General features: G+C 37.8%; 1 protein-coding gene across 1 annotated transcript; it reads left to right on the plus strand.

Annotated features, from left to right (window-relative positions):
• The first annotated feature begins 54,835 nt into the window (after positions 1–54,835).
• LOC122806191 (putative gonadotropin-releasing hormone II receptor) lies at positions 54,836–104,140 on the plus strand. The gene is made up of 2 exons (XM_044076423.1): positions 54,836–55,099; positions 103,614–104,140. The coding sequence occupies exons 1-2, from the start codon at positions 54,859–54,861 to the stop codon at positions 104,138–104,140; spliced, it is 768 nt and encodes a 255-aa protein (XP_043932358.1). The 5' UTR covers positions 54,836–54,858.
• The last annotated feature ends 40,039 nt before the right edge of the window (positions 104,141–144,179 follow it).

Raw genomic sequence — 144,179 nt, forward strand, 5'->3', positions numbered from 1 at the left:
CTAGATAAGATTTATATATAGGGTCATATGTTCTTAACAAGCTATTGACCCTAGATGATTTCTAGATGTCTAGCTATGCATTCCCATGAACTTTTGAGTTGCTGTAATTTTATTATAAAATAACACAAATCAGTAATTTAGTTAAGAAATAACAGAGCAGCAGGACATTTATGTACATCTTTCCATAAGGGGCAAGGGTGCTACTCCATAGGTGAATTTATGCTTGTCCATCCATACTTCAAGATTATGTTTGAAAAGAGCAAGAGAAGTGTGTTCTTTTGTGTGGAGAGGGAAACTATTCCAAAAGAGTGGAATTCTCTGCTATACATAGCTATCCCTCTAGCATGTTTTACTTATGTTGCAGAAGAGATTAAGATCTCTTGAGCAGGTTTTTATGTCACTTTTTGACTTGTGGATATGCAGTAGTTCTGAGGGTATGATCTGTTGAGGCCCTGTCTCTGAAGCAGGGATCACTCCTCAGCAATCTGTATGATACCAAGAATAAGGGCAAGGCTTTGAGATGGTGGCTGTAGTTGTTATGATTTAGGCTCTTGATTTTCTTGATGAGAAAACACTGTGGGTTTTCATGCTGTGCCAAGTATTTGGACAGGTATACACCAAAAGGGAATTATACCCTATGACTGGCATAATAAGTGCCAAACACAAAGGAATGATTTAATCTTTACACATGGATACCATACCCTTACTTATCAGCTGCACAATGAAAAAGGACTTTCTTACAACAGTGCATATATGGTGATTGAAGAACATGTCACTTTCTACATAGCTTAGCAGGTTCCTAACTACTGGATTGCTTTTTTAGTGATGTGTTATCAATGTGACTATTTCAGGTGACATCATGCTTGCTGAAGGACACTATTATATATTTTCTGGCATTTAGTTTTAGTATATGACTTCGACACTAGCTATTTGTTGTGAAATACCCCATTGGAGGATGTTGGTGTCCACTAGACAGTTAATAATGACATAGTTTACAGTCATCAGCAAACATTTTCAGCCATCAGCCCTAAACACTGGCTTTGACCTTTGAGAAGTAAATGCCAAAGAGGAGTGACCCAAGAACACAGCCATGGGGTACACCACTGATGACAAGTCTTTTGAAAGAGATAAAGTTTCCCACCCAAATTTACTGAGTTGTATTTCTGAGCCAGTTTGCGACCCGCTGAGTTACATGGGGATTGGCATATAGCTGGGAAAGTTTATTAACAATACCTGAATGTGAAATGGTACTGTATGCTGTATGTAATGAATACTGATAAAACATACTGAATGCACTGAAGTTGACCAGATTGAGTAGGCAGGATCTGCCCTTGATAACATCAAACTGACTTAGGTCAAGGCCTTATAGGTTACCTATATTCTTGTTTACTAATTCCATAATGCCCTTTCCATAGCATTGCAGATAAAACTCATCAGACTTATGGGTCTATAACTTCCTGGGTTAGTTGAAGCCTGACCCATTTATCCAGCACATAGTATGTTAGGAGGCTGATATTGAGTAATTAATGAGAGGATTTGGCAGGTGTTGTTTAAAGCTAGTCAGTCTGAGATCACCTTGTATGCCAGACAGAGGTCACCTCTGAGGAGTCTGTATGAGACTGAGTAGAGAGATAGGGCTTTTAGCCTATTTGTGTATGATAGATGTTCGAGGCCCTGGATTCTATGGGTGAGGAACCTCTGTGCTCCCTCCTGGTGAGAAAGCTCTGTGGTCTCTTCAGCTGCTGCATGTGCTTTGTGAGATACATGTCAAAAGGGGCATTGTACTCAACAATGGGTCTTATAAGGGAAGTAGTAATAGTAGGAGGAGGAGGAGCAACAGGTCTGATGAAAAAGAATTCCCTAGTCTAGTTAAATATGCTACCAATATATTTCACTCCATATGGTCTTCAGAAAGAAGTAATTCTGTCTACATTTCAGCTGCTGAAAAGAGCACTCTTAGCAGACATCAATGACCTTAGCAAAACTAATTTCACAAGCACTAATCATACCATAACTCAGGAATATAGTCCATTCTCATCACAGTAACTGAAACTCAAATAATATGGAAAATTTAAAAATAGAGCTATTGATGCAAAGAATTTCAGACCACAACCTGTTCTACTAACCCTAGGAAAATCATGGAAAAACTTATCTTCACTCAACTTACAACCTAAGGTAAAAAACAACACATGCCCTCCCCACACTAGCCATACCTCTTAACCTCTTAGTGCTATAAATCTGGACAAAGCCTGACAAAATTGGGGACAAAGGCCCCAAAATAGAGATAGATTTTAAATATTGTTCTTATAAACTTTGAAAGTTGCTAGAGTAAGAGGGTTTGTGTTAACATACTTTTTTGAAGACTTTGAAGTCTGAATATCAAATGTATGCCATTATTTAGTGACTTCAATCCTTCGATCATCCTACTGATTTGCCAGAAAACTACAACTTTTATGAGGAACAGACAAAAAAATATGAGGCAAAAATCTGGACATTATGTGAAAATCTGAACAGTAGAGAGGTTTGAAACTAGCATGGATGTTGTTACAGATGACACACTTTAATCACTCTTTACACATCAACCAATGATAAGTTATGAATCATGGATAAAGGCTATATTTCCAATGCAGTCTTTAAAGACCTCACCAAAGCCTTTGATCTGACAGATCATTCAACACTCCCTAACTGCCTTCTTAGATCAGACATAAAAAGACTGCCTTTCCATATTCCATAATTTCATTACAAATAGACCTGTAAAGTATAAAAAGGGAACTCATCCTATCTCTATATCCCTCTTGCAAAATGAGTAACTCAAGAATTGGTTCTTCCACCAAATGTCCCTTCATTATTTTGTATGCAAATGATATGGCAATCTACAGACCCCACTTGTAACTACTTCATCATCTGAAAACAAAAAAAAAAAATGAGAAAGACCTAAATGCTCTATAACTATGGCTCTCACACAATGACCACATGCTGAACAACAAAAAAATTAAAGCATAATCTTTGGCACAAGACAAAAACTCTCCACAATTCTGCAAAACTGGACAACAAGACATCACTTCAAAGATCACTTAAAGGTCACACCATGCATCAAATACCTTGGCACATGGCTGGTTCTATCAATGGACTTTTCAGCTTCTAAAGTAAATTCACTACCTTTGCTGACTAAAAAAACTGTTGTACTTTCTGTCTCCTGAAGGTAGAGCAGCAATAAGAAAATGAGTTTTCCTACCATAGTTAGAATTTGGCCTCCTTGTAATTGCCAAAGCCTTAAAGAAGCCCACTCAGTTCTGTAAATGCTATTCAGTAAAACCAGTGTGTTTATCAATTTATCCCCATGAGAAAAACACTGTTCAGTCTTAATTAATGCAAATAGCTTCCCACAAATGAAAAATGAGCATTCCTAATGTATCTAATCTACAAGCTTGTATATCAACATTCCTTCAGTTTCTTCTTCAACTGACTGTTCTCTCTCACTGAAACAAATCTTAGAACCTTGGAATACAATCTTCTATCTCTCTTTCCTTCTCTACCCCATTCACAAAACTCCACTCCATCAACTACAGCTTCTCAGTAATGACACCTTGGGAATCATTCACTGCACACCTAAGAGCCATCACTTTCTTCCCCAAGTTTAGACATATGCTCAGAAATGTTTTACACACAATAGTTGTTTGTGAATGATTTTCTCCACAAAGTGTTACTTACCTCTGTAGCTAGCACAATCTCTCTCACTCTGTCCTTCCTTCCTACATTTACTTCATAACTTAGCACTCAGACATCCATGCTAGATTAACCCGTGTCTCTCTTCCTCTCTGTCTCTCTGCACTCTTCTTCGCATTGTCACTCAATCCTGCTCTCCACCACTACTTTTGTATTTATTTATCCTTTTGTTGGCCAGCTCTGGGACCCCTTTTCAGGGGAGACTGAAGCTGTTTTTTATACTATTAGTGGAAATTTGCATAGGGCATTGTAGGGTTGCCACCTTTTCAAATGGCCAAAGTGGGACATTTTTGGTACAAACATCAGATTTTACAGGACAACACATACCCACGGTCAGTACAAAGGATAGAACTTAACTTTTTTGCCTAAATAAAAGCTTATTCTTGTAGCATTTTAGTTCCTTATGCTGTTTCTTATAACATTTAGGTATTTTAGATACAGAATAACTGTTTTATGCAACTATTACATAAAATATAGGAAATAATTTTGTCCTAAAATCTCAGGACATTTGCCATGTTTACAATTTTTTGTCAGGACACAACTGCCCAAAGAGGGACTGTCCCTCACAAAGTGGGACAGGTGGTAACCCTAGGGCATTGGGAAGACATAAATTGGAAGATAGTAAAATAAAACAAAGTAGTCTATTAATAAAAGGGTAAAATACAGAGAAAAAGAAAATTTAAAGGGATAAATAAAAAAGAAAAAAAAGAAAGGAAATGGATGAAAAAGAATGTATACAACTAATGGTTGGGGTTTAGTATAAAGTTTAAGGTGCTTGTGTTTGACTCACCAACACAAGGTATAGTGTTTTATTTTCATCTTTGGGAGGGAAATTGACCAAGTTTAGAATGGCTCATTAAGGAAGCTTGGCTAGTAAGAAGCTATGAACATGTGAAACCATGAATCTAAAAAAAGAGAAAATAAAAATTTTACAGTGTTTTCTCTAAATGTAAATAGTATTAAGAATATAGTAAGAATGGTTAGGATTTTGGAATGGTGTAGTATATGTGATTTAGATGTAATTATGTTAGAAAACAAATAAATGATGAATGAAGAAAGAATGCAAACAGAGAAACCACTGAGAGGAAGGATAATCTGGAGTTTGGAAAATAAAAAATGCTCTGGAATAACCATATTATGTAGAAATGTAGTAAAGTATAACTTCAGCAAAAATGGGAAGATTAGCCATTGCATATTTAAAATAAAAAGCACAAGTATATATAACAGTATATGCTTATACTAATTATATATAAAGGGAAAGCTTATTTCATCAGATTATTGCCTATGAAGTAATACATATGAATATTATAATAACAGGATACTTTAATTGTGATTTAAGCAGCAAACGCAAAAAGAAAGGAAATAATATAAGAAAATGTTAGAAGTTATAAGATGTGGTAAGTTATAACTTTAGGACACACATTCAAAGACTTACAAAAAGGGTATGTATAGAACTAAAATAGTTTATGTTATAGTATTAGAAGGTTTAATTATGGGATAGAAGTAGCTGAAACAGGATTTTCTGATCATCTTGCAATATGACTAGAAATAAAGGTAAACAAGAATATATAAACATAGGCTAAGGAATAAAAAGAATAAATGAGAAAGCATGGGATGAAAAAGGAAAGAGATTAGTAATACAGTTATAGAAATATTACTTTGAGAACATTTTATAAAATTGGTGTGCATGGTGTGTGATATTTAAGGAAAAATATAAAAATACTTTTACAAGGGGACTATGATGTGAGAAAAACAGAGAAAGAAAAGTATAAAGGAACATATGATGCATTGGAAGATTTAAAACAATGTCAGAAAGTACTTTGACATAGGAAAAGAACTATATGAAAGCAAAAAGTACAAGAATTGTTATTTAAGCAAATATATTTTTTGCAAGGAAAAGAAAAGTATTAAGTTACTTAGAAATAAAAAAATGTAAAAGGAGAAATAGAAAGAACTCAAGAAAAGGTTATGAATAGTGCTATACAATATGTACAAGAAATGTTTAAAGAAAAAAGAAAGTGAAAAAAAACGGAATATAAAAAATTAAACAGAAAAAGAAGAATGAGTTGCTATGAAATTTATAAAATTTTAAGGGACTGGCACAAAAAATCTATCTACAGTAGACTCCCTCTTATCCGGTCATGCTGGGACCGGACCTTAGGCTTGATAAAAGAATGCCTGGTTAATCAGAAAATGTATACAAAATAGCATTTTAGGTTGTAAATCAGCTAGAATAACAAGATTTGTGTTAGCATGCATTTTTATAATGAATTTGAAGTCTAAAATTCAAATGTCTGTCATTATTTAGCGCAGAGGAGGCAAAGTGTTATTCTTCTCTGTTGTCTTTTGCTAGGGCTACAGCAGAAACTTGATGGCCAGTTAAAGAAGAGGCTGGATAAAGATAAGAGGGAGTCTACTCTCTCTCTCTCTCTCTCTATATATATATATATATATATATATATATATGGGTCTACCTGAAAACGCCAAAATCGCAGATTGCCGACAACGAGAACACCGACACTGGAAGATCGACAACGGAGAAGACCGGCAGGTGAGAATCCCGATTCTGAGAACACTGACATGTTAAGGTAAGTGTGTGATAGGGATGGACATTAGGGTCAGGGTGTGGGTAAGGTAAGTGTGTGATAGTGATGGACGTTAGGGTAGGGTGCGGGTCAGGTAAGTGTGCGATAGTGATGGAGTTTAAGTTTAGGGGCGGGTTAAGTGAGTTAAGAGTTAGGGTGCAGGTAAGGTAAGTGTGCGATAGTGACAGACTTGAGTGTTAGGGTTGGATTAACTGAGTTAGGGTTAGGGTGTGGGTAAGGTAAGTGTGCGATAGTGACGGACCTTAGGGTTAGGGTTTGGGTTAAGGCTAGTGCATAGATAGTTGTGTATGTAAGGTTTAGTGTAGGTTTGTAAGGTTTTTGGTGTGCTTGTGTTATGTGTTTTTCGGGAAAGGTATTTATTTTGTTGATTGTCGGGATTTTGGTTTGTCAGGCATGTGAAGTTTCGTGTTTTTGAACTTTTTTTTCTTCAGTTTTTTCGTGTCGGTTATTTCGTTGTCAGTGTTTTGGCATGTCAGTGTTATCAGGTAGAAATATATATATATATATATATATATATATATATATATATATATATATATATATATATATATATATATATATATATATATATATATATATATATATATATATATATATATATATATATATATATATATATATATATATATATACTTTTTTTTTTATTAAGATTTTGAATGAATGGTTAAATGTAGGTTTGTATATGTGGAATACAAAAATGTATACAGAAGAGGGAATATAGAAGAAAAAGCCGGAGACCAATAGTATTGAATAATAATTATTATAAGATGATTATAAAAATAATAAAAGAGATTTGAAGATAAAATGGGAAAATATTATGGAAGGTAGTATATATACTATAAAGTAGAAACATTGTCAAAAATTAATAATGATAGAGAAATTGTGGATGATATTATGGACAGAAAAGAAGAAACAAAATCATGATAGGGCACCTTAATAAGTCATTTGAAATAACTGGCACAAAATCTTTTGGGTAAAAATGAAATAATATAATATAAATGAGAAAGTCAGGAAAGTATGTATAATTATATATTGTATAACTAATAAAGTAAAAATACTTGTAAATGGCTGGTAAAGCCAAGAGGTGCATCTGAAGAATTGTGTAAGACAGGGGCGCCCAACGAGTTGTACAATAAGCTTTCAGTTAACAGGCACCCATGGGGATTGGTAGGTGCTGGATAAATGTAGTTTTCGGTTGCGAGTTACTATTAAAAATAGACCTGACAAATACTGTAACCTGTACCATACCATACCATACCATACCATACCGTAAACACAGTATTGGTTTGATTTTAATGTTAAAATACAGTAATTGAAAGCCTGGCTGGAATAATGATATTTTAAACTTATATTTCCACTAGAAAGCGTGGCACGAGGAATGGTTTTTAGTTGCACACTGAGTGGATTGAAATTGAATGAACTGAATAGGGAGAGAGTGAGAGAGTGAATGCATGTATGAAAGCAGAAGTGACTGGAAAGATGTATGAAAGTGAAGAGAGTTTGTGTGAGAGACTGAAGACAGAAAGAGTGAGTGAATGCATGTATGAAAGTAGAAGCAACAGTGTGTGAGAAATTGGAGAGATGTATGAAACTTGAAGAGAGGGTTTATATCATAACCTCAAAGTCTGATAACTCTGAAGCACAAAACTCTGAACTTCAAACCTCGAAGTTCAAAAACTTTGAACCGTAGAACAGAGATTACCATAGAGTGCGGGAAGGGAAGATTTCCCTTTACTGCACTGTAGTGCGATTTTGGAGTTGGTATATTTAAGTAGCGGGGAAGTGCAGGAGGGGCTTGCCCCCTGCATAGAGCGTTTTTTTTTTTGTTTTGGGTAATTAGGGTTTTCTTTTGTGGATTCGATGTTGTTAGATTTCGAGGTTTGAAGTTCGCAGTTTTGTGCTTTGGTGTTATCAGCTTTCGATTATCTGATATAGACCCCTGAACAGAGTGTGTGTGCGAGAGATTGAAGTGAGAAAGAATGAGTGAATGCATGTATAAAAGCTGAAGACACTGTATGTGTGTGAGAGAGGTCAGAGAGAGAATGCGTAATCTGATGCAAACTGAGTGAGTGAGTATGGAGCGAGTGTTGACATTTTAGTGATTTGACTTGTTTGGTTTGACTTGTTCTCAGGTTGGTGAGAGAGGGAATTCATTTATATCTTCCTTTTTAAACTCTAAAACTCTAAAAATATAAGGTATGTTTCTGTGGGAGAAAACAGAAAGTGCAACACATGAAAAACTGAATTGATCATACTGTACTGTATTTATTCAATTTTTTTCTGGTTGCTTGAGTTCCTGTTAACTGAGAGTTTACTGTATACACTTTGCATTAGTTATGAATGTGATAGTATATGAAATAAATTATAAAATGAAGGAGGCAAGGTGTATAATACCTGCACTGATATATAAGCTACCATCTTACAGGAGCTGTGTCTGAGGAAGGAGGATGGGCCATCCCATCACATTAGCCATGTCTAACATTGCCACAGTGACCCTCCCCCCCCAACTCCATTCTCCTTTTCACTTTGTCATACAGGTGTACCTTTAAATATGAAGATATACTTGTATAATATTTTGGCTTGTTATATGCCCTCTACTGACATCTCAGCACCAAAGAACAAAGTCCAGTGTTGCCACTAAGCCTGTTACTTCTCAGCCATGAAGAGGCACATGCTGCTTCATCAGTTGCCAGCCTTTTCAGTAGTACACAATAGGATCTGGTAGTATGTGATGTCTTGGCATACATCATCAGCAGCATTAATCCGTGGAGAAAACTCTGCAAAAATACAAGGATGTCTGGAACATGTCATGTACTCCCTGTGTATAGATGATCACACATTAGTGCACATTCTGCTTACACCAGAACTGTGGATGGGTAATTTCTATGTACCCTATCTGTCTTGAGATGTGTTGAAGTACTAGAGTACTCAACAGTGCAATTACCTGCCATCATATGTCACCCATCCTACCAGTGCTAAAGAGTGTATGCCTGTTTCATGTCCATGCACCACTAGTGTTTAACCCGTATCCTCAGTATGTGTGCAGCAAAATCATGGGCTGTGGCCTAAGGCAGACCATTTATCAGCATGTCAGTGACACACTTTAATATTACCCACATGGGGCTTCCTATACATATATGCGTGAAAGCATCCTTCCCATCCCAATTCAAGAATAGAGGACCATGGCTGCATTACGATGCAGCCCATAAATGCAGAATGCCCTTCTTCAACAATAACAGCAAGTTATACAGCATGACCAGCACCTTGCCACAAAACATCTACCACACAACAGTCTCACACCAAATAATGTCTTCTTCACAGCCCCCCCCCCAGTACATTGCATGATACATGGGAAATTTATAGTTAAGTATAATTATACAATACTGTTTAAGATAAAGGAAAGTCCGTATTGTGACATCTACAGTCATAAACCTAAACACAGTACTTGTATTTCCCACTTCCTACAACAAACTTCAAACCTCCTGCTGTGACTCTTGAATTTTTAAATAACAGCAGCATACCATATTTAAAAACAAAATGTGCTCCCGGTCAGCAATGACTTCTTGTCAACTGAGCCCCAATCCTCCAAGAAAACAATTCCTATAAATGAACAAACACAATAGATCTAGATCAGATGTACAAAAGCAATATTTTAACATTTGTTTGCATTATCTTTCATTCACTTACTTCATGTCTAATGCTAATAAAATCCCAGAAGTGTCATCTGGGTCTAAAAAGGGTCACTCTATAATTTTCTACTAAATCTAACAAATTCCATAGCATGGTGAGCAGCCACATCTGTCTTTATGATGGAATTTAAAGGATTTTACAGTGCAAATTATGCTATTTATCCTATTCAGAGAAAATGCCTATGAATCATTCTTTTACTTCACTGCATACATGAAAGAAATTGCATTACAAGGCTTGCTTCAGAATATGCACTCACATGAGTATATGTGAAGTGCATTGCACACTTGTGGACAGGTCACTGACCGCAGAAGATGTGTACATACATTTATTTTTATTACGATCTATGATGGTGTGAAAGTGCAGAACTGGAAGCATGTGTGGATACTCTGCCATTGTCACACTACTGACATGCTACCATTTGCTGCTAACACAATCATCCCATGCTATGTTTATATGTGATATAATATGGTCCCACCATGACATGTCACACAAACTCACTGCATATTGTTACTCATCATATGTTGGCAGCAGCAATGTGCATCACTGCAAATAAAATACCTTATTCTTCTGGTCTGTGACATGTTAAATGGTTCTGGCTTCTGGAGGTACTGAGTATGGAAGGGCTCCCATTTTGTGCTTTAAAGATTCAAAAATATTTCTGTACCTTATGTACAGAAACCATTGGGATTGCTAGATTTGAGACATCTGTGATTGTCACCAATGTATGGTGGATGCCTGGCACAGACTTACCAGGCAGTGACTGCTGCTACTTGTATCCTCATTGGCCTGCAGCAGTAAATTACTAGAGAGAGATGTCATTGAACCCACTGGAGACACCACCCATAGATTCGATTATGTTATATGGCATGATTTGGAGGATTGGTATGTTGACACCTGCATTGGCTCCCTGGAGAGCATCCCTTGTGAGACTAGTAGAGCTGCATTACTGACTTTCTCTGCTCAATGTGCCATTTGAAGTGAGACCCAGGAGACATGGCAGTCACAGAAGGATACAAAAGGGAGTCAAGACCCAACCTTATCTCCAATCATGGTATTCTCCTTCCTTGTACATCATCTCCCTCCACTATTTGTAGAACAGTCTTCCCCGTCAGCACCTCTCCTCTCTCTCTCTATCAGCATATACATACATACATACATACATACATACATATATAGAAATATTTCAAGCATGGGCATTAATGACATTCTAGCTTGCCAATAATATGTATGTATAACCATTGACCCCCCCCTTTTGGATCAGGACTCAGTACATCTCCTGTTGTATTTTGTGTTTTTGTCCACTACCCCTTTTCCCCTATTTTTGCACATGGGGTTAGGGTGTCACTTCAGCAGTGACAATCATCTAGAGCTAAGGTTTACACCAACAAGTGGCTAGCCGCATCCTGACAAAAATAAAAAAGGGCACCTGTCCCAAAAAAAGAGTATATCATTCTTCCCCACCCCATTCCCTTGCTCTTTTTCCATGTGCCCTTCAGTATGTTCCTCTGCTTACTCTTCTACCTTTTTGACATTCATATTCTGCCATTTTCTCCATGTTTAAATTGATACAATTGACAGAAACTTTTCTGGAAGCCACTTATTATGCAGCATTCTGCATTTCTATTATTCCCGTTTGCAAGATTTATAACAGTAAGTATGGTATAATCTTCTATATTCTTGCAATGGCATTTACACACATATCTTTCTTAATTGGTTAATAGTCAAGTTACTAAATGCATCCTGTTTAACTGATAGTTACCTTAAAGCTGTTCTGTGCTACTCTGAATCATTACATTAGCTATTACATGCTGAACGATTAAACAGAGTTCTTCCTGCAGAGACACAATTAATAAAAGGAGGGTTTAAACAGTAGCACAATGGAATATTATTCAAGCACTGCTTTGGCAGTTTATTGCTGGAACACACAAATGAGAAGAAATTTCATACACCTTTTTTTCTAAGTAACTGAGCAACTGACTCAGTTAATGCAGTGGATTAGGGTGACACCTTGTTTTCCACAGAAATTGTACTTAGTGAATATATAATAAATCTGTTTAACTGGCCAAACCTCCACTGACCTTCGGAATTTATAGAGCTAGCACGTTGTAAACTTGCAGCTTGGTTGACTTAAAGAGGAGTGCTACAGGTGCTTGAGTCACAAATACCTGAAAACCTCTGTCTCAAAGCCAGGGATATGAGCACCTTGTAGCTAAGCTGGACTATTGCTTGCATTTGAACTTGAATATGAGGTTGGGCAAGCAGCCATGGGGAAGGTTTAGAGGCAGTTAGGCTTAGAGAGAGAGAGGAGATTTTAGGCTTAGTGGGTGGGAAGGGGGATTTAGATTTAAGGAGCAGATGGGGAGTTTTGGGTTTAGTGGACAAGAAGTGGGTTTTAGGTTTAGGAAGTGAGAGGTGAGTTTTAGTGTTAGGAGTGATCAGGGAATTTAAATTTAAGCAGGTATGTAGGACTTTTTGGTTTATGGAGCAATTGAAGACATTAGGACTAGGGAGGGGAAGTGGAGGATTATGGTAAGGGACTGAGGACTTGGATTGGGAACTGGATTTGAGTTTTAGACTTAGCATTTATATCAGCATAGTGCTGTAGTTGTATAGGGGGCAGGTGCATGAAGGGCTATGTACAAGTGGGAGACCGGGTTATTGGGAGTTCAAGCGCTCACTTTTTTAAGCAAGTGGCAGTGAGCAGGTCATGAACTACTAGCATGTGAGCATTTGTAGCGGACCCACCCTAAAGTTATAAACATGTCAAATGAAAACCAGGATACTAGTGCTTTTTTTCAAATTAAATATATACTTCTCTGTCCCCTAAGTCTTCATGTAAGTTAATCCTTCCAAACCTTTCCAATGACTGCTGACATGTACATTTTAAAATATTAACACTCTGCTTCTCAGACTTTAATTGTTTTGTAATGTGCTTTCAATATTCATCATCTAACTATAACCATGTATTTACAACCTCTTTTTCCCATTTTTACAAGGGGTCAGGTTGTCACTTCAACAGTGACAGTTATCTAGACCCAGTGTTTACACCACTGAGTGGCTAGCCCTGCCATGATAGTTCTTCCACACCACACACTTGCATACACACTTACACCTATGGCCAATTTAGAATGCCAAATTCCTGGAGGAAATTGGAACACCTGGAGGATACTCAAGCAAGCCTAGGGCAGGATATGCCGCCCCCTTCTTGTAACACACACACGCACACACACACACACACACACACACACACACACACACACACACACACACATATATATATATATATATATATATATATATATATATATATATATTATTATTATTATTATTATTATTATTATTATTATTATTTGATTTTATGCATTTGTTAACCAGGTAAGCCCAGTGGACCAAGTGCCCCTTTTCAGGAGTGACCCACAAGTGCTATCTGGTTAAATGACTTGCTCAGTCACATAGTAAACCTATGGAGTTGGACATAAAAGAACACTGTACCCTAGCCCATAGGAAACAGCTCATTAATAGCTCACAGCCTTAATACTAAGTGATATTTGTGAGACTGTTATGAAAGTTGTATTCAGCAAATGTGACAGACATTTTATACTGCTCTTGACATCGACAGTTTAAATGTTGGCGCATTGCTGGCTCAGGCAGCCACAATGTTATATGTAACTGAAAGGAAATGGGAGATGCTGCCTCTCTAAGCCAAATACTTACATCTGTTTGCTATGGCTACATTCACACATTGAGCAGAGACAGTGTCTACATAAATTTGTGGAGCAATTATCTGGACTACTGCTCTAATGTAGTATCAGTGTTGAACAGTGCTCTTCAGAATGAAAAGTGTGGATCAAATTATATGTCCCAGAAGGCATACGACCATATCTTAGCAAAACATATGCAGTTCGACATAATGCACAATGCTGTGTACTGAAAAGCCATAGTATATCCTAAAACATTAGGCAGCACGTCTCTCATACAGCCAAAATAGCAGCAGTAGAGTAAGAATATGCCAGTGTGACCAGAATGCAACTACCCATACATTCATTATGTGCAAGATGCTGGTGACAAGAACTTTGTGTGTCATTTTTAAGCTATGTATGGCTAGGCATCTTATGGGCCCCATTAGTGTTTGCATTATAGTATTGTTCTTATGTTTCTGTTTTACAGTACATTTGGAAATGCGGTTAGTGGGACTGTAAAAAAGCAGAGAAATACAAGCATGACACAAGCAATATTTTATTAAATTATTGTACATTTATGTGTAAAATAGACCATGCCTCATTTTTGGCAACAATCTTCTTTTGGCTTTTCCGGGTTAGGGGTCGCCACAGTGGATCACCTTGTCTGCTCATGATTTGCAATGGAGTTTTACAGTGTCAGGTTGCCAGCCCGGCACCCAACCTTCCACAGAAGGCACACACACAAAATCACACTTAGGGCCAATTTAGAGTGACCAATTCACCTGCAGCATGTCTTTGGGAGGAAACCGGAGCACCCAGAGGGAACCCACGCGACCACAGAGAGGACATGCAGACTCCACACAGCAGGCACCCCAGCCAAGGATCGAACTGGAGAATCTCTTGCTGTGAGACGGCAATGCTAACCACTGCACCACCATGGCCTGTTGCTACAAAATGGAAAATAATGATAGTACGGTAGTATACAGATCAGCAGAAATGGCAGGTTAGCATAGATATGTGATAGAGATAATGATGAACATTTCATTAAGTTAGTAGAAATAATGAATAAATCAAACTAATCAGTTTCCTAATAACTCATTGAATCCATAATTCACTGCATCATTACTTGCAAGTGACTTGTTTCTAATATATACTAAGGAAATGCCAATGGAGATGCTGCATAGCCTTAGAAATTTAGAATAAAATTAATAAGGCCCTGACTAACCATGAGCAGTTCTTTGAGTCATTCACTGATGTCACTTAGTATGATATGACTGGATTTGTGTAGTGTTTAAGGTGCTATCGATAACATAACGAAAATTGAACCATCATTTTTTCAGATTGTTGGTTCAGGTTAAAAGACGTATGCTGAAATAGGTGTCAAGCACTAACACTAACTCTCTTCCTTTGCACCAGAGCCTAATAAATTATTGAACATATTGCAATAAATAAACATGTCCATCACCCTAATGGACTTTGTTCTATAGCGTGGAAAGGCAGAACAAAAAGACAGACTAACCTACTGCATTTTATTATTCTTGCATGGGTCTAGGCGATCAGCAGACACATTTCTGAACTATGGACAACTCAAATGGTCATAGTTTCTTATTATTATTTGGTACTGTTTATCTCTTCTCTATATTTTCCCAACCTTCTCTGGGTTCGGATTTGGTAATCCTTCCTTTTAGATCTATGTCAAATGTCAGCTGACATTCATTGAGAATGAGCTGGTCTTCTAATTCTCCCTTAATTCATACTCATCCAGTAGTTGGTTTTCCAGCTCATTGTAAGTGAGCGAATTAAACATGATCTGCCATTGGGCTGGGGACTTAGCATTTTGTGACATATGTCATGCTTTAGGGGAGCACCAACAGGAACATATCTTCCTGTCAGTTTAGTTACCTTTGGGTATTATAATCTCACAAGAGTTACATCATTTGGAAGTTGGAAGCATTGTGCAAGTTTCATAATGTTGCTAAATTGAGTGACAGGTACTGATTCTCAGCTTTTACTCTAATCAGTCTGGGACCACATGGTGGATATTGTTGCTACTCAGGACCTTCCAGCCAACTTCAAAAACTTGATACTATGATCAATACTGACAAAAGCTTATAGTTCTGGTGGTAGAAGTGTTAGAAGATACTGTTGTGATCAAAGCAAAGAATGCCCAAGACTAGTAAAAGCCAGTAGCATATCTATTGTTTGTCACTTTCCTGGAGCATGATCAGCCATATGCCAGAGAGTGCCAGCAAGGTGGTGGACTATGTCCATACGGTAAGTGGAAGTTAGAGTTGAGGGACTATAAGTCAGAAGCAACCCTACTGACCCATTGCAAAGAAGTTTAGAAATGATGATATGTGTGGCAACCAAGAAGTTAATCTACATATGGAACTTCAGCTGGACCTCCCAAAACCTCTACATGCAGAAAGGAAGCACAAACCTCCATGCTCCCATGTCATCCAGACTCCCCACCATATGTGGTCATTTTCAGGCTGCTCAGTTTTACAGCTAAAAAATCAGTTATGGCTGCAACACATGAAGGTCAGGAGTTCTCGTTTCTGAGATGCAAAGTCAGACTGTCACATATTTTGACATTTGCAACATTAAATAAGAGGTGTTTCTTTTCATCCATGTATAACTTGTGCCACATGAATAGCTTATCTTCTTTCCACAGATATCCTGCATTCTTGGTGATCAGGACCAGTGATTAATATTTACAACAAACATCACAAAATAAGAGGCCCAAGTGTATATCTGTGCAACAAAACTGTCCACTGACCTGGTGTTTCACACAAACAGCCTCATAATGACCAAAAACATAAAAGCTGCAGATGAACTGATGATCCAAAATAAATATCTTATCTTGGCATCTATAGAGACAGAAGGGGTGGAATTGGGTATTCAACTAGCCAAGGTAAGAAACAACCAAGGCAATGTCCAGATAAATAGAAGGAAGAAATGAAGGAAGGATCCAATACTGCTCAATGTAATCTTCTAAGATGTATATTGGTGCAACCAAACAGAAGATGCAAGAAAAGGCAAAACTAATTTAAAACAGGGAAAATAAAACCTGAGGGTGTTGGACACCGTTATGGTGTACTTTGTTATGAAAGGACTTGATAAGGTGCTGTGGTACTACAAACAGCGTATATAAAAACTCAGTCTACTACTGAAACCAAAAGAAGAAATATTTGGAGAAGTTAACAACCAGATCCTGGGATGTGAGACAAAATCCTAGGAAGTTCATATCTCTCTAACTGAAGCAGTGGAGGAATCAGAGCATCAAACTCAAGTAATTCCACCGAATCTGCAGAAAAGTATACCACCACACTATACTGGCATGTAAATAACTGCACAGATGTAGCTGTACCCTGTAGGAACTAATATGAGGCAAACCCCAGAAACAAACCCATATGGTAGAATCATAATATGAACAAGCTTTACAATAAAATGAAGAGAATTTAGTCCAAAAGTAAGAACACTAATTCCCAGAATGTTTCAGCCCTCATTGTTGAAATAAACAAGCAATTCAGGTGCTTAATGAAATCCACCAAAGCCAAGTTTGTTACTAAAACAGCTACCCAAGCCAAAGGCAGTCTTTAGTTATGCTCATAATCTCAAAAACACAACACAGCAATGTGCTGAACTGCTTGTGAATGATGTTAGCTGATGATATAGCCAACTTACTGGCCAATACATTCAGCTCCAACTTTATACCTTTCTCTCCTCCATTTGTACCTCAAGATATACCTTAAACGAACTCATCTCCAGCTATCGCACAAGGTCCATGTCCTAAAAGCACTATCAGAAGCTAAAAATACTGCATCAATGGGGTCTGATAATATCCCTGTATGCATCTTAAATAGCATGAAGCATGATTTATGCCTCCCCCTCAACTACAATACTCAACCTCAGCATCCATAAAAGTTTTGTACAAAGTGAATGAAGAATGGTTATAGTTATTCCCCCTGCATAAGGGAGGATCTTTCACAAACCCATACAATTACAGATCCGTAAGTCTGATGAGCCTCATATGCAAAGCCATGGAAAGAATTATCATAAAATTAATCAATAAGAATATAGGGAATCTTCAAATACTGGACTCTTCTCAGTTTGGATTTGTCAAGGACTAGTCATGCTTACTCAACCTGGTGGACTTTTTGTAAAGGTCACCAAAGCAATGGATGAAGGTAAAATGATACACACCACACACCTTGACCTGACCAAAGCTTTTGACACACTCACTCAATAAGGCATAGTAGAAAACCTAAATAGACTGGGAATGAACCCCTTTGTCACCCATTACTTTGCCAGCTGGGCCACAGTTAGGATGCAGGAAATCAAAATTAGTCAAGTTACCTCCACAAAGAGACCATTCACGAGTGGAGTTCCCCAGGGTTCTATGCTGGGACCTTTCCTGTTTGGCATCTACTTCTCTGAAATAAAAGCCAATAATAAAAACTTCTAGCTGAATAAGTTTGCAGATGACCGAATCCTACGCCACTCACTGAATACCCAAATGATTCAGCTATCCTGCAAGAAAGTTAATCTCAAATAAATAACTGGTACCAAAGACTTGGACCGAAACTAAATGTACAATATTTATTATCATATAATTTGGGATATCTTCTACCATGGGAAACTACTACATTGACAGTACACCCCTAAGAGCTGACCCAGTTATTTAGGATTTGGGAAGTTATGTGGACAGTGACCTAACTTTTGACCAACGTGTCTCCATTGTGATAAGAAAGTCCTAGATTGCACAGCTTATAAACAAAGGGATTATTTCTAGATATAGGTATGTCATTGACTCCATTTACTCAGCCCTTCTTAGGCCAGTCACTGAGTATAGTGCCCCATTTGGCAAGTATATGTCTAGATACATGTAACAACTGGAATACCCACAGATACCTTACTAAAATAATACAATTCCTACCTGATATGGCATACATAGACCAACTCAAAGTGTTGTCACTATACTCAGCATCCTACACACTGCTAACAGGTGACCAGTGTCTGGCATACAAGACATCCTCTGACCCATTACTTATGGATTTACTGCACAACAGCTAGTCAAATGGCATCAGTAATACTTGGTCTAGAAATCTAAACCTCTTCTGCAGCATGAATAAAATGGTTTGGAGGGACAAGATTTTTCTCACAGAGGATACTGCTGCTCTAGAACAAGCACCACTTCCATGTAAAACAAAGATCATTCCTGTCCATATTCACGTGCAACTTGGATCTATGGATGGGAAACAAACAATTTACCACAGGATTACCTCCTGTACTTCTAATGGAATGAAGCAGCTCCTAAATGTGTAGATTGTCACTGTATTAAACCTCTGCGCTCTTAATCTGTGTCGAACAACTCACCTTGGATGTTTTATGTGGTACAGGCCAGTGGCTACAGTCCCCTAGTAAGAATAACAGAGTATTAGTTTTTGAGACACATTGCCTGGCTAAGTAGTGAAGCTGGAGACAAACTCTGAGAAATTAAGGACTGCAGCTTTAAATAAACCATCTGGTTCCTTTTCGCTTCACATGGTTTTCTGCGAGCTCAGATGCTTAGATGCAGGGCTTCTTTCTAGTCATTTAACAAGTTTACCCTTGTACTCTGAGTGAGGGGTAGTAAGTATACCTCATTATGAGGAATGCTCCTTATTTTCACTCTTAAAAAAAACATATTCCTTATTGTTCCATATTGAATGTCACACGTTCAGTGTTAAGAATTTTTAAACTAATATCCATGAATACTGAATCATATTAATTCATAAAGATAATGTTTTATAAATAAAAAGCAATGCATTTTAACCATTCTGTGCACTTCCTAGAAGAATATTTTAGTAAGCTGTCACTATGTGTTATACATTTTTTCCCATTTGTTCTACACTACGACAGATGAAGTTCTAAATTTTGAGGATATACAAGGATGTATAGGTTAAAGCTATGGTTATAAAGTAGTTTGCACTGCTTGAATATTTGCTTGTCTTGAATAGGGAGTCTGAGGTCACTCCTGATATTTTTTAATGGTCTGCTTTTTTTGTTTGTTGGTTTGTTTGTTTGTTTGCTTTTTATATTAGCCTGAAATGAAACATAGGCTATTTTATGAAATGTACTTATTGCACATGGTAGAATGGCAGCCAGATCATATTAATAAGGACCTAGGATGACATGCATTCTGTTAGTTTTTAGAAGCAAAATTATGTTTATCTGTACATGTCCCATATTCAGTCCACTTGTGGGAAGCTAATCATAATCATAAAACAGACCAAACAGCCAAATGGTGCCTACTGAATTTTATGCTGACTCATGGGGAGCACTGTGTTCTACTGCCAGCATATTTAAAGAAGTGGCAAGAGAGGAAATAAGGAAATAGACAATTTCTTTCTGAGCAATAAACTTTTCAGTACTCTCTTACGAGATAAAGTCTAGCGACAATGAACAGAGGTCTAGGACTCAGATAAGTATAACCTAGATATGTCTGCCTAGTAAAGTACCACTATACCTTTGTAATTTTTTATCTATGTTGTGCAGACTTTTATCATGCTCTAAAATTGTCTCCGATTTCCATCTGGTAAAGTGTGTTCTTCTTTAGTCTTGTGATTAGCTATAAAAAAGACCATTTCATTACTGCTGTTCGAATGCATCTGGGTATTGTTTCCATTTGTTTTGATCTGAACAGAGTTATCTTGAAAGCAGGAGAGTTAAATTTTGAAAATTCAGTTTTTGTTTATTGGTCTTGTAAAATGTAGGGATCTGAAGTAATAACCTGGAGCTACTGCTGAATGGGATTGCCATCACATTTATTCACAGCATCACTTTTGGGTCTGAATTGCCTTTTTCTCAGCCAATGCAGATGGTATGCTGGAGTCTATATCAGAACACAGAAAGTTCACATTATCGAATGTTTTTACATCAACCCCTATTCAGTGAACGCTGACAACATCGAACATTCAGAACAGCAATTTTTTTCCAAGGGAAAAAAATTGCTGTTCCAAAACATACACACAACACAAGCACACCAAACAAACAGCAATCCACACACATACACCCAAAATCTTACATCTAACCCTACACTAAACTGTACAAACACCACTAACTATCCACTTACCTTAACCCAAACCCTAACCCTAAGGTCCATCACTATCGCACACTCACCTCACCCACGCCCTAACCCTAACTCACCTAACCCGCCCTAACCCTCACGTCCACACAATCGCACACATACTTCCCTTGCGCCCTAACCCTAACTCACCTCACCCACGCCCAATCGCACACTTACCTGAACCCGACCCGTAACTTTCCACCACAGTACTGAAAATAGCAAAATGACAGAAACAAACAACCAAATTATTTTCCTAGGAAAAAATTCAGTTATCTTCACTATTTTCAGCGTTCGCTGAAAAGGGGTCGATGTAAGAACATTCGATAATGTGAACTTTCAGTGTTCTGATATAGACCCGGTATGCTGAATGTGTATATGAAAAAGTACAGTTTTACATCTGGTGAAATACACACAGTATCCCCTAGGAAGTAAACCATCAGTTGCCACCAATGCCTCTCCTCAATCTCAGTGCAATAGAGAAAAATTATCACCCACGCATGCTACGTACACAATCTCAGATATACAGTGGAATGGTACAGACATCATATACACCACACTTCTGGAAGAAGTGCTCCAATCTTAGGATCTTAGGATCATAGGAGTTTACTAGGCTATTGGCCCTGAGGTTCTTATAAGCCAAGCCAAGAGTTTATCCCATGTTTAGACAAGTCAGCACCCGATGCCCCTGTCCAGCAGGGACACAGATGGAATCTCAGGGGTGTATTTTCTGTTTCCCATCCAGTTATCCAGGTTGTGCTTAAAAAAGCATAACGAGGTACTTTGCTTGACATGGAGAGGGAGTCTGTTCAACAGATGGAGAGTCACTGGGACACAAATCTGTCCTGCCAACAAGTCCTATTGTTGTCACTGCCAGGTTGAGGTTGCACATGCAGGATAGTTGAGTGAAGCTTAACTTGCAGATATGCAGCAGTCCCATCAAGGTGGGGTCTGAGATTGCTTTGTATGCTAGACAGAGGTGACCTCTGAGGAGTCTGTATGAAACTGAGTAGAGGGGCAGGGATTTTAGCCTATCTGTGTGTGGTAAATGTTTGAAGCCCTGGATTCTCCTGGTGAGGAACCTCTGCGGTCTCTCCAGCTGCTGCATGTGCTTTGTGAAGTACATGCCAAAGGGGCATTGTATTCAATAATTGGCCTTATAAGGGAAGAATACAAGGATGTTATGACCTCTTTGTCCCTGGATGAGATACCCTTACTTATGAGGTGGGCCATGTAGAAAGCTTTCTGTACAACAGAAGGAACATGGTGGTCAAAAGTCAGGTTGCTATCAACCTGGGTGCCCAAATCCCTCACTACTGACTGTGTACTTAGGACATTGTTATTAAGTGATAATATGTGGGGACATCACTCTCCCCAAAGGGGAGGATGATGCATTTTTTGGCAATCAGCTTGAGGCCATGTTTCTGGCACCAGTTATTTGTTTGGGTGAGACCGTCTTGGAGGACGTCCAGATCACTTGGGGAATTGATAACAGCACCCAGCATGCAGTCATCTGAAAATTTGGTCAGCCATAGCCCACTGGTTTTGGCCTGCACCTCAGAGAAGTACATCCCAAATAACAGATGCCCCAAGACTGATCCCTGGGGTACGCTGCTCATTACGGGTCTACTACTTGAGGTGGCTTCCCCTATTTTGATTAGGTGGGTTCTATCAGTGAGCAAGTTTGCTACCCATCTAGTAACATATGGATTCATGCCTAGCTGAGAGAGTTTATTTATTATGCCAGAGTGGGGAATAGCATTGAAGGCTTTGGCCAGGTGAAGGTAGGCAGTGTGCACCATCTTACCCTCATTCATGGCTTTGGTGCCTGTCTCAACGAAGTCAACCAGATTTAACAGACATGACCTCTCCTTGATAAAGATAAACTGTGTTGGGGTCAAGTGTTTGGAGGTTGCCTATGCACTGTTAATGAGGTCCCTGATAATCCATTCCAAGGCCTTGCAGACCAGGCTAGTTAGGATGATGTGTCTATAATTTCCCAGATCGGTGTATGCTCCACCTTTGTGTGGCTGTCCTCCACTCGGCTGGGACAAAGATGGTACTCAGGCTTTGGTTGAATAGGGTGCCTAATGGTGCTGCAAGTTCATGCCTGAGTTCATGTAAGATGCAGCCTGGGATGTTATCGGGTCCCATGGAGGCTGTATTTTTTTTCGTTGAGTGGGCAGTGATGACCTGTTCCTAGAGATAATGGGTGGAAGACAGGTACTGAGGATGTCCTGATTTACTGATGGGGGGACAGAGGGGAGAAGTTTTCACTGAATCTGTTAGCCAGTAGATTGACTATATCTACAGCATTTGTGTATGTGGTGCCCTTGATCAACAGGTCTGAACAGATCTGGGTGCTTCCTTTGAGACTGAGGACATATGTGAAGAAGGCCTTATGATTGTCTCTAGTAGATGTGGTCAATTTGGACTCAAAGTTGGCTTTAGAGGATTTCACTAATGCTCTTATCTGCTTGTTCAAGCTAAGGAAAAATTGTTTCCATTTGGACACCTGCTCCTTCTTGGTCCCAGATAGCAATTTTTTCCTTTTGTTTTATAGTTTATTTATTGCAGATAACCACCACACAGGTTTACTCTTCCATGCAGAGGATGACTTCATCCTGTCAGGTATTCCTGATTCCATGCATCTATATAAATCTTCTGTTACTCCCAGTCAGGTTCAGCTGCCAGTCCTCAGTTGCTAGAAAACAAAGTATACATTCTTAAGTATACATGTGCAAAAGTTACAATAATAAAAGACAGCAGCAGTAAATAAAAAAAAAAAAAAAATACTTTTAAGACCTACTCCTGAACCTTTGCTTCCTACTTCAGATCACTATTCGTATGCTGAAACTGGGGCACAGATATCCAGAATATGTGATGCTAGTAGCATCACTCACCATTCTAACCAGTTTATGCTATGTATCCTGTTTATTTAATAGGCCATAATAATGATCTAGTATGTCCTATATGAAGTTCCTGTGCAGGAAGAATAGGAAAATGGTGGTTGCCTTAAGATACCATATAGGTGCCCTACATTCCTCATTGCCTAAAGTAGAAATAACCTCTCAATCCAGTCCACATAACGAGAAAAATTGTAGCACGTGTGTATAGATGTATGTTTATGAATCACATCAAGCAACATAGCACTAAAGAGGATGGACATGATAGTAGCACTGCAGCACAGTGTACAAGCAAACATAGAGTGTACGCATGAGTGTTCAGTTCATATGCTTTATATTCACCGAGTATGGCTGTCACTGACATATATTGATTGCATGTAGTACAATGATAGTGGTTCACAGAGAGTGGCACTAACAAGCTTCATTGGTTAAACTCCACAATAATTGGCTCTTGCTAGCATGATATAATGTTCTGGCACCATTTTGCACAGCACACCTTATAACCATACAACTTGAAAATAGAGAAATTTCAGTAAAGTCTCCATAGATGTGGATCTTGGGCTAGTTACGGAAGAAATCCTGCATGGTAAAGTATCTCAAACCCTATGTTGGCTGACAGTGATAGTGGGATGCATATCAGAGTGTAAGTGCAATTTGTAATCAATGACACTGGCATGGCCTTCAACCATCTGCCTGTACTTGGAAGGGGGGGTTCAAATGGAGAAAACTGGACACCATAGAAAAGACATAATGCAAGTGGTATAGGATTCCATAGTTATATGTTGAGACATGGTAGCATTATGTAAACAGAGGGCACTTGTGCAGAGCACTAAATGCAACTGGTAACCACGGCTACAATATGTAAACACTGGAGGATCTACATACTAGCAACGGTTGTTGACACTAGATGCATTTATTTATTTGCTTCTGTATTATTAATGTATTTTTTTAATTTGTTGAACAGGTAGGTGAACTGGTCAGTTGGCACTTTTCAGCTACAGCACAGGCTAATAGGCAATTACAGCATTTATGAATGCAATACACACATAGTACAGTAAAGGAACTACAATAATCCTGAGATGTACAAAATATAAAGTTGAGTCCTTAAACATGAATATTATGCCATACCACAGATCATGTTATAGCATTTATGAATATAAAGTAATTTTTTTTAAAACAGTTGCATATTTTATTGACATGTATTTTTTCATATAGTGTAACTAAGTGCATTATTCCATCCATCTATCCACAACCCCTTTTTCCTATTTTTGTACATGGGGTTGGGATGTCACTTCAACAGTGACAATCATCTAGAACCAAGGTTTACACTGCCACTTGGCTTGCCCTGCCATGGTAGTTCTCCCACACCACATACACTCACATTCACACTCACACATATGGTCAATTTAGAGTACCTAATCCACTTACTGCTTATCTTTGGAATGTGAGAGGAAACCAGAGCACCCAGAGGATATCCACAAAAACACAGGGAGGATATGCAGACTCCACACAGAAGGCACCACAGCCAGAATTGAACCAGGGAACCTCTTTCTATGAGGTGACAATACCATCCACTGCACCACTGGGTCGTCCTTTTGATGAGTCATTTAACTGAGACCCTATCTTCCTGAGTTGGTGGTAGCTCATGTAGATGTAAAAGGTCCAACAGCACCTATTGAAAAGAGTAGGTATCCTTTATTTACAAAATAATTCCTATTTACAAAATATGTACATGTTTACAAATATTTACGTACAATATCTACAAATTGCGGTACTGTTGTTGCCTCACAGTAAGACACAGACCGGTTCGACTCTCAGCTAGAGCGTCTTCTGCATGGAGACATGCATGAATGGGCGTACCTTCATTGAAGGCTGTGCATTAGGGCTGGCAACTCAGCATGTAAAAATCAACTGCCAATCATTAGCGGATCGGAGTTCCGCTGTGGCGACCCCTAACTGGGAAAAGCCGAAAGACACAACAACAACGTACAATATCTACAAATATATAAATGTACAAATACGTTTATACATATTCATAATTTTCTTTGCAATCATACTAAATTTACATCCCTATTAACCCGCCATTCTTTTTCCATAACCATAATCTGATTTTACTTAATATTGTTGTTAAAATCCATTTACCATTAAACATAATTTCATTTATTCTTTCATTCCATATAACCCATATAACATAAAATAATTTTTTATCTATTCTTTATTCTTATGATATCCATATTTAATCATACCCATCTTCATTTTAACTACTTCTTTAATATTTTCAAAAAAATCTTCTTTGCATAGTTTTCACCATAACCTTTTTACTCTTTCACATTTCAAAAACATGTTCCGTAGTTTCTTCTTTTAGACTATGTAAATATGTTCTCTTATCTCTTACAAGTCTACATACATTTTAACATTCTACTTTTTGATTACACTATTTGCTTCTTATTTTTTAGCTTTAAATTTTTTCATATGCTAGATTTTCCCATGGCTTTACATAGTAATATTTTACCATTGCATTCTTATACCATACTTTCTTTCTTTTTCTTTATCATCAATTTTTGTTTTCCGCAAAAATATTTTTCCTTGTAGCATTTCATTTCCTCATTTATACACTGTCTTTACTCTTTTTTACCATACCCCAAAACTTATCATATTTACATTTATGCAATTTTACTACTATTCTCTCTTTTTTCATTTATCCACTTTCACACTTTGTACAAATTTAATGAAGTAGTATAAGCCACTGGGATAATTAACCTTATACTTCCATGTTCTTTATTTACATACAAAACTCCTCTTTTTACTGGTTTAATCTAGAACCCCATATAAATGAAAACAATTATCTGCAATAACTCCTTTTCAAATACTGCTGGCAACATAAGTACACTTGCTAAGTATGGTATTTTTTCCCATCAGTACTGAATTTATCAAATAAGCCTTGTTTATGAATGATAATTCATATGTTCTCCAGAAAAGACAGAGTTGGTTTATTTGTTTTATTTTTTTACATAGAATTCTACTTGCATCTTTAGTCCCACATTTTATAGCTAAGACAGAAATTTCATTCATTGTAAAATATATACCTGATCATTACTGCATCACCTAAACATTTAATTTCTCTTTATTTAAAGCCATCCCTATCATCACTAGGCACTCATTTGTGCAAATTATTACTGTGTTTATCCAAATTTTATATTTTGCAATTGCTATAATGTCATCTGCATATGTTAACTGAATTGGAATTCTTATCTATTCAGGTGTTATATACCACACGTCCTTCATTTTGTAATTTATTTCACATACGAGCATACAGCTTATTGGACATCTCTGTCTTACACCACTCTTCATATATACGTTTTGGTTTAATCAGCCGTTTACAAGTGTTTTTACTTTATTATTACTATATACTGACATACATAATTTCATAAATTTCTCACCTATATTTTATTCTTTCATTATTGCCTATAAGATTTCATGTCCAGTTGTGTCACATGATTTTTGCTTTTTCTTTTCTATTCATAATATCATCCACAATTTCACTAACTATCATTAATAACTCTTGACATCCCTGCCCCTTTATACTTTTTAACCTAGCTTTCATAATATTTTCCATTTTTGTTTCAAATCCCTTTTGTATTATTTTCACAAATATCTTATAATCACTATTATTCAATACTATAGGTCTCCAGTTTTTTAATTGCCTTCTATCTTCCTCTTCCATAATTTTTTATATATAAAACCTTCATTTAACAATACATTCAAAATCTATTTTTTGTATGTGTGTGTGTGTGTGTGTGTGTGTGTGTGTGTGTGTGTGTGTGTGTGTGTGTGTGTGTGTGTTTGTGTGTGTGCCAGTCCCTTAAATTTTTATACATTTCATACCCTTTTCCATCTATGCTTGCAGCTGAGTCTATATTTACTTGTCCTAAAACTTTGTTTAGCTCATTTAAATAAATATTTTTCCAGCTCTTTATTCTCTTCTTCTTTTAACTTTTTTTATTTCCTATGTTTTTTCAGTGTCTTGTTTTTTCTTTAAACATTTCTTGTACATATTGTACTACACTATTCATAATATTTTACTGAGTTCTATTTCTCCTTTTACATTTTTTTATTTCTCTCATTACATTACCATCTTCCTTTTCTAATCTGCTTAAGTAACTTGATACTTCTTTTTTTTCTTGTAAAAAGTATATTTGTTTATATAACAATTCTTGTACTTTTTCTTTATTTATTTAATATAATTAATTTTTCTTTGTCAAAGTACTTTCACTCATTATGTTTTAAATCTTCACTTGCATCACTATATGTTCTTTTATATTCTAAATCTCCCAGTGCATCATTATATGTTCTTTATATTTTATCACATCATATTGCCACTGTAAAAAAAACATTTTTTAATGTTTTTACTTAATCACCCACCATTCAGACCACTTGTATACAATTTTCTCATAGTAATATGATTATTCCATACCTGTATTACTGATCTCTTTCCTTTGGCATTCCATGATTTGTCATTAATCTTTTTATTCCTTTGCTTATATGTATATATTTCTTGTTTTTCTTTATATCTATCATTATTACAAGATGATCAGAAAATCCTGTTTCAGCTACCACACCTTCTCCTATAACTAAACTTTTTGATATTATAAAATAATCTATTTCAGTTCTATACATGCCCCTTTTGTAAGTCCATGAATTTATGCCCCAAAATTTTAACCTATCATGTGATAAATTTGAATATTTTTTCTTATATCCTTTCCTTTCTTTTTACTCTTGCCACTTAAATCACACTTAAAATCTCCTGTTATTATAATATTCACATTTATCAGTATGTAGTCTAAAATCTGATGAAAGAATATTTCCTTTTTTACAATTAGTATAAGTATATAATGTTATAATTATGTATACTTGTTCTTTCCATTTTAAGTCTACAATGGTTAATCTTCCCATTTTTGCTAAAGTTACATCAAATATCTTTACTGTATTTCTATAGAATAGTTATTTAAATCTTTTATCTTCTAATTACATCTACATCACAACTATTACATCACTCGAACATTCCTATTCTTACTATAGTCTTAATAGCATTCACATGTGCAGAAAGCACTGTAAAGTTTTCATTTTCCCTTTTCTTTATATTCATGGTTTCAAACATTCATAGTTAATTACTAGTCTAGTTTTCTTATAAGGCCTAAATTTTAAGCCTAACAGATTTCCTTCTAAAAGGTAAGAATCAAACCCTGTACCTTGTGCTTGTGAGTCAAGCATCTTAACCATTATACCAAGCCCCAGCCTTTAGTTGTATATATTCTTTTTTCAAACATTTCCTTTTTTTTTTTTGATTTTGTAATTATCCCTTTAACTTTTCTGTTTCTGTCTTTTACTCTTTTAACAATAGATTTTTTTCTCTTTTACTACCTCCTAATGTATGTCTTCTTCATTACCTATTTCAAAACATTCTCCGTTGTCCTCTTTATTATTATTTCTCATATACATTTTCTTCTATTTCTATTACTTCTAAAATTTCTTCTCTGTTTATTTTCTTCTCTCTTTTTTCTTTTTCCTTACTGTTATTTTCATTTTTGCACTCCACCTTTAAAGGTCCAATTTTAATACTTTTATAACATTTCAATTCACATTTTGTGCAGCATGTCCCATTTCCCCACAAATATATGTTATCTTTTGTCGCATTTATTTTTCAAATTTCATTCTTTCCACCCCATCTAAAAAACATGTTTTGGGTTGTCCCAAGTATTTCCTAACAATCCTATTCCCCTCTAAATTTATTGTGCTTGGTATATGTATACTTTTTTCTCTTTCTATTTTTAACACAATATTATAATCACAGCTGCCAGTCCATTAATCCTTTTTTGTCATAAACATTTCCACTTTCCAATCCTTCTTTACATAAAGCTTTCAAATGTCCTTTCTAAGTCTCTCTTTCTACCTACAATGAAAATTGTACATGAATTTTCTTTTTTTCTTTCCCTGTTGAATGCTTTTATCACATGAAGATTCCAGTCATTTGGTTCTTGTCCATGTCACGGTATGTTATACATAGAAATATTCTTATCTGTTTTATATCTAAAGCCATATTAATATATAAAGTTTTATCTAGTATAAATGTCAGGTTATAAATGTATATCATTGAACATTAATGGTTTAAATAACCCAGTAAAAAGAAGTAGTCTTTTGAAATATATGAAACTTCATAAGGTTTATATTGTCTTTTTGCAAGAAACACACTTGCTATCCAAAGAAGTAGATAGAATATTCTTAAAATATTATTCTATCGTAAAAACAAAAGCAGATATCAACTTCACCGCCATGGAATCCAACTCCAGAAAGGGAATGCAGTTAAATAGCAACATAGAAGAAGCCAAAGTCACTGAAACAGCAGTTTTAACATCAAAAAAAAAAAAAAAAAGCACGCATATTATGGAACAATTCAGTGAATATGGCAAAAGTGATTGATTCTTATTCAGATAAGAATGGTATGTTGATGTTGGTGGTAATAGAAATTGAAAAAAAGTATTACACATTAGTCAACTCATACAGGATAATTGGAATTGGAGTAAAAGTCTCAAAAAAGTATTTAGATACTATAGATCTTTATATGAAGGGTAAAGTAATTATAGTAGGTGATTTTAATTCTGTGTTATTGGAGAATGACACCACTGATAATATAAACGTAGATTATCAGTAGTTGCAAAACACTTTTACCACTTTAATCACTTAATGTAATATAACAAACTTGAGAAACATCTAAATCTCTTAATTATACACATTACTCTTTCAGATTTGGCACTCAAACCAATGTAGACAAGGTTTATGTCTCAAATGACTTGTACTCTAAAACTGAAACTGTATTATTTCCTGTGCATTGACTGACCATATCATTTTTAATCTCACATTGAATTTTAATAATCTAATAATAGGTAATAGACATCATGCATATATAATAAAAAATAAGGGTTTTAAAGCCTGGTTTAATAATTAAGTTAACACCTTCTTAGAGTTTAACAATAATGCAGAAGTTACCAAGATCATTCTTTGAGATTCTTTGAAAGCATATTTAAATAGTAAAACTAAAAACTGGTATGCATGTAAAAGAAGAGAATAGGATAGAGAATTAAAAGAGTTTCAAACTAAGATAGATGCTTTAAAGTAAAAAACTAAACCAACTGATCAAACTAATAATTTAGAATTAAAAATCTTACATTAGAAATATGTGGATAAATCTAGAAAACATGAAATTGCAATTTTATTCAGTAAATTCTAAATGTTTACACAGATTAGCCATTAGATTGAAGAAAATGAATAAATTAAATCATATCAAAGGTATTTCGTATAAATGTGGAAGTAAAAATAAAACAATTGTTGATTTAGAGGATATAGTAGAATGTTTTAGGGATCATTATAAACAAATGACTAATAATAATAATAGTAATGTCATAAGTAGCAATAGTCTTGCAATCTTTCTAAAAGAAAACATTACCAGTAAGATAACTAAACAACAAAGAGATAGTATTGATAAATCTTTTTTGCTTAAGAAAATTAAATATCAATTTAAAAATCTTAAAATAAATAAAGCTTCAGATTTGGATGGACTAATCTCTGAACTATACAAATTGTTGTCATAAAATATATTAAACATTTTGGTGAAAGTATTTAATTATGTTAAATATTCATCAAATGTACCCCTATCTTGGAGATTTTTACTTGTTTCACCAACACTAAAGCACGATAAAGACCCTAAGTTCTGTTCTTAATATCATACCATTTCACTTCTAAATATATATTATAAAATGTGTATGTCAATAATGACAAAAAGAAAAAATAATATTTTGGATAAAATTATTAACAGTGATCAAACAGGCTTTATATTAAACAGGACAGTGTATTATAACATTATTAGACTTAACACCTTATTAGATTTTGCTGACTAAAAGAAAAAAACTTTCAATTAATAAGTTTAGATTTGGACAAGCAGTTGATTCTGTAAACTGTAATTATTATATTGGATATTAAAAGATTATTGTCTAAGTAGTGAAAATAAATGCTTCTCTATCTCATTGATTAATTATATTTTGTCAACATTTAGAAGATATCTAAATAATAATCATAAAATAAAAAATCTCACATTCTTATTATTTTCTATAACATTTACTACTGAATGTTAACAACTCATAATCTAAGAAAACTGCTTGATTTTAAAGATAATAGTTCAATATTTTGGCACCGGTTTATAAATGGTAATAAGGGTCTATATTAAATAAACAAAATGACAAAAGAGCAAACGGTCTTTCATCAACACATAAAAGCCAAAACCACAAAATGCAAAGTTACGAAGCAGCAATTTTTTTCCAGGGAAAAAAAATTGCTGGGCCATTCTCAGGACTTTGCCATTTCCTCCACTGTGGTGTGATCTCAAAATTGGTATATTTAAGTAGGGGGGTGTGGGGGCACAGCCCCCCACATTGGGGGTTGTGGGTTGTGTCTTTGCATTTTTTTTTCTTTTTTTGAGCAGTGATTTTTTTTCCCTGGGGAAAATATCTCTGTTATGTAAGTTTGCTGTTTTGTGGGTTTTGACATTTATTTGTCGATGAAAGAGCATTTGATCTTTTGTCATTTTGTTCATTTACTATAGATCCTGGTAATAAAACACATTCAGCTGAGTATTTATTAGCCAGATATAATTTATAATAGAATAATTGGTTGAGTCTGCAAAACTGTAAGGATATTTTAAATGATAAATTAAAAGTGTCCTTAGACTCGCTGTAAAAAAAATGTCCCCAAAATTTTAGAATTTCTATTTAACATCACTACTAATATAGGTAAGGAGATGACATATATACACAAATATGTAGGATATTAAGAATGGATTGCTCCTTTGTTCATAGGTTCATTGGTTCATAGGTGTGTACTAGGCTAATGGCCCTGGAGCTTTTACAAGCCTAGCCCCAAAAAGAAAATTGCCCTAACACCGTGCCACTCGATGTTAGTTCACAGTGCCTCTATCTAGTAGGACAACTGGAGTGAGGGCATTTACAGCCTAGCAGCATAGTTTTTGTGGCTTTACGCCCTTTAGTATGGGGAGGGAACTATACCCATTTTTTTTGCTGTGCCTCTTGAGAAGTGAGACAGAAGTAATCCCTAATATCTATATCTGCCATCCATCATCCATTGGTCAAGATTTATCTTGAACAAGGCCAGCTCTGTGCCTCGCCCTCACATATTTTATTTATTAGCATAGGGAGGGGTGATGGGATTATGATGAATCCCTCCTATTAAACGCCCTATTAATGTTTCGAGGTTTAGTCTCCACTCTTGTGACTCTGACCTTTTGAGATGATCTAGATTTTGAATATGAATCATCAAATCTCATGGCCTGGCCTTGTATGTTAGGTCAAAGGTCACCTCTGCAGGCGTTTAAATAGAGCTGAATAGAGCTCAGTCGGGCAGTCAGGCAGGGCAGCACAGAGGCATAGGACCCTTTTGTTTAGACTTTTTGTGGCCTGTAAGGAGCTGCAAGCTGCAAGTGTCGCTGCATAATGGGGGATTGTACTACATTCCGACATTGATCTGATCAGATGAGTGATGAGAGAGAGTGACCAGAGACTAGACTATGACCTTGATCTCATGATATTCAGATGCAATGTAGAGGGTCTAATAACTACTTTAGGTACTCTACCTTAGCTACATGGGTGTCGAATGACAGACTACCACTCACCAACCCCAGTCTTCTGTCCCTGATAACTGTGCCTGTGCTTGGTTGCCACCTATTTGGTAGCTAGGTTTAACCTTGTTTTTTTTTAAGGGTAAACTATGCTTTTTTTTATTGGCTCTTAGGCCATGGCTCTGCGCACCTTTATCCGTTTCTCTGTGAGACCCTTCTGAAGGATATCTGTGTTGTGTGTTATGGCACATAGCATGATTTGCAGTCATCTGCATGTGTTGTCAGTTATGACTCTCCTGTTTGTTAGTACTTCGGAAAAGAGTGGGTCTCTGGAGTGAGATTTCTGTTACTTATCCACTCACCGAGATTTCTCTTGAAGAGGGCCAGCGAGGTGCTCTGCTTGACATGAATGGGAAGCTTATTACAGAGTATAGGCAGTCTCTGGGTGATAAAGCTGTCCCTTCAGCATGTTCTGTTGATTGTGGCAATAAGGTTGTGATCTCTGGAGAATGTGGCATGGGGGGATTTGGAATTCTTTAGGTGTAGCATTTCAAGTAGGGCTAGGTCAGACATGCTGTTCTAAGTCAAGTAGAGAGCACCTCTTAGTAGATGATAAGAGACTGGGAACAGCTGAAGTTTTTTGAGTCTGCCTGTGTAAGACATGTGCTTAAGGCATAGGATCCTTTTTGTGAGGTACTTTTGTGGCCCCTCCCGCTGTTGTAGGTGTCTGGTCAGGTACATGCCAATGGGGCATTATATTTGATGATTGATCTAATGAGGGATGAGTAGAGAGGGATGATGACCTCTTTCTTCCTAGATGCGAAACCTGTGGATATGAGACGTGCTACCTAGAAGGACTTTCTGACCACAGTGGCAATGTGGTGGCCATAGGTGAGGTTGCTGTCAACCTGGGTGCCCAGATCTCTTATGGCCCCTTCAGTGTTCAGTGAGCTCCCATTGACCTGGTAATTAGTGGGAACTGAGATTTTTCCTAAGGGAATGATAATGCATTTTTTGGCATTAAGCTTAAGCCCATGGTTCCGACACCACTCATTGGTCTCATTGAGGTCCTTTTGTAGGATGTCTGCATCACTTGTGGAGTTAATAATGACTCCTAGAGTGCAGTCATCAGCGAACCTGGTCAGCCAGAGTCCCTCTGTGTTGGACTGGACTTCTGAGAAGTAGATGCCAAACAGGAGAGAGCCCAGAACCAAACCCTGTGGGACTTCACTCATGACGATCGACAGTCTGACTTGGAGTCCACAACTTTCACTCTGTGGGTCCTGCTGGTAAGCCAATTTGCAACTCACCTAGTGATATAAGGATTTATGCCTAGTTTGGAGAGTTTATCAATAATACCTGAGTGGAGAATGGTATCAAAGGCCTTGGCCAGGTCAAGGTAGGCTGTATGCACTGCCTTACCCTTATCCACAGCTTTGGTGGCTGCCTTGAAGAAGTCAACCAGGTTCAGCAGGCAGGATCTCCCCTTGACAAAGCAAAACTGCATAGGGTCAAGAGTTTGGAAATTTCCTGTATCTTTATTAAGCAGGTCCATGATGATGCACTCCATAGCTTTACATACCAGACTCATCAGGCTAATTGGGCGATAGTTCCCAGAGTCTGTAGTTACTCCCCCTTTATGGAGAGGGATGACTGTAGCTGTGTGCCATTCATTAGGGACAAAGCCTGAGGTAAGGCTGTGATTGAACAGGGCACACAGGTGTGGTGCCAGTTCATTCTGTAGCTCATTTAGAATGCAGCCAGTGATATTAACAGGTCCCACGGACACTGTATTCTTGGCTTTGGACAATGCAGCTTTTACCTGTGCTGCAGAAATGTTGGGTACCAGGATTTCTTCTGGTATTGTGATAGGGCCTTTGGTGGGGGAGAGAGGGGTAAAGCTGGCACTGAATCTGTTGGCCAGTATGTTGGCTATATGTGTTGGCTCAGCATAGGAGGTACCATTCTGCAATAACTCAGAGTAAATCTGGGTATTGCCTTGCAGGTTCTTGATATAGCCATAGAAGGATTTGTGGTTGTTTTTTTGAATTAGAGTAGTAGTGAGAAGTAGAAGTAAAGTTTTAGGATTGCTAATAATGCTGAGTTTTCTGAGGTGAATAAAACTTTATTACTTAAATTGATAAACTGATTACAAGAAAAGTTGTTACTTTAAATTGGAAATGAAAAAAATACTTTACTATTGCTGGAATTTATAAATTTAGCAAAAAGTGTATGCAAAGAATTGCTAACCATTAAGATGAGAACACATAACATCATGCATCAGTATATTGTATGGAAATAAACCGAGTGATTTACTTGGGAAATACTAATGATATTTGCAGTAATTCTTAACAAAAACCTTGACATGGACGATTGTAAATAGTTTATATTTGTTATGTTTTAATAATATATTTGTTTTGTTATATTATGATTGTTGATAAAACATGAATAAAACAATTCAAAAAAAGATTCCATGGGTTACAGTCTTTCTTTTCTTCATGTTATCCAATAAAATTTTCCATTGAAAAAACAGTCTCAAATATGTCATAAAATGTCTCCTTGTTAATAAAAATACATGCTCTTACCACATGTACTTTTACATCCAAAGGAGTTATTAAATTGTCCCGCACTTTGTACCTGTCCATTTCTTTATCATCTTTACTTTGAATCCTTACCACTTACTACTGTTTTGCATTTTCCTCTGCCTTCTTTTCTGTAACTCCACTTTTGCCTTATTTTCCTTTCTCTGCATATGATTTCTTTTTCATCTCTATTCTTCAGGATTGTCTCTGTATTTTTCTTTTGTATTTTCTCCATAATGACTCCCCCACCCCTGGAAATATCTCACTCATTTTCAGGCTCACTCTGCACCGCCATTTCTTTAAGTAAATCATCCTGCAACCATCCTCACTGAAGGGTTGTCATTATACATCCTTCATCTGCTGGCTCATATCTGTCACACAGGTTTTTTTGGAACATTTCTTCAGAATCCAGCACAAATTTTCTAATGTCAATATTTGGCTTTACTTTAATTTCATTTATCATTTCATGATCTCCTTCTCTCTTCATCTGCCTCCCTGTTTCACTGGGCTGCATCTGCCTCTAGAACAGGAAACAGGAATGGCTCCTCCAAAATGGGTCCCACTTACGATAATGATGAGTAGGGTTTTTTTTTTAATATGCATAGCTTATGTACAATGCTTAATATTTACATACCTACATTATTTATATATATTTACAAACATTCACATGTTATGCATTGTTTTAAGTGTGTCCCCCCATCCTTTATTCCACAACCAGAATCATATTTTCTCCAAAGTCTTTGCCACCACCCATTTTCCATTATACTTGATTTCATTAACTCTTTCAGTCCATATTGTCCAAATAACACAAAATGTAATTCCATCCATTTCTTTAGCTTCTTCTTGTTTTTACCACTATAGAAACCAGATTCAATCATATTTATGTTTATCTGTTCCACTTTTTATATGCTTTAATATATTATATTTGCATATTTCATTCCATAAATCTTTTGCCCTTATACAATTCAAAAGCACATGTTCAGTAGTTTCATATTCCCCACATGCATGACATATTCTATCTTGTATCCTTTTATATGGCATATTTGCCTTTACAGGCAAATTTCTTATGGACAATCTCCATAAGAAATAATTGCATTCATGCATTTTTTATGCCATACAAATCTCATTGAATTGCCTTCTTTTTCTCTATTTTTAAATCTTTCCATAGATCAATATAATAAAAAGCTTTTATAATATTCTGGTACCATTATTTTCTATTCTTCTCAACTGTATCTGTTTTTAATCTCAATAACGTGATTTTATTTTGACACTCTTTAAATTCTTCATTTATATCTTCTTTAAGCCATTTACCTGCTTCCATTTTTTTTCCAAAACACTTGCTATTTGTTTTTGACAGTAATAGCAATAATACTTTTTCCTGTTGTATAACATTTCAAAGCGTTATATAAGTCAATTAATGCTGTATATAGCATAGGATTCAACAATCCTTGATCTCCTTGTTTATTTCTCATATATAATATGCATCTATTAACTGGATTCACACTGCAACCCCATATAAAAGAAAATAATATGTTCATTAACTCTTTTTCATATTTTATAGGAATCATGTAATTATTTGCTATATAAGCAATTTTTACTATCACCATCATATTTGTCAAGTGCCTTCTTCCTGTATGAAAAGCAAAAATGATTTCCAAAATAATGTCATGTCTGTTATTTTTTAAATAATATTTTTCATTGTTCTTCTACATACATATCTTGTTCAAACTTAATTCCCAAAACTTCTATAAATCTATATTAAATTTTGTGTCTTTTATGTTTCCCGTCAGACCAAAACATATACTTTTTCTTTATTTATACATAATCCAATTTCATTTAATAATGTTTTGCTTTTGAATGACTGTTTCCATATATTCTTCATCATTTGTTATTATTACAATATCATCCACATAGGTATACATTATTGGTAATTCTAGTTCATTCAATATTCTATATCCTGCCTTATCTGTCATTTTATTAATATTGTTTACTATCATATTCATAATCAATGAAAATATAATGCTATTAGCTGGACATCCTTGTCTAATTCCAGATCTTACTTGAAGCTCTTCACTAATCCATTAATTGACATTAAGTTTAACATTTCTATCATAAACTGATTTAATTACATGTTATTCTTTTACTAATGTTATATGCCTTTAAAATATCCCATAATATTTCATGTTGAATTCTATCATATGCTTTACTTAAATCTATCATAATTTTTGCATTAACATTTTTGTTTATGATATTATCCACCATTTCTTTAATAATCTATAATAAGTCTTGCTCTCCTTTCATACCTCTCAACCTGGAAACATCAAAAATCTGGACAAGACCCATGAAAAATAGGTACAAATCTGTACGCTGATTAACATCAAATTTGCATACATAATTATGTAACCCCACCCACTCCAATGGAATTGTGGGATACCTACTTTCAAACGCAAACTGAAGAACAAACAACCAAAGTTTGGCACCAGAGTCCCCCTGCAGCCATTCCAGTGTCCTATTACCTGTCTATTTCACCTCATTTACCATAAACACTAATGTGTACATACTGCGTTTCCCTCTATTTAATTTCTGATCACATACTTAAGTTTTCTGCATGCCTCTTTTTGAATGGCTACTTTGCATTTACTTACCAACTGTGTACTAACTCTTTATGCTTACAGATTGTCTCCTTACACCTCCTCTGAAATGGGTTACTTCTCAGCCTAATCAGACCTCCCCAGTCAGTAACTAACATAAGTAAAATGACACCATGAAAAGAAATGGAAGCATTTTGTACCTACTACAAAAAAAAAATAATAAAAGAATATTTTACAAACAAGCATGCAACAGGATGACATTTATCGGCCAGATTATTACCAACTTTATGACTTCAATGCTGTCCAGAAAAACTGCCATGTTTGTTTACAAATGTATAATAGTTAAATCTAAATACAGCTGTGGGATGAGAATTCTGTATATCGTGAATGCTGTAACACCTTGCACTAACAACAATGCTGAGATGTTAACTGATAAAATGTAATCCATGCAAACATGATTACAGCAAGGTAAATTTAAAACAACTGGTCAGTGGTAATTTCAATTATGTATCTGAAAAATAAAGAAACACGTAACTTATTACTACATGACAGAAACAACTCTTCTATAATCACCATACAAAAATTTGGGTACTGTCAAAATTGTCAATTCTGCTGTAACCTCCATAAAATAAAGGCTGGTGCTGTCAAAATACCATGGAACACTCTCAGTATAAGTGACGAAAACAAAGAAAATCATCATTCAGCAGTATCTGCCTTCAACAACCCAAACTATTCCGGCATAATGCAGTTTCAATAGTGAACATATGCAGGATCTGCAAGATATACTAAAATTTCTCGTTTATTATTTTATTATTATACTTCCTATGAAAATTACTTGTGTGTATGCTTGTATCCATATGCAAGTAGCTATGCACAGCTCGATCGACAATCACCTGTTTATCTGGAGTATCCTCGTTATACATATTCCAAACTTTATGCAACTAAGTTAGCCATCAAAGTACACAAAATCTAGAGGAAGTACATAAATGCTGAACATGCATGTAGCTGAAAACCTCATAAAATTACAAAGAGAAGCATGCTGATAAACCAACAACCTTCTCATCTTCCAGCACCAAAGTCCAAATGTGTCACCTGTGAAATATGAAGGTGGTTGCAATGGTAGCTGTAAATATATACCTGAATATAAATCTAAGAATGGGAGGTATGATGGTAGCACCACAGAGCACAAAGCAATGTAAAAAGCATCTGCTCATGAAGGCCTGTTGCACAAAATCTGAAGATGCAATGCATGAAAGTTTTTGGCAACAACTGCGATTACTTTACCTTCATTTAATTTGTATTGTTGTGTTAAAATATATCTGCCAGCCTGTGCTTTCAGCCGAAATAATAAGTGGTTTCCTACCTGACCTGACGTGTTTCCGAATGCTGCAGCTAATGAATAAATTGCCAGAATCCACTCCTTCCAAAGCCGGTGGTGTTTCCTTTCCTACCTGACTTGTTCCCGAATGCTGCAGCTGTTGAATAAAGAGCCAAAGCCCAAAATCCACTCCTTCCAGAGCCAGCAGAAAGAGCGAGCTGTTAGCATACCTACTGTCTTGATGCAGCTGTTGAACTCGTTTGAATAACTAGCACTAAAGCACTCATTTGAATTACCTGCTAACCGCTCGCACTCGCAGATCACAGGGAAAGCCAGAAATGTGCCCTTGGGGCCCTTGAGCTCAATTCTGACAGGCTGATAGCTCTGATGTAGCTGACGTCATCACGCACGTGATGAAGTCAGCTCTAAATAAAAAAAACGGAGAGAAAATTAAAAATAAAAAAAGCACTAAAGCTGGAAAAGTTGGAAATGTAGGGGTGCCACTCGGGAATTGTGGCACCTCAGTATTTGGACCCCAAAACCTGGTAAAAACCGAGTTATTCGGTACGGTTGGGAGGTATGTCTCCTTTACCTTTTCTGCCAAATACAGTTTGGTGATATAACTTTTCCATTCTATTTGTTAATCTTTTAGTTATGATTCTCATAAAAATCTTATATTATTTAAAGTTATAGGTCTCCAATTCCTTATACCATCTTTGTCTCCTTTTTTCCATATACATTTTATAATCCCTATACATATTTATTTACAATGTATTCCCATGTCCAACCATTTATTCAATACTTCTACAAAGTTAGCTTTTTGCCAATATTCTCTATCATTATACATAGTATATTCAATACAATCTAAGCCTATGGATGTCTTCATATTTATGTCTTTTAACACTTCATTTAATTCTTCAATGCTTATACTTTTCTCTAGATATATATTATCCTCTATATTTAATTTGCTTGTTTCATTTTTTTGTTTTTTATTTATTTTTTGATGTATAAATGAAATGCATATTTCTTAATGATTTATTTTATCCCTTCCAATGTTTTTACTTGTATTCCTTCTTTATTCTTTAACTCTCTTGTTATTCTTTTTTTCTTCTTTACTTTACCTAATTTACTTAAATAAGGTACTACTTCTTTTTTCCCTTCTAAACAATACCTTTGTTTATATAACAGCTTATTAATCTTTATTTAATTCTTTTCATATATTTCTTTTTCTTTCACATAGAATAGTCTCTCTTTCTTTACTATATCTTGAAATATTTCTTAAGTTAATATCTTATATGCTTTCTTTTCTTTCTTTCTCTTGTTTTCAATGCATTCTAAAAACATACTTTATATTTTTCTTTAAAGCTAGTCCACCATGTAGTCCAATTTTCATAAAATTATCTCATATCTATATGATGCTCCCATAGAGTGTATATTACTTTCTTGTAATCTTTTCTAATTCTTTTTCAGCTAGTCTTTTAATTTCTTTCCCTATTTTTATCTAATCTTCCTTTTTCATGTATTCTTATCCATGTTGCTAAATGATCAGAAAATCCACTCTCTTTCACTCCTTGCTGTATAATTGTTAACCATTCTGATATCAAAAAATAATCAATTTCAGTGATAGTCTCCTTCTCTAATAAGTCCAGTGTCTATACTCCCATACATATAGTTTGCTATATTTCACGATTTCATTAACTATTTTAATATTGTATCCTTATTTTCTGTTCATTCTTAAATCACAATTGACATCTCCTGCTACTATTATATTCATGTTAACACCTACATAATTTAATAGCTTTCTAAACATTTTTCTTTCTTTTTTATGACATATGCATATAAGGCAATAATTCTGAAAACATTATTTGCCATCTTAAATCTATTATAATAATGTATCCTAATTCCACTGTTGTGACATTAAATATTTTAATGTTATCTTGACATAACGTACATATGCCCAAGCATATTTCATTTCCCATATTGCAAACAAAAGTTCCATTCCATAATTTTTCTATTTCTACTCTTTGTTCCAGTGTTAATAATCTAATATACTCCAATATAATCACATTAACATCTAATATTGCACACCATTCTAATATTCCAATTATTCTCTTTACATTTTTCATACCATTCACATTAATAGCTAATATTTTCAGTTTCTAACAAAGGAGAGGAGAGAAAATAAAAAGATGAATTCATCCTTTACCTTTTCTATTCTCTTTAACTAACATACCTTACATTTTCTTTTCTTTTCTTTAATTCTTTTTCTTTCTTTATCATTTGTATCTGTAATTTTGTCTATCTCATTCTGATTTAGTTTTTTCTTGTATTGCTTCTTTTTCTTGTTTTGTATCCTATATAACCTCTTCTACAATTTGTTGCTCCTCATTTTCACGTCATCATAAATCTTAGTAGTGTCCATAACATTTTTGCAAATAGTCATTAAATATATTTTTAATTCAGCAGCCTCTACTTCTGTTGTAAACTGTACCATTATCCTTTTTTTTAGTTTGTCTAAAAAATGATTGAATAATATGTTCTGACCAAGGCTAGACATTCTTGCTTAACTCATAATTTCCTAAGAAGTTCTCTATATATTCTCCATTTTCAAATAATAAGTCACAAAAAGACTCTTTAGTAATCAAAAATAAATGCTCTTACTCTTGTGCAGAGACACCAAGTGGTGCAATCAATGAGTCCCAGACTTCTTTCCTGCTAAGTCCCTCATCCTTTTTACTACTTATTCGAATGGTGTGCCCTTTCTTAACGTCTTTCTTTTCTTCTCCTTTTCCTTCTCCTTCTCTAACAGTTTGCTCATAGGTTTTCTCTTTCAATTCACTTTTTCTTCTTCTTCTTCTATCTTTTCTATTATCTCATTCCACAATTCTGCTGTCCCATTCTTCAACTCAGTCTGGATTATTAGTTGCTACAAATAATCATCCCATGACCCCCTGGACTGGAGGGTTGTAATCCTGTTTGACTCTCTGACTCACTTTCAAACAGCTTCTTCTGAAACACCTCTTCGGTATCAGCTAGCTGTTCATCCACCACATTGCTCAGCTCCACATTCTCCTTTTCCTCAGATACAGGCACTTTGACAATTTTTGCATCTGCCTCCACATTTGGTAGTGATTCTACCATTTCCAAACTGCTTAACAGCTCTTCAGCAAGGTTTCTTCTTCCATTGCTCCTCTGGTTTCTCTGGGCCGCCTTTGATCCTGGAATGGAAACCGGAAGACAATACTGTCACAGACAATGCTACCCCCTATGCAAGAGTAGAGGAAAGAGCCTCAATGCCATGGGCAAGTTTTCACCAATAGTATAAATACCACCTCAGGTCTGCCTGGGGACCAACCTGGTCAACAAAGTATAAATAAAATAAAATCCTTTGTTGTCTGTGACATAGCTCTTAACATTGTAGACTAAAGACCTACTCTTTGTCAGTGCTACAATGTATTTCAACTTTCCCACACTGGCTCTGGTACTACTGCTGCAAGCTAATCCTCATACTTTACACCACATCCTTCTGTTGTTGCCACGAATGGCCTTGCTATTATTCTCATTTGTTACTCAAGCTGTTTGTGTAATGGCATACTGTGGGGCATAGCACACACAATGAAGATCTTGCTGTCATTATCTGGATAGTAATACATGCTCCATTATATTTCATATTTCTGCATGTGCTATGCTATAGACAATTTCCTGCATGGCCTTGGGACTACCTATCAGGAACATCAGGCAGAGCTCTGGGACATATACAGCACTGTCTGCAACATATAACACTCAGTAAATTATAGGTGGTGTGATACCTGCTACATGGTGCCTGTGTGTATAGACAAGTATGCCTAGCATGGGTGTGCATCTGCCAACCAGATGACCATATGAAAAGTGCCTGCACAAGAGTATTTGATATAGGGCAGACACAAGCAAACTGTGTGAATTATGCACTCTGATTGAGTGATGGATAGTCACATTATAAGTAACTCCTTAGGCATTACAGACCAACAGGCAGATGAGGAAGTGGCAGCCCTTCCTCTCACGGTATCATATGCCCTCTGGACATGGCAGAGCCTTGTTAGAAACATAAGTACAATTTATGTGTAAGTTATGACATAAAAGGCCCCACAGTGTTGGTGGTCTCCTCCATTATCCTGGAGAACCAGATATGATCTTCCACATGTTGGAGCATTATATTGCAGAATTTGTATAGAATTTGGAAACATCTGAATTATCCCTAAAATGTACCCATAGGCTTACTGAATGTCCCTGCTGCGAAGAAAGCTAAAGCTACATATACCTGTGTATCCACAAGGATAGTTATACAACACCTCCCCTTGATTCTGTCTATAGGTAAAATAATTCAATGAAGTCCCTACTGCAGACACAGGCTTTGACAGTGGCTTCCAGTTTTTTACCTCTAGTTTGTTGTGACATATGACATTGAAGGCATTTACTTCTTTAACACCACTGTACATGTCATAGTGCAGTTTCAGTGTCTTTTTTGTTTGTTTGTTTGTTTTCCACCACAGTAGTGTGACTGCAGACTTCATATACATATACTGTACATATATAAAATTAAGGCAAGTATGGTAGATCCACACCCCCATTTGGGGGTTATAGAGGACTTCCCTCTGCACAAAAATATTTTTGCGTGTTTTATGTTTTTGAGATGTGCTTTTCAAAACTGAATTTTCAGAGAAGCAAATGTATCCTTGTGTCTCAATCAGGCATAGGTGAACCACTCCCATCATGCACTGCTGTTCTACTGCTGTTTAAATGATTTTAGTCCAATTCACATTGTACAGCATGAACCAGAGTGTTCAAAATGGGTATGTGCCACTGTGCAGAATACCCATTCTCTACCATTCTTAATCAGTGCATCTTGAATAATCCATGTGGCTTAACTGAATATTGTTTTTCATTTACATGTTGTTATTCACTCACTATTGCATGCTGCATAGCAAGCAATTTTTGACATTGCATAGCCATGTTGTGTCTTTCAGCTATATATGCCCTGCATGGCTATCTTCCATGTTAATCGGTGTAAGGCAGTGTACAAAACATTTATGAATTCCAACCCATGATTGATATAAAATAAAGTCAGCCGGTGGTAAAGCTTCCAACTGAAATGCCAACAAAATTGAAATAAAGAGTGCACACAAGCCAGAAAAATAAAAAAAACAGGAATTGAATGAATCTTGAAGATTGCTCTTCTCCTTTAAACTTTTTTTCTGTAGGGGGGGGTAAGCGATACCCCCAAACCCCTGAACTTATATTTATATCACCTCCAAGACTGCCATACCTTGGAAAAAAGTGACTAGCCAGAGAAATGTCCACCTCAGACTTAGTAGTAAGCCCATTCTTTCAGCCATTCAGTCCCTGTGTTTTGGGACTCGTTCCAGAGGGTTCCAAAATTACAAATAGCAATATTACAAGTAATCTGTTCATTGTTCTGGAGTATCTAGTCTTTACCAATGGCAATCTGACCATGGAGTTAGTAGAGGATGTACATTATGCATGAAAGATTGGCCCCCTGCAAGAAATAATGATTTTAAGTTTTATTTGAAAAAGTAAAGCTCTGTAAATTAAGAATACAGAGTTTAATTTCAATGAGTTTACATGCAGCATTGAAATCTGGAATGGATCACAGAGTTATTATATCCTGGCTTAGAGACACAGAAGGATTGAGTTTTGATCCTGACCCAGATGACAGAGGTTCATTTAGGGGCTATGAAGGGAGGGGAAGAGTAAAGTGTTTTCCCTTTTTACCTCCCCAAGGATGTTGAGAAGGTTGCATGCACTTGTTGATACACACAGTTGCTGTGATTCCCTTGGTGAGGACAGGGGGAGCCACAACTCATGCTTCAGGAGGAGGAGCAGGGCTACCTAGAGGAAATGTTCCATGTAGAAGTGAAGGCTTAAATTCTAGAGTCAACCCATTGCATGCCCCTCCTTGTTGCTAAGTTGAATTTGTGTGAGATAGGGCCATAAATCTGAAAATCCTCAAGACACTCTGATGGCTGCATAAATGATGGCACCTCCAGTTTGGAGGAGGTTAATGATTAGCAGATAGTGTAACATAAACAGCAGCAACATAGCTTTATTGTGATTGTCTTTTATTTATCCAACAACATTTTGATACTACAGTTCAACTTTAAAATAAAGAAAAATTCTGCACAACCAAGCAACACCTTCCATTTCCAGGTCTTTTGTACAGAAGCTGCTAAAATAAAGGAAGTATTTTTATCCATCCATAAAAATGGCACTGTCAACAATGAATGTCTTCACAGTGATTTCTTTTCAGCATAGCTCTAATGCATTGCAAGTATAATTGGAATATTAAATAACTGAAGTCTGACATTTTACTGTGTGGTGAAGTCTGTTCTTGTTTTATAAACACACACACACACACACACACACACACACACACACACACACACACACACACACACACACACAGACACAAACAAAAAAGCAAACAATTTTTCTTCATTCCCTAATCTCCCTTTTGGTTTACCTGCATGAATGGAGAACATGGAAAATCTCAACACATCAGAAAACTGAATCAATTCTCAGTCCTTTACTTTGAGATATCTACACTTTTTCATATAAACAACTTTCTTTCTTTTATCTTACCATCTGTTGTTTAAAAACATCTTTATTTTTCTTTCATTTTATTGTTTATTGGGTAAGGTTGTAACTGCAGTTTCCTTTTAGTGGGTTTCTTCTTACCACATCTATGTTAACATCCAGTCTCAAACTTCAAAGGAGAATAGTGTGAGAACCTTGAATCAGATGACCAGATGAGGTCATTCTGCCAGCCTTCTTGGAAATTTTAGATATTACAAAGAGAAATCTCTCAGTATTGAGTATTCTGCCTTTTGCCTGACAACAAGAAAGGCCATTCACCACATAATCTGCCTTACAATTGTTATTGGTATGCCTGTTGTAAATAGGGAATAGTAATTATCCTAGATTCATTCAGGAAAATAGAGTGAAGTTTAGTTTAGATATTGTTTTTCTTTATTTGTCAGAGTCTGTCCATCAAAGTTATTTTCAATATTTCCTGCAATTTGAACTTTGTGGTTTACTGTAAATATATATTAAGTCTTTTCATGCTTTTTATTATTTATTATTAAATATATTTAATTTTTTTGTGACCGGTCCTTTTGGAAAGTATTTAACCTCTGAGAGTGCTTATATTTATTTGGTGACACTGTGTGGACTACTCATAAAGGCCTAGCTGTCTTGGTCAACTGCGACCATTTGTGTTAATATTAATATTACACAGTTAGGGCCTTAGAGTAGCTTATTGTGAAGTGTCTGATGGCAATGATAACTGCATTATACTCTGGGCAGAAGGGGACGCAGTAGGTAAATCTGTTCCAGCCTTCCCCAGGTGTTTATGTATGAAACATCAAATCTCACGGTGTGTGTTTGTGGGTCAAATATTTGGATCAGGGACAGAAGCACTGGTTTCACAGAGAAAGTGTTGGATGACTTGGGTTGGACATTCCACTGAGGACTTAACTGGGTAACTGTGCAAGTGGGAAGCCTTATTGAGGCCTTGAGGGAGACAGATATAAAGAAATCCAGACCCCGGGCTGACTGTGGTCCTGTGTGCTCTTAAGGAAAATTGTACTGGGTGCAGAGAGCTGCATCTGAAAATACTGAACATATCCATTTGTATTCCAAGTGAGTGTCCCTGTCTAGTATCAGTGTTAAAGATTCAGGCTTTTTGATTACTGGGCCAATGTGGAGATGTCACATTTTGGTAAGCAGTGGTGTGGATATTGAACTTCTGTAGCCTGTAAGCAGTTTTCACTAAAGATGTGCATTCTCTCATACAGTGAACATTCAGAGGTTCATATCACTATAGTTTTATCTATTTACTTTTATTTATCTTAGTTTGTCAGGGAGAACAGACAAGGATGTCAGCAGAAGATTATGGCAAGCTGACAAAGAACCAGTTGGCCAAGGTGTGTCAAGCCAAAAGACTGATGTATGCCAGCATGACTAAAGAGGAAATAATTTCAGCCTTAGTCACAGCTCAGACCATCACCCTGGAGGATAACCAGTCTGGTGATGAGAATTAGCAGCCCTCAGAAACAGGACAGTTCACCTTTTCCTCAGAGGACTTAAAAATCTGTCTGGAGATAAGAGATTTGAACTGGAGGCCAGATTTTTGGAATTAGAATCATTAGACTGCTGCATTTGGAGGCTGAAGAAAATGAGAAGCAGCATCAACATGAGAGGGAGATGCTGACTCTTCCCCAGGGTCATGAAGGTAAATGGGGAATGGAATAAATGAACCCCAGAAACAACAAAGGTCAGTACATTTCTTCCAAAATTTACAGATGATGATAGATTTGATAGTTTTAGTCATATATCTGAAAGAGTATGCAAGCAGTATAATGTTGACCAAGGACTCTGTGTATGGTTCCTGATTCCCTTACTCCATGGTAAAACTGTAACTGCTATTTTGAAATTGTCTGGTACTGATTGTTTAGATTAGGATAAAGTTAAACACTGTTTATTACAATGTTTTAAGTTAACACTTGAAGCTTACAGACAAAAAGATGCAAGACAGTTGAAAGTATGTGTAATTATATTGCTGAGTTAAGTACTTATTTTAATTGGTGGCTGAGTGGGTATCAGCTCACCACATTTGAAGGATTGGCAGACCTTTTGGTGAGAAAACAAGCCCTTAGCACTTTGTCTGAGGATATGAGAATCTGGTTGGCTGACAGGGAAAACAACTCTGCAGAGGAAAAAGGGATATGTCTACTTAACAAACAGGGCCTCACTGCATAGGAAGGTGATACCCAGTGCTGCACATGGATATAAGGGAACCCATGGGGGCAGCCTAAACCATCTCAACAGAGTTCACCAACAGGTAAAGCCACTAGTTCAGGTACATGGCATGGCCTACGTTCAACTGTTTTAAATGTAACCAGTGGAGCCATGTAGCATACAGATGTCTACAGAGGCAAGGTGGAGAACAAAAGGGGTGGGCAGCAAGTGGGAATAATAGAATGCCAGTGGTAAATTGTCTGGAGACAACAGGGGTACCAAACTGCAATCAGAGTTTGTATCCTATCTTGGTGCATGGAAAACTGGCCGCTGCCAAGAGAGACACAACCTCTGATATAACCATTGTGAAGCCTGCAGTGGTTAAAGAGGCACAGCACTTGCTTGAGCAGTCCAGTCCAGTCAGATCTTTAGGAGGGATCCCATTCCAAATGCCTTTGGCCAGGGTTCACCTTGGCTGGGAGGGTGGAAAAGGAAGCAAGCAATTAAGTGTGTGTTGAGGATATCCCTGCAGATGTCTTGATAGGGAATACTTTTGATAATGCAGTACTTTGTGTGCATGCAGTGATGTGAAGTCTGGCTCAGAGGCAAGCATGTGGGTCTGTTAACTTGGGGAGACCCAGACAGATCACAGCACTGAAGCCAAGACTGGTGATCTGGCTAATTCAGGGAGGGAGCTACCCTGTAGCAATGAGCCTGGAAATGAGCCACAGTTGCTGGTAGGTACTCATGTTCACTTGGACAGGGTGACTGCAAAGGCAGAGGTAAGTGGTAGTACCCTGGCTGACAATGAGGCATCACTGTCAGAAGATACCAGACTTCCTGTGGAAGGGGAGCTAGGCAAAGTCACAAAAATAGAGTTAGACAGGCTCAGCTCTCAGACCCTACATTACAAGGCTTGAGGGTAGTTAGGGAGGCACCTGCTTTTCAAGGAAAGGAGGAGTCTGTATACTGGAACAAAGCATTACTGTATAGAGAGTGGACCTCTGAGGGAGGGCTAGAAGGTGAGGCAATACAGCAGTCGGTAGTGCCCATAGCCTACTGTCTGGCATTTCTAGCCATAGCCAATGACATTCTTTTTACAAGGCATATGGGCATAAAACATACCATGAGACATATTATGCAAAACTTTTATTGGCCTGGGATTGCCAGGGATGTAACAGGGCACTACAGGACCTGTGAGCAGTTCCAAAAAGTAGGCAAGGTAAAAGATAAGGTCAAAACTCCTTTGATGCCTTTGCCTGTGATTAAGGAGCCATTTCAGAGGATAGCTTTGGATATTGTAGGCCTCTGAGTACTCCAAGCTCCACAGGGAAGATGTATATCCTGGTGGTAGTAGATTATGCTACTAGATACCCTGAGAAAAAGGCTCTGTCCACCTTTGAGGCAGAAAAATGTGGCAAATGCTCTAGAGATTTTTAGCAGGGTAGGTTTCTTGAGAGAAATACTTACTGATAGAGGCTCCAATTTCATGTCAGACCTGCTGACTTGTCTGTGGGATCACTGTGGAGTGAAGCATGTAAAGATGACCCCTTACCACCCCCAGAATAATGGTTTTGTGGATAGATTAAATTCTACACTAAAGACCATGCTATGGAAATGTGCAGATCAGTTTAAGAGAAAGTGGGACGAATATTTGCCCATCTGCTGTTTGCTTACAGAGTGGTACCCAGTAATCCACATGTTTTTCACACTTTGAGTTGCTGTAAGGGCATAGAGTGAGGAGACATTTAGATTTGATTTCTCATGAGTGGGAGGGTGAGTGTTAATTCCACAAAGGGTATGTTATGGCATATGTTCTAAACCTCAGGACAAGGTTCAGGGTGCTCATGGGCTTGGCCCAGGAGAACCTGGCAGGAGCTAAACAGCAAAAAAGTTTTTGTATGACAGGAATGCTTGAACCAGAGAGTATTCAAAGGGGGAGCAGGTTATGGTTTTCATTCCTGTCAGACACAATAAGCTGTAGGCAGCTTGGAAGAGACCCTTCAAAGTGTAAGGAAAGTCAGTGTTGTTAACTACATTGTAGAACTGCTAAGCATGAGAAAGGGGCACAAACTGTACCACGTGAACATGATGAAACTGTACCATGACAAGGAGGACCTTGTGCTAAGTATTTGCACTAGGAGGCAGGAGGAGTCTGGGAGGGATCTATAACTACAGGGAGCCAGCCAGCAAAATCCCAGATTACTATGGTGGAGGCTAGGTTTGCAGGCATATGGTATGACAGTGCAGCACTGTAGTGGGGTCTGCAATGCCAAGGCAGATGGAATCTCAAGACAGGGTATGGGATAATGTATTCCCAGACAGATTCATTTCTCTTAAGTCCTCTTTCTCAAAGGTCACTTGAAAAGCTAGCTTGAGTCTTTGAAGGGGGAGAGATGTGATGATACAGGCTAATGCCAGCATGGCCAGCTGGGGTTTTGTAAAGAATGATATGTCCTTTAAATATCAAACCAATTTATACAAGATGGTTGTGTTACAAATGTATTAGAGCTGCATGGCATTTGAATATCTAACTGATTTGCACAAATTCTTATGTTACAAATGAATTAGAACTATAAGGTATTTTAATATCAAACTGATTTGTACAGATGCTTATGTTTCAAATGTATTATAACTGTATGGCATTTGAAAATAAAAATGTGTTTGTTAAGTTGCTAGTGTTAAAAATGTGTCAACAATGGATGCTGCTGAACAGAGGAGTATACATGTGAGACTGAGACTGTATGTATGTATGTACATATGTTGGCAAAGGACACTGGAAGAGAAGGGGTTAAACAACTAACTTAACTCTTAATTTAAGAAAAATACTGCTAATTGGACCACATTTTGGGCCATGGAAGTGCTTTTCTCCCAGCACTGAATAGGACCAGAGACAGCATGTCTGGAAGAAGCCTTTGTTCATCAGCTCAGTAAGAAGAGGGGAAGCCCCAGGCACTGCCATAAACATTAGCAAACCTTTAGATATTCAGCTTATCACATCTATGTTAACATCCTGTTTCAAGCTTCAAAGGGGAATAGCGTGAGAACCTATAGTCAGGTCACCTCATTAGGTCATTCTGCCACCCATGTTGGAAATTTTAGATATTACGAAGAGATATCTCTCAGTATTGACTATTTTGTCTTGGGCCTGACAACAAGAAGGACCATTCACCATGCCACCTGGCTTGCTCTATTAATTAAGTAAGGAATACTAATTCTCCTAGATTCAATCAGGGTATTATAGTGAAGCTTAGTTTAGATATTGTTTTTCTTTCTTTGTCTAAGTCTGTCCATCAATGTTATTTTCAATAGTTCCTATGATTTGAACACTGTGGTTTACTGTAAATATATTTTCAGTATTTTCATGCTCTTTTAATATATATTTTTATAAATAAATAAATACATACATTTTATTATTTATTATTAAATATATTTAAAACGTTATTGTGGCTGGTCCTTTTAGAAAGCATTTAACATTTGAAATTGCTTACATTTATAAGGTGACACTATGTGGGGCACTCCTGAAGGACTAGCTGTTTTGATCAACTACTAACATTTGTAGTAATATTACACAGTATAATTGAACACCCTTTGTTAAGGACCTTAGAGTAGCTGATTGTGAAGGGTCTGGTGGCAGTGATGACTACTTTATACTCTGGGCAGAAGGGGGCACAGCAGGTAAATCTGTTCCAGCCTTTCCCAGGTGTGTGTGTGTGTGTGTGTGTGTGTGTGTGTGTGTGTGTGTGTGTGTGTGTGTGTGTGTGTGTGTGTGTGTGTGTGTGTGTGTGTAATGTGTGGGTGGGTCAGCTACATGGAGCAGGGAGATAAAGCACTGGTTTCACAGAGAGTGTGCTGGAGGACTTGGCCTAGATATTCCACTGAGGACTTTATTCTGTAGCTGTGCTAGTGTGGAGCCTTACTGGGGCTCTGGAGGGAGACAGGTATAAATAAATCCAGATCCTGGGCAGACTGTGTTCCTTGTCGACTCTTAAGGAAATTGTACTTGGTGCAGAAAGCTGCATCTGGAAATACTGAGTGTATCCATTTGTATTCCAAGTGAACGTCCTTCACCAGCATCAGTGGTGATGAATCAGGGTCTTTGATTACTAGCCTAGTGTGGGGACATCACAGTCACATCCAAAAAACATATAAAACGGAGTCCATGAATGGCACAACAAAATCAGTGTGAATATTTAGTCATGGAGTTGGCATTCATTCCATAGTTATAAGATGAATGGGGAAGCTGTCATATTATCAGGAGCAATGAGTGTTTCAGAGGACTAACGTGAATATTATTTATAGCACTATTAGTAGTTGCTTTCATGCAAATAACCTCTGCTGTTCAGAGGTCATATCCACAACCACTTTCAAAATCGAGTTGATGAATGGCATAACAAAGTCATTATGAATATTGAGTCATGGAGTTGGCAGTCAATCCGTAGATATAAGGTGCATGGGAAATACATCATATTATTGGGGATAATGACTGTTTCAGAAGTCTAACATCATTATCCACTCTCAGCAAATGTTGGTGTTTTCTGTGCCATCTATGTGTTTTGACAGAGTGATGTTTGTGTTATATGAGATGGTTATTTTTTCAGGTTTGTTAGGGTTTTCATGTTAGTAAGAAAGTGGGGAGGTTTTATTCAACTGCAAACATAGTTTGAATTTGTTGTAAAATATAGATGTATTATGTAGAAGGGGTGCAGGATTTTTTTTTTCTTAACAATATTTGGCTTTTTTAATATTTTATTAAAGTCATAAGAAAACAAGGGGTTTGTGCCCATGAAAAATGTCTGTTTTATTGTTTGATTTATTTAAATATAGTGGCAGGTCACTGTTTATATTGCAATATTGGCAAAAAAAACAAACTTTGTGATCTTGTCTTTAGATATGATGCTGGTGGACATGGTAGCTCATTTTAGAGCATTTGGTACACTAATCTTTTTCTAGTTGTTAAGTTCACGTCAGTTGTAGGGCATCAAATAATGCTATAAGCCAGCAGCTTCATTATTCACAGTAATTACATGTCCCTATTAAATGGTATCCAGTAGAGCTCAGCTCACTATCAGAAGTGTGAGACCCAGTTTTATAAACGACCACACTGAAAAATAAACTGTGATTCAAGGAAACAACCGCAGATTGTGAAAATCATTGTTACACCATTAAAGTGTTTTTACATGCCACTGTTATACCTTTAAAGTATTTTAGAGGGGCTTCACTCCCTACACATGCTGCTTTCGAGGGCTTTGACTTTAACACCCTCTACTACTTTTAAGTGCTAAGTCTAGCATAAATACTTCAGAGTAGGGGGAACTAATCTGAGAGATCACAAACACGGATTTAGTATCTATCCCCCAAGATTCTTAATTTCAATTTGCAATTCCACAGCTCATGGTTATGGTCATCAGAATTACAAAAGACAACCATTCCATTACCTGACATATTAATTAGATGACATTAGCACTCAAGAAATAACACTGACAAATTACGCATTGAATTTTTTTTTAAATACCTGCTAATGTTGGTTGCATACAATCTCTTTAGGTCACCCTTTTTTATGATGATGTCACATATGCGTTAAAATGTTTTGCCATTTGTGCTTTTACTTTGGAAAAGTTTATCGATCAGTAGCAGTTGTTTAGCTATCACTATGTAGAAAACATGCAATAGCATTGCTCTTTTGCCTTTTTCAATGTAGTCATATTAATCTGCCAGAAGTATGAGATGGCTCAGTGTTATGAGCTTTGTCAGTGTCATTATAAGTTTCACATGGAATAGATAAGGATAATTAACAGAACCACATAATTTAAATAATATATGACTATGTTATATTTTGCCCATTGGAGCTCTGAAAGATATTGCTTGCTACTATTAAGAATACATGAAAACCACAAGCAATCAAAGGGGCAGAATTCTGACAAGAGAAGGTGTATCAAAATAATGAATTGCTGTTTTTATACTATGTAGTAAAGCTGAAAGAGTCTGTTGGTGACAACAAATCTGGAAAAGAATACGTGAACAAAGTATGTTTGCATTCCACAGTAAAATTTATTATATAGCCACTTGCAGTGTGTAGATGTCAGTTTCAGAGTAATTTCAGTAAAACTGATGTTACCAACAATCTCTTTAATTTCTGGAGTGCAGTATGATTTAAGGTGACATTTGTATGAGAGATGCAATTTAATAAAGCCGTTTATCTTTCTTCCAAGCTTTTCTTGTTTCACATGGTGACTATCACTTCGCCCCAGAACTTCACCCAATGCACAACACGAGGAAGCTTTCAAGAGCACTGGCAGGAGACTATGTACAACATGTTCACGTTTGTTTGCCTCTTCCTTCTGCCTCTACTCATCATGATCTATTGCTACAGCAGAATCCTTGTAGAAATCAGCAGGCGAATGAGTAAAGGAAGCAGTGAGTAAAATGTATATAATTTCTCATTAGTCTGGTGAAGAATATGTAATTTAGAAAGTGAAATATGTCCTCAGCACGAAGGCTGTATTAGCATGGTTGCCTCTATGCATGCAAAGTGACTAGGCAACAAGGAAGAAAGGACTTTTTGGTACAATGAATCAGGGTTAAGAGGCCATATACATAGTTTAAACTTGCTACATAGAAACATGTTTTGTATAACATAACTAAAACAACTTATGATAATTAAAATCACTTACAATAACTCAAAGAAATCCATATTTGCTGGGATGAAAGCACTAAAGTGAGGTCTTACAGAAATAAATTTGATTGTTGCTCAGTCTCTTTGCATTTTTATCACCCACTGATTTGTAATTTTTCATTTATCAGTTGTTCAAGTTTTACCCAGTTTTTGGAGTAACTTACAATAATTTGTGTTTGTGATTAACTGTAACTCAGATTTATTTCACTCATAATTTGATATTTTGTACATTAAATTAGGAATACATTGTTTGATGACTAAAAAAAAGTTAGGATTGGAAAGTAGAATTTCTTCCAAAATCAACAAATACAGCATGTGGGAAGTAAATAAAATTAAAACAAGAAAGTGTAATGCTCCTTCAAATTAAAGATGTCACTGTTAAACAGCATGGATTACTATAGGAATAATCCACGCCTGGGTGTGGGTAATGCTGGATTTACCCACGGTTGGTGTGGTTTGGTCATAAGGGCGAAGCCCGAGTGGCCAAACAAAGCCAACCGTGGGTATATCCAGCATTACCTACACACAGGCGTGGGTTATTGCTATTATACAATGACATTATTTAAGGAAAAAAAAAAACTTTTCTTAAATAATGGCATTGTATAATGCCTCCTTGCTGCCCTTCCACAGCTGTCTGGTATTCTGCGGCAGTTCTGATGTACTGCACATGCATATGCCTATGCAGTACATCATAGCTGTGGGGAAAAGCAATGGAGAAAGCAAGATCTCCATTGCTTTTTACAAACTGTTTCACTATGTTAAATGGGTTTAACATAGCGAGACAGCTTAAAAAAAGCAAAGGAAAATCTCCGTTACTTTTTTAAAGCTGTCTCGGTATGTTAAACCCAATTAACATAGTGAGACAGTTTTGAAAAAAGCAACTGAGACTCTCCGTTGCTTTTTTTAAAGCTGTCTTGCTATGTTAGACTCATTTAACATAGCGAGACAGTGTGAAGCAATGGAGATCTTGCGTTCTCCATTGCTGTAAAAAAAGAGTTATAGTAATGGAAAAAGTCTGGGCGACCGGACCTTTTTCCATTACTATAACTCTGATTTACAACGTGCATGCTGACCAATCAGCATGCACGTTTTTGAATATTAATGGGGGTCATTGTATAATATAGCAATAACCCACGCCTGTGTGTGTGTAATGCTGGATTTACCCATGGTTGGTATGGTTTGGTCACGAGGTCGAAGCCCGAGTGGCCAAACAAAGCCAACCGTGGGTAAATCCAGCATTACCCACACCCAGAAGTGGGTTATTGCTATTATACAATGACATTATTTAAGAAAAAAAGTAATTACTTTTCTTAAATAATGACATTGTATAATGCCTTCTTGCTGCCCTTCTGCATCTGTCTGGTATTCTGCGGCAGTTTTGATGTACTGCGCATGCGTATGCCTACGCAGTACATCAGAGCTGTGGGCAAAAGCAACGGAGAAAGCAAGATCTCTGTTGCTTTTTACAAACTGTTTTGCTATGTTAAATGGGTTTAACATAGTGAGACAGCTTTAAAAAAAGCAAATCTCCTTTGCTTTTTTTAAAGCTGTCTCGCTATGTTAAACCCATTTAACATAGCAAGACAGTTTTGAAAAAAGCAACGGAGAAAGCAAAATGTCTGTTGCTTTTTACAAACTGTCTCGCTATGTTAAACTCATTTAACATAGCGAGACAGCTTTAAAAAAAGCAACGGAGAATCTTCGTTGCTTTTTTTAAAGCTGTCTCGCTATGTTAAACAAGTTTAACATAGCGAGACAGTGTGAAGCAACGGAGATCTTACGTTCTCCATTGCTGTAAAAAAGAGTTATAGTAATGGAAAAAGTCCGGACGATCGGACCTTTTTCCATTACTATAACTCTGATTTACAACGTGCACACTGACCAATCATCGTACACGTTTTTGAATGTTAATGGGGGGGCGGTCGTTGCATAATAGTCTTGTTTAGTGGCTATCAGCCTCTGACACATAAAATACTGACTTAGGGAAACCGTATTATGCACTTAATATTACAAACAGTGCAGAAATAATAGTCTTGTTTTATAGTTTACTTATATACTGACTCCAGTTCCTTCAGACATGACTTTACAAGTTTTAAGACAATTATAAATCAGTTTACTAGAACAGATATTTATTATGCAGTCTAACTAACAAGCTTCTCATAAATATCAGAATTCTAAGATATTTGCTTTTGTTTGAAAGAGTAATGACAACCAGGTTGCTGTCTGCAAAATTGTTTTTGACCTTGAAGCAGTTTGTGAACCAGATGATCTTTGATAACAAACACAATAATCTTAAACTTACAACCTTACAAACTTGAAGATGAAAACTACCTGGGACATTATTATCTACATTTTCTTGTTGTTATTTGATGAACAGCTGTGTAATCTTAAACTCATGAACTCATGAACTTGAAGATAAATAAAAACTTGGAGCAATTTATTTTTAAAGAATGCTTTTATTCAGAAAGGAGTTTATATAAAACACTGCAAACATAGCTATTTATATCCACTGACTTTGTAAATGAGCTCATTTGTATAAAAATGACTAAATACAATTGTTTTATTCTCAAATAATTCATAATTTAATCCTGAAATTATTACAAAATCTTAAAGTGATGCATGTCACTTAGTAGTGTGAATTAAATATCATGTGTAGAGTGGTGACACAAAATGCAACATTTGCATTCCATTCTGCTTTTGCAGAGAACTTCACTGGTGGCTGTTTCCCATTGTACTCCTATTTTCACATAAATGATTTAAAATGAATCATAGGAGTATAAAAATGCATCATCACATCCATTGTTCTCACCCTTTCTGTTGTGTTCTTTTAATGAGCATAGGTTCATAGGTTCATAGGTTCATACTAGGCAGGATGAGAATACTATACCCATTAGTTTGCTGTGCCTCTGTCCAGCAGTGATACAGAGATGATTTCCCATCCACTAAGATTTCTCTTGAGCAGATTCAGTGAGGGGCTCTGCCTCACATGGACTCGGATTCTGTTCCATAGTGTAGGGAGTCTCTCCTCCAGCACATCCTATTTATATCCGTGTTGAGGTTTAAGTCTCTTGCTTGATTTTTTGAGGTGGAGCATGTCCATTAATTCCGGGTTGGACATGGCCTTGTATGTCAGGCACAGATCACCTCTGAGCAGACAGTATGCGACTGATCGAAGCTGGAGTTTCTTCAGTACATATGTTTGAGCCTTTATCCTTTTGGTGAGGAACTTTTGGGGTCTTTCCAACTGCTGCAGGTGTGGGCATTGTACTCAATCATTGGTCTGATAAGTGAAGAGTACAAATGACCTCTCCTGATCCCTTCATGATCAGGTGGGCAATGTAGAAGGTCTTCCTAACCACTTTGGCAATGTGAGTGTCAAAAGAGAGGTTACTGTCAACTTGGGTCCCCAGGTCCCTGATAACTTCTTTGTTTAATGGATTACCACCTATGTGGTAATTATTTTGGCATTTAGCTTAAGGCCATGGCTCTGGCACCAGTTATCCATTTCTATGAGACCTTTCTGGAGGATGTCTTTGTCTGATGGAGTGTCAATTATGGTGCCCAGTTTGCAGTCATCTGCAAATTTTGTCAACCACAATCCCCTATGTTTGCCTGCACTTCAGAAAAATAAATGTAGAGTCTGACATGGCACCAGCAACTCTAACCCTGTGTGTTCTGTCCTTGAGCCAGTTTGCAACCCATCTTGTGACATATGGGTTTACATCTAAGCTGGTGAGCTTTTCTATGATGCCAGGTAGGCTGTGTGAACTGCCTTACCTCATCAATGACCTTAGTGACTGTTTCGATCCAGTGTCTGTAGGTCCATAGCTTTGCAGACAAGGCTCAAGATTAAACAGCAGCCTTATGTGTGGGTTTAGTTCCTCATTGAGTTCACATCCCCATTGATGCTGTGTTTTTGCTTTAAAGAGAGCAGCTCTCACCTGGGCATCTGAGATGTTTGGAAGGCTAGACTCTGGTGGGATAGATATTTCTCCTTTGGGGGGAGGGAGAAATTTGCACTGAACCTGTCTGCCAGTATGTTGGCAATGTCTGTGGGTTCAGTGATTTTTATCATTTTGGACTAATTCTGAGCATATTTGGGAGTTTCCACCCAGGTTTCTAACATAGCTAAAGAAGGCTTTATGATTGTCTTTTGTGTCATTAGCGATTTTTCTCTCAAAGTTGGCCTTGGATGATTTTATGAGTGATCGTAGTTTTTTGCTAGTATTGATCAGAGATGCCTTCCCATTTAGGGATTTTGCTCTGTCATGTAGTAGCTTTCTCCTCTTGTTGTACAGTTTGTTTATGGCTGGAGTCCACCAGATGGTGGAAAGGGTCTTGATTTTATTAGGGATTGCTTGATCCATACATTCCTGGAGGTGCTCGAAGGCATTTGTAAGGGTTTCAGCAGCGTGGGTTGTGGTTTCCACTGGCTCGGGGGCCTTGAAGGATACCACTCCAGTCTTAAAAAGTGTGAAGTTTGCTTTTGAGAAGTTCTTCACTGTGGTCTTTTTTGCTGGGGTGGGGCGGATGTGGATCTCCAGTGAGATTAATTTATGGTCTGATCTCACCAATGAGGGATATACTTCTGGTGTGGAGCATAACTTCTTTACTTCAATCTTTGGGCAGAGGGATTCATGTTTTAGTGTTCACATATTATAATTGCACTTCAATAAATTAATAAAGGAATATAAACATTGTTGGCATACCTGTTTCTCTTAACAAAGAGCATATCCTATTAAAAGTGAAAACTGATGTATCATTGTTTTATTTATGTATTTATTATTTGTGTGAGTTATTTCTAAGAGGGCACCACCAGAAAGCAGATATTAAAAAAATAAAAATACAAAGTCAAAATCTGGACACCTAGACAATGCAAATATTTAATAAATACATTTGCATTTATTAAATATTTGCTTTGTTCAGTTGCCAGTTTTTGAGTTTGTGTTTATTGTATTTGACATCTGTTAGGAAATCATAGTGAATTGTACTGCCTGAACTGAAAACACCTGCATCCCTGAATGATGCAGGTCAAAGCAGGTATGCAGACAATCCTGGCAAATAATATACAGTTGCACAGTAAATAACTATAAATTGTATGTATGTTTTTTGGTGGCTTCTTCAAGTTCTGCCTGGCATCAGAGATCCTACAAGGGAAGCATACAGTTTTCTCAGGCAAGACTTTTGTGTGCACATGATTTTTGCAATGGTTTAAAACGTTAGAAAAAAATATGGGTCGTGTTACCATATTTAATCATAAATAGACACTGTAATGGTTACCAACAATCTTTGTACTTCTCCCCAGTAAGTCTCTCTCATACAATATGCAGATAATTCTACTTTCAATTGTTCTTCTGATAGTCCAAACCATCTTCAACAAATAACACAAGACACCTTTAATTCCCTTGAAACCTGGATCCAACATGTTCAACTTCTGCTCATCTCTAAAAATTAAACTACTCTTGTGTTTTGCCCATCTCGCATAGCCTTGACAAAAGTCATCTAAAAATCATATCCCTAAACAACACTGACATTGAAGTGGTATCTCATACTAAATTTCTGAGTGTGATGGCAGCCTAAAATTCGGGTTCCTATCACATTGATAAACATTTAGAATGTTGACATCTAAATGTCGAATACTGAAAACCACAAACGGCAAGTTACACAAATGTTTTCCAAGGGAAAAAATTTGCTTGGCCATCATTATCAATTTGCCCTTTTCCTGATGTACAGTGATCTCAGAGTTGGTATATTTAGTTGGGGTGTGCTCCCCACTTGGTTAGGGTTTTAAAGTTTTTTTTGTTTTTTGTTTTTTGGCCAAGCAAATTTTTTTCATGGGGAAAAATTTTGCATAATTGGCCCTTTGCGGCTTTCAGCATTCAACATTTAGGTGTCAACTTTAGGCGTTCAGCAATCTAAATGTTCAACATTGTAATATAGACACTAAAATTTGACCTACATATTCTACATCCAATTAAAAAAAAAAAAAAACACGCCAAATTTTAGGAATATTCTACAGAACCTAAAACTTCCTCAGAACTTTTTTAATAATACTGAAGTAATCCTACCAAATACCTACCTACTACCATCACTTCTGTATGGAGCAACCATCCTTACAAACTTTAAAGCAGTTCTAAAAGCTAAACATGAGCAATAAAAGAATAATGCATTACTGCAAACAAACCTAATTAAATCCATCACTGTACTGCACTAAAAGAAGAAGCATAGCTGGCTCAATCAGCATCATGGGATGATACCACATACAACACCACCACCATCTTATCTCTTAAGTGAAGAAAAAAAAGCACTTCCTTGTATTAAGTTCATCACCACACACCACACGGTAGTGTTTAGTTTATTACAATTATTGCCATGACCTCTTCCCACAGCTAACTCTTGCAGTGAAGAAGAAAAAAAGCAAACTTCACTGCAATAACCTGATCATGGCATTGCAGTGCTCAAGTTATTACAGTTTATATCCACACTCCACATACCACTCAACTGTCCAGATTTTTACTTCATATTTCTGGTCTGTTCCTCATGAATTTCTTTTTCTGGTAAATCATTGAGGACTGAAGTCACGAAATAATGACAGATATTTGAGTTTCAGACTTCATATCCTACAGAAAAATACATACTAAGGCAAACACTGCTATTCTAGCAACTTTTTAAGTTTATAAGAGCAGTATTTAAAATGTGTTTCTATTTTTTGCCTTTCCCCCCCCCCCCCATTATTTTCTTGCACTGAAATCGGGTTACAGCAGTTACACAGTTGCATCCATACACCATCCAGCTAGCTCTTTCATTAAAGATCAAAGAAAATAAACAGTTTTTTTTCTTTTAAGGTGTAGCAAACTGCTTGCTACAAATATAGCAACCAGTTGCTACAGTTTAGAACACAAATGGAGCACTACAGTGCTCAGGCTTGACCACAAATGCAATGCAGGCTTTTAATAGCCAGTATTGCACTAAAGAAAGACAGGTCATTCACACATGATGATGGATTGCCGATCATGCCTCTAACCCTTTGCACATGAGGCAATTGCCCTTCTCACTCCACTCTAACTACTCTTCTGACTAAAATAACTAAATTGTTTAGAACTACCTGTCTAGCTTACATACACCCAACTGATCATAGCCCAAAAAATAATAAACAATCTTTCAGTATGCCCAGCTCTGCAAACAGTTCTCTAAAATTATACCTCACATCCTTAAAATCAAATGTAAAACAACTTGTCAAACATAGACCAAAAAATGTGCTTCACAGTGTACTTTAATACTATAGAAAAAGCCTGGGACTCCTATAACAACTAGGTTATCATCCAACTCCACATGTTGAAACTTCATTAAGAACATTCCTATCTAATTCCTGGCTCAGTTCATGTCCTTTAATTAATTTTCCTCTTTCAGTTAACCATCATCTGGTAATTACAGTTTTATCTCCCATCCCGGTTTCTTGCAGCCATCCTCTCCCTTCACTTTCTCCAGCTATGCTCATATTTCATACCTTCTATCCCTTTCCCCTATCTTACAACTATCTCCCGTTCCACTACTAAAAATCCTACTCACTTTTTATGCTACAAATAAGTACCTATACTTCAAGTTCTCATTTGTAATTTGTATCTCCATCTCTTAACTTTACACATACTTTTCTTTTCTTGTGTACATATTCTCCTTTCTTTACTAACCAATCTTTGCTCACTCTCATCTCTGACACACTTTGTCATCCTATTAATGAGCCTTTTTCTCAACCAACCGCTGTGTATCTTTATCTCTTTTCAATTTGTATATTTTCCATACTTATCTCATCTTTGCTTCCAGTTCTCTGTTACTCTCTATCTTTAACTCTTGTAATTTAAACAAATTAAAATTAGTTATCTCACTAGACAATCTTACTGTTTATTTGGTTACTCTTTATTATATTGTATTATATTTGTAAAAATGATGAGCTTTAGAACTCTGTAATTTTATATTGTACTATTATTAATGTCAATCTATATTGTCAATCTATATCAAATGTGTATATCTGTATATTCTACTGTTTTGCTTTCAGGTAATAAGTTGGAGCTTTTCTCTCTGGGACTCCAATAAAAATGGGTTATTGTCCATTTGGACTTTCCTGGTTAACAAATGTCAGATAAACAAATAACTGTCTTTTGCTCAGACCAAATCATCGCACACTGACTTCACAATAAAACTAGTTATGTAACAAAGAATCTGCAATGTCTTGTCTGTAGTCAGTCTTACCAAGACTTTCTGCTTGAATGCATTGACATGAAACGAGTTACTATGACATTTAATGTAGAATATGCTATAGTTGCATATATTGAATTCAAGCACTATACCCGGATGTAAAATGTTTTAATTAATTAAGATCAATAGCACTGCATCTTACTGTGCTTTTTGTATTTGACATCTACAACACCTTATAACATCCTAGCATTTTTTGTAGCTGGTATTCTTAACCAATTTACCACTAAAGGCTAAGCAAAATGTGAAAGGACAAGGTGTGAGAAATGAAATAACACTAAGGGCATGATTGATAATAAATGGTACAACAATACAACTTTTACTAGATTTTTGTGCTGAGTTGTGCTGCTGTCCTCTTTAATGGTATATAGTCATGAATGTTCTCACAAGGGCAACATATCATTCTTCTGGAATGTACATGGCTATGAATCATTCAACTGAGCAGTTTCCCTAGCAATTAAGTATCTTAACAACCTAAACTGTGAAGTAGGTCATGTCCTACAAGTACCACCTCACACACACATATACAAACACACACACACATCAACTGGCTTACTCTACTTTTTTGGGTGTAGTCAGACAGGGAAGGCTAAGTGAACCACAGCTGTGTAATTGATAGTGACTCCTCTCTCCCTAGTCACCTGTTATGAAGGTATGAACTATTTACATGCATTCTGGCATATCCCCTATACAGTTATTCTGGCACTTGGGCAGAGCCACACGATGCAAACTGGACTGTGCTTGCATGCATTGATGATTCTAGAACATGAATATGCTGGATTTGCACTTTTAGAAAAGTGAAACAGAAGATGAACTAAACTGAGTCAGTCTTCAGCCAGTATATTAATCTGTTAATTTGTTAACCTGATAATGTGATAAAAAGTGGACATCTAAGATAAGATTTAAGTGACACAGGAAGGTTACTATTTTAGTAGGCATGTGATTTCTGCACTGAATGGTTCTGATGTATACAGATTTATCTGAACAATCTGTAATGGTTTTTATAATTTTGGTATCTTATTTACTCTGTCGTTAATGCTTATAATTACTGACACTTAGTGCATTATAGGTCTGAGAGTGAAACAATATCACATTGAGTAGAATAGCGGGCCAGTGCTTTCTTTTAGATTAATACATTATTGGAATTGAGATACATGAAATCTGGCCACGACTAAATTCTGAAGTTAACAAACAAGTCCACCCATCCATCCACAACCCATTTTTTCCCATTTTTGCACATGGGGTTGGGGTATCACTTCAACAGAGACAATCATCTAGAGCCAAGTTTTGAACCTCTGGGTGGCTAGCCCAGCCATTGTGGTTCTTCCACACTACACACTTGCATGCATGCTCACACCTATGGCCAATTTAGAGTGTCCAATTCACTGCATATCTTTGGAAAATGGGATGAAATTGGTGCACCCAGAGGAAACCCATGCAAATGCAGGGAGGATATGCAGACTCCAAACATCAGAAACCCCAGCCAAGAAGCAAACTGGGGAATCCCTTGCCATAAGGTGATAGTGCTATCCACTTTGCCACTGTGTCACCCTAGTCTAAATCAAGTACCATGTCAAAACCAGAAGGCATGAAAGATAAAACATCCAGAGCATCTGGAATATAAATGAAAGAAGAGAAAAAAAGTAAGACGAAAAGGTGGTAAGGCTGCAAAAAATAGTTTGAGTATTGAATCTATACATCTAAAGTCAATAAGTGAGAGAATAAAATGACCGTATGAAGGGAAAGGAAGGAAAGGAAAAAACAAAACTCTTAGGATGAGGAGAAACTAAAGCATCAAGCTATCTCATAGATGATTAGGAGTAGTGGTGCTAAATGAAAATGCAAGTTATATAAGGAAAGGAAGATGAAAATGGAGAAGGGAGATAATGAGACAACTGAGAATAGATTTAAAAAAGTGAGAGTTATTAAAGCCTTTTTTCTGAAGCTAGCAAATTGCACTGGATATGCCATTATGCAAACCTTCTTTGAAAACTAATGGTTAAGAATGGCATTGTCATCTCTATATAAGTTGACACAGGAAAAAGTGAATTCTGTGCTTAAAGTAAACACCATAAATCAAGTTTATAAAGAAGGAAACATTTGATTAAAAAAATAAAGAATACCACTTTAATAAAGATCAAAGTATTGGTACTTAACGGGAAGTACAGAATTGTAAGAGTTAGTTTGCAATAATTTTTGAGCAATTTAAACCAAGTACAAAATGAAGAAGGGACATTTAGAAAAAAGATGACTAAGGAAATACAAACATATAAGCAGTGGAGTATAAATGTGAAGAAAAGCTGCCTCAATGTAGAAGCAGAATGGAGAGACAATGTGACAATTAAAATATGTCAATAGAAGGGAAGAGGATTCCTCTGGATTTGGCAACAGATGTGATGATTATGGCAAGTAATCAAAGAATAAAAACTAAACCAAAAAGAATGGTGGTGGATAAATAAAACTCCAAATAAAACACCAAGCACAATCCAAAAAGAGGTGCGGAGAGCAGCAAAGTGTCCACAAAATGCTTTAATTCAAATCAAGTAAAAATCCAGTATCCAAAAGACACACGCTACGAAACACGTTAATGCTCTTAACACATGCGTTTTTGTCTGGACGCATGTGTTAAGAGTGTTAATGTGTTTCGTAGCGTGTGTCTTTTGGATACTGGATTTTTAGTTGGTTTGAATTAAAGCATTTTGTGGACACTTCGCTGCTCTCCGCTCCTCTTTTTGGATTGTGCTTGGCGTTTTATTTGAAGTAATCAAAGAAGCCAAGTAGTCAGAGAAATGAAAGGAACTGAGATGCATAAGGAAAGAGAAGAAATGAAGGAAGGTATGAAACAAAATAGGAAAGGACAAAAGGAGATATGTAGTATAAGATTGAGCAAATTTATTAATAGAAATAAGGAATGAAAATTGACAACATTTATGGCTGGAAAGTTTGATTCACATGTTATGTGTAATATAGGTATTGTAAAAAGAAGTTACTTTTTTGGCAACTTGATAAGTTTCATTTTAGATGATGTTATACAAAAAGCAGAAATAACATGAGTTTCGAGAAAAAAAAACATGCTGCAGATTATGGCTATATTTAATAAAACCATCAAACTGTATATAAGGTAACAAACCATGTTTAACCTGCATGTCTATGAAATATGATAGGAAAACTGAGAAATATTTTGTCAAAAATTGGAACAGGTGAAACCCTGTAAAAATATCAGGAAGGAGATTGATGAAACATGAGCATGACATGCGGATTAGAGAAACAACAAGAAGAGAAATAAAAGTATAGTAGAGAATATGCCAGTGTTGGAAAGGAAAAGAATGGTGAAGATAGTGAGAAAAGAAGAAGAGGAAGCGCGCATATATAATATTCCAGGAATCCATAAATAAAATCACTCAAGTCAATATCTGATGTGATATTTAAGAAGAACATCAATGTAAATGATTGTTTTTGGATGAAGACAGTAACAGAAAGACCACAATGGCACATATAATGCAATAACATATTTAAGAATGAAGTAAAGCAAAATCAAGGAAAGCTAAATTACTTGATATGTGTGCAGTGATGTTGAACCAAGACAGAAAACACATTATAGAATGATAGTCAAAGAGAAACAAGTAAGACTGAGATGGTCTCCCAAGGCTCCTTAGATGTCTGTTAGAGAACATGGCAGATATGAAAAATAACACTAGATATAAATATTTTGCAGAATTAAGAGATTGCAACATAGAAAACCTGTGGAGTCCATGGGTAGTGGATAATGAGAGTTGTGTTCTCCAAAAATATGACACATTTAGCATCTGTGTAAGAACAGAAAAATATGTGGGTCATGCAAAGGGAAGTCTAATGATAGTGTATTTAATTAAACAACACAGCAGTCAAATTAATAGAAACAATTAATATATACATTCTAGCAGAAATAATAGATATAGATAAGGAAGACTGAGTACTGAGTACCTAGATCCCAGACGAGGGAAAATGAGAAGCAAAGTGAGAAACAGATGGTAAGCCTTACACAGAGTAATAAGTGGTGGCATCGCAGTTGATGGGATGTGGAACTGCATGATTACATGTTGGTTTGATACATGTAGAGGACAGTTTACACTTTTTTACAAATTATGAACTAAAACAAATATAGGCAGGAACAGGAATGACAGAAAGGTTAATGTATATGAACTCATTAGTGAAGAGCACAGGATAATACATAGTTATGGCAAATCTAGTCCCACAATAGGTGTTATTATTCTGGGGAAAACAGTATTGGTCTGTAATGCTTTAGTCACAACTGGAACACTGTTATAATTTACCTACCAAGTTTAAAGTTAATGTAAGTAGTGGTAAAGAACTAGAAAAGATAGGTAATACTTTGGGAAATGTGAATATTGCAAGAGGGAATAAAAATGAATACTCAGGCAGTTGTCTCATATATGCTAGCAAATTAATTTTTGGAGAAATATTTAAAAGGAAGTAAAGGAGGTGAATGTATGCCCAGTTTTTAGCATTAACAGAGTGAATAAGGGAGATTTTAGTGGAAATGTTAGAGGAGACATAACAATGAATGATGGAAGCAAAAAGAGAAATTTGGACTGGTTTGAAGAGGAGTGTAAAATTCAGAAAAAGAATACTTTTTTGGTTTAAAGAATTGCCTGAAATCAAAAGTGGAAGAGTAATTGATGTCATGCAATGTGGTAAAAAGGAAGTACATAATGATAAGGTAAATGAAACAGTAATTAAGGAGAATAAAATGGTAAAAAATTCTACAGGAATAAAACTAAACATGACAAAGAAGTTTGGAAAATCATGGTGATACAAACAAATTTAAAATATAGGAATGATACATACAGCTACTGCAGATTGGATGAAATATTATATGAATAAAATGTCAATGTTATGAGGCTGAATTCATATAGGAGCTCAGTAAGATATTTTGTAAACTCTAATGTTAAAAATGTCTTAAACAAATTAAAAAAAAAGATAAAGCAACAGGACTAGACAGGATAATAATCATATATATAAAAAAATCAAATAGCTAAATGGCCATTAATGCTATCATTCCAATTCATAATAATTCTTGGGAATAATAAGCATTCTGAGTCCTGGAAAAATGCATACAATAACTGATATTTGCAAAAAGGAACACAGAATATCTAACTATACTGTATATTACCCCACAATGTTGCTGGATACATTGCAAATGATTTTTCATCTATAATGTTGGAAAAGATAAATAAAGAATTTACTACACATGGGACTTTCACAATTATAATTGCCATAAATAGATAATAAATCATTAGCAAGTACCTGTTATTTGTCAAATCACTTCAAACATAAGTATGTAGGCTTAAGGAAAGATAATTTATGTACCATTCTTATACATTTCGAAGCATCATTTGACAATCTAAGTAAGACCATGATGTTTCAGATTATTATTTTCACAGGAATACCTAAAGAGTTAGTTATGGCAATCTATTAGCTTTTTAGCAGAAGTTGCTGTTAAGTATAGGATATTATCTACAAATCTGTTGAATTAAAAAAGGGGTAGGAAAGGCTGCAAACTAGACCCATGGGTATATGTATATATGTTTTGTGTGTGTGTGTGTGTGTGTGTGTGTGTGTGTGTGTGTGTGTGTGTGTGTGTGTGTGTGTGTGTGTGTGTGTGTGTGTGTGTGTGTGTGTGTGTGTGTGTGTGTGCATGTATATACATGTGTGTGTGTGTGTGTGTGTGTGTGTGTGTGTGTGTGATAAAAATAGTTAAAATTATATCATAGGATAAAATAGGTGGTTCAAATCATGGTTTAGTGGCTAGTAATTGTCTATCCAAGGATTAGCCCTTCTTTCACTAATTTTTGAATGTGATAAGAAGCAATTAAAATCTTATAAAATGTAATGAGGGAATTTAACTTCAAAGTCATTTGTAATAAAATGGATAATGGTGTCTAATAAAAAAATGAAGAAAAATATAATTTATATAAAATTAAGAACAAAGATGAACAACCTCATAAATTCAAGTGGGTAGGTCTAATGCCTCTTCCAAAACCAATTGAACAGTGCAGGTATAGCATTTGAAATTCCATTTAGAAAGGATCATATATATGCATTGCATATAATTGCTACAGCAAATGAGGGATATAGCAAACCCCCATTTCTATCAGCAATTAAGAAAAAAAAACACAGGCTGAGTATTGAAGTGAAATGCTGTGTTATGGTCTAAAACTTAACTTCCTCAAAATTATTTATGGACCAGTAAGACTAAGAATGTCATTGCCTAAGTCCTTTCAATTCTGTCTTTAAGGAATACATTTAAGTTAATTAGTTAAATGCAAATCTGGATGATGCAGACATAACAGATTGTCTAAAATATTTATTAAGATTGAGCTTTAGTAAATTATTAAGTAAAATTCTAGGAAAAAGAGAGATCAGAATTTGGTTGTTATATAAAAACACACAGTGATCAATATATTTAGCTTTAAGTAAAGACGTATTTGAGTACATCAGAAATGTCTAAGAAAAAAATAATAACAATGAGAAAAGAATACAGTCTATGTTTGAAAAGAGTTATAAAAAAGTCCTGGGAGGCAAAAAGCGTAATAATGATTAGGATGAGCAAGTGCTTAAAGTTTTATGCCAAATGAGAATCAGTATATAAGGAAAAGTTGTAAAAGAATACTTTTCAAATAGATGAAAAATATAATTATTTGTGAAATATAGATTTCAGCATTGGAATTCACAACAATTCTCTCCACCCATGCTAATTGGTCAGTGCATGTTATTCAATTAGTGTGATGGAGAGAATTTCAGATGTAGAGATGTGTTAATGCCACACAGAGAAGAATCTCATTAATGCCTCATTACCATTCCCCTTAATTGAACACTGTACTGTCAGACCTGACAGCATTTGTCATCTCCCTATCCATCCACACCTTGTGACTGTAGAGGATCCACCCTTACACACACACACACACACACACACACACACACACACACACACACACACACACACACACAAACACACACACATACACACACACACACACACACACACACAGATATTGCCAAACAAGCTTCTGCACATACTTCATTGCACTCAAAGAAACACTCATTTGCACATAGACAGTTTCCTACCTAAGTACTGTAGTGTGAGCAACCATGGTACACTGATTCTCTGAATGAGTCTGCCAAGTTATTTGGTTCTTCACCATTTCTGAGTAAGGCAATTTGGCTAATTAGCGTTCACCCCTGTCCTGGAATTCTGCAGTACATATAGCTTCCTCATTGAAACTAATCTCCATGCTACAGCAGCCACTAACGGAAAATTATTGTGGCAGTCCAGCCTTAAAACTGAATGGAGCCATGGTGGTGCAGCAGTAGCATTGTTGCCTCCCAGCAAAAGGTTCTCCTGTTTGATTCTTGGCTGGAGCACCTTCTGTGTGGAGTCTGCATGTCCTCCCCGTGGTCGAGTGGCATTCGAAAGACATGTGTGAATGGGCATGCCTTCGTTGAAGGTTGGGCATCAAGCTGGCACCTTGGCTCCATAAAAATCTACTGCCAATTATGACTGGAGTTCTGTGGCAACCCTTAACCAGGAAAAGCCAAAAGAAGAACAACCAGCCTTAAAACTGAATAAAATTACCATGATGGGGAAATCTTCTGACTTCAGGCTTCTTCATCATGGTAACTATTTATGAATCCATGTGTACAAAGGGAATATCATCAAATCTGTAAGTATGAAGAATTTTGGGAATTGCTCTGAATCTTCTTGGGGGTGGTTAAAGAAGACCTTTCTGAGCTTATTCTGAAACAGCCAAAACTGCAAATCCTTCTAATATGTTATTAAAGAAGTATTTGAAGTTTGAGTTATATGCATGTTAAACATAAGCAATATTTGATAAATTCTGTTTAATACTGCAGAAGGAGTCACAACGGAGGAATTAATTAAATATTTGTGCAAATAAGGGAAAATAAAAAAACAGTTGCTATAGATAAATAAATTAACTGAAATGGATAGGTGCATGCTCTTAAGTGTATGCTGTTAGGTAGTAGCATGACTCTATGCAGTTCAAAAGCATCAGCTACATGGGGGAAGCAAGATGGAATTCCATATACAGATGTTTTATCCAGGTAAGGCATAGAGAATATGTGTATATAAGAGTATTTATCTATGTGTGCACGTGTTTTTATATTTGTGTGAGAGCTAACCATTGCCTAACACAACCTTTGCCTTTTATGAATGAGGAAAATTAATCTATAGGACTTCCACGCTGTACAAGTGTCCTAAATGAGCAGAATTGTCAGGCTACTTACAAGTCTCAATGTCACAGGTCCTGCTACACTGACTACTGCATTAATAGATAAGTTCAAAAGTCCTATTGCCAAGAAATATAAACCTGTGCTTCTAAGCAATGCAATGATCTTGAATTGGACAGGATTGACTAGTAAGCAAGTAGCACTGCATAGCTTTGCATACTATGTAACCAATGACTCTCAGCATTAACTCTGTTTATCTAGTGGGTATGATAATGGAGTTATCACTGTAATTATATAGTTTTACACTTTAAGACACTATAATGATCAGCAATGCTTCCTTATTTATCTTAATACTAATACACAAAGTGACATAAAATTGTATATATCAGGTGAAACATCAGGTGATACTGGAAAAACTGCACTATACATAGCACAGCTTGAAAGATACCATATGCAAGTTATATTTTTAATTCTGCAGATAAGCACAGTTGTCATATTTCTGTGAATATCTCAAAAAATAAGCACCACAAAGCAAACTGTTAGAAATATGAGAGCTGACATCAGGCTCAGAAAAAAAGTGCTTCATATATTATCTTGTTCCTGGAGGACATAGTTGGTAGCCTATCATGTCAGCTTTAGTTAATTTAGCTCCATTTGTACCTGGCAAAATGTTTCAAACCTAACTAAATGCTGCTGATTGAGGTACTGGATGCTTAGAGAATAGAAAGCAGTAACAAGAGGAGAAAACATCACAAAATCACCAAGATATGCAGCTCCTGGAGCAAACAGTGGAAATGTTGTGAGGTGTTACAGTCAAAACTAAGGGGCTGAAAGACTGGATCCAAAAACAGGAGGAAAACATATGCACCATATAACAAGAGCTTATTACACTCAGAAAGGAAGTCAGGGATACGTTAACTATAATTTTAAACCAATGACAAGCTATATTGCTGCTTGAATAGGAATTATCATCTCTGACAGTCAAGATGGAGGATATGAAAACTTATCCAAGATGAGAAATTATTATTTGGGGCTATGTGAACAGGTTGCCAGATTGGTCTAATAAATTGTACATTAACAGTAGGAGGTGATGATTCTTCCCAGAGCTTTATATTTATGTAGCATTTACCTCTGAAGAAGAAGGAGTTTACATGGATATGTAGATTCAAAGTCTTTGTGAAAGGTTTGTTTGGGGGACAAAAATTAAAAAAATGGCAGATTGGGAGAAAAAAATGTATCTTGCGAGGAAGTAAGGTGGTTGGGATATGCCAAATGTTGACCAGTATTCAAAAGGCATGGTGGTGGCAGTTATGTAAGGGCAAGATTTGTTCTCTCTGGTGTAATTTAAGGAAGTAAAAAGGGCTAAAAATGTATGGCAGAGTGGGGGAAGGATCTTTGTCAAATTAGTTTCCAGCACTTGAGAGTTTTGTCTATTGAATAAAGATGGCAATGATATGAGCTGAACAGAGGTAGATAAGAGCATTATACTTCAAATGGAAGGATGGATATGGAGTTGTACATGAAAGAACTGAAAATTTGGTCTGAGTTGGAGTCACAATGTTATAAGGGTCAATAATATCAGATCATATCACTGCACACAATACAAACATGAAGTAGTTTGAAAGATAGTGGGCTAAGTTAATGTGAGAAGAGGGTAAAAAGTTAAATCAGTTAGAAGTGTAAGGGTCATGGCAGGAATGGTGTCCCGATTACTGTACAATGTGACATTTGGAATTGTTTTATGCTGTGCTATATTTATACAAATATCAGGAATAATACTTTTCTGTGTCTATTATTATATACAACTTTTCTTTAATGTGTATGTATATTACTTGGAAATGTTTAATAAATATTGAAAAACATGTATTATGTTGTTGCCATGTACAGTTTCTATGATATGCAACTATGTATATGAGTATATATAGAGAAATTAAATTGTTGAATTTTTATCAGTATGATGTGATATTGACCTTAAGAGCTTCCATACGCTGACTGCTAAAATTATTAATATGGATTTTAGCAACATTGTTAGCTGTACTTCTTAAATACCTTTTGAAAGACAATTTCTGTTTTTAAGCAAGCAGCACAGTGGTGCAAATTTTAAACTTTACTGGTTTTCCAGTACATTCCTCAGTTGGATGTCCTCTATATAGAGACTACAAATTGGCCATACTTCACTGGGTGCTTTGACTTGCTTATTTCATTTTAGATATGTATTTTACATTTGTTAACTGAGTGAGCGGGCTAAACAAATGGCCTGTTTCAGCCAATTACTATGCCATGCCAGTATAATTAAATAACAGTTTGACAGATGTACAACTGAATACTACAGAAACATAAATGCTTTTTAGTTGTAAAAAATAAGATCTACAATGTATACATCTATTCATGGGTGGGCTCAGCTTGGAAGTTCTCAGCTATTCTCTGTACCACCTACATTACAGTTGCACTGTCCATTGTCACAGTTGCAGTTTAACCTAAATGACTTAATTTGCTTAATAGGTTCATAGGTTTATAGGACATTACTAGGCTAACAGACTAAGAGCCCTTGCTAGCCTAGCTGCAATAACCCAGTTTTAACCAATATATGACCCCTGCGGCAAGAGGATAGCATGGATTTTTGCCTATGCATTTAGTATCTTACAGATTGTTCCTGTTCATAAGGGACATAGGCACTACCCCAGGTGTGAATTTGTGAAACCAACATTCATTGATCCAAATTGCATTTGAACAGGACCAGAGAAGGGCTCTGATCAATGTGAATGGGAAACCTGTTCCAAAGAAAGGGCAATCCCTGAGACACATATATGTTTCTCTAGCCTGTTTTGTTTGAGTCACTGACTAACTTTAGACCCCTAGATAGGGTAACCCTTGTGCTGTTTGACTTGCGGATGTGTAGCAACTCCATCATGGCTAGATTTATGAGTGCCTTGCAGATCAGGCATTGGCCACCCCTTACTAGTCAGTATAAAGTCATAAAGCTTTGAGTCTATCCACACAGGACATGCTGTTTACACCCTGTATTTTTTGAGAGGAACATCTGAGGTCACTCCATCTGCTCTAAGTGCCTAGTCAAGTTCATAGGTTCATAGATTCATACTAGACTATCTGCCCTAGGGCATTTATAAGCCTAGCCAGAGTGTGTTTGGCTTTCACCACCCATTTTAAATTAATTTTGCTATGCCCTTTTTCGAGGTTAGTATACTGTGCCTCTGTCTAACAGTGACACAGAAGTGATACCCGGGGTAAACCTATGATCTCCCATCCACTCATCAAGATTCCTCTTGAAGAGAGTCAATGAGGGACTCTGCCTAACCTGGACTGGGATTTTATTCCAGAGTGAAGGGAGCCTCTGGGTTATGAATCTGTCCCTCCAGCATGTCCTATTTATTTCTGTGCTGAGGTTCAAGTCTCTCGAGCGTGTAGCTCGATGGGATTTGGATTTTCTGAGGTGCAGCATGTCCATTAATTCCGGGTTGAACATGGCTTTATGTCAGGCACAGATCGCCTCTGAGCAGGCGGTATGCCACTGAGTAGAGCTGGAGTTTCTTTAACCGGGCAGCATATGGCATCTGTTTGAGCCCTTTGATCCTCTTGGTTAGGTACTTTTGGGGTCTTTCCAGTTGCTGCAGGTGTCTGGTAAGGTACATCCCAAAAGGGGCATTGTACTCAATTATGGGCCTGATGAGGGATGAGTAAAGAGGCACAATGACCTCCCCTGATCTAGATGTGAATCCCTTCATGATTAGGTGGGCTATATAAAATGTTTTTCTAACCACTTTGGCCACGTGGTTGTCAAATGAAAGATTGCTATCAACTTGGGTCCCCAGGTCCCTAATTACTTCTTCCATAATTAATGGATTACCACCTATGTGGTAATTTGTGGGCACTTTGTTTTTGCCAAAGGGGATGACTATACACTTCTTGGCGTTTAGCTTGAGGCCATGGCTCTGGCACCAGTTGTCTGTTTCTATGAGGCCCTTTTGGAGGATGCTTGTGTTGGCTGGAGAGTTGATTATAGCGCCCAGTTTGCAGTCATCTGCGAACTTGGTCAGCCACAGTCCTTTCGTGTTGGCGTATACCTCCGAGAAATATATACCGAACAGGAGAGGTCCCAGGACTGAGCCTTGTGGGATGCCACTTGCAACTGGTTTGGAGTCTGACATGGCTCCAGCAATTCTAACCATGTGGGTTCTGTTCTTGAGCCAGTTTGCAACCCATCTAGTGACATAGGGGTTTATATTTAAGCTGGTGAGCTTATCTATAATGCCTGAGTGTGGTATTGTATCGAAGGCTTTTGCGAGGTCCAGGTAGGCTGTGTGGACCACCTTCCCCTCATCAATGGCCTTGGTAACTGTTTCAAAGAAATCAACCAGGTTTAAGAGGCAGGATCTGCCCTTAACAAAGCCGAACTGGGTAGGATCCAGTGTCTGTAGGTCCCCAATATCTTTTTTATGAGGTCCATGATGATCCTTTCCATAGCTTTGCAGACCAAGCTAGTCAGGCTTATGGGGTGATAGTTTCCAGGATCCATTGAGGCACCACCTTTGTGGAGAGGGACCACTGTTGCTGTACGCCACTCTTTGGGTACATATCCTGTGGTAAGACTGAGATTGAACAGTAGTTTTATGTTTGGGTTTAGCTCTTCTTGGAGTTCATGTAGGACGCAGCCCGGGACACCGACTGGTCGCATTGACACTGTGTTTTTTGCTTTGGAGAGGGCGGCTCTTACCTGAGCATCTGAGATGTCAGGGGGGCAGCACTCTGCTGGGATAGATATTTGGCATTTTGGTGGGAAGGGGGGGGTTTGCACTGAACCTGTCAGCTAGGATGTTGGCAATGTCTGTGGGTTCGGTGTATTTTTTGTCATTTTGGACCAATTCTGAGCATATCTGGGAATTCCCATCCAGGTTCCTAACATAACTAAAGAAAGCCTTGTGATTATCCTTAGTGTCCTGTGCAATTTTTCTCTCGAAGCTGGCCTTAGATGATTTTATGAGTGCCCGTAGTTTTTTGCTAACACTGATCAGAGATGCCTTCCCTTTTTGGGATTTTGCTCTATCATGTAGTAGCTTCCTCCTTCTATTCTATAGTTTGTTTATGGCTGGGGTCCACCAGACAGGACGCCTGCCTTTGGAGGATTGGGTCTTGGTTTTATTTGGGATTGCATGATCCATGCATTCCTGAAGGTGTACATAGAATGCGTTTATAAAGGATTCTGTGGTCTGGGCCATATTTTCCACAGGCCCGGGGGCTTTGAAGGATTCCACCTCGGTTTTGAGGAGTGTGAAATTTGCTTTAGAGAAGTTTTTCACTGTGGTTTTCTGGGCAGGGGATGGGGTCAGAATGTGAATATCCAGTGAGATTAGTTTATGGTCTGATCTTACCAGTGAGGGATACACTTCTGGTCTGGAATATAGAGTCCCCATGTTGGCGATGATCAGGTCCAGTATGTTTTCCCCTCTTGTGGGAGTGGTAACAAGTTGTTCCATAGTGTTTGAGTTTATAAATTCTAGGAACCTTTGAACTAGGGTGTTGGAGCTAGAGTAATGCTCCCAGTCTATGTTTGGGTAGTTGAAGTCATCCAGTATAATGGTGTTTGGAGAGACCTTCATATTTTCCAGTGTTCTCAGGAAGGCCGAGTGGGGTTCCTGGGTTTGGGAGGGTGGTCTGTAGCAGGCTATAAACTGGAAGGCAGTTTTACCCACTGTTAGTTGCACATGGATAGTCTCTGATGCTTCGTGCTGTGCCACCAACCTGGAGGTGTGGGTATCTTTGACGAATATTGATACTCCCCCTCCTTTTCTGGTTCGGTCCAAGTTTTGGGGCCGAAAAGCATGGTATGAGGTATAACCTGGCAGTGCTGGGGTGCTCTCGGGAGCCTTGAACCAGGTTTCTGTTACTGCACAGATATCGATGTTCTCCATGCTAAGGAGAGTTTTGAGTGCATGCATCTTGAGGTTTAGACTTCTGGTGTTGAGTAGCATTACTCTTAGTTTCTTATCCCTTGTGATACCTATGGAGGTGGGTTTGTCTTTTGAGCCTTGCCTAAAAAGGCACTATGGGGGTAGCAAGAGCCTTTGCCAATATCCAAAAGCCCAGGGGTGACAGGTGCAAGCCGTCCCTAGCGAAGCATCGTGGCTTGTCGAGCATGTCATCCCAGGCTGACAGGCATTGGATCCCCTTTGAATGACACCAATACTTAAGCAAATTGTTGAAATTGATCATCTTGTCTTCATATTGTGGCATCATTCTTGGTGAGGGTAAGATGCTACTCAAGGTCAGGGTCATACCCGCCTGGGCCATATGCTCAGAGAGCTTCTCTATGTCTCTTTTCATGTAGTCCAGTGAGGTACGTCTCAGGTCATTCACACCAGCATGGACAATGATGGAGTCATATTTGTACTTGCCTTGGAGTGACCTGAGTGCTTGTGTTATGTGGTGGATCCTAGCGTCCGACAGGCAGCTCACCGTGACCTTCTCCTTGTTCAGCCTGGTGAGCGGGACTTCAGTGTGCCTGATGATAGAGTCACCTATTTCAAGTACATGCCAAATGGTGCATTCTACTCAATTATTGGTAGAATGAAGGCTGAGTAGGAGCATAATTTCCTTGGATCTGGAAAGCCATACCTTAACTTATAAGTTGTGCAGCATAAACACTTCTTCACCACTGAGGACACATGATGGCAAAGTTCAGGCTACTATCTGTCTGTATACCTAGATCTCTGACATCTGAGTCTACCATTAGGGGTGTGCTACTGATGTTGTAATTTGCAGGGGTATTTGACTTCTCAACAGCTATGATAATGCATTTTTTCCTTTTAGTTTTAGACCATGGATCTGGCACAGATCATTTGTCTGATCTAGACCCTCCTGAAAGATATTTGCATAACTGGGAAATTCAGTGATTGCCCCCAGCTTGCAGTCATTGGCAGACTTTGTCATCCAGAGGTCTTGCACATTAGTCTTGATTGAGAGAGAAGTATAATTTGAAAAGGAGTGGTCTCAGCAGTGAGCCCTGTGGCACACCACTAGTAACTGGCCTATTGCTGTATCTAGATTCATCCCACTTTAATCATGTGTTCTATCCATGAGCCAATTGGATATCCATCTGGTGACATAGGGATTTATGTCCAGTTTTATGAGTTTATTTATAATACCTGAGTGGGGAATTGGGTCAAATACCTTGGCCAGGTCAGGGTAGGTAGCATGTACTGTTTTACCCTCATTCATGGCCTTAGTGACTTTTTTAAAGAAATTCATTAGATTCAGTAGGCATGACCTGCCCTTGACAAAGCCAAATTGGGTTGGTTCCAGTTTTTAGAGGTTTCCTATGTCATTATTTATCAGGTCCATGATTATCCTTTCCATGGCCTTACATATAAGACTAGTCAGACTTATTTGTCTATAGTTTCCTGGGTCATTAGATGGACCTCTTTATGCAGAAGATGACTATTGCTGTCCTCCACTCTATTGGGACTAAGCCAGTTCAGAGGCTGTGGCTAAATAGAGATCCTAATGGGCCAGATAATTCCTGATTTAAGCGGTATAAGAGGCAACCTTGTATATCTTCAGGCCCCATTGAAGCTTTGTTCTTAGCTTTAGAGAGCACAATGGCTACCTGTTTTTGGGGATAGTTGGCTGTGGAGGGTATTTTTGGGGGGAGAACTGGGGGTGATGGGGAGGTGAAATTTGAGCTGAATTTGTCAGCCAGCAGATTTGCTATGTCTTCCAGCTGAATATAGGTAACATTGTTTACAACTAATTCCACACATTATTGGGTGCTGCCCTTAAGATAGTGGACATAACTGAAACATGCCTAATGATGTGACAAGTTCCCTGATTCACTTGTTTAGACCAGTGAGGGACTTTTTTCTGTCTTGTCACATTGCCTCTTATTTTTCAACAAGATTTTCTTTCTTTTGTTTTACAACCTAATAATACCAGGGGTCCACCAGGGCAGATTGTTTTTGAGGTTTCACCTTTGTTTATTTCAGTCTGGTACCGCCATTTCTATGCAGTTATTTATATGGTCATTCAGGGCTTTTGTGTATGTCTCTGCATAGGTTTCTGTGCATTCTGGATTTAGGGGAGTTTGGAAACTACCTATGCCATCCCTTAATAGGAGGTAATTTATATTAGAGAACTTCTTAAAAGTTTTTGGGGTTAGGTGGGGGGACTAACTTTACCTTTCTTTCAAGGCAGACCACTTTGTGATCTACTCATACCAGTGAGGACATCACACTAGAAGGGCTGTAGCACTCTCCCATATTTGTGAGTACCAGATATAGGATATCCGTTCACCTAGTGAGATTGAAGGCTGCTCAATGGCATTCAAATTTACAAAGTCAAGAAATCTTTGGGCCTGCATGTTAGTGGTCATGTATGCCTCCCAATTAATGGAGAGATATTGGTGAAATCACCCATGAATATGGCATTGGGCTGGATGGTCAGTGATTCTAGTTACTTCAGGTATGATGTATGGGTTTCCTGGTTTATGGTGGGGGACCTGTAGCTAGCAAACTTATGATAATGGATTTTTTCCAGAGTTAGTTGGACATGGAGTAGCTCAAGCATGTCATATTATTTGAGCAGCTTTCAGGTGTGCTTATCCTTTATGTAGATCAATATATCCCTGCTTTTTGCTCTTCCATGTCCAGTGGATGGTCAGAATGAATTAAAGGCATTATAGCCATGCACTGCCAGAGTGGCTTTTGTTGCTCTGAACATTGTTTCAGTAACTATACAAATGTCAGCATTCTCCAGGATGAGGAGGGTTTCCTGGGAGTGCATTTTCTTGTTGAAACTCATAGCATTGAGCAGTAACACCTTTAGCTTGTCCGGAATAGCTTTTGTTATGTTGGAAGGTTTGTCTGTTTGGCAATGCCTAAAAAAAGGCACTATAGCGACAGATAATGTTTTGGCCAATATCTGAAAGCTTGGAGGTGAAAGACAAAGACCATCCCTGGAAAAGCAGCATGGCCTGTCAACCATGCCCTCCCAAGATGACAAGTTTTGGAACCCTTTGGAATAACACCAGTAGTTAAGCCAATTGTTAAAGTTGATCATTTTCTGCTGGTATTGTGGCATCATCCTTGGAGATGGCAGATTGCTGCTCAATACTAGGCCCAAACCTACCTGTGACACATATTCTGAGAAGTCAATCATATCTTTCTTTATATAGTCCAAGGAGGTACATCATGGTTATTTATGCCCACATGGACTATGATTGAGTCATCTTGGTACTTAGGAGAAAGTGACCTGAGTGCTTGCATGATCTGGCAATACTGATCCCTGAAAGGCAACTAACTGTAACCTTCTCTTTATCCAGTCTGATAAGAGGAACATCAGTGTGTCTCACAATGGAGACTCCTATGACCAGAATATTAGGTTGTGGAGTGTTTCACCTTATGGGATTGGTAATTCAGACACAGTGAGATGTGTCTTTATGTGTTACGATGGGAATTGACTTGTTTGTGTCCATGCTGAGTTTCTTGAGGACTGCACCTGAGAGGCCTTTGAGATTTGGGCAAGTTGTATGTGAGCACTTCTGGATATGTGGGTCTATCTGTGTGGTCCTTTGCGGGTACGGTGCATTAAGTATGTGAATCACTGACAACCTGTTTGTTGCTTTTTGTGTCTGTATATAAGAGTCTAGCATCCAGTGTCAATGTGTAACTACACCTCTCACAAACTAACTAAGAAATGCTAGAGGCAATGAATTTTAGTGCAGAACAGTAGCCATTACAGCAGATTGAAAATGCAAATTTAAACTTTATAAAGAAGTGCAAAAAGACAATAATTAACAGTAAACGTTCACAGTATAATGAAAATAAGTAGTGTTTCTAAATGTTTGCATCTGTACAGGACAATTGCACAGTAAGCAGGTCTGTGCAAATGTGCTGAATTTATACAAGCACTGGAGATATGGAAACTGACTACTAAGCACCCTGGCCAATAAAACAACTACACTCATTCCCCTTTTGTGTGCTTCCAAACTCAGATAGACAGGATAAAAACCTACTGCCACTAGATGAATAATTCCAGTCCTCCTAATGTAAAAGAACATATCTCTACCAGCTAAATATAATTTGCCTAATTTATTTCTAAGTCATTGTACACCCTTTATAAGAAATCAGCATAACTGCATTCTTCTACAGTATAGCCCAATAACTATGTCCTTAAATTACATAGAATACTTTCTGTATTTCTAAATAATTCACCAAATCTACCTACTGAAATGGAAGGTCAGCCTGCTTGTTTACCTCATAACTAACCAACTCATAGTACTTGGCATCTTTTGGCAGTATAGTACCTGCTTTGTGTTCACAGATAATGAACTGTTACTCAACACAAGAAATTCTGTTTGTGAGCGATGGAAATCCTTGACAAATATGGAGGCCTCCTTCTAACAAAAAAAAAAAACACAGACTGTGGGCAACACACATGCACACACACACACACACACACACACACACACACACACACACACACACACGCACGCACGCACACACACACACACACATGCACACTCACAATCAACCACATTCTACACTAATCAATGCTAAAATGGCTTATGCTAACACTGAAAAAATCCTTAACAAAGCCACCTAGACCCAAGAATGTTAGACCTCAGCAAAAGTTCAATGCCCCATCACCTCCAGGCATACTTTCAACAAAGAATTGCCAAAAGTTAAAATCATTTCAAATCTACTACACCAGACCACTCTACAAATAGAAATATTTTAGTGATCTGTGACTCTTGAGTTAGGCACGCTGATTTCATTCACTAGGCTCAACAAAGACAGAGTTACTGTGAGTTGTCTTTTAGATGCTTGGACCTTTGATATTTTTAGGGCCCTTGAGACCCTTTCACCTAAAGAAAATGACTATGAAGTGGTCATAGTCCATGTGAGGGTGAATGACTTAGGATGCAAATCCCTGGGGGATATGCAGAGACAAATCAGAGCTCTGTGTGCATGTCATAAATGCAGGCAAAACTCTTGTTCTGAGTGGAAATTTTCCTTCTCCAAGAATGATGCCTACGTACAAGGAAAAGATAATTGGCTTCAGCCATTGAATAAATAGTTGCTATTACAATGTATCTTAGTATGTGTCAGCATGGAACAAGATGCACAACCATCCTAATTGCTTTGCAAAGGATGGTGTGTACCTCTTGTTCAAAGTCTTCTGCATAATGGCTAAGGTCTTTGCTGCTCCCCAGTACTTTATATAGGTAGAGTCCTGCTAATGACATCCAAACATCACTACCATATTAGACCTAATAGAGGATCACATTAAGGTTACTATCCTCAAACAAAGAAATCTCAACAAAAATCTGACCAACCTTGAAGTTCTTCTGCATTTGGAATGCATCCATATCTGTAGAATTACTGAAAACTGGTTTAAATGTTCAGAAAGCACTTCTTCTTTCACATGGCTTTCCTCCTGCCATGTCTTCATAACAAGTGGCAACTGTCCAGGTGTTTCCAAATTTGTTAGGATCACATCACCTTCAGACAAATTCCAAAAGACCCACAAACTGAACTCACTGAAATCTAATCCACACTAATCAGGACCAGCTATCAGTTTGTGGCCTGTTATAGGCCATCCTCAATGTCCCATGAAATCATGTAAGGTTCTGAACACCCTTTCACTAATAATTTGAAAAATGCTATTAAGTCTACTAATGCAGTCTTTGAACTTAAGTTAGCATCTGAATCTAAGGGCTTGCAAAGCCATTTTCAACTGCATTAGGAAACTAAGAAATAATGCCCAGTATCACTCTGAACTTTTTCATAATAGCAACATCTGCTCTGACCTAGTAGACATTGCCAAAATTTAGCAAAACAATTTAGTAGGAATTTTACCCAAGAGATGACTATCTAATACCTTTTATTCCTGAATCTAATCAATCGCCCCAGCATCACTGAAGAACATGTACTGAAGATGCTTCCAAGACCAAAAATATTTCTTCAACTGGAGCTAATAATATACCTGGCAGTTTAGTAAACAGGAATAAACAAGCCCTAAAAGGCTTTGTACTTGAGGTTTTGAATACAGCATTAATGATGCCACTCCAAAAGGTTGGTCCTACCATTGGCCCAGGGAATTATATGCCCACCAGACTGATGAGTTTTATTTATAAAACCATGGAGCATATAACTGAACTGATAAACCATGATATTAAAAATCCCATCAGGCCTTACCCACAATAGTTTGACTTTGTCAAGGGTACATCCTATCTAATTAATCTGGATAACTTCTTCAAAAGGGTACCACATGCTGTTGATAGTAGTCTTGCTGTCCAAACAATTTACCTTGACCTGGCCAAGGCATCTGATACCATCCCCTATCTGAGCATAGTTAGTAAACTCAAAGCTCAAAGCATTTCAAATCAATCTCCATGTGGTAAGATGGATAGCAAGCTGGCTAAAAGACAGAACCCCTATGGTATGGGTTGCAAGTGAATCAGAGAGTATGAAGGTGACTAGTTGTATCCCACATGGCTCAGTAGTGGGACCACTTTTGTTCAGCAATTATTTCTTTGATCTGATCACCAGATCTTGAAATAAGATCACAACTAAGTAAGTTTGTAGATGACTGCAAAATAAGAGTCATTGTCAAGGCCTCCTCTGAAGCCCAAGATCTTCAGCAAGAACTTTCACTCATAAGTACCTGATGTACTTAAAATGGACTCAGATTAAATACTAAAAAGTGCAATGTTGTCATATTTGATAACCCCTGTCCAGCAGACAGCACAGATAATATCCTACTTCAAAATGAGAATGATTCTGGGGACCTTGGAACTTGAGTTGATAATTCTCTCTCCTTTGATCATTATGTAATGACAGTAACCAGAATGTTTTTCTACTTAGTGCAGCCAGTTGCCAAAGAATATTATCCAGATCTCATGAGGTCAATGCCCTCCTTATATTCAGCATTGATTAGGGCAATTATTGAATAGAATGATCACTTTAGGAAGCACCTCATAAGACATGCCAAGCAACAAGAAAGGCCCCAGAGGTTCCTAATTAAGAAGATTACTGGCTTAAAAGCCATAAGCTATAAGAAATAATTGGAAACACTGTCTCATTATTCAGTATCTTATAAACTCCTGGGCCTTGCCTTCCATGCCATCATGCCATTAGGGACCCAGTGGTCTTGGATGTCGTGTATCTGCACAAATCAAATAGTCCAACAAACACTAGAGTAAGAGATCTAAATCTTTTCTAGCAGATAAATAAAACATAATGGAGATATAATTTTAGTACATAGCAACTCTTCCACCTCTGGAATGGACTCCCCCTGCAAATTAAGCAGTGTGATATACTATCTTTTCTCAAACAACACTTGTTTAATTAAACATGTACTCACAAAATTCCCCCCAGGCTTGACTGACCTAACCCTCCTTGTTAGAGGAGGTATTGTTTAAGGGAGGCTACCTGCAAAGAAAAATGGTCACAAGACTCAGTTGTCTTGCATTTTCCTATGATTTCTATGACTACTAGGCCTTTCAGAAAGAATTCGGGAAAATCGGGCTCTGTGCCAGGTTAGGGTTGTTATTTGAATAGTTGAGTGGGAATAGTGAACTCTGTGTAGAGAGTGTAGAATTTTTAGTAGAACAGGCAGCACATGGTCATGCTCATGCAGTCCTGCTGCAGAAAATGTAGCATTCAAAGGTGAAAACAAACTCATTTTCTGGAAGAAGATCATCATAATGGAAGTAGGTTGAACGTAGTGTGTGTTTTAATTAGCAATACATTAGGATTTTTGACAAATATTTAAGGGAGATGGATTTTGGTCAACATGGTTTAGATTGTGTTAGTCTTGTGTTAGGATTTGTTTATGGAAAAATGTTGACTCAACTGGAAATGCTTGCAGTTTTTGCAGAAAAAGTTTGGAGGACAGAGGACATCAGCCTTAATTAGACAAGTTGTTTGGGGCTAAAGAGGTTTGCATGAAAAGATAGAGTAGGTAACTACTAAGTACAAAGATGAGGGCATTATTGATTTCTGCAGCGATAAGAGTGGAGAAGAAGAGGCCCTCTCATGCTCCACAGACATCATCAAAATTCAAGGAAGACTGATTATCCAATGATGGATGATGACGGTATGGATGACAGGACAACTGAAAAGGAAAAGTTTTCGTCATGTACTAGTTCTGGAGGTCTGGCTCAGTTTATGAAAAAGAAATTCTGATTGAATATTTAATGTTATTGAGTGACTATCTCCAGTCTATAAATTCATACATGATTAATGAGGACCGTAGTCTGGGAGATGACCATATAGAGATATGATTGTATAGAGTTCTGGGAGAGATGAGAAGATGAAATTTTAGAAATAAGATTGAAACAGATTAATTGTGGCCTCAAGAGGGATAGTTACTGCAGGGGTAGCACCATTAAGAATGTAGGCATGGATAAATCTCAGCTAGATTGGAAATTGAGATTGGCAGTATAGTTTTATTCAGTGGGAGACTGGCGAGACTAATGCAAAACATTTAGCCTGGTGATGAAAAGGTCAAAAGATAAAGTGTAGGATTAACTATAGGGTGTTGGGGAGGAAGGTGTACTTTATGAGTGAAGTGTGTATGATAGAGACCTTTGTTTAATTTTTACAATAAATTAACATTTTAGCTGAATCAGACTCTATGCAGTGGCCTTGTGAATTAAGTTGGGTGGGCCTCTTATTTCAGAAGGGAATAGCCTGACTTTGGAAAGTAAGATGTATGTGAAGAATTTTTATAGAATCATAAGTAAAATGAAAAAAAAATGGCCTTCTTCTAGGATGAATCGTTTCTTGTCTTATTTCTATGTACTGAACTGTCTTACTATTGCTGCTGATGGTGAATTGGCTGTGGATTTTAATAAAATACCATGAATTTCAGAGATCGTATTTTTCTGGAAAAAAACTATGGAAACAATTTTGCTGATAGATATGGACGCTCATGGTAACCATAAAACTTACTGGTTTAGCCTTCTCATAGCTGCTGATGCTAAGCTCTATCTTCGTCTGCTAGGATCAAGTTTGAAAAGGTTATTCTTAATATGTTAGGTGTACTACAGGTGGGCATTATTCAGAGCATATCTGAGGACAACTACAGGCTAGTCCTGGACTGCATGGAATTGGTGGAGGCATTCTGGTCTCATACAGGTGGTAGTATATTATTTGGCAATAAGGAACCTGATATAAAGGCAAAACTCCCAGCAAACCTTAGAACATTTAAGACATTTTCCAAAGCTAAATATTTCCTATTAAACAATGGCATAGCTAAATCCCAAAGCACCCAAAATTCATAGAGCACTGTGGGTTATGTGGAAGTGTTTACAGAAACCTTATACAAGAATGTAGAATTGGGGAATCCATCTACACCAAGAGGTCTGTTATTAGCGGTGTCCCACAGGGCTCAGTCCTGTTTGAGCTATACTTTACTAAGTCAAGTCAAATGCAGAGGGCCTTTGGCTGATGACATTTGCTGATGATTGCAAGCTGGGTGCAATTATTGAATCCCCTAAAGGTGAATACATCCTCCAGGAGGGTCTGACACAGACAAAATAACTGGTGCCAGAACCATGGCCTAAACCTCATTGCCAAAAAAAAAACTGTATTATACCTCTTGGGAAGATGACCACTATAGCTCTCAACCTCTTGGCACAAAAAAATCAGAACATAGCCAAAAATAGTGGGGGACAAACCCTCAAAAATTGGACCAAGTTTAAAATATTACTTTTATAAAATTAGAAAGTTGTTCGAATAAAAGGTCTACTAATACCATGTATTTTCTGGAGGATATGAAGTCTGAAACTGAAATGCCTGCCATTATATAATGAATTCAGTCTTTACTGATTTGTCATAAAAATCCAGAAAAAACACAAATTTTATGAGCAACAAGCCAAAAATATCTGGCAGAAATCTGGACATTCTGCAAAAAGTTGGACAGTTGATAGGTATGACGACCACCCCTGCAAATTACAACATTGATAACACTCCCCTAAAAGCAGGCTCAGTGGTAAGGGACGAGGAAACTCAGGTTGACAGTAACTTGAGCTTTGATCACCATGTGTCCATGGTGGTGAGAAAATTCTTCTACATGGCATAACTTATAAGTAATGGTATGACATCCAGATCTTAGGAGATCATAGTCCTGCTATATTCAGCCCTTATTAGACCAATAATCAGGTAAAATGAACCCTTCAGCATGTACCTGACCAGGTCTTTGCAAAGGCTTGAGTAGTCACAGAGGTTCCTCACAAAAAATACAGGGTGTAAATAATATATCCTATGTGGACTGCATCAAAGCTATGTCCCTATAGTCTCCTACGGATTACTGAGGGACAATCTATGCCTAACCTTTAAGGCATTTTGTGATATAGCCCTGATGGGTATGCTACACAAAACTTCATCTGCAACATAAACAAAACATGTTGGAGGGACAGGTATGTGTCTCAGAGACTACCCCTTCTCTGGAACAGACCCCACATTCATGTGAAACAGAGCTCTTCCCTAAGGCTAATCAAATATAATCTGCACCAATGAATGGAAAATCGCAAGTTCACCCCTGGTTTGTCACCTGTGGCCCATATTGACAGGGGCTTGTAGATGCCCTAAGGCACAGGCATATACCAAGCCATTTTAGCCTATAGGCATGAACGGCTAGGCAGAGATTGGTTTTAGGGTCAATAACCTAGTAACCCCCTATGATCTTATGATCCTTTGAAAACCTTTAACAGCACAAGCTGACATTTTTAGATCAGATCCTGGAAGAAATGAGTATCATATAGAGATTTCACATAGATGTCGAAAACTGCTTATAGACAGCCACATTACAGGCCACATTTAATGTGGGAGTTCTAAGACCCATGCATGTTAAAAGGATTAAAGGCACATATACCTACTCTTGCCCTTGCTGTTGTGACTGGAGACCAAGGAATTAGGTTGACGTTTATAGACATTTTTAGTGATGGAAAGGGGATAATGGGTCAGATTTTTTTCCAAATGTCATTTTTTTCTGTTGATGGCAACTTGGTCTTGATCTGTAAAGTGGAAACAGAGCTACTAAGTATTTTAACCATGTTCTGAAATTTCAGAATTATGCCTAACCTTATATTTCACCAGATTATAACTCTGGCAGTTCCCCAGTCCAAATGCTTTTTGTGGATGATGCATTACAGATGTTGAAAAAGAATGGAGTAAAAAGCATAGCAGTCCAAGTGCAAAACTGGGAAGGGGGGGTTTAAAGAAATCTCTAGAATTTTTACCCTTCAGACTGAATAGGCATGATCAATATGAACGGCTTTCCACATATCATTTATATGGCTCATAAGGTAAGTGGTATATTCTGGGCATTGTTATTAAAGGTTGAAAGTCCTTTTTAAGGTATGTTTGAAAAGTCAAGGTTGTACAGGTTTGAGAGTGGTATCCTAGGATCTCAAAGCAAAGTTGGAGTTTTAGGTTATCCTGAACTTAAACGTTATCTTCCAGCATGCAATATAGTCTAAAAGGTCAAAGCCAACATAAAAAGTGAAATATATTAGGATGAGTGAGATAGAGTACTAAGTACTCAGGCAGCTGTGAGAGAACCCTGCCTTGTTCATAGGGTGATACAGGTGTTGCAGACAGAGAGCCCTGCCTTTGTTCTTAGGGTGGTACAGATGTTGTAGAAATGGTTGTCTAGGAGAATTATAAGAGATCTGTGGAGAAAAATGAAGGTTTGAAGCTCTTCCTCACATAAAGGAATAGATCATGTATTGGGAGCTCATAAGACTTTAGGCTGGAAGTAACAGAGTTGGCATACAGTAGAGATTAGTGAAATTAGCATAAAACTTCCACATTCAGTGAGTGCATGGAAGTACATCTCTACGAAAATAAAAATTATCAACTGCATGGGTTTATATTACCCTGATTTGGTATGTCTTGCTTCTTAGGTATGCCAATAGAAAGTTGCCTTCATTTTGACTTTTACAAGGTTTGATAAAGGTTGACTGTTGTATCTTTAGGTAGAAATGAACAACAGAGTGACAGTATGACCAAAATGTCAGCATTAAATCATAGCTTCCTTTATAGCACTACAGTGTTCTGATACTATTAAAAGCAGAGGCTTTGCCATGTGCTATGCACTTTAAACACATTCTCATTTTATACTCTTAGTTTCTGTCATATGCAAGTTGGCCATTCATGATATGTATTACTAATGGATCCTTCTCTGACTACTGGCATTTTTGTATAATAGCCAACAATACTGCTACATTTAGTTACTGGTATCAGTAAGCCATCAATATATTTGACATTATGCAGTGCAAATAAACATGCAGGATTTCTATTCAGGGATGGTATATTGTCTATTATATGTTTATTGCTCATATGATACCATACTCTGTAACTAGTTTACTCATTTTATTATGAAAAGTAATGGAGAAGAATAAATAAAGTCAGAGAATTGCATTATCTGTGAGTATTACACATTACACTACATTCTGACATATTTTTTCATTCAGTCAGACAATTTTGATGGTCAAAAACTGTGTTACATATTTGGTAAGAATAACAACATTTTTACCTTAATGAGTTTGTGGCAAAATGTATCTGCACAAGTGATAACTACTGGCAGAAACGAGTAATGGAATATTTATTTATTTATTTTATTTTACATTTGTTGACCGGGCTAGTCTAGCTGGATATATGTCCATTTTCAGTAGTGGCCCAGGGAAAAAAGCTCCACATAGAAGACATACACAAACAGAACATTAAACATTAATTACAGGAAGCTTGTTAGACAATAACAGGTGTTCCATGGTAACAATTTTTTATTTCCACTATGAGAAGAAAGAAAAGGATTTAGAAGTATGTGGTAGACACCCAAAGCAAAGTAATGAGCAGGAACAAGAGAACAAACTACTTAAAAATGGGATTGGAAGAATTAGTTGAAGGGTAGTAACTTGTTGATAAGATAGTAAGATGGCCAGTTCTGTTGTTCATAGGTACAATAAGTCAGCTTAGAAGGTTGTGGCCTTAAAGTTGAAGAAAGAGAGATGTAAAATGATGTTGGGCAAGACTAACAGTGAGGGATACTCTAGTCAGGGTTAGTACAGGGACATAGCCAGTGGGTTGTAAGGTATGATTTGAGTTTCTTTTTAAATAGTGAAGTTGAAGAAAGAGATGTAAGTTCACCAGGAAGTAGGTTCCAGCTTTTGCCTACAGTGTTAGCGAAAAGGGATTCTCCTGCTTTATTGTTAGGTTTTTCAGTAGTAATGAGTAGTTTGTTTGCAGAGCGTAGGTTTGTAAGATTTTTATATGGGCAGATTAGACTTGTCAGAATTGGTGTGTTACTTGGATGATAAAGGGTTTTATGGGTAATAGTTGTTGAAGAAGAATTTGGTTCTGCAGTTCCAGCCAACCCAGTTGTTTGAGATTTTGGCAGTGGTGGGATCTAACAGGGGAGCCGGTAGCAAATCTGGCAATATTATTGTAGGAGATTGCCAACTTGTTGAGGTTGTGTTTTGATAGATTTGTGTGTATAGGGGAGGCATAAAAGAGTGTTGAGATGAGGTGTGTGTGGGCAATAGAAGTTCTAGCTATTGGAGTAAGGAAAGGTTTAATTCTATAGAGGGAGCCTAGTTTTCGGTTAATTGATTTTATTGTGGTGTTAATATGAGTATCATAGTTAAGGTTGTGGTCAATTGTCACTTCTGAGTTCAGTGGTAGTGTCAGGGGATATAACTATACTATTTTTAGATATGATAGTGAAGTAAAGTGGAGTGGACTTGAGTGTGGGAGTAAACAGCAGTAGTTTAGTCTTTTTGGGGTTATGGAGGAAGCAACGCTGCAAAAACCAGTCCTCAACAAGCTCAAAGACATTTTGGATGAGGGACTGCAGTTCAGATGGCCCAGTAGCTGTGGAGATTAAAGTGGAGTCATCCGCGTATTGAATGGATACAGCATAAGGGATACTAGTAGATAGATCGTTTATGAAGATAGAGAATAGAAGAGGGCCCAGAATATAACCTTGGGGTACACCAAGGGAGACAGGAAGGTGGGAAGATAGAGTGTTGTCCCAGAGTACTGCCTGTTTCCTGTTATCTAAGCAGGACTTGAACCACTGTAGAGCTTGACTATCGAATGAAAGTGATATAAGTATATTCAGTAGTAGGTGGTGGTTAACCATATCAAATGCTTTTGAAAGATCTATAAAGATAGCAGAGGACAGGGTGTTATTGTTATGGAAATGAAATATATGTTCTTTGTCAAATAATGGACATAGAACATAAACAACTAACTTGGAGAATATGCTTTGAACTGCTTCCTAATGAAACATTGAGTCACAATTCATTATACCTGCAACTCATAAAAACGATGACTTTAAAATCCTCTCTGATCTGAACATGCTCAACATCAGATATTTATTATTTATGGTTTATATTGATTGTGCAAATAGTTTTAATTGTGTTTGTCAAGCTTTCTTGTGAATTATTTGATTGTTATTTAATAAAATATCTTCAGTAAAAAGAAAAAAGTGTTGTTATTTTTATGGAAAAAAGTAGCCTGCCTAGGGTGTAGTACAGGAATGTCTCCCGCAACCCCCTAACCTACATAAAGAAACTCCAGGTTGCACAAAGTAGGGAAAAAGAAAAGGAAAATAATTTTAAACTCACCAATTTGATGAGTTGCATCATGTTTAAACCAATGTTGTCTCCATAAATGTAGAAGAAATCGATTATGGTATGCAATCAAAATTGTCTGTGCATTAAAGCTCTAGTATTATTAAATGTGTATGAAGGTCCTCATTTGAATGAGTCAAAGATGTATCTAGTATGGACTATACTTGCAATTTCAAGGAAGTGTATAACATGAAGATGGAATACAAACACACTACCAACTTTGGAAGACTTCTACAGCCTACTGAAGACCACAGCATTGTTGGAAGTTAAAATTAAAGAACTAAGGATCCATCCTAAGCCATTTATTAACAATCCATGGAAAAAAGTCTTATCATTGATTGACACTTTACAATAACTGAACAGATACACTGTGATAACTGGATTGTTATACTTATAAAGTAATTGTATATATTGAGCTCTGTTATAGTGTCAGGCTGATGTAAATAGTGTACATAGTTATTTAAGATGTTATATACAAATACTATGGAATTTATTCAACTGTATTTGAAAAATAAATTTTTTTTGAGGAAAAAAAATGTTCTGTGCACCAGCTTTTACCATGCAAGGGACAATAGTAGAAGTAAAAAAAAAACATGAAAAGTTTAATTTCATTATTACTAAATAATTTCAAAAAGGCTGTCCTCATATTAATGTTGTAACTATTTGTGCTCCCTTTATATCTAGGGCTGTTCCCAAAATATACATACCTCTAACATGGCTCTAATTTTATAGAATGTTCCTGAATTTGTTTCATATGTTTGGTCTATTCCGCATTAAATTTGTGTTTTTCTGGAAAATCATTGAGAATTGCAGTCACTAAATAATGACAGCCATTTGAGTTTCAGATTTCATATCAATCACAAAATGCATGCTAACAGAAACATATTTTTTATGACAGTATTATAAGTATATAAGTAATATTTAATATTTGCACTTGATTTTGGACCCTCGTGTCCCATTATTTTCTGTTCTTAAGCAAAGAGACTGAGAGGCAGTGACATGTTTTCCTTCTTTACTTTTTGCCACGTATAATTATATATGAGCACGGATAACATTTTTTTTCAACTTTTAATTGTATTGTTAACCCAATTAATTCAAATTCAGATAAAGCATACAATAGAAAATATTTGGGCATAAAGTTATCATGCTGTGTTTATTTTACAAAGACTGAACAATCTGATTTATTTAATGTGTTGAATGCTTTTACTGCATCCCGAGTACATCTAATCTCAAAAAGAAATAACTCTGCCCAGCTTTATAAATTTAAGCAGACTACAGTCCAATATAAGACTAATATCCACTTGAATATGCCATTGTTAGATAATGCATGTTTGGTTATACCATAAGTACACATAGGACTTGAAAACTGACTTCTCTTGATCCTTTCTTTGCCACATAAAAGTCTTTTTCACAGTATTGACCCATGTTCAATTCCCTGGTTCTACCCATTGTCTTTCTCACAGGGTGTTTTCAACTTTCTCCTCATCCTGTAAGGCACATCATAGGAAATGGGTTTATTCTTACACAGTGTTTCTTGCAGACCTCTCCATTAACTATATTTGTTTCTTTTTCTTTACAAATTGCTAACCAGGTAAGCCCACTGAACAAGGTTTCCTTGTCAGGGGCAAACCTTGAGCACTGTTTGGCTAAATGATTCCTTAGAGTCACACGTTAGACAAACTGAGATGGAAGAAGTTAAACTCTGTACTCTTCACTACAGGAAATAGTTCATTAAATGCTCAGTGCCTTTATCATTTGTCTTTACTGCTAGACACTGTACAATATGCACTTAGAAGCAATAAACTTCATCTGACAAATAATCTATTTATTCTGCCATTGGCTGCACTGACAAAGGCCTTGCTTGTTCTTCACGTGCTGACTTATCATCATCTGAATATGGCAGCTTGTTTCCAAAAATGCTGCTTAATACTTCAAATTTGTTGTAATAGATCCTTATTAGTTATGTTTAGAATATAAAACTTACTTTTACCTACATAAACTGACAAAGATTCCTTAGCACTAAATTTAATTCAACAAAGCTCAAGAAATAGTGACAATTTTTATAAACAAATACTGCAAAGAATTACTTGTGAGCAAACATCACACTTTGTCAAGTAAAATGTAAAAAAAATATATGAAAAATAAATCAATTCCTGATTACAAACTGTCCAATGATTTGCAGCAAAAAAAACATTATTTCTTTTCCGCATTCAGTTTTCATTGATATAGAACTTGGTGTTCATTACTTTTCTAAGAACTACAACCACAACATATCAGTACAGCAATATAGATTTTAAAATGCCTCATCTAAAATAGCTTTACTGAATACAAAGAACATATTTGATAAACAGGAACAACTCCATCTACTCAAAACATCCTAACTGTACTACCAAGGCTTTCAGTATATCTACTGTACCTTCTCAGGCAGCAGATTATATCAGGGATCCTCTTCCTAAAAATAACAATTCTAGCTTTATGACTTTAGATCAGCATTCATATCATAATGACTTTCACTTTAAAAAGCAAGCATTAACATTTCTCTCAAACACCATCTAAACCTGCACCTGTTGAAGCATACCCATTTCCTATCCCTCAGCTAACCAAAACAAATTAATGACATTTAACAGAAAAATAATCTCTCCAAAGACATTACCATTCTTGTCAAATTCAATATAAATCTCTTTAACCCTCTACCTAGTTTATTCTAAACCTCCTTTCATCTAGGGGCCTTTTTAGGCTGCTAAGGAATATATCTGACCAAATCTTAAAACAGACAATAATTCTGTTCTGGTTCTGATAAACATTCCAAATTCAATCTCTAACCTCATATCCTTATGCCTTCTGTAAGTGACTACTGCCAATTTCCATCTATACCAAAATTATGTTATAAGACATCTCCACCCTCACTAATAATCTTTAGATCAAAATCAGTAAAGAAATCAAAGCCCTTTATACCAAGCTTTCTGAATCAAACTGGGAGACTCTTCTAGCTATTCAAGATGCATCCACATTAGCCTTCAAATTCTTAAATATTTACTTCACCTCCAAGACAGATACTTCCCAAAACATCCAGACATCTTAGACACCCACACCACCAGTGGCTGACTAAATATCTAAAACCTCTACAAAAATGTAGAGGTGAAGCATGTCACCACAGGAAAGCCACTCCCACTTCTCAAAGCAGGAAAACATTTCTTCCATGAAGCAATTTAGTTCAAAACTACCAGAAGATACAAAACAGTATTCTTTTGCATTGCCCCAACCACTCTGCAAGCCAAACTGTGTTACTTCCTACCTTCAATGCTGGTTGATGTATTCCTTCTAAAGAAATCTCTTCAAGGTTCGACATTATAAGTACTTCCAGAATACCATTACTACACAGAAACCAAAATATTAATATTACTTAGAAGCCAGCCATATTCTTTATTCATGCCAGCTATGCTAACCAGCATTGAAAATACCCAAGACTTTTCCTACAGTACTCTATAATATTCAGATTAATTCTAACATGAGTTCTTATGTTCCAGAACTAACTATTTGATTAAACTGCAAAACAAGACAACATTTAGTATATAGACCTGTAACTAGTTGCTTCCATAGCTATAATGATATTGATGATTCCAGACAAGAGAATAGGCCAAGTGGCAGAACTCTTCTCTTGTTTAAACCTCCCCTAAATATTTTTAACATTGCACAATACAATGCTATGTCTGTCACCAAACCTAGCACACTATTCCTAAAATTTCCTCTAATCAATAATAACTCACTTTTGTGGCTATGCCTTACCTACCACCGCTACCATCATCCTCATGATAAAAGTTTCTGCTCCTCATTCATCACATTATTTCTAACATTACAAGTCAAGAAATGTACTGATTCTGGATAACTTTAATCTTAACTTACTGGGATCTGATGCCAGTCACATTACCTAGAATTCATGCAACTCAATAAATACCCTACTTGTCCTACCCTCTCTGTAATCATCACTGTTTACTAGACTTGCTAATAATTGAGTGACCATCAAAATCTTAGACATTAATGTCCTACCTTCCTTTGGTAACCTTAGCTCCATTTACTTCATCATTACCCCCACTCTCTATCAAATATATCCTACGAATTGTCTAATTTGATCCAAAATCTCAAAATAATACCACCAAAATAAAAATCACACATCTCATTTCTAGACCTCTCTGACATTCTCTCTTCAAAATTTAAACACAGCTGTTAAAAGGATGACATTACCTTACAGACTCTCCAAAACAAATTCTTATTACTGATTACTAGATGATTTATAAACAAATCAACTAAGTAGATTGCAAAACGATGTAATCAAGTGCTTAAACTAAGTGATCATGTCTGGCACAAAAGGAAGCAAAACATCTCCCTAACCAATTGTACTAAATTTATACTTTTAGAAACTATGCAAAGCAAGCCATTTGTAGACACAAATCAAAAGCATTCAGATATAAGTAACACTCCTTACAAAACTCACCAAAATGATTCTTGCAGGAGATTAACTTTTTAACTGTCTGTGCGACTCCTACTGAAAACTCAGATATTAACTGCATTCAGTGCTCTAAACAGTATCTGACTCCCTACATAAATTCAACAACCTGCATACTCTCCCACCCATCCCCAACTCATCCTCTACCTCCCTCCCGCCCCATCTATCTTCTGCATTTCTATTTCAAATGAATCACCACCCAAAAACACTGCAAGCCTCCTTGAAAGCATTTATACAGATGCTGCATCTGGATCAAGTAATTTGAATACACAGTTCCTATTCTGTTCAAAATAATTTATAATTGTTTCCTTACTTCATATTTACAACTTTGAATCCCAGTTAACCTTATGCCCAATACATGGAAATAGGCATTGTTCAGGCCATTATTCCAGTGGCCTAAACCTACGAAAACGTCTCACTTGCACACAATATCACTTCTAGCTGCACTAAGTAAACTTCTAGAGAAAATATATCACCAAGTATCAATTTATTGGCAACAATATCACTTGCTATCACAGAAGCAACATGGGTTTTGGTCTATAAGAAGTAAAATTACTGCTCTCTGGATCCACACTGATGGAATCCTTCTAAATATGTACAAAGGCAGCCTTAGGACTGCAGTCCTTATTGAACTTATTTAGACATTCAACCTCGTATACCAGTCTTTACTCATTTTTCACCAGATCAGAATTGAGATCTGCCCATAAGCTACTCTTTTGGTCAAAGACTCCCTGTCTATGAGAACCTTTGGAGTTAAAATCGGGTTAGCTACTTTTGCAAAAGCTCCCACCCAAGTAAATATCTCACACATCTGCATACTGGCTTCACTTCTTTTTTTTTCTACTCTCTAACCACATATTCCATTGATCTTCACAATCTCATCTTATCATTATAGGTTCAGGAGTGGCCTTAGGTCAACTTGTGCCCTAGGCAAAAGGGCTCCATGGTGCCCCCCCACACAACCCAGTGACCCCATCCTGGTCTACCTACACCAAAAGAATAGTGGAAAAGACCCCCTGCTACAGAGGCACCATAAGTGGTCACCTAGTTGGCCTATGCCTAAGACCGGCTATGTATAGGTTGATAACATGGTCATTTATAGGTCTAATCCCAATCATTCTGGCATATAAAGTCAACTCCAAGAAGACCTTTTAATACTCAACTACTGGTTCAGTAACAAAAACAATCTTCTTAATGCAAATAAAACTAAATTTGTGATTTCAGCACCCATCAAAAATTAACAAAGAGCCCTAAAACTCAAACTTAACAGAACAAAACAACCTATTAATAGAAAATACCTCCACTTTCAAGTATTTAGGTATATGGTTATACTAAATATTTAACATTCAGATCCACCTCAGGAAAATTAGAACAAAAAAAGTGAATCACCTTCTAAGATAACCAATTACCCCTCTACTCCAACTAGAGACACTATAGGCAAAGATATATTATTTGCCCAAACAGAATATGAGCTACTAATTGTAGCCACTGTATCGAAGAAGAGCTGCACACCCCCACATACACTCTGTAGCAAAATCTGCCCGTCATAGCATACTTCCCTAAAAAGAATACCATTGCTACTCCATTAAAAGGATAATGGGCTGCATGAAATAATAGTATCTTTCTTTCATCTCATGTATCATAACACTGAAACTCCATTTGGTGCTGAAATTATGCCTATTACCCTCATCTACAGCATCAGAAGCCAATCCTTTTTAGTAGTATCATAACTGGGGGGGGGGTCAAAGATGCTAAGTGATGCAATTGGTCTGCCTGTATTCTTGAGCAAACAAACATATTTTTGTACATTCTCTGCCCACTTAATGGAAGACATAATGGCATAACCAGTTCATGCTGAAACCCCATACATTTTCTATTATCTTCATTAAAATTTCACCATAACATATCCATGATGCTGCCCTTCAGTGCTCTTACAAAATGATCAGTTAAGTAACTGTGCTTTTTTTCAAGCATTCTTTTAGAGAAATAAATAACCCTCACAGGTAAAAGAATAGGCTTTTACAGAAAGGTTCACCCCAAAGTGCTAATAGTGCTAGCTGCTGTACTCTAGAAGCTCTACAGAGATAACTAGCAATTCAGTGACTTGCAAGAACATCTCACTAATGACAGTTGCATATCTCAGAATTGATAACCTAATAGAAAAGTAGTGTTAGCGTTCTCCTTATCAGCCCTTGGAATGTTGTTGAACAGATGCCTTGAGACAGACAGACAGACACACACACTCACGCATGCATGCACGCATGCATGCACACACACACACACACACATACACAGACACAGACACACACACACACACACACACACACACACACACACACACACACACACACACACACACACACACACACACACACACAAACACACATGCACGCAGCCTTGCAGTATTTCCCTGATGTGATGCTAACCCCACCTGCTGCCATAGACAGCAAAGAGTAAACACTATAACAGAATTTGCATTCATTCTCCACTGGTCTGTTCAGAAATAATGTGATTCACCTTCATAGGTTCATAGGTAGGTACTAGGCTATTGGCCCTAAGGCCTATATAAGCCTATTCAAAGGTACCCTGGCTTTGGCGACCCAAGAAAAATTATTTTCCTGTGCTACTTTCGAGCAGAGCCACAGAAGTGATCCCCGTGGTGAATTTCCTATCTCCCATCCAATCATCAAGATTTTTCTTGAAGAGTGCTAATGAGGTGCTTTGTTTGATATAGATAGGTAGTTTGTTCCAGAGTATGGGAAGTCTCTGGGACAGGAATCTATCCCTCCAGCATGTTCTGTTTATTGTGGTGATGAAGTTTAGGTCTCTAGAGCGTGTAGCTCATAGGGATTGGGATTTCTTTAAGTGGAGCATGTCTAAAAGCTCTGGGTTTGACATAGCTTTGTTTGTTAGGCAGAGATCACCTCTGAGTAGGCGAAATGCAACGGAGTAAAGCTGCAGTTTTTTTAGATGGTCTGCATAGGACATCTCTTTGAGACTGGTAATCCTCTTTGTGAGGTATTTCTGTGGCCTTTCCAGTTGTTGTAGATGTCTTGTGAGGTACATACCAAAAGGGGCATTGTACTCTATAATGGGGCTAATTAGTGATGAGTAGAGGGGAACAATGACCTCTTTTTTCCTGAATGACAAACCTTTTGTGATGAGGTGTGCCACGTAGAAAGATTTCCTGACTACTGTGGCGATGTGATTATCAAAGGAGAGACTACTGTCCACCTGTGTCCCAAGGTCTCTTATCACACTTTCAGTGTTAAGTAGACTACCACCTATGTGGTAGTTCATGGGTACTGAGTTTTTACCAAAAGGGATGACAATGCACTTTTTGGCATTGAACTTGAGGCCATGGCTTCGACACCAGGCATCTGTCTCAGCGAGGCCCTTTTGTAGGATGTCCACATCTTTTGGAGTTTTGATTATGGCTCCTAGTTTGCAGTCGTCTGTGGACTTCATTAGCCAAAGACCTTCTGTGTTAGCCTGTACTTCAGAGAAGTAGATACCAAACAGGAGAGGACCCAGGACTGAACCCTATGGTACTCCACCTGTCACTGGTCTGAAGTTTGTATTTGGAGTCTTCTACTTTCACACTGTGGGTTCTGTCAGTGAGCCAGTTGGCAACCCATCTTGTGACATAGGGATTTATACCTAGTTTAGTGAGTTTATCTATAATTCAAGCATGGGGGATGGTGTCGAAAGCCTTGGCGAGATATAGATAGGCTGTGTGAACCACCTTACCCTCATCAACGTCATTGTTGACTGCTTCAAAGAAGTCTATCAGGTTTAGGAGACATGATCTGCCTTTTATAAACCTAAACTGGGTGGGGTCCTGAGTTTGGAGATTACCAATATCATTGTTTATAAGTTCCATGATGATACGTTCCATAGCCTTGCAGACCAGGCTCGTTAGGCTAATGGGGCGGTAGTTTCCGGGGTCTGTGGTGGCTCCCCATTTATGGAGTGGGATAACTGTCACTCTGCGTCATTCAGTGGGCACATAGCCTGAGGTGAGGCTATGATTGAACATGGTACTTAGGTGAGGTGCCAGTTCGTTCTGTAGTTCATGTAGAACACAGCCTGGGATGTCATCAGGTCCCATGGATCCTATGTTCTTGGCTTTGGATAGTGTGTTTTTTACCTGTGCAGCTGTGATTACAGGAACTTTGCATTCTTCTGGTATAGAGATGGGCCCTTTAGGGGATGACAGGGGGGTAAAGTTAGCACTGAACCTATCTGCCAGGATGTTGGCAATATCAGTTGGTTCTGTATATTTAGTGCCATTGTGCTGTAACTCAGAGCAGATCTGAGTGTTGCCATTGAGATTCTTGACATGGCTATAGAATGCTTTGTGGTTGTCTTTAGAGTCAGTGGCGATTTTGTTTTCATAACTAGCTTTGGAGGATTTTGTGGGGGATCTCAGCTGCTTACTGAGACTGACCAGGGAGTTTCTCCAATCATGGGATTTTACTCTTTTTTGCAACATTTTCTTTCTTCTGTTGTAGAGTTTGTTTATGGCAGGGGACCACCAGATTGGCTTCCTTTTTTTGGAGGACAACATCTTGGTTCTGTTAGGGATCGCATGATCCATGCACTCGTGTAAGTGCTTATAAAGTGCATTTGTGTAGGATTCAGCAGTCATTCCTCTATTGTCCATCTGAAGGGCTTATAATTCTCCTTTATTATTTCAATCCAGAAGTAAGGCTCTGAGGCAGATTACCTGACTAGTTTACTTTGGCTGTCTCCCCAGACTAGCACACTTGTAAGCGTTGTTATCTTACAGACTGCTGTAGCATTAGTTGTTGGGGGCTTTATAAAACTGTAGTGTTACACTGGTCTTTGAGTTGCTCCCTCATAGCACACAGAGCATTCCTGATAGCAACAGGAGCATAATGTAGTCAAATCAATTAACAGAAGGCAAGAATAGCAGCAAACTATATTCATAAACAAAATTGCAAACTCCAGTTTCTTTGGAATGCTGGCTCTATCTTCTGACCTCTTCCAGCAAATGGTGGAGCAGGTCAGTATAGTGCCACTGCTGATTTATATATCTATGTATCTAATGCTCAACAGAGTAGATAATGTTAGTGGTATTCAGCCAATCAAAAAATGAATTGCAATGGCCAAGAGGTATTACGCTACAAAACACTAGTCAAAAAAAAAAAAACAGGCATCCAAACCACTCCAAAAACTCTTCATTAAATAAAGAGTTTTTGGAGTGTTGCATACCATTTTTTTGTTTTGTTTTTAATGCCAATGGTATCTCTTGCCACCCTGGTAGCCTGTAGTGCCAGCCATAAACTTTATACCTGTAACCATCATAATGGTGCCACTGTGTGCATGGTAATGTATTATCAGACAGCAAATGTACATGTAGCCAAGTATCTCTAACACAGACTCAAGAATAAAGTCATTACTGAGTGGGATATGGTATGTTCTAGGGCACTTCCTTTCATGGACATAGACAATATTAAAACATTTTAAATAATTGGCAAGTTTCAAATAGGAAATCCTGCATGAAGAAGATAATGGGTGATAGATCCATCTCTGTGAATAGTAGCATGAATAATTTAAAAAATATGTCAGAATACACAGATATTGCAAATGTATAACGTGAAGTACAGACTCTATGTGGGGTGTAACCTTGTGGTTTCAGCAGGTTTTATATTTTGATTTATACAGAACTAGTTAAATTTGCTTCACAATATTGTGTATGGTGTGAGGGGTCATTTTTGTAATGCTTAGTGTGTTGCATAGATTGCCAGATGTTGGCACTGTAATGGAGTCTATGTAAGTAAGACCACTAGGAAGCTGTTACAGCACATTTATAAAAACATATATGCAATTAGGACTAAGAAAGACAGATATTGCCTGGGGAAAAAGAATGGCAAATCATGCCAGGTATAAACATATCAAGAAATGTATGGACTTGAATATTTCTTAGTGTCCTTTGACTGACAGACATAGAAGGTTTAAGAGGTACAAAAAATGCCGTGTTAAATTAAACTAGAGGAAAATCATTTTCCATAGCTCAATAAAACAATTAGCATTAACAAAATGTGTTCTGCAAATTAAACATTAGCTGTACCTTTAAAAGTATGCTGTCATTATAAGTGCTGGAAGTTTTAATTGGATGGATGGATTATACAATTTTCCATTTCTCTATCGATCATAGAATGATGTTATATTTTTGCATTACTTAAACCTCCAGTTTTAATATGTTATGTTCTGAAAAAGTTTAATTTTGTATGTACAGTTAAAAGTGCAAAAGCGTATTTAAAAAAAAAAAAGATCAGTGGTCATCTTCCCAAGTGTTTTCAGTATGTAACTTGTGGCTTGAGAATTTGACATTTTAGAATTAGATCTGATTTCATTTCATAGAAGTACTTGCATGTGTGCATTCTGGTACAATATAATAAATAAATAAAGAGTGTACCCATACACTTGTAAAGTTTAGGTTTGATTGGAAGAATATCACAGATGCATTGATCTCTAAATTCTCTGCTTTCATATCTAGAAGATGAAGGAAAAACATAGACAAAATACAAAGACAGTTTAATCTAACAGTGTTCCCTTTGTATTTCAGGATCATCAAAGGAAGTGTACTTAAGATGTTCCAGAAACAACATCCCAAAGGCACGGATGAGAACTTTAAAAATGAGCATTGTCATTGTAACCTCCTTCATTATCTGCTGGACACCTTACTATCTCCTGGGAGTGTGGTACTGGTTCTCCCCATCCATGCTGACTGATAAAGTCTCGTATTCCCTGACCCATATACTTTTCCTCTTTGGCCTCTTCAATGCCTGCCTAGACCCCATCACCTATGGACTGTTTACTTTCTACTTCCGCAAAGGCTGGAAATGTTATTGCCCTGGTGCAAAAATAATTTCAGATTCAGGGAAAAACTCTCCTATGACAGAATCCTTTCATAATTCTGCCTCATCTTTCCATATGAGGCGACTTACTTCCCTGGCTCAGGATTCACGCATAACTCCTGGCATACTAAGTGTAACTGAGGTAAGGGTGAGCAAACCAAATGGCTGTCATGAAGATATATCAAACTGCAAAACTAACAGCAGCCCAGGAGCTTATATACAAAATACATCATAAATTTTATTTATATATATATATATATATATATATATATATATATATATATACACATTTATATTATATATGTATAAATTTTTATTTATATTATATATGTATATAATTTATCTTTTAGATATACAGCTAAAGTCTCAATAGTTTTTTGCAGCCAAGGGAAAGATACTGCATTTATTCTTCCTCATGATGACTTTTAATACAACAAACACTAAAAACATTCAAAGTGCATATGATTTGTATGAATTGAATTCAGCAAAGAACAGTGGAATTCTCACTTACATTTTAAGGGAATATTTATTCAGGGAATATCATATTTATTACACTGGGCAAGAGTCTGTGAGGTACAAAATTATTATTTTTTTCTTTATCTGAAACCTTGCAGTGGTAGTACCACTTGCAGTTTGTTATTTCAAACATATAAAGAAATTCTTTACTGCTTTCTAAACCCTGTGCACAAAGGATGGGTCTTACAAAATCTCATTGAGCTAGGATTAGGAAAAATCAGAGACATTAAAGAACAGTACGGTGTTTTGGAAATGTGGTGATGTTCTGAAAGCTGCTTACGGGTAATGCACTTAAAAAATTTTCTATAGAAGAAGTGAAACCCTAAGCTTTCTACAACTGGGTGTATTTCACATACAGGTAAGAGGTGATGTTATAGGTGGAAAAACATTGTAGTGCAATTCTTTAAGTAATAGGTGTGACAATAAAAAAAAAAAAGATTTAAAACATTTCTGTACATTCTGATACATATAACTGACATGACTAACATTGTGTTTCTATTACAGATTATGTTTTTGTATTTATTTTTCTTGAAACTTGTAAATTTTCAGATAAGTTTATTATTAAAAGATAAATGCTTTTCTTACTATGTTATACTTGCTTAATCTGGCTTACATTCTGTTGATAATTGACTTTCATCAATAAGAACTACAGTGGCCATTGGTTGAAAATATTGTACAAGAGAAGCATGGAGCATTAATAAACATTCCAACATGTTACAGTAGAATGTGATCTCTTTAAAGATATTGGGTGCTATGTAGCCATAACTTGTGAATTAAAAGCATGTATATCCATTGTGTTTTCTTTTTGGGTGTTATTTAGTGAATCACTCCTAAAAGCGTTTAAAAATGCAGTTTGTGATTTTTAATTTACTGATATGGGGCCTGGTGATTAAAATGCCACTGCTCACACAACACCAATGCACATAAACATATGGGCTTACATAAAATAGAACTAAGACTTAGTGAAATAATGACAGAAAGTGGAAAAAATTGAGGAGGAAACAAGATATATAAAAGTGCAAAAAAATGGTGCCACAAAAAAGGCAACTAAGATCATTAGCCAGCAATGAAATATGGAGACTGAGGTACATTTTTCGAAAGGAAGGGATGGAAATTACAATGCAGGCATTAGGAGAAAAGTCCCTATAGAGTGGTACAGAAACCAGACTTTGCAATATTATATTGTTTAATAAATGGGAAAGTCAAAAAGTTAGAATAAAAAGACACAGGAGAAGACAGAAATTCTTCCACAGCAAAAACTGCAATGCCCAATCCTCCCAAGGCATAGTTAGCTGCCTAAGTTAACTTTGACATGTAATATGCAAACAGAATATCTGTAAAGTTAAAGAAGGGAATGTGGAGTTCTTAGAGATGGTTCATTTCTTTTTGAGTCATTCATGCCTCTCAAACATTCAAGCATCTTAAATGATTCCATTATATTGGTAAAGAAGCTTACACTTTCCTCAGCCCCAGCAGACAAAATTGGGAGTGAGTCAAAATAGTTATGATAATGTATCATAGGTCCAACAACTCATTTTCCAAAATATCAGAACTAATCCCTTCTTATACTGGCCCATGCCTTCCTTAATGTACATAGCATCAAAAACAAGCTAGACCACATAAGTGCTTTTATTTCCCAGCACAACCCAGACATTCTAGCAGTCACAGAATCCTGGGTAAAAAAGACTCCCCCAACTTCCAACACTTTCTAACCTCTTACAACTATGTCAGTGATGCCAGACCAGGCAATTGATCAGGTGGAGGCTCTCTAATAACCCAAAAGTCATTGCCCAAGGAAACTGTGCCTTCTAAGACTCTGTCCCTAACTATATTCTCCTAAAATTTCCGAATCACAAAGGTAAACCACTACTAATTGCTACATCCTATCTACTACCTCCTGCTTCCATAAATAAATACAAATCACTCATCATTAACATCCTTAGTAACTGTCCCAAAAAATAATATCATATTCATTCTAGGTGATTCAGTATTAATTATCTTGGTCTTCTTTCATCTGACACGGGCGCTTTCTTAGCAGATCTAGGTATCCGTCAACTCATAAAAGAACTAAGAGCACCTAACCTCAGGTCCTCCAAACACTGTACACTCGACCTGATTATTACAAACATAGCAAGCTCCATTGCCAAGACAATCATTCTGCCATCCTCACTAAGTAACCACTGCCCAATCACCTTTACAGTTGTCAGCCATCCTATAAAACTATCACTGATATTAACTGTCTTCAGAGACCAAAGTAGCACAAATGTAGACAGACTCATAACCTTTCTCACAGCCTACAGCTGGAGCCAAATACTGTCTTTACCTGCCTGTAATACAGCAGCTGTAAGCCTAACCAACTTTCTACTCCAGCTGCAAGACAAATTCTTCCCACTTATCCACAGGTTTTCTAAACCCACCAAAACTGAATGGCTATTCACTGAACTCAAACAACTTTTAACCATAAGAGATGGAGCATGGCAAAAATGGAAACAGACCCCTACAACTGACAACTCCACCTCTTTTACAACCTTGCATAACCTAGTCGAGAAGTCCATCAGAGGGCACAAAAAAAATCTCCAAACAGAAACAATTCTTTCTTATGATGCCCTATCTATATCAACATTTAGTGTGGTACAGCAAAACTTTTTCCAGATGATTTCCATAAAGTATTTAGCAACCTCCTGTCAATAAACTCCACACATCTCACAGATCATGCATTGCCTACCCCACCACCATTTATCCCCCGCTTCCACTTCAAATACATACATTCCAAAGAAGTCTTGAAAATGTTTCCACTGACACCCCTCCTGGATCTGACAACATAAATCCCTGGCTCATATATCACTGTAGAGAATATCTATTTCTTCCTCTCAGTCACATATATAATCTATGTCTCACACAAAACATCATGATACAGATTTGGAAAACTGCTCTAATTAAACCCATCACAAAGCAAATCAACGCAAAAGATACCTCTCACTTCTGTCCAATATCCATCCTCCCAGTTCTGGGAAAACTTCTTGAAAAGGTAGTCTACACCCAACTCTCTCTCTCTCTCCTTTTGTTTATGTAATGTTCGTGGTTTGGAATTTCATGGTTTTAAAGTTTCAAGTTTTTGATTTTTCGGCTTTATAGTCTCGAGAGGGTCTATATCATAAGTCCGAACGTTGATTTGTCCGAACACCGAAACTTCGAAATGGGAAGTTTGAAATCTCAAGATAGCGAAGCCACGGAACACCAAATTTTTTCCCAGGGAAAGAATTTGGTGGCCCATTTCCATGGCTTTGCTATTTCCTCCACTGTGGTGCAGTCTCAGAGTTGGTATATTTAAGGAGGGTGTGTGTGGGGGCCACAGCCCCCCACATTGGGGGGTGTGGGGGCAAAGCCCCCCAAATTAGAAATATTCGGGTTCAATATTTACAGTCAAACTTATGGCAGTTTGATTATGTGATATAGACCCATCTCAAGATATACAAACATGTTAAGAGATAGATGGGTGGACAGGCAGGATGTGATGCATTGGATGAAATAGGAGGGGGATGGGGAAAGGAGTGAGTATTTAAGCAGTTATCACAAATATAATGGTCTGTATGAGCAATCTGCAAGCATCTAAGTAACCAGAGTAAGATGAGGCCCCCTGTTCATGTACTGGGTCTAAGCTGAGTATATGGGTGAGTGTGATTGTATAATTAAGTTAGATGTATCTGATAGGTATATTTTGGGGGTTAATTATTGAATTGAAAGAGTGGGTAGCTTAACAACAGGTAGGCATTGATTGATGGGTAGGGGGTAGGCCTTGATTTAAAACTAAGGTGCTCAGACAGCATATATGGTGGTAGAGGAGATGCAGTGGCCCTAGAGAGCGGTTAGCTCAAAGGTAAGAAGGTAATGAGGACAGATGCAGATCTAAAAATGATTAAAAAAAGAAAGGGAAGTGTGAACAACAGAGGTTTGGCAAAAAGGGTTGATTCAGTTATCAGTTAGGATAAAATTGGAAAACTGGTGGGTGTGGTAAGGAGTAATTCAGTGTCTTACCTGCCTGGCTTTATGACAGGTTATGCAAGCAGTGGGCATTTGCTCATGAATATTGCATTTGTTGTGAGTTCCCAGGATGTCTGAGACTGACAGTTTTCCTGTATTAGAATATGGCAGTTGTAGCACTGACAGTGGACTATGGAGCATTAGTGAAGTTGCATTGTCCATGGCAGAGCAGGGTGAGTTCTTGTATCATTGAAATATAAAAAAGTACAGGAAGAAAGTGAATTAACAAGTATCTCCTATTTTTGTTGCATACTTTTGCTACAGTCCTTGTATGATTTCATTTTATTCCAAATCACTGAGGATTATAGGCAGCCAATAAAATCTAAATTGGGGGTTTGGGTTAATATAATGGTTAAGATGTTTTCTTTTGAATCACAAGGTACAGGGTTTGATCCTCACCTTTATAGAAAAAAATAGCTAGGCTTAAAATGGCCCAGATAGGCAGCTAAACTAGCTCTAACCTATGAGGATTAGAGTTGAATACTTCTTATTATTCTGAATATGTCTATAGACATACCTCTGAAATATTCCTGATTTTGTCTCTAAATCTTGCTTTCTCTTTCTAATCCCTCATTAGGTATATATATATATATATATATATATATATATATATATATATATATATATATATATATATATATATATACTACATTTTATAAATACTGACAGACTTCTTTACTATAATCCTACTGTCAAATGTATACACTCTGGAGTTACTACTTACATGATCCTCTGTGTCACATCTGTATTTATTAATTCAGTTATTTGCATACTCCCTTGACCAATTGTTTTTTCACTGTTATTGGGATATAAGACATGATAAACATGTGTTGATCTGATCCCATAGAATGACTGTTCATTTTCCTATTTGTTATCTATTTATAAATGTCTATGATTGTCCTTATCAGCTATACTTGTAGATACCAGTACTGTTGATCTGGTAACTATTATGGCTATTAGAGTTGTGTTTAAAACAATTCCTGATTTTCAGCAATCTGATGCCCACTATCCTGTTGCAAAGCTGGTAGGGGGGACTTACACTAGGATCAGCTGTGAAAACTTATATGGACACCCCTGGCTATATTGGCTAGTTGTCCTGAATTGCAGATGTTGCGAAAGGTCCTTGTATCTTGTGTGTCCGTCTTGTATTCTGTTTACTGAAGGGTCAGGGACAGCAGGCAGTAAGTTAATGCTGGAAAGGCTGAATGGGCTGAGCTTTCAATTTAACAAACCTAGTCTACATTAGTTTACTGGTTGTTTTAATAGTTAGGCAGGGTGTCAGCTGAGACCACTGTGGTATCTGGGAGGTATGAGCAGTTTAGTTCTCCTAGGTTATGCCACTCATTACAGGTCTACAACTTGAGGTGCCTTCCCCTAGTTTGACTAGGTGGGTTCTTCTCTGTCAGTGTCAGTTTTTATCCATGTGGTGGTAACATACAGTTACCTACCTAGTGAGTTTATCTGTTATGCCTTAGTGGGGAAAGGGAATAATAGTGTCAAAGGCTTTGTCAGTAGGCAGTAGGCAGTGTGCACTGTCTTCCTGGGTACATGGCTGGACTGTCTCTCAATGACATAAATTTAAATTACATAGCCATAGCCTCTCCCTGTAGAAGCCAAACTGTGTGGGATCAAGTGTTTGGAGGTTGACAATGTCCTTGTTAATGAGGTCCATGATAATCCATTTCCTTGGCTTTGCAGAAGCTAAGCTGGCTAGTGGGTTTATGTGGATGCCCCACCTTTGTGCAAAGGAATGACAGTGGCTGTCCTCCCCTCAGCTGGGATGAAGCCAGTCTCAGCTTGATTGAATAGGGTGGTGCATGGTGCTGCTGCTTCCTGCTGCCTGAGCTCATGATGCAGCCTGAGATCTTATAGGTCCCATGGTGGAGGTTGTTTTTTTTTTTGAGATAGCATAGCAGTGACCTGTTAAGTAGAGATTGCTTCCGGTTGGGCATCTGCTCCTTTCTGGTCCTGGACAGCAATTTTTTTTCTTTTGCAATAGAGTTAACTTATTGCAGATGTCTACCAGACAGGTTTACTCTTCCATGTGGAGGACGATTTAGTCCTGTCAGGTATTCCTGATTCCATGCATCTATATAAATGCTCATATAGTGCTTTGGTGTAGTTTTGGATATTGGTGCCAGTTCCTAAAGAGGGGGAGGGGCTGTGAAGCTGTTTATACCATCCTCCAGGAGGCTGTAATTAGCTTTGGAGAAGTATTTTTGTTTGACCCTAGCTAGTCAGGGGTCAGGGGAGATGGTGACTTCAAAAGTGACTGCTTTATGGTCTGATCTTACAAGGGAGGATGATACTGCAGGGATGCTACTGTGATTAATCATGTTGATTAATACCAAGTTCAAGATATTATCACCTCTTGTGGAGGTAACAGCTAGCTGTTCCAAGATGTGTGCATTGACAAAATTGAAGAATCTCTTCGCATTTGTTTTTTGGCAGTAGTAGTTCTTCCAGTCTATGTTTGGGTAGTTAAAGTCATCCACGATCAGTGTAAAAGGTTGAATCTTGATAGATTCCAAGAGGTCCATTTAGGACATTCTGATGTCATAATTTTCTGACAACAAACACAATGATTTCCAGCACAGACAAGAGAGCAAATCACTGCGGCTCAGCCTGCCACCCCTCCACTGGCTGGAGTACCAACATCCAGCACATCTGGGCCGCAACATGGCAGTACTGCCTCTGCAGCCCCTGCACTACCTGGGCCTTCATATCCTATGACAAAAACTCATCAGCCTCACCAGTCCACTTATCTCCATGCAATGTTGCCTACACTTGATGCGCTAAAGGAACACAAAGTTAAAATAGAGTAAAGGTAGTACTATGAAACATTTACCCTGCCAGCTATTTACACTGCTGAATGTAGAAAAATGCAAATCCCTGTGTGTAATGTTGACATAAATCACTTGACTGATGTTTATTTTAAACATGATCAATAGTTGCAAAATAATATCCTGGAATGTTAGAGGTCTCCAGGACAAAAATAAAATAAATCTTTTAATGCACCTCATATTAAAAGCAGAAGCAGATATTTCATACATTCAAGAAACCCATATGGTAGATGATGAGTTGACCAAAGAAAAAGTAGGAAATGGATAAAAGACATTATATCAGCGGGTAGCAGCTCTAACTCCAGAGGGGTAGCAATCATTATCAAAAATTCATTTAAACCTATTATAGTTGACAGAGGTTTAGATAATCAAGGTAGATTGTGCTACTTTACATGTCTAATCCCACCAATTAACAATCCAATTATATTCTTAAACATATATGGTCCTTGTTCAGGACAACATCAATTCATTTTGAATATTTATAACCAATATTAAAATTTACAAATCACTACTTGATTATAGTGGGGATTGGAACTGTTATTAATCCCAATATTGATCATTCTAATAAATCCAAACCCTACAACTTGCAAGCATCTCTTGCCCTGCTAGATCTAATCTTAGACTTTAATCTAATTAACCCTATTTCTTTTGGAGAAGTCACACAGAATACCAATAACTATACATACTTTTCAAGGTGTCATAACTCCTGGTCAAGATTAGACTTTTTTTAATATTTGAAATACTAATAAATTGGCAAATAAAATTTATGGTTGAACCAAGATTCTTTTCGGATCACACTAAAATCACGTTGTTGATAAATTTCAATCAATATTCATCCTTCCATAGTAATGGTTTTAAATGGTCCCTTAACAATAACATCATACAGAACCAAGGTATGAAAGAAGAAATTGTATCTGCGCTTTGAGAGTGCGCAACTGATCCCAGAAACTCAAGTACCCCATATGACATTCAATGGGCGGCTTGTAAATCTATCCTCAGAGGCATATTCATTCAGAAATCTACATTTCTTAAAAAGAAAAAGAAAGAAAGAAAAATAATATGGTCTCATATCGGAAATTAGGGATTTAGATAACAAACTCCAAGAAAATTGTTCATTAGAGTTGGAAAATGTTATGATAAATAAACAAAAGGAACTATTCAACTTACATCAATACAATTACTCCTTGCAAGAATTAAAGTTTATTTCCAAAGTCTCTGAATGGACACAAGTCCCCTCTAAAGCTTTAGCTAGATTGATTGAAAACAAACAATCATCTCCCAGAATAACCTTTATTAGCCAGCAAGGTAAAGTATTTGAATCAAACTCCCAGATACTCAACCTATTTCATCAAATATACTCCAATTTATATTCTAGTAATTATTACCAAACCCCTCCTTCAGAGATTGAAAATTATATTAATTCCATTACTTTTCCTAAATTAAATGGAGCTCAGAAAGAAATCCTATCAGCCCCTTTGGCCAAATCAGAAGTATTAGATGCCATTGTTGACCTCAAATTAGGAAAAGCCCCAGGCCCTGACGGTTACACCCTAGACTTTTATAAAGCATTTAAATACTCATAAGCTCCCATTCTATTAAAAGTATATAACACTATTGCTAGTAATGGGATTTCGGACCTTTATATCAATCACTCCAAGAAAATTCTAATCCCCAAAAATAACCTGGACAAATCAAACATTAACAACTATAGACCAATCTCTTTAATGAATATTATCAAAATCCTATCTTCTATTGTAGCTGAAAGGCTTAAAAAAGTTATGCCCTCCCTTATTTCAAATGATCAAGCCGGTTTCATGTCCAATAGACATACATGGGACAACACATTAACCTCAGAGACCATGATCAACAGTACTAAGAAAGACAAAAAGCCAAGAGATGCCATGATTCTTGAGGCTTCCAAAGCCTTTGACATGTTTAATTGGAACATTTCTATTCATAGTATTAGAACATTATGATATACCCATAAACGTTATTAATATTATTAAAACTCTACATAACAGTGCCTATACATGCCTTCATATAAACAAGAAGTATTCATCACCAATAAAAATTTCTAATGGAACCCGTCAGGGATGCCCCCTCTCGCCCCTTCTTTTCAATCTTTACTTAGAACCATTATTTCTACTCTTGTTTCAGAAAACGTTCCATTCAATACCCAAAATTTTACGTACCAGTATATGTCTGACTGCATTTGTTGATGACTTGAACCTTTATTTTGAAAACCCCATAACAGACACTAAGAAGATAATTGCAACCCTTAATACTTTCACACACATTTTGGATTATAAGGTTAATCAAGATAAATCTTGTATCCTCCCAATTAATCCTTTAGCTCATAAAGACAATTTTTTTATTGACTCTCCATTTAGCGCAGTATATTCCTCTAAATATCTAGGAGTTAGGTATGACCATGCCACACCTACTGTACTGCATTCAAATTTAACAATTGTATGGTCAAATATAACCCAAGATATGTCCAGATGGCAACAACTAAAACTCCCTTTGCTTTCCAAAGCATCTATTATCAAGATGAATATCCTCCCAAAAATGTTATACTTTTTCCAGGCATCTATCTCATCCATTCCCAATACTTTTATTTCAAAAATACGCAAGGCACTTGTGAAAGTTTTATGGTACCCAAAAGCAGTCAGAGTATCTTATCTAAAACTTACACTTCCAAAAGATAAGGGGGATTTGGGCATGCCAGACCTATGTATTTAGTATAGAATTCTACATGCTAATAAACTAATTAAAATTGCTAATCACAAACCAAATGCCCATCTGAAATCCCCCCTTTGGGTTAATATGTGGTTTAATTACATCATAGATAACAATCTTAACCCCAAAGCTCTGCCTTTTATAGACCCATTATTTCTTAAGAAATCAAAATTGCATCATATTCTAAAGTAAAAAATAAAAATGTTTCAGGAACTAGTTAAATCTGTTAATTTGGAAACATCGCTCCTTGTATTACAGCCTATTCATCTAAACCCTAATGTTATGCTGAACAGAAATATAATTAATTTAGCTAACTACCCTCATATCAGAGATTTTACTGTATGGGATATTCATAAGTTTAGGGATTTATCACCCACAAAATTACAGGATGCGCTAAACCTGTCCAAAAAATATATTATAATTCTCCATCAACTAAGGGAACTTTTTGCCTCACTGCCTTATGCCCAAACTATAAATGAAATAGCCCTTAATCAGGTCTCTAAACTATTAGAAGTTTTATCAACTAATAAGAACATGCTATCCCAAACATACAAGTTTATCATGATAACACTCCATAAAGATAATGTGTTATTTGCAGATTATCAAAACCAGCAAGGATCAATCTTATAAGAAGTTCAGAAATTATATGCGATTAAATTTACTTTATCTTTCTTCCCTTTTAAAAAATGTATTTACACCCAATTCATGATCAGTAACAATCTATATTTCATGCCTGTCTGCTTAAACAAAATTAATCCAAATATTTCAACTGCATGCCCCTGCTGTTCCTACCCTCAAGCAGACATTATGCATATTTTATGGTTTTGTAGATACTCCTACTCTATTTGGTGCTCTCTCAAGGTGAAACTGGACAAAATGGGATACCATAAATCAACTCTTTCATGGGAGACAGCACTCTTACATATCCCAAATAATAACTTATCAAAATCTAAATCTCACATTCTAATAACTTTATGTTCATTAGTCAAATTATACATTACCAAACACTGGGTAGATTGTACCAAGATGTCATGGAGCGGCTTCAGGAACATGGCAATCACATACATAACTTCACAAAAACTCTTAATAACAAGTCCCAAGAAACGCATCTACTTTAAGAAATTATGGAATACCCTATTTGAACTTTTGTCGGATAATTAAATTCATTTTTCTGTTCTGATCAGAGTTACTTCTAAATTCTATTCCTATCTATTGGATAGGAAATTATTCCTTCCTTTTTATTTTGCCTCTTGGTGTGTGGTTCGGGGAAAAAAAATGTTTTAACATTCATCTTCTCTGTTCTAACTTTGTGGCTGATTCCACAGTCAGTATTGTCTGGATTTATAAATTTGCTGCTTTTAAATTACAATACAATTAAGGTTCTTTTTGTACCCAAAATTCATTCAAATTCATCCAAAGCAGCACTTTGTACATATTGTAGATAAGATTTGTTTTTTTTGTTATCTTTTTTTATGAACATGCATGTTGATCTGCATCTGATTATGTTATGTTCTCTTTTTGTTTGTGATATGAAAAAAAATTCAATAAAAATTTCAATTTGAAAAAAAAAAGGTGTTCTACAAGATGCATGGATGGATCTTTTTGTGATGCACCCAGTAAATACACAGCTCATTGACAACACTGATGACATGGGTTATATTCCTGACGGTGTGGATTTGGCTAATGTGTTATGCAAACCTCTCAACTGGCCAGGATTGCCCCAATTTAAACTACAGGTGTAACACTGTCCATCTTAACAACTCTAAAACTGGTCATTTTTGAGGAAGATGTGCTGAATTTCCCTTACAGATTACTGATAAATCATTACAGCTGTACAAATGTGTTCTTGCAGAACATGTATAATAACTAACAATCACATATTGTATGTCAATGCCACAGAATAATGGTGGTATCATTTTAAAATTGCACATAATTGTACCTGCTTCTGTCTTATGTTGTCCATGAGCCTGTTGTTATGTGTCCCTGATTGGTTGAAAGCTATGTTGGCATTTTAGTCATATTCAAGCAAGTAATTTTGCACACATTCACAATATGCACATACTCTTATTATATATACGGTCATTGCTAAATGTCATGTCGGGTGTTTATACCAAAACCATTTACCTCCATTGATATGTAACCTTGTATGACAGTTACATAATATACTATAATGTGTGATGATATAAATATACTGACACAGAAGGTGTAAACAACAGTAGGTACTGGGCTATGTACATATGAGATTAATTTTATGCTACTTTCTTGTCTTTGGGGTGTATGCACATGGACATGCCCTTATCTGGTGTACATCGCCTTGTTTCACATGTTCTCTTCCACTTTCTTCATTCCTACCATTCATGCCTGTGGCCCTTTTCAATATGCACACTTCCCCAGACTAGTATATTTAGACCGCATTCGATGTACCCTTGATGATCACCACAAATTCTTTATTTCACTGTGCCAAAACATGTTGTAGTGTACATTACAGAGTACACTTTCCTATAAGGTGTTACTACTGCATTCATTGCATTCATTTTAGCCCTGGTGATCATTGTAGCTGTTTGTGTAATTCCATAGAGCAAGTTTGCCCATAGGTAAACTTGTTTGCATGTTCTTTATGCCTTCCTGCTGTTATCCATGGTTTCCTGGCCAGCAACACTGTTGCTGGCACCTTGCTTGTACCCGTGTAAGCTCGATGCACAGCATACATATGCAATTAACTCTGCTGCTCATCTTGCAAACAGATAAACTCTATGTAGGTTTTGAGCTAAGCCTACACAGAGTTTATTGAATCTCCAGGCATATCTATAAGTTGTTCAATCATACCTCTTAACTGCCCAGATTTTTGCAGAATATCCAGATTTTTGCCTCATATTTTTGGTCTGTTCTTCATAAAACCTGTCATTTTAGGCAAATCACTGGAATGATCTGAGGACTGAAGTCACTAAATAATGAAATACATTTAAGTTTCAGACTTCAGATCCTTCAGAAAATGTATGTTAATACAACTTTTGTTACTCTAGCAACTTTCTGGGTTTATAATAGCAATATTTAAAACCTGTCCCTAATTTTGAGCCTTTGCCCCCACCCAGTTTGTCAGACTTTGTCCAGATGTCTTGCACTAAGAGGTTGAGAGTTATGTGTTCAATGTCTTGTGAGATATTTTGGATGTTCAGCACAGTGTTACAATGGCTATGGGAGCAACAAACTGCTGGTCAGGAGGTGGGTCATTATTTAGATGACTTTCTTTAAGTTGGTGTGAGTAAGAAGGGTACAAAAGAGAGAGTTCATTTTTAAATGGTACCATTGGCAAAGGTCAAATAGGAGGGTCTATCAAAGGTTGTGATCTTGGGTTTAGTTTGGATGCAAGTGCAGAATTTTTTTTACTTATACCATAATAAGCTAGTAAAATCATAATATAAAATTTGCTGTACATGCAGAAGTCGAATCTTAAAAATGTAATATATTTATTTGTTTTTTTTTTAATTCACCTTGCAGGATGATTGCACAAGTTGCTCATTTAATACATAATCATTAAATTTGTGACAGCATGCTAAAAAAAATAACATCACTGAGTGAGGGTGTCAAAGATAGTTTGAGGAAGATCTGGCAATTTGTACAGAGTTTCTTGTGTATTTCAATGATATGGTGATGTGGCATGATGACTAGGTGTCATCAGATGTTTTGCGGTTGTTTACAGATGCTTTAGGGGGTTTAGGCATGGGGGCTATCTTTAAGGATAAATAGTTTCTGGCAGCTTGGTCTGGAGACTGGACAAAAAAGTGGAGGAAAGATATTAGTTTAATAGAGCTGAGTGTTCATAGTTGATTGTCAAAGTGATCTGAACAATAACAATAATGACACATTCTCAGATGGTCACAGGCTTGGAGTAGTCATGGAGTCACAACATGAGTTGTGATGCAAACATCTTGCAGGGGGCTGGGGATCAGGCATGGGCAGGGGACTGGTGCCTTGGCCACAACTTGGAAGTTTATGCCATGAGGTGCATTGTATTCTCATTTGAGGGATATGCCACCCCAGAAGGCTGCATCATTGAATTGACAGCCCTGGGAGTTGACCCACTGGTCAGTGATCTGGGGACACATGTGAACAGTGACCTTTGGCCAGTATGGGTCTGAGGTGGTGAGGAGGTCCTTCTATGCTGCACAGCTTGTGGGTTGGGATGTAATGTCTAGGTCCAGGAAGGCCATTATTCTGCTGTGTTCATCCTTCATTGGGCCCATCATTGAGTGTGGTGCCCCCTTCAGTGTGTGCCAAAACAAATGCATGTGTTGGTTGGAGCTTCCACAGGGGTTACATGTGGGAATAGTGCAGGGCAAGGACATAGTGTCCTTTGTGAATTGCCTCTCTGCTCAGTCTCCTGCAGACTGCTGGGGAGAGGGGTCCAGTCATATGGGGCAACCCTTGACCACTGTCTCAAGAAAATTTTGCATTTTTGCAGGGCAGGTGGCATCAGGATTGCTAGATCAGGCACCTGGATTTTGCATGTTATGTGGGTGGGGCATGTTGGAGGGACAGGAGTGTGCCTTGGAGAGTTCCCATATTCTGCAGTAGGCTCCACATCCATGTGGAGCAGAGTCCCTCCCCAGCTCTGTTTATGCATAGCTTGGGCCATTGAATGGGAAATCAAAAATTCAGCCTTGGTCTGTTGCCTTTCTTTCTGATGGACAGAGGAGGTCAGTGAGTCATGTCATAACCAACAATGACCCCCCCTCCTGTATAAATGTCTAAACCATATATCTTGTGGGACACATTTGGGTTACACCACTATACTTATAAAGGCCCTAGTGGTTGTTAGCCTAGTATACACCTCTGAACCTATAAGAAGGTAGTGTTTTACTCTGAAAATAAAGCAGTGGTACAGGAGTTATTGAAGAAGTTAGCAAAATTTGAGGTAGATCAGGTTTTACTGATAAAGTTGTTTTTGCATTCACTTAAAATCATTTTTTTCGTGCAACATATTTTCTAAAGAAGATGAATGTGTTGGATGATATTTTGCCTCATTTTCTAATTTACAGGTACCAGGCTGTAGCTCCAGAAGTGGAGGACCTACTGTCAGCAGTGCTGGAGTAGATTTGAAAATTTGGCAGTCTATAGCCAGGTGGCTGGTACAGCAGTCTTGGGTTAAGTAGACTAGAAGGAATTATATACTGCAACCTTGTCAGGTTTTGTGTCTTTTGCAGGAGACTTGTCTTTGCAGAATAAAGTCTGGTTAGTGAGATTAGGGGTGGTGGTGAGGTTGATTCAAGTTCATTTAGCAGCTTTGAGTTTGGAGGCAAAATTTTCAGGATCATTGGATTTTTTGAAGTATTGGTTTATTCTGAGGATACTGAAGGGATGGGAAAGAGGGAGAGGTGTAAAGCTAGGCAAAAAATGTCAAATGCTTTATAAGGTACTGAGGGATTTGTATGAGGTTTCAGCCACTTTTGAGTTGTATGTTCTATGGCCTGCTTTATAATTTTTTTTCTGTAAAAAAGGGCATTTTAAATTACTTAACTATAAGGAAGGCTTCCATGGTTGGGCATGTGCATAATGGCTGATACAGTTCTGATGTTTCTTAGCCAGTTAAAGACAGATCAGGTGGGTAAAGGTGAACAGGTAGTGCTGGAAAGATAAGGTGAGCTTCTGTTGAGTCCAGTGAGATGTGTGTGGTCTTGGAGGAATTTTGCTTTATATGGTCAGAGCAGTTTGTTTTTTCAGTTTTTAGGCGGTAGATCTGTTAATGCCAGGCAATTTGATGTGGTTTTGATGTAGGCACTGTGGCGCCAGAGCCTTCTTGGTTGAAAGTATTCATCTCATCCATTTCATATAGGTGGGGTGTCTGATTTTACTTATGATAGCACAGTATTTATGGCTATTAAAAGAAAGTGTACGGGATCAGATGCTTTTATTCATTTATTTATTTTATTTTATTTTACATTTCTTGACCGGGATAGTCCAGGGTTGCCACCTTTTCAGCAGGCCAAAGTGGGACATGGGGGAGTGGCCAATATGACACTGGCCACACCCTCTACCATGACATCACCACAGGAGCGGAGAAGGAGATGCTGTTATGGACACGACGGATCGCTGCTGGAGTGGCTAGCTAGGTGGCTAGCTGGTTGCTGGAGTGACTGGTGGGCTGGCTGCTGAAGTGGCTAGCTGGCCGGCTGCTGGAGTGGCTAGCTGACTGGCTGGCTGGCTGCTGGAGTGGCTAGCTGGTTGGTGGGAGTAGCAGCTGGATGGATGAATGACTGGATGGATGGCTGGCTGGCTGGATGAATGGATAGATGGCTGGATGAATGGATAGATGGCTGGATGGCTGGATGGCTGGATGGATGGATGGATGGATGGATGGATGGATGGATGGATGGATGGATGGATGGATGGATGGATGGATGGCTGGATGCATGAATGGATGGCTGGCTGGTTGAATGAATGGATGGATGGCTGGATGGAAGAATGGCTGGCTGGCTGCATGAAGGGATGTATGGCTGACTGGCTGGCTGCATGAATGGATGGCTGGCTGGCTGGTTGAAAGAATGGCTGGCTGACTGGCTGGCTGCATGAATGGGTGGCTGGTTGAATGAATGGATGGCTGGCTGGTTGAATGAATGGATGGATGGCTGGCTGGATGAATAGATGGTTGGCTGGCTGTCTGGTTGGAAGAATGGATGGATGGCTGTATGAATGGATGGATGGCTGACTGACTGGCTCGTTAGAAAAAAAAAATCTTGTTTTTTTTTTTTTTTTTTAGCAGCTGTAAAAACACTTAAAACAAAGCGCTCCTACAGACGCGATCTTTGCAGGGCTCTTCCTGCCCCAATCCCCACCCCTTGCATGAATTGCAGCCAATTGCTGCATGAATTACAGCACCCGGACCTAACAGCCAGCAGCTTTGCCTGCAGGTCCAGGTTGGTGAAGTAACTGAATTGCCGTGGAAAAGCCGGAAGTAATTGCAGCTTTTCCACAGCAATTCAGTGCGATTGAAAAGTGGGACTTTTCAAGTCCCACAACTTTTCACAGCGGGTAACAGGATGAGGCAGCTCAACCCATGAGTGTCCCGCTGACAACGGGACAAGTGGCAATCTTAGGCTAGTCTGACTGGATATATGTCCATTTTCAGTGGAGGCCACGGAGAAAAGCTCCATACATACACACAGAGAAATTACATGTTACAATCAGAGCACTATTACAGCACCACACATATAGAGTGGTGTAGTACATACAGAGGTATTTTACATAATACAAGTACATCACTATTACAATTACATTTCAATAACTCATGTCAGGATAAAAGTCAATACAGTCTATCATATTTAATACAAAGTAGTAACCTTTCAATAAGAAAGAAAACTAGATAAAGACAGGTGTCCTATTTAGCACGTGTTTGTATTGTGGGAGTTAGTCAGGGTAAGAACAAGGACAAAGCCAGTGGCTTTTAAGGAGCAGTTTAAGACTATTTTTGAAATGGGATAGAGTGGGATCTGAGGTAAACTCACCAGGGAGTGAGTTCCATGTTTTCCTAACATAGTTGGCAAATAGAGCGTTGTCAGCTGAGTTGTTGTATTTGAGTGTTTGAACTAGTAGCTTGTTGGATGAGCAAAGTGCCTTGAGGTTACTATAAGGGGTTATAATGCTTTTAAGTACAGGTATGTTTTCAGATTTGTAGAGGATTTTATAGGCTACTATTAATTGGATGTACTGAAGTTGGTTAGGCAATTCAAGCCACCCTAGGAGATTTAGGTTCAGAAGGTGGTGTGTTCTGTAGGCTGCAACAGTGGCAAATCTAGCAATATTGTTGTAGCAGCTAGAAAGTTTATTAAGGTCAGTCTTACTGAAGTTAGTGAAAAGAGGAGAGGCATAGAGCAGAGTAGAGAGTAGATGTGTGCAGCCAATAACAGTCTTAGCTAGTGGTGTTAGAAATAGTTTAATCTTGTATTTTGTTAACTTTTTTGATGGTTTGATTAGTATGCAAATCAAACTTGAGGTTATTGTCAACTGTTACCCCTAATAGCTTGATACTAAGATCTGGGGCAATGATAGTTCCACTATTAGATTTTACAGTAAAGGTAGGAGAGGAGGCCTTGCGTGTGGGAGAGAAGAGCAACAACTTTGTTTTGTTTGGATTTAAAATGAGTCAAAGATCTAAGAGCCGATTTTTGACAGTATTAAAAACTATTTGCGGTTTGAGTCTGCTGGTCTGCAGGAAAGATAGCAGTGCACATCAGAGTGGAATCATCCACATATGGAATACAAGATGCTTTATGGATGACAGTGTACAGGTCATTGAAAAAGATAGAAAATAGGAGGGGACCTAATATAGAGCCCTGGGGGACCCCGAGGGTGATAGTAGTGGGGAAGATAGCTTGTCCTGACAAACTACAGCCTGTTGCCTGCCACACAAGTAAGATTGAAACCATTGGATAGCCTGGTCATCTAGGGGGATAGTCTTGAATGTATTTATGAGTAATGGGTGGTTTACCATGTCAAATGCTTTGGAAAGTTCAAGATGCTATATATTAGATAGTTATAGTTATTGTGAAAGGGGGTTATCATTGTTTCTGGTTGACTATTGTGTTCTTTTGCAGAGTAAAGGAAGAATTTTATTCTGAGCCATTCATATATACTTTGGGTGAAATGAAGTGCAGTTAGACTTGGAGGATCCTTTTTAAGTCTAGACCAGTCTCAGTGGGATGCAATCTGGAAAAAACAATAAAGTATGCACTGCAGCCAGCTTTTGGCAGTTGTAAAAGTATTCAACCAATAGCTACAAAATGTAGTGTCATTGTGGTGCATTTTTTGAGGTAATGATTTGTACATTGTTCCAGAAATTAAATTATCATCCTATGTAGTAAGAGATTTGTTACTACTGTTGCAGAGATTCCAAAAAAAACAGTGACTGAATGGTTATTCATTTAGATTAAACCTATCACAAGTATGTCAAATTAAGATTGTTTATCTGAATCACAGGCAGACAAGGATTTTAGAAAATGTTCATCATATGAATTACTGCTGCAAGAGCTTAAGCTATATGGGTTATATCCTTCTAAGGATATAACAGCAGACAAGCTTTCAAAGCTTCAGAGCACCTTCTAAGCACCCAAACTGTTAGCTTAAGCTGAGCTGACTAAAAGTCTGGTTTGGGCACCAAGCCCTTCAGAGCTTTTCTGCTGCCAAAAAGATTGCCCCTCTGTAAGCCTTCAGCATCAGCAATCAGCTAACACTTTTCTATTGCTGGGAAAATATGTTTCCTTTAAGGGGAAAAAACTTCCACTTTAATTTTTATGACAGAAAATTGCCAAATTGTCTTTGGCACCACAGCACACTGTTAAAGTTCCTCAACTGCAGGTAGTGACTCTGCTGTGGCAAAAGCTGGTTCTTTGGACCACTCATCCCTTTTCTTAGGTCCTTCTGATGTACTTTGTACAGCCACCATCGACCAGGGAATAGACATATTCTCTGCAGCTGGTGGAGTGCAGGGATACGCCACTCTTTTTAGTCCTGGGAGAAGGGGTAGAGCATATTTATTTATCTCTACAGAGGATATTGCTGGCTATTCTGATCTGTTTCTTCAGAAATTCCTGTCAAAATGAAATAATGAATAAATAAATAAATCTCCTCCTGTATCAGAGACAATGAATAAGAATAATTTATTGGGATTAGCTCAGGGTTTAATCTAGGCTGTTGACCCTTCTTGTATGGCTATTTCTGGTAAAATTAAATTTATTGTTTATGTTCTGAAAAGATTCAAGAATCTCTACCTCAAAATGATTGTAAAGGGACAGATTATGCATTGTTTCCACAGATTTCTGATTCAGATTTTGAAGAGAGTGTGACTTCAGCCAGTCCCATTGAAGGATTTGCTTTTCCTAAAACTATTTTCGGAAAGAATCAGTTGTTTCAGTGGGAAAACAGTGATGTTTCAAAAACTTTCTTTTAGGAAATATCATTTGCTACAAGTGGAGTTCAAGAACCAGGATGTTTTTGTCACAGCCTGCAATTTCCCTGTCAATGAACCTGCTGACCTTAAAAAAGGCATCTAGACATTACAAAGTGCCTCAGACTTTCAAGTTTTTATACCCGCATCCAAGATCTTATCCAGAACTTATTGCTTTTGTGAATCCAGCTGTTGCTAAACATTTGGTTAATACTAATCCCTCTCTTGACAAGGATAGGAAAGTTTTTGATAAGTTAGGGAAATCATATGTATTCTTCTGCAACACTTGTTTTCAAAATTCTCAACTGTTGAAAATTTTGATTGACAATTGGAAGAATATGTGGAATATTTAAGCATCTGTTTCCTCTTGCGAGGATTAATCTGATTTATTTAACTTGGTGTTTTCTGTGTTTTAGGTAACCACCCACTGTATGAAATGTGGATATGACTCTGTTGATACACTTTCCAGGTCAGCTGCCACTGGAACTGTTAAGAAGAGTTTTGCCTGGCTGCATTCTCGATATCTCCCGGAGGATGACAAAAATTAAATTTTGAATTCCCCCTTGGTGAGAGAACTAATTTTTGTTCCTTTTGCTACAAAGGTCACCAAAAAGAGTGATGAGAGAGGAAAGTTGATTCAACATATCTCTCAACTTGCCCACTACAACTTTCTTTAAAAAGAAAAATGTATTTAGATGTATTCCTGAGGCTTTCCAGTCATGCTTCCATATTAACAAAGGAATTCCTCAGATTCTGGGTCTCATGACATCTATGATATTCATGACATACCTTGCAAGACTCTACATGGGACATTTCCAATTGAGCCTAAAATATATGTGGTCCCACTATCAATATCCCTTGTCTTTTCAGATTCCAGTTTTGAGGTTTGTCAAATGGGAGATTATGTGGTGGAGACACCAAATTTCTCAGAATCCAGATATTCAATTCTTCCTCTTGTCCTGACATAGTCAGTCGAAAATGATGCCTCAGACTTTACATGGGGTGAAGTTTCTGTGGGAATAAAAGTGAAGGGTCTTTGGAAAAAGAAAGGCAGAACAAAACACATAAATATAAAACATGTTTTAGCATTTGCTCTCAACTATCTCAATCATCTATGGCCCCTGGGACTGCAGCAATTATTTACAGACAACATCTCAGTGATGTGGTACATAAAATAAAAATGGGGAATCAGATCTTATCCTCTATGCAGACTAACAATTGTAACCCGGGATATAGCTTTTCAGCACAATCTCACTGTACAGACATATTGCATACTATCAGTACAAAAATGTGTGGCCAACAAGGTGCACAAGACCAGGCAGGGCCTAATATATGAAAAATGAATCACCAGGTCCTCCAAGGTTTGATCTATCTGTGGGGAAAAGTCCCAACTAGACAGTTTTGCCTTTCTCTAAACAATCAGTTGCCAGACTTCTGCTCCAGGACTCCATGAAAGAAGGCCTGAAAGGCAGTGGCTTTTTCTTTTCCTTGTACAGGAATATTCCTGTATGCATTCCAGAGTAATTCTGAAGATTCAGTAAGACTTCTCAAAGATAATTGTGGTGACTCTCTTCTGGCCAAGCAACAATGGTTCTTCCTTCTTTTAGCAATTATCACAAGCTTCCTCACAGACTGGTTATTGTCACACATGAATTTGGATGTTTGATACATCCTGACCCCAAACAACTTTAAATGAATACCTGAATGATAAGGGTTTTTATATAGTTTAGACTACTTTTTCCTGTGGATGTGTAGCAGCAGGTTCTAATAGAGGCAAGAATGCCTGGTACTAGAAAATCATATTTAAGCAACTAGAAATGTTTTCTGGTTCTTTTCTTGGCATCAACTAGAAAATATTTCTAGTTGCTTAAATATGATTTTCTAGTGAAAATATATTTGAAAGAGTTGTAGCATAAGATTCCGCTTAGAAAACAGGTGGTTCCTCCTTGGGAACTTAATTTCGAGTTATAAAAAAATGACTCCTGCTCCATTTGAACCAGCTTTTAAGACTGATATGAGGATTTTGACATGGAGAACAGTTTTAATTATTGCTTTGATCTCAGTAAGAAGATTTCACTCAAAGGCGATACAAACTGATAAAAACACAAAGGCGAAGAAGAAGGAACAGTCACAGGGAACAAACAAAGCCAAGTTTAATTAGCGCTTTCGGAAAGAATAATATCTTTCCTTCTTCAGACCCTGTGACTGTTCCTGCTTCTTTGCCTTTGTTTTTCTCTGTAAGAAGGTTATCTGAGTTGCAGGCTCTTGTGGTGGATTAACCTTGTTTTCCACAAAGATACTGGTGCAGATTCAATAACCCCTACCCTGGCCGCTAAAACTGCTTGTGCATTGTGCTGTGCTGTGCACATGATAGCGCACTGGCTTGTATTCAGTAAGTGACTCTACACACTGTGTAGAGCTGTGCAGAAGTGGAAAACATCATGGCATACTAAGTACAGCATAAGCAACTGAACTGTATGCTAATCAACCAATCCAAGATGGAGGTGCTATTCAACAAGCTATAATGCAACCATGTAGACTCAGTGTTGGTTTTCCCTGTGAATTCCAAAACCTATTGGCATACAGCCATGGAAACTACACTACACAGAAATAATGTTAGGGGCTGCTGTTGATCTTATTCATGTGTATGTGCAGCAAGCCCATGTCTATACTGCTGCTGCTGCTAATAGACCACGGCCAAGAAGAAGAATGGTTTTTAGACATCATTTAATTTTTCATAATCTGAGTGAGATGGAAACTATAGAGCACTACAGGGTGCATAGAGACACACTGCAGGAACTCTGCAACCTTTGTCATCCTCAGCTGACAGCAAGGGCAATCTAAGGGGAACCAATCCCAGTAGAGACTAAGGTATGTGTAGCACTGAGAATTTTAGCTGCAGAAACCTTCCAGAGAACAACAAGGGACATGCTGGGGCTGCCACAGGCATCAGCATTCAGGATCTTTCATCAGTTCCTGAATGCTATTCTGAAACATGTCATTGAGTACATATCTTTCCCCATACAGCTGAGGACAGAGCCAGAACTATGCAAGAGTTCTACCCTGTAGCACACTACCCTGAAGTCCTGGGTGCTATAGACTGTGCACATGTAGAAATCAAAGCACCATCTGGGGAACAGGGAAGGGTGTACATAAATAGAAAAGGCTACTATTCTCTTAACTGTCAGGTTGTGAGTAATGCTTAGAGAATCCTCCTGAATGTGTGCACTGGCAACTGAGGCAGTCAACACTACTTACATATCTGGCACAACTGTGTGAGATGTTTACTAGAGGGCTATCCCACATTTACTGAGGGATGCAGGTTATGGAACCATGGCTGATGATGCCCATTTGAAATGCACACACACACACACACACACACACACACACACACACACACACACACACACACACACACACACACACACACACACACACACACACACACACACACACACCAACTGAAGAATGCTATAATGAGGCACACTCCCAAACAAGAAATATCATAGAGTGTGTGCTTTGGCTGCTGAAGTTGCAGTTCCAGTGCCTAGGTATATCTGAGGGAGCCTTGCAGTACAATCTTCATATGTGTGCTGAAATATTCACCATTTATGCTATGCTCCACAACATTATCCTGAGAAAACAGCTTCAGGAGGAACAGCAAGGGGAAGAGGCACATGTCCCACCACCAGTGGCAAGGTCACCACAACCAGGTGCAGGTGAGAAGTCAGAGGGGAACCAGCAGCTGCTGCAGGTGAAGGCAGACTCAGATGTGCAAAATATGGCCGCACACTAGCCAAGAGGCAATGGATAGCATACATGCTCACCATCTAAGGTGCTAAAACCTTCATCCTACACACATACATACACATACCTCTCAACTGTCCAGATTTTCTCAGAATGTCCAGATTTTTGCCTCTTGTTTGTGGTCTGTTCCTCTTAAAATCCATGGTTTTCTGGCAAGTCATTGAGGACTGAAGTCACTTAATAATGCTAAATAAATGACAGACGTTTGAATTTCAGACTTCATATCCTTCAGAAAATATATAATAATGCAACATCTGTCATTATAGAAACTTTCTAAATTTATAAGAGCAATATTTAAAATCTGTGCCTATTTTGGGGCGTTTATCCCCCCATTGTTTTTGGTTTTCCAGATTTCTTGCACTGAGATGTATGCGCATACAGTAACACTGATGCCAGGCAATGTTCACAACCTTTACTTACCCATGTAATGGCTGTGTACTGCTAGCATCAGACAGTCAGCCCTGAACTAAAAACTCTTGTGACTGCTGGATTTCTAAGGTAAGTCTTGAACCTGGAATAAAAAAATAAATGTCTAAGAACACAAATGAATGGCATATCCTTGTATACTGTTACTTGGTAATGTAAGTAAGTATAAGGTGGGTGATTTTTTACAGCAATTACATTAAGATGTGACAGCAGTGACGTATGTGAATATGTGTCCTCTATTAACTAACAGGCCTTACATATAAAATGTATGGATTTTCACCGCACATCCACAGTTTGACCTCGTATGTTTGTAATGGCAAATCATTAAAGATTGAAGTTAGAAAATAATAACAAATATTTCAGTTTCAAACTTCATATCCCTCAGAACAACCATAAAAATAGTAATGCAAAACCTGTTATTCCATCAACTGTTTAAGTCTGTAAGACCACGATGTTTAAAACTCTCCCCATTGTTGGGCCTTTGTCACACTTTCATATATGAATTGGACCAGCTTTGTTGGTCTATGAGTTTAGGAGGGGGTGTACACATTACATAAACACCTGGAAGAAAGCAGTAAAATTTGCAAAACAGCATCACAAAAACAGATATACTAAGCACTAAGTCAGCTATGCACCCTGAGCGTCAGACAAAAGACTTGTGTATCTCTGAATACAAAAGATAGGAAACAAGGATATGGCACAGTTATCATCATTTGTAAAGGGTGTTTTGTATATGTGTGTGTGTGTGTGTGTGTGTGTGTGTGTGTGTGTGTGTGTGTGTGTGTGTGTGTGTGTGTGTGCGCGTGTGTGTGTGTGAGGGGGAGGAAGCAGGAAGCCTTTGCTGACAATAAAGGTAGTGAGTGCGTGTGAGTAAGGAAGAGAAAGAGGCAGACATTTGAATAAAGTATCAAATGGCCACTGAGACAGAATGAGCTCTAGCCTCATGACTAACCCATGTAACTGTTATGTGTGTTTATCTGGAAGGGCACTCCAGGTGAAATTGGTATGTGAGTGTTTGCAAGAATGAAGCCAGGCACTGTGCTAGCTCTAAGTCCTGGTATGTCAGACAGGTGTGAACCATGCATGGCAGAGGTGACAGTTCATCGTCATCGTGCCCAACCATGAGAACTGGCTCTGCCAGTATTTGCACTGGCATGTCCATGCCCATGGTTAGATGCAGTGCTGCTACCTGAATATGACTGATGTTTGCTGAATGAGCTCTCCTCATGAGTACACCCAGGACCATGACCCCAAGGTCTGCCACATCTGGGTGTGGACACCTCAATCACTAATGGAACAGTGGAAGTAGTGCCACTATGGGAGCATTATTGGGCAAGGCCACATCAGCTAACATAGATGATGTGGCTGAAATACGCCCATGTGTGTGCATATCCCTCCCAGCAGACATTCTGCTGCAGACTCCGTCCACTACAATGTGTCATTCACCTGATCCATTGAAGTGGCAACATGGTAAAGGCAGTCATTTATGTCAGCCTGTGCCACATCTACAACCCTAAGCATTTCCTTGGAGGGCATATTGGAATGTGCCTGTGCCTCAATGATGGTACTAAACATATGTTGAGTTTCACATGGAAAGACACACCTGGATCAGGTGAAGGATGGACAGCAAGCCTCCTCTGAGCACTCCTAACAACCCTCCTACATGGCACCCCACCCACATTTTGGCATTTGCATTATGTACTGAGTGCTATAGTCAGTGCACTTAGGTAAGGATTCTAATCACACTGCAGTTAGCTGGTGTCTGTGTCCCTGTCTAGTCAGAAGAGCATAACTGTGTATTAGTCATCACTACAGTTCCATGGATTAACAATATTTTGACATGTGTACATGCCTACACATCCATTTCATTCAGGCCTCACATCTTCTTTCAAACATCCAGTACTGATGTCATCCAAAATAAATTGTCCTGCAGCATTGTAAAATACAGATTTGTGCTGTGGTGCTTGTGATATGTATTGAGTTTGCTTGTTGGTGCACTTAATTAGATAGGGGTTCTAATCTCACTACAGTCAATTAGTTTGTGTATGTGTCTCTCTGTCTAGTCAGAAGAGCATAACTGTGTATCCCTCTTTCATCAGTACAATCCCACAGAGTACCAATATTTTGAAAATTGTACATGCCTATACATTCATTTAATGCAGGCCTATCAACAGCAACTCTCAAATGTCCAATGGTGATGGCAGCCACTATGAACTGTCCTGCAGCATTGTAAAAGTCAGACTTCTGTGTTGCTTGGGTTAAGTACTGTGCTGCTAAATCAGTAGGTAGAAGTTCTGTTCTCACTGTGATAAATTAGTATGTCTATGTCTGCATGTGTTCACTTGGTTGACATTTGAGACAGCATGTCAGACAGTGCAATTACTATCTTCTTTTCACCAGTCACTGCTAATGTCATCCACTATAAAGTGCTGTTGGACACTGTAAAAGTCAGACTTGCTTACTGTCTTACATAATAGGGATTTTTTTACATGGTATAATAATAGCTATGATTTCATATAATGTTGCCATTAGCATAATAATGCCCTATGACCCTATAAACAGTTGAGATGTCAATGCTACTGTCATTGACATGTGCTATATTGAGGTATGATGGACAGTATGACTTCAGAACGGTCTTACAATCTGTGATGTGAACTAATGTATTTATGGCCATTGATGCCATTGCAGTGCATGCTCCTTGTATAACAGCTGTAGTCATATGCCTCCTGAGAATTGTTGACATGGTATGATACACCTATTATGTATACTGGTAGCATATCTGGACGTGTGCTTTTGTAGTGGAGCAGATCAAACTTCTACTCAGTTCACATTCATCACAGTGACACTTGCAGTATGGCACAGGTGTGAATGTGTCTACATACCATCATTTAATGTTCTGTGACTGACATCAGTATCAATTCATATTGATTACATGGCCAAATAAGTATTGTCTCATACACATGGTTGTTATCCTGTTATATACACAACCAATGTATCACATATTTTGGTGCAATTGCAACCATGTGGAATTCATTGTATGTGCAGTTGTGTTATTACAACCAAGGATTATTGAAGCTATGTGACTATTAACATTTGTGTCAGGAAGTGTTCTGCACAAGACACTGACTGCTCTGCAATCTGCCCTGATATGACATCAGGCCACTCAAACACAGCTTACTTGTGATGTAAGTACATGGCATCGGTACAGTCATATATCTGTGTGCGTAGCAGCAGTATTAGGAATGTGATAAATTACCAAAGCTGTATGGAGGTCTTGTCACAAATCATTTATTCCAGTACATATGAAATGCTAAGTGAAACAGACAACTAATCACAGATGTGTGTGTAGATGTCAGCAGACATACCCACCCAGAGGACTGAGACAATCTGCTATCTACAGTTTGTCTCACATGTCGTTACCCTGTCACCACTGGCCATCAGCCAAAGTATACATACCAACTTCACTCAGTTATTATTCTCAGCAGGGCAGCACGTCTGTGTGGTCTGTATGGCTAATAACATAGAAGCAATGAGCCCTGATGACATCACAGGTTGCCTATAGTGTGACTTAAAACCTGACCTATCAGACACAATTGGATATGTACATCAACACAACCTCCAGATAGCCTATGTTCCCATAAAAGGGTGTACAGCAACATGCATTCTTCTGACTCTGGGGGAGTTATACACCCATCCTGACTCTCCTCATCTATGAGGTAGGCCAAGGAGTCATCATGAATCTTCACTAAAAGGACACAGGTAATATCCTGACTACATACTAAACCCATGTTTGATTTGTTCAGACTACATTGTGTCTGTTACATCTGTTTGCTGTCTTCAAGAGGGTTACCAAAGGCATGCATGATGACAACACTATAATCTTATGTAACTTGACCTAACCAAGGAATTTGACACAAATCAACAGTCAGGTATTACAGAGAAACTTTCATGAGTGGCCGTAAACACTTATGTCACCAAGTGGGTAGACAACTGGAACACATACGTGACAGAGAAATAGGCTGCAGTGTGTGAAGTCACCTCTATCTAGAGTCCAGTGTGACCAGTTGCATACCTCAGGGCTCAGTGTAGGTCCTTTCCAGTCCATTATTTAAGTGTCAGACATCAAAAAAGACATACACATCCTTTCTCCAACCAGCTTTGTGGAGGACTGGAAATTATGGACAATCACTGAATCCAAGGGTGGTATTTGTATAATGCATACAGTATCGACACACACACAGTGTATTGATACCACACTCATGGGGACATGCTAAATGAAGGACACTCATGGGGAATTAGAACCATTATGAATGCAAATGCACAAGATAATAATAACATGGACAACACAATCCTATTAGGAGAGCATATGGTATGTGCACCTGTCAAAAAAACAGGAATGCTTATTATTTCTAAAACAGGCATAACAGTGTCTCTCTGAACTCTGACAGATGTTACATTCTGAGGGAGGTATGTCTGATTCCCCTCAGAGACTGCTTACATATCATAACAGTTGTACAAGTGTGTTCTTGCAGAATCATCAGTGAGAACTCACAATCACATATGTTATGTGGAAGATAACAATTCAACAATTGGCTCAGCTTCTGATGTCAGTCCAGGTGATCCAGTATCTGTCAGCCTTGAAGGATATGGTAGACTGACCTTGCTGCTTTGCTAGAGATGGTCTGCACCTGTTCCCCCTAGGCTTTTGGATACTGGCAAAGGCCCTTGCCTCACCCATAGTGCCTTTTTTAGGCAATGTCAAAACAACAAATTTCCCAATGTAACAAAATCTAATAGAGACAAACTCCGGGTCATGGTGCTTAGTGCTAGGAGTTTAAACACAGAACTGCACTCCCTGAAAGCACCCCTCACCTTAGAAGATGCTGATATCTGTGCAGTTACTGAGATATGGTTCAATGCCACTGAGAACACCATGGCCATGCAAGGCTACAATGCTTTCCATATGTTCAGACCTCAAAATGAGCATGAAGGAACCAAAGGTGAATGTGTATCCATCTTCATTAAAACCAAATACACTTTGAGACTGGTCAAACAGCATGACTCTCTAGAACTACTGCATGTCAAATTGACTATGGGGAAAGAACCATACCACAAAATTGCTAGCTATAGATCCCCCACCATGAACCAGGATAAGCACACTGCCTACTTTGATATACTGGAATCCCTCACTTTACAGCCCAACACTTTAGTCATGGGAGATTTCAGCTATCCTTCTATAGACTTGGGGACATACACAAGCAAAAACATGCTCAACCAGAGGTTCCTGGACTTTGTTAACAGAAATGCTCTGGAACAGATAGTTTGCACTGCCTCCAGGGTTCTAATGTTCTGGACATAGTACTCACCAACATCAGGGACCACTGTACTTTCCCATGTATGATGGCCTCAGTGGTTAGGCCAGACCACAGATCAGTCTCCTTTGAAGTAACTATTGGAAATGACACCATCACAGGAATAAAAGTTACAAAACCCTTTACCAAAGATAAGTGATGGTATAAAAATCTTCAAACCACCTGCAATTGTAGACATCAGTGATCACTATGCAGAAGTGTATGCAAATGCCCTGTACAAACACTTAATCGACTGCATAAACTCAGCTGTACTTGACTGGATTAAAACCAGGTCTTCGCAGAGAAATAAGTCACACCGGTGGACTTCAAGTATAAACACATTATATAACAAGAGGAAGAAACTTTTGTCCAAAAGCAAGAGGGATATCACTCTGCAGAAGAAGAGTTCCCTCCTAAGCCTAAACAAGAAAATTAGAAATCTTGTAAAGTCTTGTAAAGCAAATTATGAATCTAAAATTGCATCCCTAGCCAAGGATAATTATAAGACATTTTTTAACTACATTCAAAATCTAAAAGAGAATGTCTAGCTATGTGCTGAATTGGTTGCTGATGGGATTGCTTATACTATACTGGAAGATATCATCAACCTGCTAGCTGACAGATTCAGTGTAAACTTCACCCCCATATCTCCACCTACCATATCCCAATGCATAATTGACTCTAGCCGTCTGCCTAGTATCTCTAGAGTATAATTCAACTCTACACTCACCAAGACCAAAAACATGGTCCCAGATAATATCCCAGGTTGTTTGCTAAACAATCTAAAACAAGACTTAGTGGACCCACTTGGCATTCTCTTTAATCATAGCTTGAGAATTGGCTATGTTCCTGCTGAATGGAGAACAGCAACAGTAATCCCTGCACAAAGGGGGGCCATCAACTTACAGTGGGAGCTACAGACCTAACATCTAATTATCATGGACCTTATCAACAAGGACGTAGGCAACCTCCAAACTTTGGACCTAACCCAGTTTGGCTTCTTTAAGGGTTTAACAAGCTTATTAAACCTTGTGGACTTCTTTGAGAAAGTCACCAAAGCCATGGGTGAAGGTAAGACAGTGCACACTGCCTATTTTGAACTTGCCAAGGCTTTCAACACAATTCCCTACTCTGGCATGATTGAGAAACTCTCCCAGATAGGGATTAGCTCTTACATTACTAGATGGGTAGCTAATTGGCTCACCAGCAGAACACAATCTGTCAAAATTGGTGAATCCACTTCCATCAGTAGACCCATAACCAGTGGAGTACCACAGGGATCTGTGATAAGCCCCTTACTGTTTGGCATCTATTTCTCAGAAGTCCAGGCCAAAGTAGATGGCCATTGGCTCACCAAGTTTACTGATGATTGCAAACTGAGAGCCATCACTGAGTCCTCCATGATGTTGACATATTATAAGAAGGGCTAACATAAACAAATGATTGCTGCCAAAGCCATGGTCTAAAACTAAATAAAAAAAATTGCATTATCGTTCCCTTTGGCAAAGTGGAATTTCCTACAAATTACAATATTGACAGCACCCCCTGAATTCCAACCCAGTGTTGTGAGACTTGGACACATAGGTTGATTGCAATCTGAACTTTGACCACCAAGTTTCTACAGTGGTACGAAAAGCCTTCTATGTAGTACAACTCGTAAGCAAGGGCACAGCATCCAGGACAAGGGATGTTATAACTCCACTGTACTTGACCTTCATTAGACCACTAATATAGAATATAATACACCCTTTTCCATGTACATCATCAGACACCTGCAGCAGCTGGAGACACCTCAGAGGTTTATCACTAAGAAAATACATGGACTCTAAACCATGACTTACATGGACTGGCTGAAAGCCCTGTCACTTTACTCTGTATCTTATAGACTGCTGGGAGGTGACTTGTGCCTGGATTAGAAGCCAAATTCCAACTCTGTCCTAATGGAAATGCTGCACATCGCAAGTCCAATGGCATAACAGTCACTTGCTCTAGGGACTTCAACCTAACTTGTGACATTAACAGAACATACTGGAGAGACCAATATGTCTCCCATAGACTGCTGTTTCTCTGGAATAGAGTTCTTATTCATGTGAAATAGAGCTCATCACCTTCCCTATTCAAATGCAACCTAGATAATTGGATGGGAGACTGCAAATTTGCCCCTGAGGGTGGCACCCATGTCCTTAGGCTTTGCACTAAGCCTACACAGAGTTTATTGAATCCCCAGGATTGTCTTTGTAAGAACTAATCCTTTTTTTTATGTCTAAAATGGAATCTGGGTTTACCTTAAGGCAAGCTATTCATCGCCTTGTTTTCTTTCCAGTGCCTAAAATTCAGAGATAAAGAGCACTTCATACCTTGGGTATCCACAGACAAGTCAGGTACTATCTTGACAGAACAAAATCTTTCAGAACTTTTGATCAGTCGTTCATTTCTTGAAAAGGTAAGAAAAAAGGACAACTGGTATCAAAACAGACTATTTCCAAATGGTTATCTCATGCTAATACTTTTTGTTAAACCTTATAACAAAACTATTTCAGGCTGGGTCAAGGATCATTTTACTAAGGCCATGACTGTTTTTGTGGCTTTTTGGAATTCTAAAAGTAGTCTAGGAGCAGCAGCTTGGTTCTCTGTGCATTCTTTTTCAAAGCAATATAAACTACATTCCTTCTCCAGGTTTAGGACAGAATTTGCTAGGACCCTTCACTTTCCACTTCTGAATTATTATACGCTCTAGTAATTTATCCATACAGTTAAGGCTACCACAGTAATGACCAAATGATGAAAATAGTACAGTTGTGTAAGTAAACTTACCATAACAGTAGAAGTTCGAATGATCAGTGCTGCCATCACCAGCCTCTCTCTCCACCCCCCCTTCTTTGTATTTTTTTATGCCAGGGTGTGGGCATTTATGTTTATTTTCCTAATATTGTCCTTCTAAGGGCTATAGCCTCCTTCTCTGCATGGACATGAAAGGTCGGAAGTGTTTGATGCCCAAACCTATTAGTCAGCTTAGTATCTGACTAACAGCTGGGTGTTTGAAAGGTGCCCTGAAGATTAGGAAGCTGGCCAGCTGTTATGTCCTTAGCAAGCCATAATTCATATAGCTTAATTTACTGAGTAGTGATCATTTCATCTACTGTTATGGTAAGTTTACTTACACAGCTGTGCTTTCTGACCTATATCATAGGTTCATAGGTGTGTACTAGGCTAATCCCCTGGAGCCTTTACAAGCCTAGCCCATAGAAGTGCCCTGACATTGTGCTGCCAGATGTTAGTTCCCAGTGCCCCTATCAAGTAGAGCTACTGGAGTTATCCCCGGGGTGAACTTTCTATTTCCCATCCACTCATCAAGACTTCTTTTGAAGAGGGCCAGTGAGCTGGTCTGCTTGACATGTATGGGAAGCATATTCCAGCGCATGGGCAGTCTCTGTGTTATGAACCTGTCCCACCAGCATGTTCTGTTGATTGTGGTAATGAGGTTGCGGTCTCTGGAGCATGTGGTGCAGAAGGATTTGGATTTCTTTAGATGTAGCATTTCTAACACAGCTGGGTCAGACATGGCTTTGTATGTCAAGGAGAGATCGCCTCTTAGTAGACGATATGAGACAGAGAATAGCTGGAGTTTTTTGAGTCTGTCCATATACGACGTGTTTAAGGCCTAGGATCCTCTTCATGAGGTACTTTTGTGGCCTTTCCAGCTGTTGAATGTGTCAAGTGAGGTACATGCCAAATAGGGCATTATACTCGATCACTGCTGGCCTAATGAGGGAAGAGTAGAGAGATGATGACCTCTTTCTTCCTGGATGCAAAACCCTTAGTAATGGGATGTGCCACATAGAAGGACTTTCTGACCACAGTGGCAATGTGGTGGTCGAAGGAGAGGTTGCTGTCAACCTGTGTCCCCAGATCTCTTATAATACCTTCAGTGTTCAGTGAGCTCCCATCAATGTGGTAATTAGTGGGAACTGAGTTTTTCCCAAAGGGGATGATGACGCATTTTTGGCATTAAGCTTAAGGCCAAGGTTTCAACAGCAGTTATTGGTCTCAGTGAGGCCTTTCTGTAGTATTTCTGCATCACTTGGGGAGTTAATAATGGCTCCCAGCTTGCAATCATCTGCGAACTTGGTCAGCCAGAGTCCCTCCGTGTTGGCCTGAACTTCTGAGAAGTAGATGCCAAACAAGAGAGGACCCAGGAACTAATCCTGTGGGACTCCACTCGTGACTGGTCGGCAGTCTGACACTGTGGGTTCTATCTGTGATCCAATTTGCAGCCCACCTAGTGATATAGGGGTTGATGCATAGTTTGATGAGTTTATCAATAATTCCTGAGTGGGGAATGGTATCAAAGGTCTTGGCCAGATCAAGACAGGCTGTATGAACTGCCTTGCCCTCATCCACAGCTCTGGTGACTGACTCAAAGAAGTCAACTAGATTGAGCAGGTATGATCTACCTTTCACAAAACCAAATTGCGTGGGATCTAGAATTTGGAGATTCCCTATATCCTTGTTAATTAGGTCCATGATGATGCACTCCATAGCCTTACATATCAGACTCATCAGGCTAATGGGGTGATAATTCCCAGGGTCTGTAGTCACTCGCCCTTTATGGAGAGGGTTGACTGTAGCATTGTGCCATTTGGTAGGGACAAAACCTGAGGTGAGGCTGTGATTGAACAGGGCACACAGATGCGGTGCCAGTTCACTTTGTAGTTCATGTAGAACACATCCAGGGATATTGTCAGGTCCCATGGAAGCTATATTCCTGGCCTTGGACAATGCAGCTTTAACCTGTGCTGCAGTAGTGCATGGCATTCCTCTGGTATTGTGATTGGTCCTTTTGGGGGGGGGGGGGATCTGGCACTGAATCTGTCAGCTAGTATGTTGGCAATATCTGTTGGCTTAGTATAGGGGGTACCATTGTGCAGTAACTCAGAGCAAACTCAGAGCAACCCAGGGTATTGCCGTGGAGATTTTGATACAACTATAGAAGGCTTTGTGGTTGTTTTTAGTGTCTGTCACAATTCTGCCTTCATAGCTGGCTTTAGAGGTTTTGATAAGGAATCTCAACTTTTTGTTGAGACTAATAAGGGAGTTTTTCCAGTCATGGGACTTCACGGTTTCTGAAACAATTTCTTCATTCTGTTGTAGAGTTTATTAATGGCTGGGGACTACGAGATTGGCTTCATTTTTTTGGAGGAGAGCATTTTGGTTCTGTTGGGTATAGCTAGTTCCATGCATTTATGTATGTGTTTGTACGGTTTACTATTAAAACACCGAAAATAATATGAACGAAATAACAGAATTCTGAATCAGTTACGCAAAAGTACAGGTATTCAACGGTTAAAATGTCATAAACAGGGGTGAAATGTCGAATTCGATACTGTCTTTCATTACTCAACATTCCATTCATTACACCACTGTGCATTATGTTCCGCTCCCCACTCCAGTGCGATTTACAACGTTCCAACACGACTGGTGGAGTTATAGTGAAAGATACATGTTTTTGAAGATAACTCTTAATTCTCTCCTTCACTTTGAGTTGCTCACACTTAATAACATCAGGTGCGTGATGGTGAGCAGTTGACTTTATTAATATATCTTTGTCTTCAACTACATCAGTGATACATCACCCCTTACATTTCTCACTTATTTTAGATGTACAGCACCAGTATTTCTTATTTCCTGCACATTTCTCTAAGTAGTATTTATAGCCATGAATGCATAACATCTTTCTCACTTTTTGGGAGATTATTGTATCATAGTTTAAGCCAATGATACCGGGAGCAGTATCATGCAAGTCTGTGCTCATATTTCCTGCCAACTCTGCATCCTGCATATTAAAGATATGCTAAATCTGTTATTTAAATAGTTTTAACATGTGAAACATAATATACCACTGTATTTTACTCACCGACTTATTCAGAAACTCATACAGTGTTTATATAGTCGCATTTAAATGTGCTAAATACTTGGGATGACATTCGCAATTCTAACTTCGATATTCTGTACAGTTCAACATTACGTTTGCAAATCTGACTATCGAAGAGGTGTGTGTCAGCATTGTCAGTGTCGGTGTTGTAATAGTAAACCATTTATACAGTGCATTGGTGTATGATTCAGCAGTCATGTATCTAATTTTCCATTGACATGGGTTCTGTGAACTTAGCCACCTCTGTTTTTAGCAGCCCAAAGTCAGCTTTGGAGAAGTTTTTCATGGTGGTTACCTTTGAGGGGGGTATGACTGAGATGTGGATTTCCATGGTGATTAGTTTGTGGTTGGATCTAACCATTAGATGACGTTGGAGATTATTTTCCTACTCCACACACTAAACACTTCAGTTTAGACCACCCCTCAGCCACTGTTCCCCTTTATATCACCATTCTACTAATTATAACAACTATAATGCTCCCTGGCCTTTTCATTGCACTCCTACTTATTATTTCCCATCCACCATACTTAATCCAGGGTCTATATCACATCATCGAAGTGTCAAAACTTCGAATGTGATAACATTGAACCCAAAACTACAAAAGATGAAAACTTTGAAGACTGAGAACAGTGATTTTTTTCCCTGGGAAAAAAATTGCTTTTCCAGTACAAAACACGAAACACACAAACACTACAAACTGTTTCTAATGTGGGGGGCTTCACCTCCACACCCCTCCTACTTAAATATACCAACTACGAGATCGCACCACAGTGGAGGAAATAGCGAAGCTGCGGAAACAGCCCACCAAATTCTTTCCCTGGGAAAGAATTTGATGTTCCACGACTTCGATATTTTCAGTCTTCAGACTTTCAAGTTCAAGGTTTTGGTGTTCGAACTTATCAATGTTCGAACTTTTGATAAACATCCGTAATCCACACCTTTTTGTCATTGCCCTTGCCATTCTGACATTCTCTCCCACACTCTCCTGTGCCCATTGAATAACAAAATCACCTTCACTTTCCATTCTAGCTCCCACTCTCCATAAATGCATTCTACTGTGCACAATTCGCCCCTCACCACAAAACATGTACTCATAACTTCCACATCAAAACTGCTAATGATCTCTACAAATTTACCCATATCATTCTAATACTCCTTTTCTAAGATGGCATTGAAATAAACCAGGGCCCTTACCACCCACTCTCCTCCGTCCACAAACTGCATAATCCCACAAGTCCTGTGCCCTCATCAAATCACAAAACACTGTCAACAAACTCGAGGAATCAGTGTCTTTTTTCCTCCCACAAGCAAAACATTATAGCTGTCACTGAACCTTGGATCAAACCAAGCAGCCCCAACTTTTAGCACCTATTGCCTCCATACAATTATAAGTGTGATGCAAGACCTTGAAATAAGAAAGGATGAGGCTTTCTACTACTTTACAAAAGCTATCTTACACCCACCATCCTAGCCAAAGCCAACACTACAATTAACACAGAACAATGAGGTAAATAAACCCTTACTTATTGCAACAGTAGCATATCTAACTCCTCTTTCATATCTTTCTAAATTCAAATCCCTAATCTCAAAGATATTCTTGGCTGTCAACTTCAGTAAGACAGGACACTGCAGCAAAAATAAACCTGATTATTTTGGAGGATTTCAACATTATTTTCTCAGGTCCTCTCGAGACTGATATTTCCAAATTTCCACCTATGAAGGACCTCATACAGTTAATCACAGTACCCACATACCCAAAACTGCACTGAACAACCACTCGACTTTTGATTTACAAGTCACTAATGAACCATCAACTGTCTCAAACAGGTCCATTCTTCCTCCATACCTTCAGTGATCACTCACCATTTCCCCAAATAATCTCCATCAGACCACAAACTCCACAAAATGTCACCACATGGAAAAAAAGATCTGGCAACCTTTAACTCATCTACCATTCTGAAAATCCAGGACCTTAACACAGCAGTTACATATCTAAGATAAATACTCCTCCAACTCAAGGACAAATTCTTTCCCATTGTAAAATGCCTTTCATGGCTCACCAAAAAGCATACATCTCCCTTCAATGAAGGGGTGAAGCCTAGCTGTCTTGGAAGATAATCCAGTCCCTGACAACTGTGCTACCTTTACCAAATTCCAGACTATGGCTAAATAATCCTTATGGAGGCACAAATCAAGCCATCTCAAATCTAAGCAATGCTCCCTCTGTGATAAACCCAAACACATCTGACATGAGGTTCATAGGTTTTTACTAGGCTAATGAACGCTAGGGTCTTTACAAGTCTAGCCGTACAACCCAACCCAGTTTTGTCCCTGAGTTCCTTGGATGCCTATATGTTGAGGTATGTTAGCAAAGAGGTACCTAAGGATTATGTGGGGTATATGATAGTTGGGGACACATTTACTTACTGTAGACCTGTGCCTGTCAGAGACAAGAGGGCCAAACAAAAGGGTAAATTTTTGATTTCCCGTCCAACAATCAAGGTTTCTTTTGAATAAAGTCACAGATGAAGTCTGCATCACATAGATGAGGAGTCTATTCCATAGTGCGTGGCTCCTTTGAGATGCATATCTATCTCTCCAGCATGTTTTATTTATGTCACTGGCAAAGTTCAAGTCCTTGGATCTAGTTTTTCTGGTGCTGCTTGTTTTCAGATGTGCAAGAGGTCCATCAGAGTTGGATCCAAGGATGCCTTATATTCTAGGCATGAGGTCAGTTTGCTCACTTGATGCAAATCTTCTAACAACAAATCTCTGAATCTAATCAAGACTAATCAGGATCACTCACATGCACTATCTATGTCAGATAATTTAGCCACTGTTCCCAAACTATCTACAGCATCTACACTTCCCTCCCCTTTCCTCTATCACAGAAGCCCCTCCCTTCAGGTAACTTTCTACTTAAAAAAACTCATGTAAAGAAATCAATGGCCTACCTGAAGGCATGCTCACAGACTCCCCAGGTTTGGACCACAAATTTCCCTGCCCTATCTACCACTGCAATGAATTGTTAACCCAGCCTCTTCTTCATATTTTTAACATTGTTTGACACAATGTATAATGCCAAACATCTGGAAAACACCTCTGATTACCTCCCTACCCAAACAATATGAACCTCAAAACACCTCACAGTTTCATTCTATTTCCATCTTACCCACTCTCGTCAAGGTGTTAGAAAAATAATTCTTGATATCTAACTCTCAAGCTGCATTCAGCAATACTTTGTCCTTACCTGAAAACAGCATGAATCCTGGACAGGTCACAGTACAATGATGGCACTTTAGTGCCTAATTCATGTCACTTTCCTCGACATGGACAAAGGTAACTTGACAGGAGCAATGGTCATTGACCTCACCAACGTTTTTGACCTAATCAAAAACCAAATCCTCCTTCTCTCTTTCCAGAAAATTGACATTGGTAGTACATCTTTCACCTGGTTCCATGACTTCTTGTTAAACAGCTTATTTAAGGTTAAATTAGGCAGTTTCTTCTCTCAGCCTACCCTCTTTCTCCGGGAGTACATCAAGGTTGTATCTTAGCTCTTGTTCTCTTATCTATGTGTATTAATACATTTTTCTATGACCTTCCTACTCTACAACTAATCCTCTGTGATGATGACATTGTAATCTTTAGGACCAGCCACAAGCATCTACAACTGAAACACAATGGAAGAAAAACTTTTATTTCCTTAGTACCCAGCTCATTAAGCACAAACTAATACCTAACTCTGCAAAAACAAAAACATGGCATTTGGCACTTCTTAAAAATGTAATCACCAACGTCACTCAATATCAGTACCCATTTTGACACACCAATACAAACAACCTGATCCTTCAAATACCTTGGTTTGTGGCTACAACAGTTGCTAACATTCCATACCCATATTGATAAATTAACCACAGTTAACTCAATCCTTTTCTGGGCCAGAAAAAGCTCACTCTACTTATCCAAAACAGTCAGGTCTGCTATAGGCGAATGAGTCCTTCTGGTCCACCTCAAATATGGGCTACCCAAAATAGTCACAGCCTCTAAGAAAAACTCCTCCACAATAAAGGCTATTGAAAACAAAATCTGCCTCTTTATCACTAACTTGCTCTCTAATGAGCACTACTACTTCATCCTCAAAAAAGTCAAATGGCTTCTGGTGCGGCAAGTTACAATCATGCTCTCTCATTTTCAAAATTCTCCTGCCTAACTCATTCCCAATACTAGCTGCCAAACTTTACAGTAAATATATACAATAGAACCTCAGATGCTTCTCCTAAACAATCTTCCACTCCAACCCCCATAATTGCTTCTTAAATATGGGAATCCTCTCCACACACGCACACACCTAAATGAACTATAGTCCTATTTCCCCAGCTTCAGAACTTCTACACAACAAAACAAACTGTAATTACCACACAGCAGGCCACATAATGTATGGACTTCTCTACCTGCAGCTATACCCAACTACTAATGCCTGTTAAATTACCTTCCCAGCCCACCCCTGCCAAACACTCATTAATCCACACATTTCCTTCATGATATAAACTTGAAATATTATCATGTAAAATTGCAAAATATGCATTTCTTTCATAATTATTGCTACATGTATTAATAAATGCTATTATACAGTTTTTGTTATATATTGTTACTTTCTGTTCTTTTCCGATATGTA

The sequence above is a fragment of the Protopterus annectens genome, chromosome 7.part0 (assembly GCF_019279795.1).
Source record: "Protopterus annectens isolate FY-2018-M chromosome 7.part0, PAN1.0, whole genome shotgun sequence".
NCBI lineage: Eukaryota > Metazoa > Chordata > Ceratodontiformes > Protopteridae > Protopterus > Protopterus annectens.

Bases quoted from the DNA above. Each gene is read 5' to 3' on its own strand.
- LOC122806191 (XM_044076423.1), top strand. From the start codon at position 54,859: ATGCAATTTAATAAAGCCGTTTATCTTTCTTCCAAGCTTTTCTTGTTT. The intron at 55,100-103,613 runs GTGAGTAAAATG...TTTGTATTTCAG, and splicing joins GCGAATGAGTAAAGGAAGCA to GATCATCAAAGGAAGTGTAC.